Below are 141,390 nucleotides of genomic sequence, written 5' to 3'. Positions count from 1 at the left end.
GGCCAGGAGCAGTGCAGCCAGCAGGAAAGTAGCTTAGCACTGAGACTGGAAGATATTTCTCTTTTATCTCGTCACCTCCAGGAAGTCACTGCATGGGAGGAAAAGATACAGCAACTCCCCATATAACCACAACTAGCTGCTTTTACAATTAAAACTAAAATAACAGGCTGCTGGCTTCATATTTCACAGACACATACAAGAGAGGAATAAATCTTCTCATCCAACTACCAGCAAGAAAACTAATGATATCTTTATTTAAGGGATAAGGCCTCAATAAGGATAAACAGATTTAATACAATGCAATCAAGCCCAGACATTCATAAGTCCTATCCTTGCATCATGTGTGCATAAACATCCTCTGAATTACCTCATTATTGTTGTTTTTAAGTTTGGGGTCCCTCTCCTCAAGAACCATCCATAGGGCAGCCAGAGTCATCAGTAAACCGTGACCCACATCCCCAAACATCACAGCAAACAGGAAGGGGAACGTAATTATGGTGTACACCGCTGCAGAGACATCAAAGAAGTCAAAGATTAATACATGCGAGACTGTGCGTTCTCTGACATCAACATTTGAACACTTGACATATTTGTGGCGACATGCCTGGATTGACTTCACGGTAGCTGGCCACCCCGTAGGCGTCTACGATGTTCTGGAAACCAGCTGTGAAAGAGTTGAGGGGGAACAAGGTAGGTGGAGGGGTGGTGGAAGGCAGGCGGTTGTAGAAAGAGTCAACCCCGCTGCCACTCTTCCTCTGAGAAGACAGAAGAGAGAATGGGAGATTTTAGATACCAAGTCCCCTCATCTACTACTTTAATGTTTCTGTTGTTCTCTTTGGTCTTACCCCTCCCTCCCGCAGTGCGCTCTGCAGTTCAGGCAGCTTGGCGATGGGACACCAGGCTTCAGCGATCAGGCATTTGTCAGTGACGGAGGGACTGCAAAGGTTTAAGACCATCTGGACCGCCTTGCACTTCTGGACCCGAACCTTCCACTGGGGCAGCACGGTCACCGCCCGCATCAGCAGCTGCTGCAGGAAGGCCTCCGTCTGAGATAACACCTGGAGTGCAGAGGGAAGTGAGAGGAGAGTCACATAAGAAGACACGGTTTCAGATATCACAGGGGGAAAAAATGTCAGCAATTCTTTGAAGTAATAAAAGACACATTACTGCTATTTTGGCCTTTCAAGTATTTTTGTTGCAGACATTAGAATACTCAGTGCTTTTATACAAAAGGGCTTCAAACTTACTGATTTGATATCTTCAATTCTGCCTTGAAGTCCCTGGAGAACCTCCTCTCTCTCAGCAGTGCTCTCAGGGTATGCAAATGTCTGTGTGCGGAAGCTGAAAGAAAGGAAATCAAAAGTTATCTAACAGGTTAAACATTAGATTGTGTAAATTGGCAATAAAAGACGAAGAATCAAACTGCTGCACAGATTTACCCACCAATCACAGATCTTCTTGACTTTCTGTCCAATCTGATCTCCCCAATAGGAAATGAGAAACACGGTCCATTGCACCATTTCTCCCTGCAAATGAAGAAATCAATTAACAGCTGTAAGAAAATGAATTAGATGTGACCAATCACCAGAGATCTCTGATGATTCTATTTCTGTGTATGCTAGAAATAACTCTCATTTCTATCCCTCGACCATGATTCCCCTCCTATCTCCCAGTTCTCACCGTGTCCGGGTGCTCGAGACGATCCTCCATTTCTCTGAAATCCACCACAATATAACCGCGACATGCCCGCCACAGCAATCGCTCAAATGAGGGGACCTTCCACGGATGGACCACTCCTGCCACAAAACTGAGAGAGAGGAGATGGAGTGAAAAATGTAGATAAAATACAGAAAAGAAAAAAAAACATAAAAGAAGAGGTCTACCTGAGGTGGACATCTTGGCGGTTATCAAACAGGCCTTGGGTTTCCAGTACAGGTGGTGGTGCCTATAAGAAAAAAACAAAACATTTAGTCTGTAGTTTTATCTGTGGTTCACTGCAGCTGAGTAATATAAGATATAGTGATGAATATTGCAGAATTTGTTATTAGTTCGTATCACCTGTGAGGCTGTGAGACTGTGTGTTTTGGTCAGGACTCCTCGGTACTGACAGAGCTGGGTCTGCTGAGCCCGAAGGCTGTCTCTATTCCTGGACACCTAGTGAAAAACACACATGAATTAAAAAAAAACAAAAAAAACAAAAAAAAAGTATAACATCCTCTGATAGTATCACTGAGGAGACAACAGAGGATTTTTTTTTTTTTTCGGCACAAGCGCTCACCTCTTTGAGCTCTCTGGCCAGCCTCTCGCTCTCCTCCTCTATGGTGATGAGTTCGCGGGGCTGAGGCGCCAAAGGTGTCGGACATGGAGGAGGGAGGGGACCCTGCAATGGCGGAGACAGGGAGCGATTTATCTCCTGCTCCAGGAAGGCTGAAGGGCAGATAAAGAAGATCAGAAAGGGAAAAAAGAAGAATCTAAAGAAAACTAACAAATAAAGAACAATGATGGAACAATGTGTCGATAACGTACTAAAGGTTTTCTCAAGTTCCTCGCATCTTCTGACCTCCCCGACAAATTTCCTCTGAAAGGCGTTCACATTTGGATTTAACTGAAAGGTCGGGGCAGAGGAAATAGGATGGAGGTTAGTCATGTTCATCTGATCACAGTATGAGAGAAGGAAAATGTTGAAGTTTGCTGTGGTGATTCATAGCAACCATCAGCTCACCAGTGCATCTAAGTTCAGATTTAGAAATGCTGGAAATTCCAAAGGGATATGAGCCAAAACACATGAAAACTGGGTTTAAATCAGGCCTTCCTTTACAAGGTTAGAATTAGGTCAAAACAGTTACATGTAGAAAAAAACCCTCTAATTAAATGAGGACAGTAGCTGATTAGTTTAGAAGGCCACTGGAGCTTCCTTTGTGTTATATTTTAACAAGATCACACACCAAGCATTACTCACATCTCTAAACTCAACCAGGCCCAGCTCTCCCAGCTCACTGACACAGTTGTAGGCTGAGCCGGACTGAAGGAAGAGCTGCACCAGGCACACCTCCTCACTGCGAAACATGGACCCCATTGTTACCTGTACAGCACTGAGGGAGACAAGTCCACATTAATATTTACCTCTGTCTCCAAAGTACTGCAATTTACAGAAGAATGTGAGATACGGTTGAGATAGTGAAACAGAGAGAGGCAGTAAACAGTAAATCATCATGTTCACAGAGGGCAACTATATTCAGTTGGGACAATAAAAGCCTCTGAGTAACAATGCAGAAGACGATCAATGGAAACTGTAGAAAAGGGAAGCATCAAGTTCTCCTCCTGACTGATGAGCAGCTGGGTTTTCCATTCTTACACAAAAAGCTCACATATTTTCTTTTTCAGTTTGTTGAGTAAAATCTTGGTATGATACACTAAAAAAAAAGAGGGATACATATGTAGAAATATACTCTCAGTTGGGAGTTTATTTTAAAATGTTCAGTTTTAGTCGAAACTGTTATCAGATAGGTGTTGATTCAACTTAATGCTCATTTGTGGTGCTGCTGAATTGTGTTTTGTTACACTGACAGATCTTCCTAATACAAAAATCTACACTGTTTAGTATAAATGGGCTTGACAAAATATTAGAAACACCTCTCAGTGTAGTACAATACACATTCAACACCTTCTAGAAAAATGCTAACAAAAAAAAACAACATATGATAGCCTTCATCGAGGGTGGTTGCATTAATTTTAGCTGGCTGTATGCACTTAACCACAAGTTGAGTAAACATCACAGGGCACATGATCTGTAGCTATAAACACATCCAATGATGAAGCAACAGAGAAAAAAAGAAACGAGCTTATTCATGAATGCATAATGACCCCAGCTTCATGGCTTTGTCTGCATTTTTTTCGCCTTAATCAACAGAAGTGGGTCAGTTTCGTTTCTTAACATACCATCATAGCTAATGAAACGCTACCAGTCAAACACGCAATGTACACTTCACGATTTACAACTTTAGCATTCAAACTAAAATACTGTATTTTGATTAAAGTTGGGAGGAATAGTTTGATATTTGCCTTGACAGCAGCAGTTCAGACACAGCGGCTGTGTGAGGTAGAAAAACAGCTAAGTGAAAGAACAAAACGAAGCCAGAAACGGAGGCTCTCACCTGACTTTTCACGTAAACTCCGCTGGACTCCAACCTGTTCCCTTCCAGGCTGTCCAGACCCGTACCGACACACCGGTCAAACCAAACGGTGTTTATAAGAAGTTGTTGCTGCGACTCTTCTCTCACACTTCCCGTTTGTGAAAGTCACGTTACCGCAGGCTCACGTGACAGCCGGTCGACACTAGAGGTCTTAGTTTTGGGTTAAATGGCGGTAAAACGTAAATGTTAGGTCCGCTTTATGAAGTGGATTAAGTTTAATGTACAGCATTCATTATATTTACACAATACGAATAACAATCTTGTGTTTATGGCTAAGTTTAAATCTCCATCAGTTGGTTTATTATCAGCTCGGCGTGATTTTCATTAACTCGAGTGGGCGTTACCATGGAAGCCCATTTCCGCCAATGTGATGAAAATAAAGAAGATAGACAAAATAATGAGATACTATCTCAAAATTATAAGATACCAATAAGGCATAAGATAACTTATTATTTTTGAGATACTAAGTCATTATTTTGACTTACTTAGTCATTATTTTGACATAGTTTCTCATTATTATTTTGACTTACATTATTTTATTTTTTTCATGACATTGGCGCAAATGGGCTTCGATGCGTTGCCAACGACAACAACGTCCGTTAAGTTTTAAAACCACGTAATGGCACATAATTTATTACATTTTGAACAGGTGTCGATAACCTTAATCTGCAGTTCATCCTCTTGCAGTTCATCCTCATCCATCCAATTAATAACCATAACCTACTGCGTAGGTGGCACCTTAATAATACGACTCCCACAGGAGAGGCAGTTATTTGAGGGGTTAACCATAGACTGTATTTAAGGGTTAACAGACTTCAACGCAACAGCTGTAATCACATGACCACGTCCGTGACATCAGTAAATGTCCACATGCGTTTCCTGTATGTGCTATGGTCCTGATAATAAAGACAATCCCTCCTGACTTGGATGAATATGCGACAGATACCAATTCAATCCTATTACTTTTCTCAAATTTTTCATTTTCTGTTTTTGTTAACATAGTCAAAAAGTTGATCATTCTGCTTAATGTGTATTACAGTGCACACGAGTACGCCCCCACCACTTCAATCTCAGTAATAAAGTAGAAAGATCACCTTTTTTGATAATGTCAACAGAAGCTAAAAATATATAACCTTGAAAAAAGTAGAATTGATGGCAGAGCTGTTGTATTGGATTGAATTATATTGCACAGGTGTACCTAATGAAATGGCTATGGCATCATTTGTTTGCGGTTTAGTAAATCGAGTACTCATAAACCTTGTTCTATTCATTTTGTCTTAGAATGTGACATTTAAGTTTTTAAATCACCTTTATTATTTAAACATATGTACATATGTATTTAATCTACCCCCCATCAGTACCATGACTAGAAAATCCAGTGTATAAATATCCAAACATTTTAACTTAATGTCTTCTTCCTCATGAAATCCAGCAGTGTATGCATCCTGTTGAGCTACAGCCTGGATATTTTAAGTTTCCTTGTCACACTTGTGAATTGCACATTGGCCTCTAAGCTTGTGATGTCACAAAAATGACTGTGTAATTCCTAAGATTTAATATGAGCAGACTGCTTTTGCTGATAAATATGAAAACAGCCTTTAAGCCTCAAACTCGAACAGTTGTGATCATATATCCAAGTCAAGCAACAACAAATGGTGCAATTTCTACTACAGAAATTATGATAACTCAACCAACTGTAGGCTGCTTATGCACTTACTGAGTAACTCATGTTTTGTGTAATCTGGTGAAATACTGGACTACTTTTCTTCTGAGAATCTTGTCTTGATCTGACAAACGGATAAATGGCAATACAAAAGATATTTTATTTTATTGTAAAAGGGCAGAGTCGCAACAGGTACAATAGCAAATAATGAGAAATATACAATTGGAAAATAGACAAAAGTTTAAATGGAACAAATGAAATAGGAAATGAAACTGAGGGGAGGTTAAACCAGACTTAATTTTTCACAGAGGAACATGAATTTCATACACCTGTTCACAACTTCTGCTCAGCTGTACATCACTACAGATGTAACTCCATCTGAAAGATTCTGTAATGAAACTGTCTGCATTAGGAAGCAAAGGAGACAGGTGTCACACCACTTACAGTTCTCCAACAGTGTACAACATTTAAGTTGTATAAGAAGAAACTTATGACCCCCCCACCCCTCCCACACACACACACACAAAAGAAAATGACTACAGTAAAATCATAACTGCTGGCAAATCAGACACAAACGTTACGTGGGCATTTCACATCATTTATATTTCAGACTCACAACGGCAACAAACATGTTATCCTAACCATGCTGTTGTGGTTTCAAATAGATTATTTTATGGGATCTTTTTCCTGGACATGAGGACTAACACACTAATGAAGCAAAGTTAGCAGTGATTTTTTTCTTCCTTTTTTTTATCTAAAAATTATAGGTCTATGCTAAGTCTGTGTCCAGGACAGTGACCGCTCAGACACAGACACCGTTTTTATCCTCCTCCTGCCATCATGAATTTATGCTTTTCTACAAACTGTAAAATTTGAGACTTCTGTCCATTCCTGCAGAGGTCAAGAACTGAGCGTTCTCTCCGAAGGCCACGCCAGTCACCAATCCGGTGTGGTCTACAAACGAATAAAAAAAGGGGGGTCAAAAACAGCAAATGCCATGCAACATGCATACTGGATAAACATTTGGACACACAAAAGCTCTTGCTCACCGGTGAAGTTGAGGACCTCAGACCACTGTTTGCAGATGTAGACACGGATGTCAGACCCTCCTACAGCCAAGTAGGTACCGCTCTGGTCAAACACGAGGGATTTCACCTGAAACAGAAAAACACAATACGATTTTAAAAAGGCACAAGCAAACATCAGTCATGATGAGAAATGATCAAACCCAGTGTAAAAAGCAAACACGGTCATGTGTGTAAAACAAATTAATGTGGTTGCTAACATCATGAACATCCTGCTTGTATTAGAGTCTTCCTTTACATCCATCTATAAATTCAGGGATTGTTGGACACTTTTAGATGACACTAATGTAAATGTCTGTATGCTAAATATGACACTAGAGCCAGAAGGTGATTAGCGACACATAGTTTTACGGGGAGTTATGTGCTCTAACTATTCCTCCTTCGTATTTTTTCCCAAGACTTCAGGATGCAACTGCTCCCAGCAGGTAGCACTCCAGTCTTTATGCTAAAGTAATTATCAGCTGGCTCCAACTTGTGTCAAGACATAAAATCAAACTTCTCATCAAAAATGTATGATGATAACATGATAACAGCAGATATATTAGCGCTTACATACCTCATAGTTGTTGTCCAAGGTGATGGTCTTGAAGTTCTTCAGTTTCCTCAGATCCCACAGTTTCAGAGAGCTATCCTGGGCACCTGGACCACAGCACCAGACAATTCAGTGTAATTAAAACAGAGGCAATAACATCACTGTCACTTGAGGTCAAAAAGAAAGGCAGGAAATGCTAATGTTAGCAGAAGTTGTAGGAATCCTACAAACTCTGAAATAAAAAACACCCCCAAAGTTTCTGTAAAAATCAGCAACAAAACTGATCATAACGCTGCTGGTAGCAGTCACCGGTAGCAGTCACCTGTAGCCAGATAGTATCCGTTCTCAGAGAAAGCAATGGAGGTGACGGGGCCAGAGTGGCCCGGGAAGTTGGCCACGTTGGTGCGTTCCTTCAGATCCCAGATCTTGATTTGGGAGTCAGCCGTTCCAGTACCAAAGATGAGACCATCAGGGTGGAACTGAGCACAGGTGAGAGCTGTGGAGGACAAACAGGAACATTACCACCTGGAATAAGGCTCTTATTAACTTTGTGAAACACACAAGTAAACACTGAGGAACTTACCACAGCCAGCGCTTTCATCAGTGACTTTGGTGAGGACTCTTCCAGTTTGGATGTCAGAAAAGGCCCAGTACTGCAGAATAAGAAAAACAGAAAGAAGAAACGTATGATCAATGTTTCACTATTTGTACTATAAGTGCCTGAGGTCTGTCTTTATTTTCCTAAAGCTGCATACATACCTGATCCTCAGAAGAGCTGAGCAGGTAGTCCCCAGTAGCATGCAGAGACAGTCCAGTGACACCTGCCTCATGGGCACGCACCACCTGGACACAGTTGCCCCCGGTGACGGACCACACACGGATGGTGGTGTCTGGAGACGCAGAGAAAACCACCGACTAAAGATAAAAGACAGAAGGGGAGCGAAGAGTGGGAAATAAAGTGACAACTGATCAGAATAACAGAACATGTTCAGCATGTTTCTCAATAAATTTAACTGTCCTTCTGCAAAAAAAGGGGCAATGACCTAATTTATTTATTTGAGGGGATTTTGACTGGTTGATGATAGTGAAAGGAAAGAAAGTTACCTGGGATGGATGGTAAATGACAGAGGTGACCTTCTTGGTGTGACCCTTAAGTGTTGCAACAATCTGCTCCTCATTCTTGTCAAACACAACCACGTTCTTATCAGCTCCACCTAGACCGTCACAAGAGGACAGATATCAAATACAATACGTCACAGACTTCTGTTGAGTTACCAATCACAAAAAACTTCAGGGTAAACAGATGCAGCCGAGCATAAGAAGAAGATGATGCTGTACCGGTGAGCACTTTGTTGGTGTCTGAAGGACACAGATCCAGTGAAAGAATACCAGGTACACTGGCACTATGAAGACCCTGAAGGCAACAAAAAAGAAAGCATGTTCACACGTCAATAAAATCAGTGTCATAATTCTTATTAAAGAAGAAAATGTCCTTTATTCTCAGGCAGACATGAATACTTACAGCATGGGAGGCCACTTGGCGGTATTTGCTGAGATCCTCAGCTCTAACCAGCTCCTCTGGAACAGTTTTTCCTCTCTGGAGAAATGGCGGGAAGTTGTTATATGGAGTATAGGGTATATTATGTAGTACCACAATAGTTATTCAGCAACCTTAAAATATAATAACTGAAATGTCAGAATCTAAAACAGCTAAACAAAACCCTACCTTCTTTCTCTCTGTGGTGAGGATGGTGGCTTTGTCTTGAAGCTGCAAACAAGAAAATAAATATTCAAACAGGTTGCACAAATGTTACCCATCTTATACCTGAAGAAAAATTGTCAGACGAGTCAAATCATGATTACTGCAGATAAGAGGAAAAAATCTTACCTTCTGGATGATCTCTGGGGTCATTCCCACCTGTTCACTAATCTCCATAGGTTCTCCACCAGCACCCTGCAATAAAGAGAGCAGAAACAGAGATTGTGAGAAGGAACAATGGAAAAAAATGATAATGTAGTATTACTGATCAGTATCTGATAGACGGGAATTAAAAGCCAATCACTCACTGCTGCAGCTGGCTGAGAGGCGGGGACTGCCTGAGGGGCAACCAATCCAGCCTGGGGTTTGAGTGTGGCAAGAGCTGTAGGAAGAAGAAACACAACCAAATTAGAAAAACATGATCACACACCAATATCTGTGGAGCACATTCTGGAGAGAGGTAATAATCGACGAACGAATAAAAACTATTTGAGGCGCTTGACAACTGAAATCTTGCCCTACAACCCACCTTCTCTTGCAGCAGTGACCTCTTTGGTGAGTCGAGCGATGACTCTGCAGGCAGCATCATGTTGGTAGAGGGCATGGGACAGCTCTTGGCGAGTTGTCTGCAGCTGCTGCCTCAGGGTGAAGCTGTGAAGCATAACAGCATCCTAGAAGAGATACAAACAGAAAACATGATCTCAATAAATCTGATGAACATCACAGAGCCGTCTTGCTATTTTTTTTTCTTCTTACTTTCCCTTAACCTGGGTCACATATTGGATTTCCCAATCAGACAGCAAACTATTTGTAAATGTTATGCATTGTACATATGCATGGGAAGTAAGCAATGCGAAGCAATAGCACCATTAATATTTTACATTTAAGAAAGAACACATATTGCATTGTGCACTAAAGCTACATTTATCAAAGATTAGTACATGCTGCTACACCAATAATGACTCATTTAAAGAATACTGGTGAAAAGAAACAGCAGGTCAATAACAGGAAATGGCAACAGGATTCTTTTAGGATATGTATAGTGTAGTCTTTATTTGGTCACCATTGAGAGGGAATATTATGCACATGCAACATGTCTTGTATTTGATTTCCTCTTTACAACTCATCACTGTCATGGATAACCACTCACCCACTCATCTTGGAGAGACTTGAGAATGGCAGGAATGCTTGTTGCTGATGGCGCCTTTGGTCTAATGGGATGAGACACTAAAACAGAAATGTTGCAAAAATCAAGAACAGCATCTTTGCTTCAATCATCTGTCATTAATAATCATTTATCTAGTTTATTTGTGCCGACTTTATAAGGATCTCTTGCTGCAAGTTTTGGACATATTTTAATGGACAATTAAATAAACAATCAAAAAAATAACCCTTATGTGAATCTGTGATGAAAATGATTGTTCGTGATAGTTGCAGGCCTTTACATAACTGTCCCATTAATGGCTAAAAATATAAATAACTCTAGACTGATAGTGTTTGTCATTTTCTCAGAAGCTACATTACTTAACTGCATTGAAAACAGTAAAATACAGCAATATGTGTGGCTGGTTAACCGGTAAATGAGTGTTTCGCCTCCAGCTACAGCCTGTAGTTTACCTTTAATATCTACGAGCTGCTCCTCCGACAGAGGTTGTCCATTCATCGGGTCCGTTCCATTCTCAGCTATGTACTTCTCAATCAGCCGGCGCTCAAACACCTGGTTGGACACCGGAGAGACGCACGGGTGCTCTGGGACCTCGTTGGAGACTGTAAAAAAGTGCAACCACAGCTTACAAATAAAAACACACAACCAGAAACTAGACTAGCGAGGGTTCACAAGTACACCGTGGCACTGCATGGCCGCTAACCTTAGCTAAGTTAGCTAGTAGCATTAGCGCGGTGCTCCGTCATATCAATGAATTTAACTTCACTTACTTGCACAAACCAAAGACATCTTCCCAGTGCAGTCCTAAAAGTCGTCTCTGGAAAATGGAATGACGCCCGCTCTGTACTTTTATAAATATTACAGTAAATGTAGGCTTTACTTATGTTTTCCTCAGACTGGAAGTAGCACGCTGTCCTTTCATTGCCGCTACAAACGCACTTCTTCTTCTACGCTTTCTCTCAGTGTGAGCGCTCAAGTCTCATATGTGCTGTACTGCCCTCTACTGCCACTAATCCATCAATGCACCCATCTACTACTGAAACTAGAATGAGGATAGGGTTTGTTTGTTTCAATCATTTTCAGATAAAATGCCAAATATTCTCTGTTCTGTCTCGTTAAACGTCAATATGTGCTGCTTGATTTCTATAATGATAATTTAGATGTTTAAACTTTTTTTTCTTTTAATGTGTTTCCAGCTATTGTAAAGCACTTTGATATTGATGTATCTATTTTTGTATGTAACGTGACAGAAAATGGCAACACATGTCAGCTGTTATGTAATGTCCTGTTTTGCCTATGGTTTTGCCCAACCAACTGTCTACAACACACATTTATTCAGTTTACATTCACAGAGGATGAAAGAAACCAGAAAATATTCATATTAAAGAGGCTGGAACCAGATCATTTTTCAGTTTAAAAATAGAAGTAAATTAATATTCTAGGTGGACTCCTGGAGACCCTGGGCCCCTTTGAACAGCTCAAAAATATACTAAACATTGCTTTATCATCCTAAGACTAAATGTATTTTATACAGTTGGACTTCAGAACTGTTCTTACTTTTATGAAAGTTGCTTATAACCATGGTTTTGAACTGATGGCATTTCCCAGAGGTCTACTACAGGAAGTAAGCATTACTTCTTGTATTTTTACTTTTTGGCAAAGAAAAGGGATATCATGTGTAGCCCACATGACACATACAACATGAAACATTCCTTTATTTTGTGTAATAGAAATGATTTATTTCTGCTTAATTGATTAATTTTGCATTTTTTATGATTTGTTTTTTCATTTTAGGGATTAAATTTAGGGATTCCAAATAATGAGGAAGTAAAGTCAATCTCAGCCAGACCCAAGGGTTAAACAGAATATCCAGGGAAATTAACTTCCACCCTGTCATAACAAGCTATTTGAAGGCATCACCATGAGCTCTGAGAACTTGTGATGGACATTTGCCAGCATTATCTGACAATTTCTACATTAAACAGTGAATCACAAAACGATTAAAAAGATTAACTGATGATGAAGATAATCATTGGTTGCAACCAACCAAACCAAACATACAGTATGTTGGAGAAAATAAAGTTAGAAGTAAATTTTATTGTTTGAGAGATGACATGCTCTTAAACATTTTGATATTGCAAAAATATTACATGTCCAATCATATTTGTCACTTAAAACTCAAAACATTGTTCTGAACAAAACCAACATGGATTAATATGCTTTTGCAATATTTGTTGGAACCTATTACATTTCACATCACTATGACTACAGTTACCTCAAGGGTAAATACAGTATATTAGTGCAAAAATCATTAAACTGCAGAACATACACTTAACATGATAATTAATTGTTGTTGCAGTTAGGAGTGGTTAACATGATGAGTGGAGTAAAACACTTCAGCTATCTCTATATTACTGTACAGTATTCAAAGTTCCCTTTTGCACACTTTCATATTGCAACTCTATTTTCTATATTGCCCTAGATATCACATTAAACACACATACACACACTCTCAGTGCATATCATGTTGGTCCTGAGGGTCTGGAGGTAGGTAACTGCAGAGGCTAGAGGAGACTTCAGGAGAACCATCAGTCAGTCTCAAGAAATGGGAAATATGACAACAAGAAGTCTAATGCTCAACCCATGCTGCAGAAAAATTACCATTACATTAACAAATGGCATGCAATATTGTTGTCAGATCATTTAAACAAGATGCAAAAGGCACAGACGAGGTACATCTTTTCCATAACTTTGTCCACATATTACGTTTCTCCTTCCTTTACTCCAGCTCCACATCTCTGTGCTCTATAAGCAGTCCAGTTTCTCCGAAGTGTAAACACTGTAGGATTCAGACGTGTCCATGTCTAGTGGCAGTGCAGAAAAATACTCTTGTGATTTGCTCCACCTTTCTTTGTCTCCGTCTTTCTTGATTTGGAATTGAACACAGTCTTCTGACGAGTGGAGGCAGTCTGAACCCCCGGGCACTGAAAAGGAAATTTTCCTCTCTTCCTCATTAGATGTTTCCTGCTAAGAAGAAATTAAGCCATATGTCAGAAAAAAAACTTTTTTAGTCCGTGACACAATACATACTCACAGGTAGAGTGTAGCATTACCTCAGTAGTTGAATTATGACTAGGGGAGGTCCCAGCTGCCAGTCTGTGTGCTTCCTGGTTCTCAGCTCTCACATGAGCAGGAGTTACTTGAGGAGTTAGTTGAGATGGAGTTCCTTCCATAACAGGAGTGTAACCCTGAAAATACAGACACCAGCACATACATATGTACATATATAACATGTACACAGGTACAGATCAATTTAATACTTTCCACTAAAGATAAATGGAAAGCAAAATCAGCCTTACAGTATGGGTTGGACTGACTCTCGGGATCCATTTCATTGGTGTTACAGGCTGCTGAGGGTAACTGAAGCCTGAGGGATGAGGGTGGGCCTGACTGTAATCCTGCATGAAGACATACAGACACGTAAAAGTGCAGCCTCTGGATTTCATGAGGCAGTTGTCTACGTAATTATACATAATATAATCATGCAGATTTCTTTCTTTATTTCACTTTTGTACTCAGTTCGTTTGAAAGATTATTATTGATGACTTTCTAAGGTTTTATGTTGGTTATGATTAAAAAACGTAATCATCACTACTGAGTTACACTGTATTAATATATTCAATATGACACAAAAGATGACTAATAAAGAAAAAACAAAGAAACATGGTGTCAAATTAAAGTGTTAGGCCACCATGAGCAACAAGAGTTGCTTCAATGCTTATTGATTATCAACGTTTCTATCTCTACTGGAAGGATAAACACCAATATTGCAAAAGATCCAAGTCCAAAATCCCAGATAGGTTTTTAATTGGGTTGAGATCTGGTCACTGCAAAGGCCATAAAATATGACTCAAATCATTTCATAATTAACTACTCAGTGACCCTTTGACTTCATGAATGAAGGTGACTGCATTTGTTCTGTTTCTCCACTCATTTATACTGTTTTGTTTTTTTAATTGCCTCCTGCCTTTCTGTTTTAGTTGTTTGTCTGCAGTATGTCAACTTTATGAAAGCAAAGCCATACAAGCCTTGGTCCACATTTATGAAATATTTTCAGTGGTCTGCCATTTGTGAGTTTTATGTTGACATTGTGTTCTCATAAGAATAGTTTGCTTTTATTCATTACTTTTTCTATTTCTTGGAAAGTGTAACTTTATTAGGATAAAGAGAATTTATGACAGGTATTGATTAGCTTCTAAACTAAAGCAAGAACAGATTTATTTTTACAACATGACATATATCATCTCCTACCTCCATAACTATCTCAGCCAGCAGGGCCACTAATCTGGTTCTCCTCATTTCCTCACCTGGATGTTGACCCTCGGAGGATTGGCTGGTGGTGTGTGGTTTGATCTAAAACCAGCAGCGATCTGCGACAGGGTGCAGGTAGGGTAGCGCTTCATGAATAGGATGAAACCAGCCAGCGACACAAACATGCCAGAAGGGACAGTGATGGACTTGAGAAGTGCTCGCCATCTACCCCCCTTTTCTAGAGATATTAGAGACACAGAGATGAGAGAGACATCCAGGGAGAAATGGTGACTGAGGTGAAACAAACAACCCAGATACAAAAAAAACCTACTGTCACTCACCAATCACATGCAACCAGGTGGAGGACACCAGGTTGCCATCCCCATCTCTGATTTCATATACCCCATCGTGCCTTGAAGTCAGTCTCACTATGATGACTTCATAGATGGAGCCATTTCTGCCCAGAGAGATCAGACCCCTGTACCGCATGTCGTGGTCTGTTATCTGGCCCTCGCGAATCAGCTGCACAGGACCACGGGGGGGCTTAGGGTCGAAAGGGCCCAGAGAGGATTCATCAGGGTGTCGGGCGGGGGTAAAAATGAGGTGAGCGTGAGGGACAGGAAGAAAGAGGGGCAGGTTAAGGGATTCCTTAGTGTAGCGGGTGACATTGAAAGCATGCCCTGCATTCACATGCAGTATTGTGAACAGAAAGATGATGGGAGGATGAAGGCGATGATATGAGAGTGCATCGGATGGAAAGTGAAAGATAAAAATATAATCATTATTGTTGACAGGATCCCAAAGTTTAAAAAACTTCAACTTTAATCCTCTGGTGTCTCTGTTTACCATGGACAGTGAGGGTGCTACGGGACAAGACCTTCCCTCTGCCATCTCTCACGGTGTAGTTGCCTTGGTCTGCTTGCTTCACTCTCTCAGCCACCCACAACTTCCCGCCCCGCAGCAGCCTGCCCCGACCCATGTTACTGGTCTCAGGGTCTGTCCAATTCCACAGGACAACTGGCATGGCCTCAGATGGAGAACCCCGGGGAGAAAACTCGAGTAGGGAGGCATTTTCAGGGATGTTGTGCTCAAAGTTATCTCCATAGTTTCTCTGGTAGTACTTAATGCATTCTAAAGAAAGTTGAAAAGAGAGAGGGGCGAGAGAAAGAAAGAATGGATGATCAGCAGTACATTTACTCAAGTACTTCAGTGCTGTTTTGAAATGCACTTCTTATTTCACTGCCTTATTTGGCAGCTGTAGTTACTTTTCACTTCATGATTTCATGTGAAAAATGTATAATATGTATCTGAAAATATACAAGGTAGGGTTAAAAATTAGAACAGTGGTCCTCCATCTTTTTGGCTCAAGACCTTACAAAAATATATAATGTATGTGGGGCTCTGTGACACTCCTCAGATGTAAATAACTGTTCAAAGCCCAAAGTAATAAAATGATCCATTATTTCGTGACAAAGGTAAGGTGAGAGAAAAGAGAAAAAGATGGATACAAATTTATGTAGCAGATTTTTCTTCATCTTTGGTGCCCCATTAAATATCTGACAACTCAGAAGACTATACTTTATATACAACTGTATAGAAAGAAGTTAAAACAACCAACTACAACAGTAAAATGCTGCTTATGCATTGTCACAATAATAACAGTTTAATAATGCAAAATATAATAACAAATTAAATACTACAAGGGCCATTTTTCTGCAGAAGGAGCAGTTTTATTTGTGATACTTTAAGTACATTTTGCTGTACTTTTGCTGAAGAAGGATTTACTTTTACTTGTTATATTTTTACTTCATTAAAGTGGCCAAAAAAACTGGGACAAATAAAAAGGAAACTATCCCACCTGACACAGTCAAACGTACGGTCTCATAGGTGAAGCCAGAGGACAGTTTGATGGCGTAAAGTCCCTGATCTTCATGAGTCACTTCATTCAGGACTAGCATCTTATCTCTGGTCCATTCGAACCGCGGGTCCTTTACCTGCAGCAGGACAGTAAGTGAGGTGTTGGCGATATGTATGCACAACAGACAAGCACAAACATGAAGACATAGACACACTTCCACTCACAATGGTTTTTTCCAGCAGGACACGCCTCATTCCCGGAGGGTCTGGTGTAAAAGTGACAGTTCTTGATATCGAGTACACCGGCAGACGAAATTCCTTCCCAGCACACACCACCAGAGCTTCTTCTCTGTCACCTGTCGAAGTGGAGAAGAAGGTCAGCAACGTCTTCATCGTAACATGTTTTTTTTAATGTGATGACATATTAGGGGTGTAAGAAAATATCGATACACTTAATTATCGTGATATTTTATTTGACGATACCGTATCGATATTCGATGGCACTGTATCGATTTTTTTATTAACAATTAACATGCAAATATTCACGGCGTTTATTAATGTTTGTGTTGAAATTAAACCTCCGGCCGCTAGTTGGCAGCAGTCATTATGTCCTCCGCGCCAAAGGAACAATGAGATCCCGCGAGAGTGCCAGTCTGTGGCAAACTGCATGCTAACCGCTAATTTAGCACAGTTCACCGGCGATGGCTGAGGACGAGAGGCTACAGCCAGGGTTCATTCCTATGTTCACCGCTTTGTATGTGACCGGGGAACATAGGGATGATCCCGTCTACAGTTAGCCAGTTAGCTGAGTTAGCAGCCGAGTTAGCCGCCAAATTAGCCGCCGAGCTAACAGCGGAGTTAGCCGCTGAGCTAGCAACCGAGTTAGCCGCGACCGGGGAACATAGCTCCCTACAGCCAGCTCCAGCAGCTTTTAAAGCTGACGTTTGGGCATATTTTGGTTTCAAAACAAAGGAAGGCAGTTACGACTACGACAAGAGCCATGCGGTGTGTAAACTCTGCAACGCCAGAGTCAAGTACTCGGGCAATACTACAAATTAGTAGTAAGTATTTGAGACTTTTACTGAAAGGCAGATATTAATTTCTTCAGCCTGCACATAAAGAGCAGATGTTGCAGTGACTTTGCATTTTCTTTTTCAACTTCAGAAATTTGAACCTGCTTATTACAGTTATGGGATAACCTTTTAACAGAGTCAAGAAATCTGTTAACTAATTTTTTTCATTTGTTTATCCAAAAATCCTGCAAATGCTTGTATTTCTTCAGCAAGCTGATGTTAAGCATGTAACAGCATTGTGTGTGCTATGTGCTACAGTTTTCTTACAATTAAATTCTTTCAAAGAAACTCAATATATCATTGTTCCTACAGTATCGCAATATATCGTATCGTTGCCCCTGTATCGTGATACCTATCGTATCGCCAGATGCTTGACAATACACACCCCTATGACATATTGGTGCTGACTTACCCAGAACGACCCAACCTATGAAGAGAGAGAAAAAGAAATATTATTTATTTATGTGTAGATCTCCCATGCAGTGGAATATCAGTCTAATAACCATGTATTAGAGCAACATTGATATTATATATATGTAATGGTTTAAAAGTTGAGTTTTATTAATGCTTTGTTTTCTTTAATGCTAAATGATGTGTTATCAATTAGCTATTAATAAGAGAGGTTTTGTTTTTTCCAGATGTTGTTTATCCTCCTCCAGTATACAGTACAACATGATTTTTCTTTTTAGCTCTTTAATTGAACATATTTAGACCCCAGACTCCAACAATTGACTGTTTGACCTCTGACCTATAAAGAGTTATTAAGTACCTGAACCAACTAATTTAAAACTGCACAGTTAATGGAAAATGTTAAGACCCATTCATTACTGACTGTTAAAAATGCATAATTGCACATGATTGATTGACTAACTTTGGCTGTGGAAACTATAAATAACTGCATTATATATGGGTCAAATACGAGACATGTAAATTTAGTGTCCCAAGACCATTAATGTAAAATAAAAAAAATAAAAAATGCATAAATATAATATTAAAACACTCAACTCTTACCCTTCTTTTCACACAGAAGTATGTGTGTGTCAAAGTACTCAATTAAGGGAGTTATTGAGCTCTAAAGTGTCAAAATGTTATTCAGTGTACCTGTCCCGATTAAAATTCTAATGACAAAAATGTTTTTAAAATATAGAAAATAATCCTAAAATGTAAATAAACACACATGGCATGATTATGTAAGTGTTTGCAACAGTATATAGAACTGTTTTGACCCAATGTTAGGTCAAACTCACCCAATCAATAACTCAGCAGCCTGAAACCAGCAGTTGGATATAAAAATAACCCAGCGGTTTTAAGAGTGGAAGCCACGTTATACCACAATGTAATTTGTTATGCTGACTGACAGAAGCATTTCTATCCCATGTTTTCACTGTTTATAACATTTAATCTTGTAATTCATATTTGTTGTATTAATAGTGGATATTATCATTTTAAACTATTCTATTATGGCATTTTAATGTATGTCAAGACACATTATCTGTATACTGTATTTTAAACATCCTATCCTGTTTTCGATACAGTTTTTAACTTGAAAAAAAAAAAAACAAATACTGGTGCTGCTGCCAATAATTGCTCATATGATCATTATTGTTGTTGCCAAAGGAATCACATTTGATCAATATTTAGGGCCATCTTGATATGTGTCATTCAGTGTAATGAATTATCATCATACAGTATAACCAATAATTTATATTTTTATTTTTGACTCATGGAGACAAAAAATAATCTTAAAGAATTAAGTAAAAGAACCATATGATTATGATAAATGGTCATAAAAGGGTTTTTTTTAAACAAAACGTACTATTACACTGAATAAGATTTATTTTTCTTTTCTAAGGTATATTCTTATCAAACACAATAAAAATGAATTACTGGCTTTATTATTGAGATAACACTCTAATGAACATAAAAAAGGCCTTTTAGGGAAATGTAGGCCATTTGCTGTTTTGTTTTTTGCAACTTTGAAAACCTTAAATGGCCTTGACCCATATATAAACAACAATTTTTCAATCCATAGTTAGAATTTATAACCCTGTTATGAACAGAGGTGGAATACTATTTACATGTACTGAAGGACTATCTGTTTAATGTCGTTTACATCTGTTTACTGCAGAAACATTATAACAACAGAGATCAATCTGTGACTCCTCAAGCTTTGTGCCACAATCTTTTACTGTAAGGGAGTATTTATGTATGCCTGGCTTTTACTTAAATGAGTTCAACCGCTGGCGTCTGAGCAGAAAAGGGTGCCAAAATTTTAATCAAGCACTTACCGACAGCAAGAGGGAGGCTGAAAAGGGCTACGAGAAGAGTACAGGAGGACATCTTCTCTTGTAGAGACAGACCGGAATGTTTCCTGTAGTGGACAGCAGAGATGCAAACATGATTGTCATTCATGCCCATGCTCCTCTGAAAACAAGCCAACGAGTCATGCGATCATCAATCAACAGCAACTCAAACTGGAGCTCAAAGACGTTGTTTCTGCAGATATGCATACATGTGTAGGTCATCAATACCCCGACAGTCTGATCCAAGACGCCCTGTCTGTCTGCTGTTTGAAGTCACGTCCACTCAGGTGTCCAGCATGTTTCCTATCCGCTGGACAGCATTTACAGCGCGACATTAACGCCCATCTGACAGGCGGATAATGGTAATGTGCAAATGTACCACAGTCTATAGTCTGAACTCACCTGCGGGGTGTGCGGGGAAATAAATCCACAGCCAGATATCTGTAAATGTTTCTGTGAATGAGGATAAGAGGATAACAGCGTCCTTTGCGGAGCGCGCATGAGCATTTGGCGCAATTTTATTTATGGTGATGGGTAGGCTCTATTCTCAGCAGCTCCTGCGCCTGCTGCGTCACAACGTCACGTTGTTTTCCCCAATGCACTCTTAAAAAATACGCAATTAGCGCAAAAGAGATACAATTGCAAAGTGGGCCACCCTTTGTGTGCGCCAAGATTAAATTTAAAATGTAGTCAGGGATTTACGAAAACAAATAGATAGATTATATGTTCGATTATAGCTAAAAGAAAATAAATGGTCTTTTGTTTCCTGCAGAGAGTGAGCAAACTGACCTTTAACACTGCTGACACTGAATGAATGTTTCCAAAATATTAGTAAGTCCACTGAAACGCAGCAGAAACAAAAGGAGCCATCAGTCAGCCTGACAAGCAAGTGAAAAGTTGACCTATTTTAAAATTGAATATCTGTGAACTGCACACACAACCCTCACCAACATGACTGATGTGGGAAACACATAAGGACTTATCTTTGTATAGCCTACTACTACGTCCATGCGTGCGTCCCAATTTTATTTAAATTAATCTTTTAATTTATATTGTATATATTTTATGTATATTGTTTACTGCACATATTAGCCTATATAAAACTGCCCCTGTTACATAAATAAAACTGGTGCCATGCAAGGCTAACTGCTTTATTAAGATGTTTAAAAATGTATCGGCTAATAATAGGCTATAGTTAGGCTACATTTTTAAACAGCAGGAACATGGGTGAAATGCATGATGAAAAAAACATTGATAAATACAAATATAACAATGTCATTAACATATCATAGGGGTTATGGGTTACCTACTGTCACTCACCAATCACATGCAACCAGGATGCGGAGGACACCAGGTTGCCATCCCCATCTCTGATTGCAAATTCCCCATCGTGCATTGAAGTCGGGGGGGGGCGGGGATTAGGGTCGAAAGGGCCCAGAGGGGATTCAGGGTGTCGGACGGGGGTAAAAATGAGATGAGCGTGAAGGACAGGAAGAAAGAGGGGCCGGTTAAGGGATTCCTTAGTGTAGCGGGTGACATTGAAAGCATGCCTAATCATTACAGGTTATGACCGTTCAACCAAAGAGTGATTTTACTGTTGCCATCTTGGATTGTTTTATTAAGCCTAGTGGTCTAAAAATGTGAAATGATCAAGTATTACACAACACAAGGGCAGAAAAATGGAATGACTAGCCTAAATATATTTTATGTATTTCAGCAATACTTTGGTGGTTCGCGCACATTTGGTGCAGTTGTGACCGGTTGTGACATAAAGAGGGCGTAAAGCTCCGCCCATTCGTCTGTTTCAGAGATATAGCGGAAGAGAACTTTTGTTTATAGTGTTTTTCAGATCTTGAGCTCGATGTTCACTTTTGTCCACTGAGACTTAGTAAAAACAGTTTACTATTATTGGGTTATAAGTAGATCATGTTTCTGAGAATCTTTGCACTATCTATACTCCTACACTGTTTCGGCTTTGGTGAGTCGATCGTTTACACAGAATAAATACTGCAACGGAAATATGTGGATTTAACTATATTTAGCATCAAATGGTTTGTTGTTGTCGTTGTTGTTGTTGTTTTTTAAAGTATTCTATGTTTTTATTTGGTGTGTGTCCAAACATGCCGTGGATCATGTTAACATTCAGTGGCTCAAGCTTGCATGCATGTATCACATATGACCTGTTATACAGCAGCTGCAGTGCGTGTTTGCTTTCTGCTGAGTTAACTATGAATAATTGTGATTAACATCTTAAATCAAATCAAATCCAACAGGAAACGGGAGGTCAACACTTTCCGTACCATCTATAGACTTACTTTAGTGCTTTTGACCATAACGTGTTTCATTAGAGAATAAAAATATAAATATAAAAGGTTATAGCAGAGGAAAGGTTTAGCAGTAAGTTGTCAACCTGTACAGTGCAGTGTGTCAGTAGCTGCAGCTGGAAAAAGGTAAAGTTAGTAACAATGGGTTAGCCTAACCTGTAGATGCTAAACAGAGTAATAGAGAGCCACAACTCAGTGGAAAGCTGTCCTTCCTTCAGCACATTGAAAATCAAATTTAAAAGTCTGCCAAAAGCTTCTTAGCTCTGTAACCACTGACTCTGCTGTGCTATAGTGTGTAGCTTTTATTTTTTGTAACAATACTTTAAGATCCTGTTTATGTTGCTTCTGTGTTTTTTTTCTGATCATGTGACAACAAAATAGATTCCCACCACATCTGCTTTGAATCAGATCTGCTGTACACTTATTGCAGCATTTTGTCATCTTTATGGCATTAACTGATCTTCTACATTAGTTTAACCCAAAGCAACATCATAGTTATAACTATGATGTTGCTTTGGGTAGACAGCTAAGTACATTATATATATAATCTGATCAGATATATCTGATGTTTATTGTCTTACTTTAATATTCATCCCATCAACAGTATCCCTTCTTTACTTTTTTCTGATTGAAGGTTACTCTGATGTTGAACATCAAGAACTGTGCTATGGGAGACATTTACGCTTATCATCTATTTATTCACCAACTTATTTCAAAGGACAGATGTATTTCACTCCGAGTACAGGGGAACCCCGGAGGCTACTGATGGAAAATGGACAGGTGAGTGGATTGTGGTGCAATAACTTCAAGCAATATTTCTGTGGTATCCAAGCCAGGCAGGATCTAAAACATGTCAAATATGTGACTCCTGTTGAAATCAGGACAGTCTTAAACATATATCTGTATATTTTGAGTATGCCTGTGTTGTATGCTGATTAAGGTGAAGGACCCACGCCTGGAGTTTGCTTCCATCCCACTTACTTTGAGAGATGTGACAGAAAGAGATGAAGGGACTTATTCAATCTCATATGATGATGACGACAGACTGTTTGTTATCGTCAGAGTGAATATTTTAGGTGAGAACATTACACAATCCTTTATTTTTACATCAGAAAAAAATAGTGGTCTTTAAGAGAATAACCCAATCCTGTTTTTTCCCCATGTGTTTTTTAGATTGTGCTGAAGAAGTGGAAAGGTCTTTGTATTCTATGTATTCCGGTCATATTCCTAGAGAGGCTGAATTACTGGAGTTCATTTCCATCCCCAGAATAAGGGACAAGCCACATGTCCTGTGGAATCGCACAAACCCTCGGACCCGTAAAGGAAGCAGGGTACTTGTGCAGGGCGATAGCTGGAAGATTACTAAACTCGTTGAGTCAGACAGCGGCTTCTACAATATCAGGAAAAAAGACAACACTTTAATATCTAGAATAAAGCTTACAGTAAAAGGTAATGGTAGAAAATGTGAGCACTATTAGACCACTATGTATCTGATTAAATATTCTAAAACAATATATTCTTTATCACACACAGAGTACATACTTTACTATAATGGTGATGATGTGAAGAAGGACGGGCTCCACATCTCATATCCCGATGGTTTTACCCCATGGGACGTAACCTTCTATCCTAAAGGGATAGACAGAACAAAGGTAACTGTGATGGAAGCTGGCCATCTGCCTTTAGATACAGACTATTTTGGAACTGTGTATTTTGATGGGAGAATTCAGGAGGTGCCTAATGGCCTCAAGATTGATCCTGTGAAAAACACAGACTCTGGCGTCTTTGAGTTCAAATATGACGACGGCAAACTGGGCCTTGTTGTGGAGGTGAATCTAGAGGATGGTGAGTAACAACATTTTATTTTTCTTACAGGGGGAAAACTGTATGAACAAACTGTTACTGATCATTACCATAAACCTCCAACATCTCTGATCTCTCTCTCACAGTATCTATTCCTGCGTACGAATATGTTGCTATAATCGCTGGCATTATACTTGTGATTGTCTGCTGCTGCTGCTGCTGTAAGAAGTGCTGTTGTAAAAAGAGCTCTGCTAAAAGGGGGTCCACTCCTCAAACTGCAGCAGCACCTGCTGTGTATTATCATGTAAGTACCCATTCAAACTGTGTACAATATTTGTTGCTATTTTTACTTAAATATCCTTGTTCCAATTGCAGGGCACAAATCAACCTGATTGCCCAAGTTACTCTGCTGCACCACCTACTCCAGCTTACTCTTACCAACCTATTAGTACTCTGGGAAACCAAGAACCAACTACTTCCCCTGGGCCCCTGGTACGTGTGATTTATTTGTATCCAATTCTTTTAAAGGGCCTTTTTATCATCTACTGCAGCATTCATACCTGCTCTCTAAATCACTTGTCATGTGTGTGTTCTGTGACAAAAAATATTGCTCCAAAAAATGTGATTTGGTTTGCAAACAAAATAATTAATTGCAATAGAGCATGAAAGGAAAGATGTTTTCCTATCGTCACATGAATATCATCATATTTCACTTGGCCACTTGGAGAAATGGTCAGTAAGGCTCATTGTTGGAATCTTATCCAGTTTGAGAAGTGTCTACCAACAGTTTTGTAGACCTACACGACATATACCCCTGATGTTATCACCATAACGGCATGTAACACAAAACATCAATAAGCCTAATCATCCCACTCCTCATTGCCTAAAACAGCATCAACAAGTGGGTGTGTCATGTAGATGCTGCAAGTCCGCAGATTGACCTAATTGTCCATTTCTGCTTCTGACTCAAAATCTCTACTGGTGACACACTGTCTGTCAACTTTGGCTTTAGGACCCAAATGCAGACCACGAGAGGCAAAAGTTCATTGCAAACCACAGATTTATTGAGGGCGAAAAGGGGTTTTGGTCATACAGAGGATGGGGTATGGCTGGCTAGAGGCTTAGATGTTGCAGAGGGAATCCAGGAAGGTCAAGCTGGCTGGCAGGCGTGGACTGGGAGGTTAATAGACGGCAGGCAAACTAGGAACAGAGTTTCAGGCACAATGGTGGTGGTGTTTAGCTCAGTGGGTAGAGCACACGCCCCCCATCCTCACTGCAGGCGATCCTGGTTATAATCCTGTGCCGAGCTGTCCTATCCTACATGTCATTCCCCTCTCTGCCTCCCATTTCCTGTCTCTCTAACTATCTACATTAAAGGCAAAAAAGCCCCCCCCCAAAAAAGAGAGTTTCAGGCACAAACATGACACTATTTCAGGGCAGAAAGCTTGGCGCAACAAACCCAGCTGTGACTGTCAGACTCTGTATTTGATGTTGTGTTGTACACTTCCTGTTTTATTTTGAAAGTCTAGTCTTCCCCTGTGTTAACAGTTTTACTTCCCCTCTTTGAGAGAGAGAGAGAGAGAGAGAGAGAGAGAGAGAGAGAGAGAGAGAGAGAGAGAAAGGCTGGACTGTGACACTGTCTGGACTTGTAGCTACAGCAGTTTGTCTCCATTCAATGAGGTGTAACATCGGTACCCTGCTACTTAATGTCAATCAAACAAGCCTCCAACATGCCCCCAGCCAGCTGTGACAAAAAGGAGCATTTCTCTTATTTCTTTAGACCTTTTTTCATTGTTGACATGATACAAAATTGTAAACAATATATTCACAAAACATTTTGACAGCAAAGAAGGATTAAATGTTATTTTCAGTTGAACTTTTATGTTTCTGTACTTCTTCTCTTTTTCATTCTAAAGATTGTAAACTTCATTTTTCCAGTATTGTATGACATTCATTCATTATTTTACGATACAGGTGTACAACCCAGTGGATATCCATGTGAGCCCAACTCAGCCTGAGGTACAAACACACACAAAATTCCCCAAAAATACATGAAATCAAGGAGCATTAGAAGTCTTCAGGCAAAACTGAAAAATGAAATAATCTTAAAAGCAAAAGAAAGTCCTTATTATAACTCATTTAACTCATTAAACTTACTTAAAGCTGTTTCATTAACACACACCATTTTTGGTTTGCTGCTCTCTCCAGGTTGCAGTTCCAGGAGGGCAGGGAGCAGCTCCAGCTCAATCAATTGGCTCTGATTTTCTGTCCTCAGACTCTGGGCCAACGTTTGAGTTTAAAGGAACAACCTTTCCCTCTGCTCCTCCCCTCAGCTCAGACTCAGCTAATTGTGATGTCTACAACTCAGATAAACTCAATTTCCTGTAGGTAGGATGTAGGATGCACGTTAAATGTTCAAGTGTTGTGGAGTTGAAGTCAGCATGGTGCTTTGGATAAGCTGACATAATAGCCATTTTAATCCTTGATACATGACCAAATGTGTCATCATATTCTCAGGATGTATGATATTGTCTTTCTTTTCATGTAAATGCATACATGCAGTGTAGTCTAACAAATGTGTGGCCTGCAAACTATTATTAGCTTTGGGTTTTTTGGGGGGGATTTTAAACCTTTAGTGGGCGGCTTACAGTGTAGAGTGCACAAATCATTTATAGTGTTTTATCAATGAACTCATGATATCTTAAATTGGTTGTAAGGCTGCAGTGGAGTCTGATACCACTACCGTAACCACTTCATCAGAGTGTTTTTATAATATAGAATATATAAATGAATGTGCCATAAATATAGGTTTTTATTTAGAATGTATAATGTACAAATATTATTTGATTTTGGAATTTTCCTGCTGCCTACGATATCAAAGCCAGGAGAGATTATGAGTAAGGATTGAAACGGATTAAACACTCATGGGGAACAACACATTACACTCAGCAATTTAAGTCATGGTTGCTCACTTTACTTATCTATATCTAATATTTTAATATTGTTTCAAAGGTTCTTCAGGTTCATAATGTGTCTGTGGATTTTTGAGAAATGATGTGTTCTTTTTTGTTTGCTACCAAGATATAGAAAAAAATGAGCAAACTTTTTTGACCTCTCATGTATTGTTTTATGAGGCCTCTGTTGTAGAAATGAAACAGTTTTCAAATTTTTTACATTTTTGTAAGTTTTTAGGGTTAGGCCTAGTTGGGAGCAGAATTTCTGTATATGTACTCACTTTTTCTGAACAGATATACAGAACATATAAGCATTCATTTGCAGGGTTGATTGCTTACTTAACACCATAACACTATATATCATCAGTAATAATAACACAACATTCATAGTTTTATGAATAAGCAGTTATTAATAAAAATACTGGAAAAAATTGTGTTTACAAAACTTTTTCTTTTTGCCACTTCTTAGCCATGTTCACTTTCAATGTGGGTTGAATGAAAGTTGTCTCAGTCCCAGTCTATGTTGACTTGCAGTGATAGCATTATGCTCTCTACTTACCATACTAAAAGGAACATATGCATCCCCACAGAGCACTTACAGGTTCACATTCAAGACCATTCGCACCTGTCCCTGAACAATGCAACAGGCCTCCCCCTCAAAAAATCCAGAACATTCAGAGCCTGTTTTTCTTGAGAAATGATGTGTTCTTTTTTGTTTGCTACCCAGATATAGAAAAAAATGAGCAAAAATGTTTGACCTCATGTATTGTTTTATGAGGCCTCTGTTGTAGAGTCACTTCATTCAGGACTAGCATCTTATCTCTGGTCCATTCGAACCGTGGGTCCTTTACCTGCAGCAGGACAGTAAGTGAGATGTTGGCAATATGTACGCACAACAGACAAGCACAAACATGAAGACATAGACATGTTGGTGGGGTTGGATTGTTTTATTAAGCCTAGTGGTCTAAAAATGTCAAATGGTCACGTATTACACAACACAAGGGCAGAAAAATGGAATGACTAGCCTAAATATAATTTTGTGTATTTCAGCAATACTTTGGTGGTTCGCGCACATTTGGTGCAGTTGTGACCGGTTGTGACATAAAGAGGGCGTAAAGCTCCGCCCATTCGTCTGTTTCAGAGATATAGCGGAAGAGAACTTTTGTTTATAGTGTTTTTCAGATCTTGAGCTCGATGTTCACTTTTGTCCACTGAGACTTAGTAAAAACAGTTTACTATTATTGGGTTATAAGTAGATCATGTTTCTGAGAATCTTTGCACTATCTATACTCCCACACTGTTTCGGCTTGGGTGAGTAGATCGTTTACACAGAATAAATACTGCAACTGAAATATGTGGATTTAACTATATTTAGCATCAAATGGTTTGTTGTTGTCGTTGTTGTTGTTGTTTTTTTAAAGTATTCTATGTTTTTATTTGGTGTGTGTCCAAACATGCCGTGGATCATGTTAACATTCAGTGGCTCAAGCTTGCATGCATGTATCACATATGACCTGTTATACAGCAGCTGCATTGCGTGTTTGCTTTCTGCTGAGTTAACTATGAATAATTGTGATTAACATCTTAAATCAAATCAAATCCAACAGGAAACGGGAGGTCAACACTTTCCGTACCATCTATAGACTTACTTTAGTGCTTTTGACCATAACGCGTTTCATTAGAGAATAAACATATAAATATAAAAGGTTATAACAGAGGAAAGGTTTAGCAGTAAGTTGTCAACCTGTACAGTGCAGTGTGTCAGTAAATATATGCTGCAGCTGGAAAAAGGGAAAGTTAGTAACAATGGGTTAGCCTAACCTGAAGATGCTAAACAGAGTAATAGAGAGCCACAACTCAGTGGAAAGCTGTCCTTCCTTCAGCACATTGAAAATCAAATTTAAAAGTCTGCCAAACGCTTCTTAGCTCTGTAACCACTGACTCTGCTGTGCTATAGTGTGTAGCTTTTTATTTTTTGTAACAATACTTTAAGATCCTGTTTATGTTGCTTCTGTGGTTTTTTTCTGATCATGTGACAACAAAATAGATTCCCACCACATCTGCTTTGAATCAGATCTGCTGTACACTTATTGCAGCATTTTGTCATCTTTATGGCATTAACTGATCTTCTACATTAGTTTAACCCAAAGCAACATCATAGTTATAACTATGATGTTGCTTTGGGTAGACAGCTAAGTATATTATATATATAATCTGATCAGATATATCTGATGTTTATTGTCTTACTTTAATATTCATCCCATCAACAGTATCCCTTCTTTACTTTTTTCTGATTGAAGGTTACTTTGATGTTGAACATGAAGAACTGTGCTATGGGAGCTATTTAAGCTTATCATCTATTTATGCACCACCTTTTTTCAATGGACGGATGTATTTCACTCCGAGTACAGGGGAACCCCGGAGGCTACTGATGGAAAATGGACAGGTGAGCGGATTGTGGTGCAATAACTTCAAGCAATATTTCTGTGGTATCCAAGCCAGGCAGGATCTAAAACATGTCAAATATGTGACTCCTGTTGAAATCAGGACAGTCTTAAACATATATCTGTATATTTTGAGTATGCCTGTGTTGTCTGCTGATTAAGGTGAAGGACCCACGCCTGAAGGTTTCTGTCATCTCACTTACTTTGAGAGATGTGACAGAAAGAGATGAAGGGACTTATTCAATCTCATATAATGATGACGACAGACTGTTTAATATCGTCAGAGTGAATATTTTAGGTGAGAACATTACACAATCCTATATTTTTACATCAGAAAAAAATAGTGGTCTTTAAGAGAATAACCCAATCCTGTTTTTTCCCCATGTGTTTTTTAGATTGTGCTGAAGAAGTGGAAAGGTCTTACAATTCTATGTATTCCGGTCATATTCCTAGAGAGGCTGAATTACTGGAGTTCATTTCCATCCTCAGAAGAAGGGACAAGCCATATGTCCTGTGGAATCGCACAAACCCTCAGACCCGTAAAGGAAGCAGGGTACTTGTGCAGGGCGATAGCTGGAAGATTACTAAACTCGTTCAGCCAGACAACGGCTTCTACAATATCAGGAAAAAAGACAACACTTTAATATCTAGAATAAAGCTTACAGTAAAAGGTAATGGTAGAAAATGTGAGCCTTTTAGACCACTATGTATCTGATTAAATATTCTAAAACAATATATTCTTTATCACACACAGAGTACACACGTCACTATACTGGTGATGATGTGAAGAAGGACAGGCTCCACATCTCATATCCCAATGATTTTACCCCATGGGACGTAACCTTCAGTCCTAAAGGGACCAAAACAAAGGTAACTGTGATGGAAGCTGGCGATCCTTTAGAAACAGACCTTTTTTCAGAAAGTGGGAAATTTGAAGGGAGAATTCAGGAGGAGCCTAATGGCCTCACGATTGATCCTGTGGAAAACACAGACTCTGGCGTCTTTGAGTTCAGAGACAACGACGGCAACCTGGCCCTTGTTGTGCATTTGGATCTAGAGGATGGTGAGTAACAATATTTTATTTTTCTTACAGGGGGAAAACTGTATGAACAAACTGTTACTGATCATTACCATAAACCTCCACAGATCGATCTCTCACAGAATATATTCCTGCGTACGAATATGTTGCTATAATCGCTGGCATTATACTTGTGATTGTCTGCTGCTGCTGCTGCTGTAAGAAGTGCTGTTGTAAAAAGAGCTCTGCTAAAAGGGGGTCCACTCCTCAAACTGCAGAAGCACCTGCTGTGTATTATCACGTAAGTACCCATTCAAACTGTGTACAATATTTGTTGCTATTTTTACTTAAATATCCTTGTTCCAATTGCAGGGCACAAATCAACCTGATTGCCCAAGTTACTCTGCTGCACCACCTGCTCCAGCTTACTCTTACCAACCTATTAGTACTCTGGGAAACCAAGTACCAACTACTTCCCCTGGGCCCCTGGTACGTGTGATTTATTTGTATCCAATTCTTTTAAAGGGCCTTTTTATCATCTACTGCAGCATTCATAGCTGCTCTCTAAATCACTTGTCATGTGTGTGTTCTGTGACAAAAAATATTGCTCCAAAAAATGTGATTTGGTTTGCAAACAAAATAATTAATTGCAATAGAGCATGAAAGGAAAGATGTTTTCCTATCGTCACATGAATATCATCATATTTCACTTGGCCACTTGGAGACATGGTCAGTAAGGCTCATTGTTGGAATCTTATCCAGTTTGAGAAGTATCTACCAACAGTTTTGTAGACCTACACGACATATACCCCTGATGTTATCACCATAACGGCATGTAACACAAAACATCAATAAGCCTAATCATCCCACTCCTCATTGCCTAAAACAGCATCAACAAGTGGGTGTGTCATGTAGATGCTGCAAGTCCGCAGATTGACCTAATTGTCCATTTCTGCTTCTGACTCAAAATCTCTACTGGTGACACACTGTCTGTCAACTTTGGCTTTAGGACCCAAATGCAGACCACGAGAGGCAAAAGTTCATTGCAAACCACAGATTTATTGTGGGGGAAAAGGGGTTTCGGTCATGCAGAGGATGGGGTATGGCTGGCTAGAGGCTTAGATGTTGCAGAGGGAATCCAGGAAGGTCAAGCTGGCTAGCAGGCGTGGACTGGGAGGTTAACAGACGGCAGGCAAACTGGCAACAGAGTTTCAGGCACAATGGTGGTGGTGTATAGCTCAGTGGGTAGAGCACACGCACACTAACCCCATCCTCACTGCAGGCGACCCTGGTTATAATCCTGTGCCGAGCTGTCCTATCCTACATGTCATTCCCCTCTCTGCCTCCCATTTCCTGTCTCTCTAACTATCTACATTAAAGGCAAAAAAGCCCCCCCCCCCCAAAAAAGAGAGTTTCAGGCACAAACATGACACTATTTCAGGGCAGAAAGCTTGGCGCAACAAACCCAGCTGTGACTGTCAGACTCTGTATTTGATGTTGTGTTGTACACTTCCTGTTTTATTTTGAAAGTCTAGTCTTCCCCTGTGTTAACAGTTTTACTTCCCCTCTTAGAGAGAGAGAGAGAGAGAGAGAGAGAGAGAGAGAGAGAGAGAGAGAGAGAGAGAGAGAGAGAGAGAGAGAGAGAGAGAGAGAGAGAGAGAGAGAGAGAGAGAGAGAGAGAGAGAGAGAGAGAGAGAGAGAGAGAGAGAGAGAGAGTCTGGACTTGTAGCTACAGCAGTTTGTTTCCATTCAATGAGGTGTAACACTGGTACCCTGCTACTTAATGTCAATCAAACAAGCGTCCAACATGCCCCCAGCCAGCTGTGACAAAAAGGAGCATTTCTCTTATTTTTTTAGACCTTTTTTCATTGTTGACATGATACAAAATTGTAAACAATATATTTACAAAACATTTTGACAGCAAAGAAGGATTAAATATTATTTTCAGTTGAACTTTTATGTTTCTGTACTTCTTCTCTTTTTCATTCTAAAGATTGTAAACTTCATTTTTCCAGTATTGTATGACATTCATTCATTATTTTACGATACAGGTGTACAACCCAGTGGATATCCATGTGAGCCCAACTCAGCCTGAGGTACAAACACACACAAAATTCCCCAAAAATACATGAAATCAAGGAGCATCAGAAGTCTTCAGGCAAAAATGAAAAATCAAATAATCTTAAAAGCAAAAGAAAGTCCTTATTATGACTCATTTAACTCATTAAACTTACTTAAAGCTGTTTCATTAACACACACTATGTTTGGTTTGCTGCTCTCTCCAGGTTGCAGTTCCAGGAGGACAGGGAGCAGCTCCAGCTCAATCAATTGGCTCTGATTTTCTGTCCTCAGACTCTGGGCCAACGTTTGAGTTTAAAGGAACAACCTTTCCCTCTGCTCCTCCCCTCAGCTCAGACTCAGCTTATTGTGATGTCTACAACTCAGATAAACTCAATTTCCTGTAGGTAGGATGTAGGATGCACGTTAAATGTTCAAATGTTGTGGAGTTGAAGTCAGCACGGTGCTTTGGATAAGCTGACATAATAGCCATTTTAATCTTTGACACATGACCAAATGTGTCATCATATTCTCAGGATGTATGATATTGTCTTTCTTTTCATGTAAATGCATACATGCAGTGTAATCTAACAAATGTGTGGCCTGCAAACTATTATTAGCTTTGGGTTTTTTGGGGGGGATTTTAAACCTTTAGTGGGCGGCTTACAGTGTAGAGTGCACAAATCATTTATAGTGTTTTATCAATGAACTCATGATATCTTAAATTGGTTGTAAGGCTGCAGTGGAGTCTGATACCACTACCGTAACCACTTCATCAGAGTGTTTTTATAATATAGAATATACAAATGAATGTGCCATAAATATAGGTTTTTATTTAGAATGTATAATGTACAAATATTATTTGATTTAGGAATTTTCCTGCTGCCTACGATATCAAAGCCAGGAGAGATTATGAGTAAGGATTGAAACGGATTAAACACTCATGGGGAACAACACATTACACTCAGCAATTGAAGTCATGGTTGCTCACTTTACTTATCTATATCTAATATTTTAATATTGTTTCAAAGGTTCTTCAGGTTCATAATGTGTCTGTGGATTTTTGAGAAATGATGTGTTCTTTTTTGTTTGCTACCAAGATATAGAAAAATATGAGCAAAAATGTTTGACCTCATGTATTGTTTTATGAGGCCTCTGTTGTAGAAATGAAACAGTTTTCAAATTTTTTACATTTTAGTAAGTTTTTAGGGTTAGGCCTAGTTGAGAGCAGAATTTCTGTATATGTACTCACTTTTTCTGAACAGATATACAGAACATATAAGCATTCATTTGCAGGGTTGATTGCTTACTTAACACCATAACACTGTATATCATCAGTAATAATAACACAACATTCATAGTTTTATGAATAAGCAGTTATTAATAAAAAATACTGGGAAAAATTGTGTTTACAAAACTTTTTCTTTTTGCCACTTCTTAGCCATGTTCACTTTCAATGTGGGTTGAATGAAAGTTGTCTCAGTCCCAGTCTATGTTGACTTGCAGTGATAGTATTATGCTCTCTACTTATCATACTAAAAGGAACATATGCATCCCCACAGAGCACTTACAGGTTCATATTCAAGACCATTCGCACCTGTCCCTGAACAATGCAACAGGCCTCCCCCTCAAAAAATCCAGAACATTTAGAGCCTGTTTTTCTTTCTCCTAATGCTAGGTGCTACTTGAGCTCAGGATCATTTAGAAGTAAAAAAACTACAAAGATACAGGGAGTTTCAAATACTGCTATAGATGATGGCGTTTGAAATACCACAAACAATTTGGTCATGTGTTTACAATTATAGTCTAAGCTAAACTAAGTAAAAAAAAAAAAAAAAAGGCAAATTTAGAACGTAGTGACAATGAATGATCTAACACTTTAAATTTCTACTACAATTTTTTTCAATTAGTCAACATGTGAGAAGTGCTGTGTCCTTATGTAATGTGTAAGGAACACAGGCTATTTTGACTACCACTCTGGCCCAACGTTGTAGAATTACAACATAGACATAACAAGCTATAAATCAAATATAATGAATGTTTTCTCTTGTTAGAGACAGTTGTTCATCAATCTTATCAACTGGTGGCTTGATTCCTGGCACTTCCTGCAAGATGCTAAACCCCACATTGCTCCCAGTGGATGTGTAAAAAAAAAAGTACGGCTCCCTCTTGACCAAAGTATCCACCAAAGTTATGTAGCATCAACTTAATCATGACTACAGTCTTTGAATCATGTGACTGTGCATGTGTCACTGTCCACCATGTGACAGCTACAACATTTTGGAAGGTATGACAATAGACTCATTCATCTAAAGATGCTATATGAAAAGTTAAAGTTGCCTTCCTCTCAAAAATGTGTTTTTCCTCTTTTCCATTCAGTTGGATGATTTCGCATCATTGTGCAGAATGATGCAGAGTTTGACAGCAGAAGCCCCTTTTCACATCCATCTGCTGACAGTGGCAAGTGTAAGATTTGTGACAATGTGGGAGTCAATCATGTGGTGTGGAAACTTTAATACTTTTTAAAAATCTATTCATTTATTTTGGTCTGGTTATCAGATAGGGAGAGTACGACAGGAAATGAAGTAAGACAGATAAGGTGACATGCAACCACGGCTGCTGTCAGATTTGAACCACAGACATCTGTCAGTGGCATGCAGCTCCTGGCGTGCACCTAGCAGTTATATTAAATATTCATAGATTCTCACATTTCAATGACGAAGAAAGACTAAATGTGACTTTAATGATTTAAATGTGGAAAAAACATCGTAGACACACATAACTATTTCTTAACACACGTCTGTAGCGGCTCTTTAAGGGAGGTAATAACATTTCACCTTGAGGGAGGCATGAAAGTCTCCATGATAATGCATCCGATGAATCATTTCAATCAAAATGTGCTACTCATAGTGGCGATATTGTTATGAAGAAAATGTATGATATAGTATCATAAATGTATGTTTCAATCCATTTCGTATGATGAGCTATTTCACAAAAGCGGACTAATGGGGAAAAAACCGTAATTGTCATTCCTTGAGCAGCGGCATACTTACACTGTCACATCCCACAGTACTTGAACGCACCATAAACAGGTTACTGCAATGGAAACGCCCTGATGGGTGGGCCAACACAAACCCGTTCCCAACAGACCCAGATCATTGCCTTATACAACCGGTACCGAGAGCTTACAATAAAAGGCCTACCCTGTGGATGTGTCTGTATAATATTGATCAATTATAATCGTATCGTGCGCTTAATTGGTCGAAGATTAATGTGATATTGGACTCTGGATTTGCATTTTGAACTTCGGCAGATGATGATAGTGTTGCTGCTGCTTAGTTCCTGTCTCTGTTTGGGTGAGAGTGGATATATTACATTATTAATTCACCTTCAAGACTGTTTGTGTATCCTTTTGTTCTGAGTGTATGACTGATTGTAAGGATCTGTAGTAACATTAGCCTATGGCTGTGGTACCCAGTCAGGAGTCATTTATAGTATCTGCAGTGGTGATATGTGGGGGGAAAAAAGAAGAGTTTTACCCCTGAAAACAAATCAGAACCACAGTGGGCCTAGCCTATATAGCCTTACAGTAATGTTACCTGCTCCTGATGTGCCATGGGGCTGCTGCGAGTAGGCTACACGATTTATTTCCAGTCACCCTGATCGTATTCAGATTTCGAGAATTGCACTAACACTAACTTAGAAGCTTTTAATATCGCAGTATTAAGTACATCTTACTATCCGATATCAGATCTGGAAAAAAAAATAGTAGTGGAAGAAATACTGAGATCTTTTACTCTCTAAAAATATCAATACCACAAAAAAAATTACAAGTAAAAATCCTGCATTCAAAGCCTTACATAAGTAAAAGTGCTGTCAGCAAAGTGTACTTAAACTATCAAAAGTAAAAAAAAAAAAGTTCTCATGTAAAATGGTCCAATTTCAGAGTGTTATATTAATATGTGTATATGCATTTGAATATTAGCAGCATGTAATGTTGTCAAGGAAGAACATACTGTTGAATAGTTTAAAGTGTAACAATCCATATTTATGAAGTGAGTATATGCTTTATGTATAAAATATTGAATTGAAAAAGTAAAAAAAGTTTCCCTCTGAAATACAGTGGAGTATAAAGTAGTACAAATTGGAAATACTGAAGCACTAATACTCATACATTTTAAGACTCAAAGGAAGCCTAGGAATGCTGGCAGGTGTCCATCCTGTTCAACATATATTCATCAGGTTTGTACTCAAGTGTGTGTTTGTTTCTTTTTCCTCTCTAGGCCTCACAGATGATGATCATGTTGTCAGACATTACGGGACGACGTACAGGTGGATATTGGGCCGTGACATTCAGTCAGTAGAGTTCATCCCTAAGGATAACTCATATAGGAGAGTTCTGTGGAAAGACGGAGATCCTGGCATGGAATTCACAGATCCTGAGGAGAGGATCTTAGCTAGTACCTTTCGGGTGAAAGCCTTGTATCAGCTGACTAATTTAACCCAGAAAGACAGTGGCTCCTACTTAGTAAGAACCGACAATAAGAAAGTGCTGCGTACTACAACCCTTGAGGTAATAGGTGAGGATTCTTCTTAGGCCTATGTTATTTAATTTCCTTTGCTGACAGTGTGGCTGTCACTCTTTTCTTGTTTTTTTGGTTTAAAAGTCCATCTTAAAACAACAGTCAGGTACCCATATGAACACTGAAATAGGTTTTCCTTGCTGTTATCATTCTGTCTTTTCATATTATCCACATTCCTTGTTTTGAATGAAAATGCATTTAAAAGTTTGTTTGAACCTTTATATGAGGCTTCAGCAGTCTGAGTTAGGCATATGTGATAAGGGGATATTCAAATTCCCTCCTTGTGTTTTCGGTTCTATGTTGAGTCGCAGTGTAAGTATAGTAATGAAAAAAGGCATCAACAAGACTGGAACACTGAAAGATATCTACTTGATTTGACTATATCAGACAGCTGAAGTGTGAGGTTAGCCTCAGATAAAATTTGTAATACATAATTGTGGATTTTGGCCACCATCACTCACATTGTAAGTGCATTTGCTGGTGTGAGCCTCATACTTATTATCATCATCATATAAGAGTTATATCAGTACTCTTAAAACGCCCAAAATGTCAAACAGTTTCTTTAAGATGCCATACCAGGGGAGAAACAAAAGTAGAAACTTGCACCCCAGTCAAGACCCATGTTTGATACAGATTTTAGGTAGAGAGTGACTTTAATATCATCTGTCTTTTGCTCCCTCTCTTCCAGAAAATAAAAAGTCCTATGAACGCAAACCTGGAGACCACCTACACATCAGCTTTAAGCTGACACCACGCTCCTGCAACATTAACTTCCTCCCAGAAAGGGACCCTTGGGAAGGGAAGACTCAGATAGTTCGTCAAGGCAGGTTGCAGAGCAAGGGCATAGATGGAGGCAATTGTGTTGGGTTTCAGCTGAAAGAGCCATGTGGGATTTATGTTGATAGCCTCGAAATGTCATGCCGCGGGAAGTATGAGGTCAGAGATCAGAATAACAACCTGGCCTTGGTGGTGACACTGGAAATGGAGGGTAAGTGTGCTTACTAATCAGTATCAGATGTGTTTTTTCATTATCATCTTGGTATGAGAAAAACCTTCTTTTGCTTGTTGCTTGGGTTCAAAAATGGGTTCAAGTTTTCAGAAGGGTTATATAGTTTCCTCACTTGTTAAAACGTTCAATCATTTGGTCAGTAAGTCTATAAATTGTTAGGAAATAATGAGAAATGACCACTGCAAGTTCCAAAATCTTAAAATGACATCTTTCTTTTTTTTTCATGTATTCAGTTTACAATGATACAAATCGAGGAACATTTCAGAATTTTTTGCAAATTATATATTGTTGGTGATACATTTTCTGCCCCACTGACTAATCACTTAATCGACTCATCGTTTCAGAGCTACCACCTCGTATTGGAACTAGACTTGGTATTTCTATTGGTTTCTTCTCTATGGTGTTTCTCTGCTCTTGCGTGAAGGCCTGCTGCTGTGGGGACACCTCTTCAAAAGAGGGCAATTCTGAGACTGAAGGTGCTGCTGAATCCCCACCTGAGGTGACATGTGCTGCCATACAGTTTCTTGATATTTTTTGTTAGTAGACTTACTACCATGCAGTGAGGTTAAAAATCACTGATATGTTATTTACAATGTATTCCCATTGTTTCTCTTGACCGCATATGTGTTTAATTGAAATTGCAGGATGACCGTCAGCCTGTTAGACCAAGGTCAGATGAATCAAGTCACCGCTCTGGGACACAAAGCCCCGCTCAGCCTCCTTATACTCCAACTAGGCCGCTGGTTAGTGTGTGTTGCATTGCAAAGAGAGAAATTCTCCTCTCCTACTTTTTTGTTTGTTCTTTCTCTTGCCACTCCACCATTAAACTGTTATATCACTCTGCAGGTACACACGTCTACTGACATCGTGCCACCTCCTTATTCTGAGGTATGACCTGATGTACATGTTAGTCTGAGCATGCACACTTGATGAATAAAAATATAATTTATGGTATTTTGCAACATCAGCGTTTCTTCATGTTGCACCAACCACAACCGCTATCTGCACTTGATTCAGTCGGATATGCATTTAAATTAGAGCTTGCTGATGATTTTCTGATACGCAGTGACATGACTGTCTTTTTCTCTCCAGGTTGTGGTGCCAGCAGGGCCCAGCGCTCCATCTTTACCCAGCTACTCGGATATTGAGCCACAGTTTGAAATCAAGGGGATGACCTTTACCTCAGACACAGACACAGACACAGTTTATACCTCAAGCAAACTCAACTTCCTGTGAAGGCCTTCATTTTGATGGGTATATGCCAATTTGTAATTTGTAAACTCATAATGCTACAAAAAGACATGTCAACTCCTCATGCATTGACTAATGTGTGTTTCAACATATTGCAAATCTGAATTGGGTAAGTGATGAACATAGTCCCATTTTTTTCTTGTTTTACAGATGCAGGTCGCCCGGTGGGAGGAGCAGACGGTGAGATTTATATCCCAGGATCACACGTTCAAAGAGTGATGCCGATATTGAAAAGTGACTGATGGTATGCCACCAGTTGTTGACTGGCACATGCTGATCCCTAGACTGGTATTTCACTGGATCAGGAGCGGTATGTTGGTGGATAATGTTATATGCGTATATGTGTGAATTATGAATGCTGAGCTGTAGATGTTACTGGCACTGATATATACTGTAGCTATTTCAGAAACATGTTCATTATCTCAGGCAAGTCTCACACATAACCAAAGGTTTTAAAGGGAGTGATCATTTGACACCTTCCAAAAAAAAAGAAAAAGAAAAAAAGACACGCACTAGTTGCCTTTTTCGTCCTGCATGTATCCACTGGAGAGCAGTACTAACACTTTTACACCCCTGCACTGCACTCAGTTAACGTCACTGTGTCCATAATGGGGTTCTTTTTACACTTTTACATAATCACATAAGCGATTAACTGACTACAGCTGAAATGTGCCGTTTTTGAACATGAATCCATGAGTCACTCTTCCATGTGCACTTTCCCTGTTTTGGGAGCTTTAGGGAGTATTTGTAGTATATGTTTTAATTTTAAATGTGTGTTTAATGTATTCGGATGCATGTCATAGTTTGAGTGTTGTGTAAATAAGTTAGTCTTCTGTTGAAGCACCAACTAATCTTATATCATTTTCAATCAATCAGTCAGACAAAACAGGAAAAGAGGAGGGGAATACAGCCATTTTCTCTACACAGTTTGTAACTAATAACATATGGGTGAATGTACATCATTTCAATAACTTAAACTTACTTGAGCTCAAGGCAGAATTGTCAGTGCTCATCATTACATTACATCAGCCACCAATACATTCATCACTATTTCTACAGTACTGCTCAGATCTGATCTCATTCGGCATCACCAGATATGGCAGCTCAATTCTGAATGGAGACCTTAACATTCATATGAATTAAAAGCATTAATTCCAAAGTTGGGGAGCTTGTGAATTATATTTTGAACTTACCCAACATGTAAAGAAGCCACTCATCAGCATGCCAACACCCTAGATAATAGTAATAACAACAGGGCTAAACACTGATATTGATAGGTATTGAATTACTTCTTTCTGACCATCACTGTGTTTTTGATGCCGACCACACCTTAACAAAGACTGAAAGGGAATTTCAAAGTTCAAATGAGTTTCCTAGATGGTGAAGTAAAGTGAGATCATATGAGCCATGCAGTGATAACTGCTCTTTAAATGACACAGCTGAAAATGTCAGCAATACCTCATCATCTGCTTTAAATACTGCTACTCTGCTAAAGGTTAAAAAGAGGTCGAATCTCCTCATGGTTAAACAATACCATTTTTAATGAGATCAGGAGAATCTGTTGGGCGGCTGATAGAAAATGGAGGAAAAGTAGTCTCACAGTTCACTGTGAAATGTGTTCACTGTGCTGCTGTCTGTCTCTAACAAAGAGATTACTTCTCCAAGATGATTACAGAGAACAATGGAAGCTCTTGAACATTATTCTCTGCTATTGACCAGCCACTCAGCATTACCCCCTTGCAGTTCTCTGCATCAGAATGTGAAGAGCTTGCATTGTTCTTCAATAACAAAATAACTTCCATTAGGGCCAGTATTGCTGCTGATGTAAACACACAAATCCTGTAAAAAATGATGTAACTGTGGGAAAATGAACCTGTATTAACTTAGCTTTGCAAGCCTGTCACTGAATGTAGCTCCTCCACCTCATGCATTGACCCTGTACCTAAAGTAGTTTTAAATGGGCGTCCAACAGTGTTTCAGGTATGGTTTCAGGTCATGTCCTGAAGATTATAAATACATCACTGCCACTCAGGCATCTTCTCAGATGCCTTCAAAACAGCTGTTGTTAAATCCTCACTAAAAAAAACCTGCCTAGATGGTTGTGCATTGACCAACTCTAGGCCAATACCTTCCATTAATGAATAAGATACTTGAAAAGATAGTTTCAGGGCAAATGAACTCCTTTCTTAAAGAACACAATATCCTGAAGGAATATCAATCAGGTTTAGAACAGCAGTAGTAGTTAGTACTGAAACTGCTCTTATTAAAATAATTAGTAACCTCAGACTAAACTCTGATGACAGTAAGGTCTCAATTCGTATCCTCCTAGACCTTAGTGTAGTCTTTGATATGATTGACCATGATGTCTCGATCAATCGACTTGGTCTAACTGACCGCGTGTTAACCTGGTTCAAAATATATATCAAAAAGTTTTACGTCGGTCTTGGAGATCATACGTCTGAGAAACATGACATCTGTTTTCGGGGTGCCTTGGTAAGTCTTGGAGTTATTAGTGACATTACCAAGGTGATGAAAACATCATTTTCCCACCTTTATAAACATAGCTTAAGTGCCATTTATAAATCAAAAAGCGCTAAAAAATTGTATTCATGCCTTAATTTCAAGCTGACCTGATTACTGGATTAGGGTTAGGGTTAGGGTTAACCCTAACCACTTTTGAGTAGCATCCTGAAAAAAAAACAACACAAAAAACGAGACTTCTGTTCATTCAAAACTCTGCAGCTCAGCTATTGACCAGAGCAAAGAGGAGAGAACACATTAGTCCAGTTTTAGTTGCTCTGCACTGGCTTCCTGCTTGTATACAATGCCCTTAATGGACCAAGACCATTGTTAACTATTTGCCTTTGAGACCACTGTGGTCATCTGCTGCTAGTTTATTCCCAGCGACAGCCTTTATCAATTACACACTACCTTTTAGATGTCAGTGAAGCCAGCTCTCTAAATAAATGTTGTATTTTGATTTTATGCACTTTATGTATTTATTTTACACTTTATGTAAATATTTTATTTTTTCATTTATTATTATAACTATAAAGTAGATCTAATGTTACCTTGTTTTTTATGTTATGTTATGTTTTATATTATGTTCAGTTTTGTATTTATGTTCACATTTTCATGTGAAGCATGTCATTTATTTGTTGTACTGTGGCACTTTTTGTTTTGTATTTTTCTTGTAGTTTATTGTTATTATTGAGAAACATTATGAATACTTGTATAATATTTGTGAATCCATGTAAACTTTTTTTTTATGTTTATACTGTAGAAATTCTGACTTTTAATGGTGCATTAAAACTAACACCCTACTACAGTATATGGTTATTTGCATTTGTTCTTCTGCCTCCATGTAAAAAAAACAGATAACATTACTTGCAGGCACCACCCATTCAGCATGTCGTCACACAGCAAAAAGCTCGTCCAAGCATATAAATTCTTTCCCACCGTACCAACTGGTTCACAGGAGAAACTCGACTGAGCAGAAGCTAAAATGCCACTGAGTCTTTTGTATGTCGAAGAGAAAAACTGCAGAGACACAAATCTGTTTGGCATGTGAGACAAGAGGCCACAGTTGTTACTGTTAGTGTTCCTGAATATATATCTCCCAAGTTTTATGTAGGACTGAAGTGAATTAATACCTGAAACACACGCACTTCAACATGCATTAACACTATCTTTGTCATTTAAAACTAAAACCCGTAATGCTATGGGCCAAAACAAAATGTTTTAATATCAATTAATTCATATTTGTGTATTTGGGAAGGTGCTACCTAATTAATTGTAATACCATATTATTCATCCAGAAGAATTACAATCTGATCACAGATTACCTCCAATCTCTCATTTCTCATCAGATTAAATTATAAATAGATTTGGGATTTTAGGTGAGATAATGTTACAGCCATACTGCAGCTCTTGATCATCTACACATATCTTGGGGCAGCGCCTTTCAGATTTCAAATCATCTTCACTTTTGTCTACATCATGGTGAACTTCAGACCTTTTAAAATCTTCTCACAGGAAATTCAGAACATCTGTGAAAGAAGTATTATATTTTCCTGTTTTGTTTGGCATCTTTTTCCAGACCAAGGACAGTTTGTACATGTCAAATCCAGAAATGCTACTGTTGTCAAACTCAAGTCGGTAGTTTCATTTGCATATCTTCTCTTGACTAATTTCTTGTCCTAAATATATAATTTGTGAACTTTTCATCTAGCGCCATCAACTGGTCAAAATGTCAAAGGCTATCATTAAATAATGATGTAGTAAAGTAAATAAAAACATATAGTTGTAGAATTCTCTCTCTCACTCTCAGCAAAGGGAAAGGAGTCGTGCCACTGCAGTGCGAGCTAGAAGGACTGATAAATCTGGCTCTGAGGTCAGATTGTTCCACTTGGATGGAGTGGCAGAGGGGGTGAAGGATCGAATAAGCTTCCAGCTGACAGCAGGGAACCAATCAGGCGTGGGAGACTGGAGAGGCTGTCAACAGGCCACAGGTCAGCCTGGGTTGAGTTGTGGCGAGTTGAAACTGAGACCTCAAAAGATGACACTGGATTACTACAACCTATTTTAAGATGCTGGTCCTTCCACCAACAGGAAACGCTTTTTATTGAACAATTATTTAAAAATTATTTGATTTTTATTTGTATGCAATTGTGGAAAAGACAATACAGAAAGAGGACAGTTTTTAAACCCGACATTTTAAATTGTCAAATCCTCTGTGCACACTAGTCTTTCTATTGCAGCCTTTGATTACTTTTTTATTAGTGTAAAAATACTGTGATTTGATTATTTTTGGCATTTTCTGAAGGCAAATTAAAAAAAAAGCATTTCTGATTAAAAATCCCAGAGATTACTTTAATTCCCATCATACGTTGACACAATATAGAAACCATCAGCGTTACTATTGTCATGACCAACGTCACCATCACCTTTGTCCATCTCAACCTCTTTTCCCTCCTCCCATCACTATTCCCCTTTCCTCTTCTCTACCGCCTTCACTCGGCCCTCCAGGCTGTTCAGCCGATGCTCCACTGCAGAAGACTTTTCAGAGCTGGACGTGAGCAAAGTTAACAAGACGCATCCCAGCACCAGGCCGGCCAGGCGCACCGCCGTGGTCTCTGCGCTGGCATTCTTGTCAGTCACCATCAGTCCGAAGAGCCAGAGAGCGAAGACTGTTTTCAGCATCCAGAACACCCGCCTCATCAGGCCAATCAGCAAGCGGAGAACAATGGTCAGCACCCAGTAGCCAATGAGGGCTAACAGACCCCACTGGGCGACTGCTGTCACACCCTCTGGAGTGAAGCGGGGCAGCGTCAGTGCAGCTATGAAAAGAGGAAATCCAGCTTAGTTGACTTGGCAGGAAGAATAAAGCTCAACAACACCTGTGAGCAACAGGAGTAAACACTCTTAAAAAGGAGTGTTACACAAATTGCCCCGAGGGAGAGGCGTGACTTCATATTTTCACTTGCACCTGCTGCCTTCATTGCCACTGATCTACTCTGTGCAAACACTTGATTGCAGTTTATAGTAAGCTTGGAATAAGTGGAGCATGCAGTAAAGCCTAAACACACGCTCATTCATCCTTGTACCCACCATCAAACCCTGTGACTCTAAGGATCTCTGTGACGTAAACGGCGATGACGTTCAGTCCGCTGGCAGCTCCTTCAGCCAGGAATCGGATCACCATCTCCAAAAACTGGGGTTGGGTGGAGGAAGGGTTGAGACATGTTTTGCTTTGTTATCATACTTGTTACAATGAGGAGAGACAGCATTTTGATCACATTAACAACATATCCAACATATCCATGAAAATATATTTACAGCAGCTGTTTGAACAAGGTTAGTAAATATATTAAGAGGCTACTTCGACATCTTTTGATAGAAGAAGTGCTTTATTGTTGACTTGGACAAACAGCTGTGCATGCGAGTGACAGCTGGACAGTGCCCCTCTCTATTCCTGTACAGTCTCTACCCCCCCCCACCGCCAAAATCTAACACGTATACACTGTGTGGCTTCATCCAGCAAGGTCAAGGGTAGTCCAGCAAGTTGGACGAGTATCTTATCTGCACCTGTTGCACTACACACACCAATTCATTCGGGAGGACTGTCCAATACGTCAGAACATGACTCTGGCATCTGTCACTCAACATCAGTGTGTGTGTGTGTGTGTGTGTGTGTGTATCACTTAAAGAAACACACTTAATGATTTACTGATCTGTTTGATTCATACATGATTTTTAGGTTTTTATTTTTAACAAAATAGCTAAAAAGGATTAATTTAAAGGAAATGCAGCATTGCACGTTTTTCTGTGGTCTTCCAAACTAAAATACTAAATACTAAAATACAGCACTAATCTTTGGTTATTTAATGCAATCTACTAGTAATACATCAAGGCTTACTGGAGGATTAAACTTTACCATTAAAATCACTATTTTCCCCTCTTCAAATGGGTTTACTAAAATGGCGTAAGGCTCTTTTTCAGTCTGCACTCAGAGATACCAACTGAGTAATTTTCCATTTCTGCTTTGCAACAAATGTGCAGAATCTTATCAATACAAACTCCTAAATAAGGCTGTACTGTGGCCTCACATGCAAATATCAGTACATAGAAACACATACACACACAGCCACCTCTCCGCTACAGTCATGCTCCTACCCTCTGCACTCTAAATATGAGGTTGACATGGGCTAAACAGAGCCATGTTGAGAGGACTCCGTTTAGGAGACCATGTCAGGGCGGGTTAGATGGAGACACCCAGGAGGTTTCTTACCATGGCCACTGAATAGACGTTCTCCTGACCAAGCAATGACTCTAGAAACAACACAGCACTCTGGGGAAAAGGAAGCCACAGCAGGGTGGAAGCAGGGAGACAGAAGAGTGTGTGTGCATGGGTGAGGGGGATGCATGGATATAAGAAGGGTAGAGAAGATGAGGGGGGATCAGGAGAGAGATTAACAAGTTGAGGGGCGAGAGAAGAGGAATATGTGTGAAGGTTGAATTAGGCTCAGAGGAGAAATGGATGGAGAGAGGTGAGAGGGTTGAAGTTGAAGAAGTAAAATTAGTCATCAGGTACAAGTGATCAAGAAAAGACAGAGCACACAGTGAAGTTATAGCAGCCAGTAAATAGGATTAACAATTAAAAGAAAAGAGGACATTATAAAGCCACTTCCTAGTGCAGAAAAAGGTGGTGCTCCTCCTCTTTGTACCTCAACAGCTGACCGCAACACGCCGGTCCCCACTACTGACTCCACGTACTGCTGGATCTCCTGGCAGGTCCCCGTTATCAAGGTGAGCAGGGTAAAAGCCGGTGGGCTCCCCCGAGTCGGTTCGGCCTTCTCAGCTCCAACCAAGCCGAACACCATCACACAGGTGGTGAGGAAAAACGCAGCCATGACGCATCCAGCGCGCCCTGAGCCAGGCGCACAAAAAGTCATAGTTGTGGATTTGAGAACAAAAGTGAAAAGTGAAAAATGGATTTCTGCACACGGAGCAGGTTGGGCAGCCTGTGTTCAATGACTCAGACAGGCTCTTAAATCAAAGACTTAAAATGGCTTCTGGTGACAGCAGTCAGGCTTCAAAGCGATTTTTTAAAAACATGCTTCAGTTCACAATAGGCAGTAAAATATGAGGCCAAGTACGCCAGCTTCTTAAATTGGATGTAATACTAACTGATTCAAGTGTGTAATCTGCTAATTAGACAAGCCCACGTTGTAAATAGAGCTCTATAATAAGTCAGAGTGATATGACTGAGTATTTAATTATAAACTTTGGCAGCGTTGCAAATATCCAATCTAGGACCGCTCCGCTCCGTCAAGGACACACCAGCATTAACAGTGGCTATATTTGGTAAGAAACCGTTAAAGGCTTAGATCCAGCAGTAGTCGAGATGTCTGACCATCAGTCCAGATACAGCAGAAAGTTGTTGATAAGAGATACAGTGCAGCGACGTGTCCCAAAGTTACTTTTCTGTTGCAGCTTTGCGCGTAAAAGAAAACGGTGGAAACGCGATGACGTTGAGCTGACCACGAGTCTCCTAAAGCTTCTTATTTCAGCTCTGAGCTCCACAGTCAACTTTACTGCTCCTTTGTCTCCGAGCCTGCATCAAATGCGCTGCTGCGATGGATTATATTGCACAATCTTTAAAAAAAAAAAAAAAAAAAAAAAATCCCTGTCGCTGCTGCCGCATGGCACTCCCTTCCTCCCAGCGCTTTTTTAACGACTGTTTCCAGTGTGCAAACATGACTAGGTCTTAAAAAGGAGGAAGAGGAGGAGGAGGAGGAGGAAGGGGGGGTGGAGAAAAGCGGTCTGCATAGGATAAACAGAGATTTGCACACTGGGACTTGTGGTCTAATAGTTCCTCCTAACACCACATATCAAGATTACTAATTCAAATCTACATAGGTACATTTTGACAACGGTGGAAAGTAACGAAGTACATTAAGTTAAGCACATTACTGTAATTAAGTACCCTTTTGCAGTACTTGTACAGTACAGTATTTCCATTTATGAATATTTTCCATTTGATGCTACTTTATATTTCCACTCATGCTTCATTTTAAAGTTAAGTATTGCACTTTTTACTCCACATTTATTTGACAGCTTTAGTTTCTTTTGAAATTAAACTAAAGATACATTCCAACCTTTTTGTCTTTTGACATCTTACAAAAATCATTGTGGGGTCACATTTAAGATGTTTTTGAGTTGGTAACAGCTCCCTCTAAACTTCTCAAATAGTTATATGTTAATATGTTAAACAATAAATGTTGAAATGTACCAATATTTTACCAAAAATCCAATAACTGGAAATATTTGTGTATCAAACTTAGTTTTTTCTTCTTTCCTTTCGTTAATCATCTCATGACCCCTCTGATTTATCTGACGACCCTTTGGAGGAGCCCGACCCCTAGGTTGAGAACCACTGGACTCAACTACTTAGCTGTATATAAAGTAGTGTAAACTAGCTCCACCTCCAGCTACAACAGTAACATGCTGCTCTAACACTGATACTTCAGTATTAATAATCTAATGATATCATATATAATAATTTATCGGTCAGAGGGACCAACCCACTACTTTTACTGTAATACTTTAACTACATCTTTGATACTTATGTACCTTAGTAGGGTTTTACACACAGCACTTTTACTTGTAATGGAGTATTTTCACATTGCTGTATTTGTACTTATGATCTACACTTCTTCCACTGTATTTAAGAAAAAAAGTGAAAAGGAAAGTGCAACCAGACACTTCTGAAGTCAGTTTAATAACTAGCAGAACAGCAATTACACAGAATCAGGAGATTGTGGAGATTTCAGGACAGTTTGGAGCAGGAAGAAGCAGTTTTCAAATAATAATAAAAAAAAGAAACAATAATGACAGTCTGTACATACACACTAAGATTATACAAAATGTCCACTTCATTGGGAGGAATGCTGTTCTCTGACTGTACTGGTCTTTTTCTTTGTATACTGGTTTGTGTAATTGCCTGTTTTCAAATACAAATACACACTCACACGTACACACATACACACATACACACGACACACACACACGACAAAATCTAGTGTGTGATGCAAACTCACAGAACGTCGTCTCTCTACGTACCAGTATCTGAAAACATACAGTGAAGTAGTGGGTACTGAATGGGGGAATTTTGAAATCAGTCAGTGTTGAAAAAATGAATTAAAGCATTCAGTTCAGAGCATCATCAGTTCGAGGCTGCAGTCACCAAGCGACGTGCACACTGACAGTATCCCGAGCACACAGGAGGAGGGAACGCGAGCCGGATCCAAGTCTGGCTCCTGGCAGTGTCTGTACCACCGCTTATATCGTTCACCTCTTCTTCCCAGCCCGTGTTTGTGACTAATCGTAGCTCTAGCCGATGTAAATGCGATGGAAGTCGTTGGCTCCGAAAGCAGCGTTGCACTTGGGGCACTTCCTCTGGCGTGTGTCGTAGCGCGTCTTCACGCACTCGAAGCAGAAGACGTGGAAGCACTTTGTCAGGACTGCATCCTTCACACGGGAGTTGCAGCATGGACATGTTAGACGTGCCTGGGGTAGAGAGAGGAAGAGAAAGAGAAAAGTGGATGTGGGGGAGGAGAGAAAAGGCTCATCGTGGTTTGAACAATAAACTGAGGGGCCATTTTTGCCCTCAGCTGAGTGGTTCTTAATGAATGGACACAAATATCTAGGGCAGCGGGGAGGAGGCTCGTGGTTATAGAGACTGGCCTTCAAGCTCAACTGTCCTTTCCCAAGAACATGTTACATGATATGAAGGCTGATGCGGCCGTGGCTGATTTTTCAAGACCATGAGTCTGTGCTGGAGAGCAGAAATAGGACAGTGACTCTACTGACGGTGTTTGACCCTTTGTAACTGAATCAAACTGGGTTAATATTTATAATCTGCAAATGTGTTGGTCATTAGAGTTTAAATTTTAAAACGTGTCCTAGTGTGTACCCTGTCCAAGGAGTGTGATCGCACCGAAAGTTGGTCTCAATTGGTGCAAAGAGTCTTAATAATGACTTTGTATCATTCAGTTAACAATGGCTACTTTCAAGTGAACAGAGCCTGCAGACCAAACAGTTATATAAGAATAAAACCTGTTATTAAGAGATTCTGTAAAAGGCGAGCGATTCCAGTGCTGTCTCTGTACAACTGGACATGTCTGCTCTATTTTACCACCTCAGGTGTTCATCCCATCAGGTGACATCTAAATATGACTGCTGGTTCAGACTTTAGTTTGCTGCTGGTTGTTGAATTTCAATATCTCCATTCTTAAACTTAACATTCATGCTCAACAACATAACTATGAGACTGTATGTTTTGGGGTAATTTCTTTGAGTCCTTCAGGATTATAGATTCACGTATTTTAAGATCAACACAGCTGTTGTTTTTGTTAGAAGAGGTTCAGGGACATCTGACTTTAAAACATATCAGCACAGTTAAACATGACTGAGCCATTCAAAATAAGTGGACATGCTTTAAACCCCGACCAGTGTCCATGATGCTGTTTAGCTGATGTTGCACCCCGACCGCAAATTATTCAGTGTTCTTATATCACAGAAACTCACCTTGTACTCGCTGATTTCTTCATTAAGGATATCATCTCCGTTGCTGATTTTCTCAGCTGGTTTCTTGGCCTTCTCAATCTTTCTCCTAAGTTTGGAGATGTCCTCCTAAAACACATTTTAATTTGACAGCTGTGAGTAAAAGGAGCTCATCAACAGACAAAGTGTTCAATCTCTGATGAGCCTAACAGCAACGTGAAACCAACACATTGACAATGTTAGTGATGTGGAACAGTTGCAACCATTTCAGCAGAGCGTAAGACTATTTTCTCTCTGTGAGCAGTAATGTCCTGGACTCTCCTGGCAACTGTTGCCAAGATATATCAATCAACCAATCAATCAATCAATCTTTATTTGTATAGCGCCAAATCACAACAGAGTTATCTCAAGGCACTTTACACATAGAGCAGGTTCTAAACCAAACTCTTCAGGTTTTAATTTTAAAGAGACCCAACATTCCCACATGAGCAAGCACTTGGCAACAGTGGCAAGAAAAAACTCCCTTTGAACAGGAAGAAACCTCAAGCAGAACCAGACTCAGAGTGGGCGACCATCTGCCTCGACCGGTTATAGTGTGCAGATTAGCATTCTTTAAATGTTAAATTTGAATGTTAAACTGCAGTTGAGTTCAAGCAGTCTGATTTGAATGCACTTTATTCACTTGGTTTACACTGTGTAAGTTGTAGACTCTTTACCTTTGTTGTCAATGTGAGCAAAAATCTTGTGAACGCAAACACAACCTCTATGAATGTAACTGTGTGAAACTTTGTTTAACTTCATTTGCAACCAAGTGTTTCTACATGTTTTACCTGTGCTCGTCGGGCATTAAAGGACTCCTTCTCCCTCGAGATGCTGTTCTCTACGACCTCTTCTCTGACCAGGCTGAGCCTCTGCTGAACCTGCTCCAACTGAGTTCGCACCTCCTCTGACAGCAACGCCGAGTCCTGAGCCTAAATGACGACAGGAGGAGACAAACAGAAAGGAAACAACAACTCAAGTCGATCTGTTAAAAGTAAAGTTTGTATTCTCCCTAAATGGAAATATTCTTTCTTATTAAAACTTTACTTATCCTTTTTATATAAATGTGCGTTTGAGGATTAAGTGTTCATACATGAGTGTGTTTTACAGTTTGGTTTGCAGCTCATCTTGCACTCTGCAGCTGTGGCTCATGGTACCTGAATGATGCGTTACCTTGCGTTTGTTCATGTCCAAAGCCTGCGTCCGCAGTGCCAACTCTCTCTCAGCAGTACTGATGGTGCCCTGCAGGAGGCGCTCCTTCTCCTCAAGCTTCCTCACCACCTGCAGCTGGGCATCGACCTGAAAAATCCACAAAAAATTATGTAAGAAAATGAAGATTAAAGATTCATTAAAAAAACATGATAAGGGTGCATTTTTGTGGATGGCATCATTTTTAATGGCACTCGAAGTCAGTAAGAATTCATTATAGCTAGTTTTCACTTCAGTTTAACTTTGTGCATGTCACAAAAGAAGCATGTATAAGCTTGTATCCTTGCAGATCGCTGGCGGTTCACCTGAGTTTTTAAAGTCAGCAGTTGGTCAGCTAGCTCCTCCTTCTCCTCTTTTAGCAGCTTGTGGATCTGGTTAGACTTGATCCGCTCGCTCATCAGCTTGAAGTTGGCATCGTCTTTTTCTCTGAGCTGCTGCATCAGACGAATGTTCTGTTCCTGCATGTCTTCGAAGGCCTGGCCCGTCACATCCATCTCGCTCAGCAGCGCGTCCTCCTCCTGCACAGGGAGCAAAGGGGTGAGACGGAGTGTCAAGAGGACGAAAGGAGAACCAGGCAAATGCTAAATAAAATGGCCGACTCGCTCACCTGTTTTGCAATAGACAGCTTTTTGTTGAGGATGTCGATCTGCTCCTCCACAGAGCGGATCTTCCTAAGAGCTTCTTCGTCTGCCATTTTCTTTCCTTCCCTCCTCTCTCTCTCCTCCAGCTCCCTCAGCCTTTGCCGCAGCTCATCTCCCTGGAATCAGTATTGTTATCATGGGAATGCATCAGTTAGTAAATTCTTTCCTTCTTTTTTATACTATATTATAGTATTATTATGTTAGAGTAGTTCATTTTGAGTATTTTTGACCACAACACCAGGCAAATTCCTTGTATGTGCAACACTATAATCAATGAGTGTTTCCACTGGGAGTGTCTTAGCAGCGTCTCTCTGCGCCGCAGCGCTATCAATCCGCAGCATTTCTATTTTTGACAGAGCCATTTCTAACTCGCGACAAGCTCAACAGAGCAGATTGCACCAGACAGGAAGTCAGACACAGAATGGGCATAATAAAACATCCGTCTTTCAAAATAAAACAACCCGTGCGGCCTCCCAATCGAATAAAACAGACAGATAAAGACACCATCTAGCTACGTAACCTACTGACACATGGTATAAGCACAAAAATCAAAGAAAATTACCAAATCAACTAAATTTGAGCAAGTTAACAAAATCGGGCTGTTTAGTTGTGCTGCTACTACAATAATTACGGTAGACCAAAGGCACTCATTCGGATTTGATTGGGCTACCGTAATTACTGTATTAACAGTGCAACTTCATTTTAAAAGGCAGATTTCTCTCCCAGAGCATGCTCCGCTCCGTTGCTGTAACGCTCCCGGTGTGAGTTGACGCCAGGCAGAGGACGGCGCTAAACCGTGGCGCAGCTGTTCCGCGCCGCTGATGGACCCGGTGGAAATCCCCAGTTACTTGGCAATAAATGTGACTGACTTGAATAAAGCTGTGCTAAGAAATGTAATGCACTATCTAGCTGTGTGTCAATCAGCTGAAACGATCAAAGCCAAAAGAGAGAACCAGCACAAATATCCATAAGTCATGTTATTAATGTCCAAATACAATACATGTGTAGTGCAAAGTGTTGATCACCTCTGACTTGGCCTTCTTCTCTGCAGCCATGAGCTGGACTTTGTCCCTCTGCTCCTTGGGTGCTGAGCGGTACATGTCCAACAGCAGCTTCATCTCCCTCTGAGACTCCTGAGCTTTCCTGAACAGTCAGGGTTAGAGTGTTAATCACAACTGTCATCAGCAGCTTCATCCAAAAATATGAAAAGAATCAGAAATCAATAAGGGCTCTGCCAATAAGTTATTTTTTGTGGGGGTGACGGGGACAAGAGAAGTAAACATCATTTTTAGTCAATTTCAAAGTGACAACAGTTTTGTTTACTTGCCATATATTAAATCAAGGGTCTATTTTTTCCCCTGTGATCATGCTGGTGATTCACAGTCATATGATTTTTATTTAACATACTTACAAAAATCGCTCCCTCAGCAAAAACATTCAAACAAATGTTTAGATAAACAACAACAGAGAGTTGAAGATGAACACGCTGGTAACAAAAAGGTGGTAGAAATGGCACCTCCTGGGAGTTAAAATTGTCAGGCATGAAGCATAATCCTAATTCTTAACAAACATATTATTTGCCCATATTATTTGTCTGTCAATAAGCAAAGCAAACATATTATGTAACATGTCAGTCAAGTTCTTCCTGCATCACAAGCTGTGTGTATGTGTATATGTATATGTGTGTGTGTGTGTGTGTGTGTGTGTGTGTATATGTATATATATATGCATTTGTGTGTATGTGTTTGCATTTGTGTGTGTGTGTTCTTTGTGATGCAAACATATGAAATGATTCAGCAGGCTGGATGCTCGCTGGAACATGGGCTGAAATTTCCAGGTTAGACAACAGTCTCATAAACTACGAAACACAAGCAGACACTCAGCATTATCTTTAAATTAAAATGACCAGAAGCACGCATGCCACTCACTTGAGCTCAGCTCGAACAATTTTCAGCTGTTCCATTTCCTTCCTCTTGGATCCTCCAACCATGGACAGCCGCTCTCCGGCAGACTCCTCTAGTTGGCTACTGCTCCCTGGCTTCTCCTTCTCTTCCTTTATCACACCGCTGCGGGTTGGCCTCTCCCTCTCCTTTTCTTTCTCCCTCTCTCTGTCTTTCTCCTCTTTCTTAATAAGGTCCTTTTCTTTCTTTTCCTCCTTCTCTTTTTTATCTTCTTTCTCCTCCTCCTTTAGTGTGGGTTCAGGTTCTACTCCAGGCTCGGTTTTCACTGAGGCGCCTGTAGAAAGACGAGACAAAGCTGGAATCGTCAGCGGGGACAGTCCTAACATTTCATACGAATATTGCCAACAGGCCATTTCAGTTGTCTGCAACGGTAAAAATGTGAATTAACGTTTACAGTCAGTTAACTAGTTGTTAGTTACCAGTGCTGCTGGGTGTAGAGGAGCCGTTGTCAGGGTCTGTCTTCAATACAGGATCCCCCGAAACAGTTAGGGTCGAAGGAGAGGTTGTCTCATCTTTCACATCCATCTCTGTGCTAGATTGGAACTGGAGGATGGCGTTGCCCTTTGAAGAACGGATCTACAGGGGCATCATATGTGATAAACTTCAGTGTGATGTTCTGCTGTGTTGTGCTTCACTACACACATCAGATATAACATGTGCTTCCATCAAAGTCAACCATCAACCAATAATTGTTATATTTCTTCTTCTGACTGCAAAGGTTTCGCTTTGTCTCCTTTGGACCTACCTGATTGAGTTCTGTTTGCGTCTCTCTCAGTCTAATTTTGTATTTCACGACCTCTCCCTTCATCTGCTGGTTGTGGGTTTGCAGCGTGCTAATCAGATGGCGCATCTCTCTGTTAATAGGGCCTGAGAGACAGAGATGGAGAGAAACAGGAACAAACAAAATAAAGTTTAGAATTCTGAAACATGTTTTGTCAGCTAGTATGCACTTCAGTCAGTGTATAAACCACAACCTCAGACACTTACCTGCCTGCTCGTTGGCAGCGAGAGTCTGTTCAAATTCGATGCGCAACATCTCATACTCCTTCCTGACCTGGGCCAGTGTGTCCTCCAGCTGAAACACCTCTGTGCGAACTTTCCTCTGCAGAGCAACTTCATCATTCTGCATACAGAGAAAGTAGTAAGTAAGAGAGGGATGAAGCTCACATTAACAGATGCTGGCAGAGACACAATCACACACTTGCCTCCATGTGCTCCAGCTGTCGAAGGCGTGCCGTCCTTGTAGTGTTAAGGCGAGCGCGTGTCTCATCTAACTGAGCCTTGAGGATCAGAGACTCGTTGTAAAGCACAGAAAACTGTGACTGCAGACATCGATACTCAGAAGTCTCTTTCACCATGCCCTCCGCTCGACTCAACAACTCCGTCTGAGAGGAAGAGAGAGGAAGACAAGACAGAGAGGGAAAAGGAGCAACAGAAAATATTCAATAAAATCAAGTTTTTAATTGATTTTATTATTAGTATTATTAATTTCTTTTTTGTTTTTGTTTTTTAAAATCCAGCAACTAATGGTATGCCAGAAATATTTTGAGGTAACATGTTTTCCTAATGAAATATTTCTAACCATTAATTGTAAAACTTCACTCTGGCATCAAATATACTGGAGATGCACCTCATTGACTTGAACCAGTATATCAAAAATGTAGAGACGATTAACAAGTGGTGTGGATTACTTTTAGGAGCATAAAGTTGAATTAAATAAATTATAAGTAATTTAATCCACGGACGGGTCATTTTCCAAATCAAACACTCAAATCAGAAGTTCACCTTCATGTTGTTGTTCTCCTGGTGGACAGTCTGCAGGTCCTGCTGGAGCTTCTGCAGCTCAGTGAGGCGGTTGTCTGCAAGCTCCTGGTTCTCCTCCAACTCGCTGTTCATTTCCTCAAACTTAAAAGAACAAATGATGGAAAAAGTCATCAAGTATTCAAAGCAAGATGTTGAAAGAAAAAACAAACAAACAAAATGTTAGGAGCTCTCGTATCACTTGTATTGTTGTAAAAAATAGTAAAAAAGTTCCTACCTTTCTCTTGTTAATAGTGATGGTCCCACATACGCTGCTGGCCTCCCCACACACCTTATAGCCTTTGCTGTTCACCTGGGATGCAGGACAGAAAGTGTTATAACCAACCTCAACATAAACACATATGGCACTTTTCCACAGTACAGCTCCAGCAGCACTACTCGGCTCGACTCGACACGGTTCCAGATACAACCTTTTCCATTACAAAAAAGTACTGACTCAACGTGGGCGGGTCGTCATAGCACGGCTCCGCGAAACTGCCATGACTTCGTTTTATATGCGACACAAACACATAAACAATGGAGGACATGGAGGCCGTGGTGTACTTGCTGCTGTATGTGACTTTCTGTCACACACAAAGCAAGAGAAGAGAAACGAATGACTGTAACGCTGTTAAAAATGCCCGGTTTGATTCTTGTGTGGGATGGCTAATGACTCTGCAGCGACAACTCTTCTGACCAATCAGTGGCCCGCAGTCTGTTGACGTCACATTTAGTATCGGCTCGGCTCGCTTGGAATCTCAGCAGAGCTGGTACTTAAAAAGTACCAGGTACCAGGTACTATCTCTAGTGGAAACGCAAAAAAAATGAGTCGAGTCGTGCTGGAACTGTGTAGTGGAAAAGCACCAACAGTGAAAGGCTGACAAACATACACACAGAAAACCTCCTCACCCTTTCCAGAATCTCGCTCAGGTGTGCATTGAGCCGATTTTCTCGCCGACGGATCTTCTCCATGTCCCACTGAAGCTCCTCGATCAGAACCTGCAGCTCGCTGACACGCTGGTCTGCCTTGTTCGCTGCACGCCCCAGAGACCGGGACTGGGCAATGTAAGAAAACAGAGAGACTTAATGGCACACACAAGGGCTAACAGAAATATAATAACTGCTAAAATATTACTCTTCTAAGTTTACTAGGTTAAAGCGCACCAAACCAGCCTCCAAATGTGGTAAAACAAGCTCAAAGCACATTTTTGTAACTGTAAAGGTTGGCTGTACCTGAGAGGGAACATACTGCATCAGTGAATTTAAGCCCTACCTCGCTGGTCATGTGACTGTGTTTCTGCTTGAGGTCTTCAGTCAGCTGTTGTAGCCGCTCATTTTCACTGGTCAGGAGGGCGTTTAGTTTGGAAGCTGCCTGCCACAAAGTGCCCTCTGGAAAGAAAGAAACAATAGTATAGTGACACGATGTAATGTGTAATAATGTGATGTCCTCAGCTATACTCCATCTCTATCTCACCAGCTTCAGAGTCCAGCTCTGTCTTCAGTTGGTCCACAGTGCTCTTTAGACGAACGTAGATCTCCACCACGCGATTGGCCTGCTTCTGGCTGGACTCCACCCTCTCCTGGAGCTCGGCCTCCATCTCCTCACTGCTGCTGCTGGCCAGCGTGGCGAGGAAAGAGTTGGACGTCTCTCCCTGGTGGCCTGGGTGACACATGTGGATTTGAACAAATATAGAAAGCTCCAACACAGTTTTCACAATGGATTTTTTAAGCTATATATTGTTTTTTTACACTCAACAGTATTTTCTGATGCAAATACTATGGTACTGTTAATCCTTTATAACTGTACATAACTGTATAAGTAAAAGTAAAATATCTGTGGGGAAAGCAAGACCTTATTGCACACTGTCCTCCTGCCATACTATCATTAGTGCTTGTATTTTATTTCCTCTCCAACAGAGGTAAAGACACTGGTATAATCTAAGCCAAGGTGCACTGAGGCTGCTCGGAATTTTCTGGTTTCATTTATCTGTGAATATTTCTTTAAATTTGACTGAAGTCGATGCACTACCTCTCACAAATATCAACATCTCATCTAGTAACAGCTATAGCATATAGCTATTTAACCCATTGTCTTTGCTCAGTCCAAAAGTAAGAAGATGCTGTGTAAAACTGGGAGTTGTGTGACCCAGTCTGGTAAACAAATATATATGTTATTGCCTTCTCAGTCATGATCCTACATTAACATCCCTTTACCTCTCTCTTTTGCCCTTTCCTGGTTGGAGTCGCCATCAGGTTCAGGAGTTTCTGGCTTCAGGCTCCGCCCCTCACCTGCTGGAGATTTCTCTGGTTCGCTGGGTGATTGGTCATAACGCCTGATGATAAACTGAATGTTTTCATCAAGCTGAAAGCAAATGGAATTAGGGAAAGAAAACAGCATTACATTTAGACTTTATGATTAATCTTTACAGTGTTGATGGTGAACAAGCAAGTTTGGTTTCTTGCTTATCATTCTGTGACAGTTTACCTGGTTCCAGTATCTATTAAGAATCAGAAGACTAGCATCATCAGTGGCCTGGCGGGTCTCCAGTCTTTCAATTCGCTCTCGCAGTTCATCCTCAATCACCTGCAAACCAACAAATACAAGAGATGAATATTCTTTGGAGCAACAGAGTACACATGTGCAGATTCCTCTGTGTGTTTGTGTGTGTGTGAGTGTGTGTGTGTGTGAGAGAGAGAGAGAGAGAGAGAGAGAGAGAGAGAGAGAGAGAGAGAGACTGGATGTAAATAGTGTGTGTGAGTGTGTGTGTGTGTGTGTGAGAGAGAGAGAGAGAGAGAGAGAGAGAGAGAGAGAGAGAGAGAGAGAGAGAGAGAGAGACTGGATGTAAATGTTGGTAGAAATTCTACCTGTCTTTGATCAAGAGCTTCTCCCAACTTTCGGTTCTTGGCCTGGAGAGCTTTGATGTCTTGTTCCTCCTGAAAAAGAATTGATTCAAGCAAGATTACAACCACACACATCAGCTAAACAAACAAACACTTTACATTATCACGATCAGAGTTATGAGTAAATACAAGTATCTCACCGTGTTGGACACCCCTCCCAGTTTGATGACCGTCTCCACCGCGGTGGCCCCTCCGGCAGCGGCACTGACACCAGGACCTCCGTCCTCTCCGTCACGCTCCCTGCGCTTCTCTGGGGGAGCGCCGGAGGACGAGGGACCGCTGGGGTCAGCAGGACGCTTCTGCCCCGACATCCTCAGACACCTGGAACAAACTAAGAGAAAGATAAACAGCAGAAAGTGAATGATGGATAAACTGGAGGACTGGTGGCTTCATATGGTTGTGCTGAGTGAATGAAAAACTAGAGTACTTGATAGACTTTATCGCTAGAAGTGACCGAAATGTTTATTTTAAGCCCATATCCACCTGAATGATGAGTGGTGGAAATAAACACACTCCAAACTTTCTGCTACAACACTTTTAAACCCAAACAAGCTGCTTCAAATGAACTGAACGTAACGTTAGGCTAACGGTTAGGCTAACGTTAGCCGTTTGCTAACGCGAGCTTTAATTAATGTCGGCGGCCAAGAAATCACTATTCTGACAGATTAATGCGTTAAAGTTTTAATGCCATACATTCTTATCAAACTCAGTCCAAGTCTTACCGCTTTTAACAAGACAGTTTTTGTGTTATTAATGAATCTGTCTGTGGATGTTGATGTTGCGGCTTCTTGCCTCTCGGAAGCGGAAGCAGCAACGGTCATGGTGTGACATCACAGCGCCCTCTGACGGCCCGGCGGGCCAGGGTGTCCAGGATCTGCTGCTGGGCCCCTGGTGCCTGCGATTCCCCATACAGTACAGTGCACACACATGTCAGATTTATCCAGTTCTTTAATTCGGAACCCCATAAACCAAAACAATGCTCCTACACTGCAATACTATAGCCACCAGATTTGCTGTTTAACTGGTTTGAAACACAGCTTTGTTAGTAAAATGCACCATGTGAGCACAATACAAATAAATAAATAAATAGCCTACAGTATTTGTATAATCTATATGTTTTTCTATTTTTACTGTCCACGTGCTGCTGTAACACTGAAAATTTCCCCATTGTGGGATTAATAAATGTATATCTTATCTTATCTTATCTTATCTTATAAGGTGGGCCACAAGATATGGCACAGTTGATGTTGTAGCTACTTTTAATGGTGTAAAATCATAAACACATTTGCAAGTAATTCAATTAGAAGAAAGCATCAAACACAGTGAACCAGAGGCTTTTGGGCCTCCCGGGGTTACCTGCTTTTTCCTGTTGGTAATACAACCCTATCATAGTTATAGAATTCAGTTTAATAAAATATTACTAATACATACAAATTCATATTTAAGTACTAATTAAGTACTTATTAGTACTTAAGTACCAATATGTACTAATTCATAAACATTGTGTTACAACCCAAGAAAATGGAAGCATGCAGTTAACTAAAGACTGCCATTTGCAGTGTACATGGATGATTTCCTTTCATTAAATCTACCAAGACAAATCTGAAATCTCCTGATCTAATCAACATGGCTTCACAGTAGAGATTTGCAGCCCTTTGCAGTAAATGCAGTGGTACTGCACCAATATCCCCAAGCACTATACAACAAGTTGTACTTGTAATACAGTGCTTAGGGATATTGCTGAAATAATCATGGAACTTAAGCCACATTTCTTCAGGGCTATCTTATTTTATATAGTACCACTACTTACTTGTGGTGGTCTGCAAAACCTGTTTGTCTGTGACTGTTTGCACTCTCCTCACTCTCTCTTTTCTCAGTCCTTATGTAAAAGGGGATTTGCAGACAGAGGCTGACCTCTGATCAGCAGTATTAAAGAGTACATTGCACCGGGTGCATGGTCCAGGTTGTGTAAAAGCTGGCTTATAATTATTTGAGTTACAGATTCAGCCCAACCTATGGGGTCAAATATCCTTATCTGTTGATGTCACTGTGTAGTCTGGTGGCTACACTAGAAACAGCCCCAACATGTTTTTTGGGGCCATTTTCAGCAATCGATATGAACTCTGTTTATGTGTGACGTATTTGACAAGCAATGTGACGCATGAAGCTGATACACAAGGTAGCATGAAAAAGCAGTTTTTGGTCTTTAACTCACATTAAAGGCATATTATTTGTGTCAAACAGATGAACAAACTAATGGAAAAAGGCAGAAACTATCACAATATGCAGAGAGCATTCCCCAATTCTTTATCAAATCTGAAATTAAGATGACACAAGTAATTCATTATGTAATTACTGACACAAAATAAAAGTTCAAGTTTCTTCTTGTTTAAAGGACAGCTGAAAATGATTGTAAAATCCCACATTTTTGCTTAGACTACAGCCAAGTGAGATAAAGAAGCAAAAGATGCTGATGTAATCCAAAGTTAAGAAACAAAGAAACCAGAATTGCAACATTGCAGCAGACCTCATGTTACAGTTCACCTGTCTTTTTTTCGTGATGCAACAGCAGACAAAAGCAGGAGGAGTCAGGGCTGTTTAGAGACTGCGTGATGCATGCATGTATTGAAGCATGCAGGTTTCGATTTTATGATTTGCTTCAGGCGAAACACTGTGTTCCCATCATGTTTTCAACTCATCCCCCCAAGTTCTGATATAAACTTAAAGTCCACAAAGGAGCATTGATGCCACACCACCACACAGACACCGCCCCTGTCTGTCTGATGGGGCCAATTGCTTTACCGGGATGACGCACGCCCCGCCACATCACGATGCAGCGCCTCCTCCTCAGCTCCAGGCACAGGATAAATACAGCTTTGTGGACAATTTTTCGGCCTTCGCAATCAGTTCAGTTACTGTTTGGAGGCTGCCGAGGCTGTTGACCACGTCTGTTGTCGTCGCTCTTTGATTCAAATCTCAAGTAGGTCAAGTTGTATCTGTCTCCATGTGGCTTTTTTTTTCAAGGACAAATTCACTGATTTGTGCAGCACTTGACTGTGTGTGCGCTGTTCCTCATGTCCCAAGAGTGCAGAGTTGGAAGTCAGTTTGCATTTATGGATTTAAGCTGCAAGTGTTATGTAAAGTTTATAAAATTAGTTTTATGTTGGAGACATTATTACATAAGGCTGTTCAAATTCATTACTGCAAGATGAAGGAAGTACTGTGCTCTGTGCATGAAGGGACTCGTGTTGCCTGCAGCTGCTATTTATCATCTGTCTCAATGAGTTAATGCAAATACTTAGAAGGAAACACACATCCGCGTTGAGGTTGTTGTTTTCCCAAGCAAACTATGTTCATGCTTTTCTGTCCAAATATGATCGGTTTGTTACAGTAGGGTGTGTTTTGCAGAAAGCTTTGGATAAACACCATATAGCAAAGGGAACTTTGAACTTGTGCTGCAAATTAAGAGGGAGAGCTTATCTGTTTTGATGGCCAAAGTTCAACCATGCAAGCCAAATATTTACAGAGGTGATGCAACAGAGGCAGGAAGTCAGAGGGGCACATTGTCTTGTGAAGAAAAAAAAAGATTAAGTCTTCCTCATTCCTCAACTTTCTTGATGAGTTCTTGATCACCTGTGAAGTAACTTTTTTTTTTGTTGTTGTTGTCTTCTCTAGGATGACTCACCAGTTTCCATCACTCTCTCCGGAGCAGAAGAAGGAGCTCTCTGACATTGCTCAGAAGATTGTGGCTCCAGGAAAGGGTATCTTGGCTGCAGATGAATCAACAGGTGAGTGCGCACAGTGACAATTCCTTCCAAAGATGAGATGTAGTTGTAAGAGAGTGTAACCGAAATGGATTTCCATCCTTCTTTCTTTTAAGGCACCATGGGAAAGCGTCTCCAGAAAATCAACGTGGAGAACAACGAGGAGAACCGTCGCAGCTTCCGTGAGCTTCTCTTCTCCTCCGATTCCACCATGACCAACTGTGTGGGTGGGGTCATCTTCTTCCACGAGACGCTCTACCAGAAATCAGACAGTGGCAAGCTCTTCCCCCAAGTCATCAAGGACAGGGGGATTGTTGTCGGCATCAAGGTGAGGAGTCTGCATGCTGAGATCCCAATCCAGCATCATGTATGCCCCTGATAACTACATTTCACTTGCTGACCTTTTATTGAGAGTTAATGGGTTTGTTTGGTTTTCATGCTTCAGGTGGACAAAGGCACAGCTGGTCTAAATGGAACAGATGGAGAGACCACCACACAAGGTAAATTGATTAGATTCATATTGGAGCTTGAAATCTTTTATCTCTTAACACTGCACAATAATATGGCCATTGCATAACAACATTCTCTATCTTGGCATTTCCATATAGGTCTTGACGGTCTCTCTGAGCGCTGCGCCCAGTACAAGAAGGACGGTTGTGACTTTGCCAAGTGGAGGTGTGTGCTCAAGATCTCAGACGGTTGCCCATCAGCTCTTGGCATTGCAGAGAATGCCAATGTCCTGGCCAGATATGCCAGTATCTGCCAACAGGTGTGTAATCTGTTTGTAATGCAAACATCTCAATAGAAATGACTGAATTCTTCTTGATCATTACATTGATCATTATATCATTGTGATCGGCTCATTTTAAATGTATATTCATGTACTTTATCAGAATGGCCTGGTGCCTATTGTGGAGCCAGAGATCCTGCCTGATGGAGACCATGACCTGCTGCGCTGCCAGTATGTCACAGAAAAGGTTGGTACACTAGCTCTGGCTCTATCAGCTAATTACAAGGCCACTAGAAATGAAGTATTTTTCACATTTACATATAATTATATGTAAGTGACATTTTATATTAAGTGTGTTGTAATGAATCTGCATATTCATCTTTTAGGTTCTGGCTGCTGTGTATAAGGCTCTGTCTGACCACCATGTGTACCTGGAGGGCACCCTGCTGAAGCCCAACATGGTCACAGCTGGACACTCCTGCACTAAGAAGTTCACCCCACAGGAGGTCGCCATGGCCACAGTGACTGCTCTGAGGCGCACTGTCCCTGCCTCTGTGCCTGGTGAGTGTTGTCTGTCAAGTTAAAGAGGACTAGGTTTCTCTTTTTTGACTTCTACAGTATATAATGAGTAGCATGTTGTTTCCTGTGACTCTCCAGGCATCTGCTTCCTGTCTGGTGGCCAGAGTGAGGAGGAGGCCTCCCTCAACTTGAACGCCATCAACCAGGTACCTCTCCATCGTCCCTGGAAGCTGACCTTCTCTTATGGCCGTGCACTCCAGGCATCTGCTCTTGCAGCCTGGCAGGGCAAAGCTGCCAACAAGGCCGCTGCACAGCAAGCTTTCTGCACCAGGGCCAAGGTAAGTTTCAGCACACATGAATGACTAACAATGAATACACATTAATGAGCTATTGACACTTATCAATTTTATAGGTTTTGGACTGTGCACACAATTGGCTATTAAATGACTTTATCTTGTATTACCCAACTTTATACTGACTGGTAAATGATTTCTAAAATGCTTTTTGTCCCTTTTTAGTCTAGTACTAATGTGGTGTGGGTAACTTGGCTGATCATTAACATTCAGATGTGACTTTGTCCCAACTTCCCCTCTGTTGTTCTCTTCAGATCAATGGCCTGGCTTCCAAAGGAGAGTACAAGCCCTCTGGCTCAGCTGACAAGTCCTCCATGCAGTCTCTGTACACTGCCAGCTACGTCTATTAAATACTCTGAACAATACTGTGAAAACCTCCCAAAAGGTACACATGGACCAAATACAACTACAAGAAATGCCTCTGCTGGATATGACTCCTCCCCATACTACCAACACCTTCGGGGGGACAAATTGTTATAATGTTGAACTACTTTTTTTCCACTAATGAAGTGACTTGAAATGAATGGAAATAAATTAAGTGACCAAAAAGATGTTTTAATTGTTGTTGGGTTTTTTTGTTGGATTGTGAGAACTGAAGCATCTGAGAACACAAGTAAGGACTACACTCTAAAAATCAAATAGACTGAATTTGAGCTTTTCATTTCAGGTGATTTTGCTTGATGGGTTTCACCTACTGTTGATTAGGATTAACCATTTACAGTGGAAGGCTTATGTTTAAGCATTTGACTGTGCAGAGGAGTAAAGATATATTTAATTAAACAGGAGACATGTCTTAACAGCAGAGCAAGAATGATATCAATGTGCTTACATATGGCAGTCATGGGGAATTTTAAGTATTTAAAAGCACAGTTTGATTTTCATTTGAATCACAAAAGGTGCTGATCCATCACCAAAATTGAAAACTTGAGATTAAATCTGACTAGCACTTTCAAGTTGACACATCAGAAACAACCTGAAGCAATTTAGTTTTCCAGAATCAAGAGAAGGCCTGTGGTATCTTGGGACTCATTCATGGGAATAAAATACATGACCTTAAAGAGTAGAGAGGGTGTGTGAGTATGAAGTTCATTATCTAAAGGGTTGTCCTCAGGTATTTCTAAGTAATTCTGATAACTAGTACAGAACACTGTGCACTCACTTTGATCTGCACATAGTACAATATCTGAGTGCAGCTGGAGTTGAAGTCCATGCATAGTGATTAGTATATGTGTAATATGATCATCAATCTGAGCACAATATAATTTTATATCTATTGTTTATTTAACAAAAACATTTACTGCAACAAATATAGTACAGCTAAATCTTGACTCTCAGGAATAGGTTAATCTGTGTTGTGCACATTCATATTCAAAAGATGGCAACAGGTTCTTATCACAGTAATATACATGCATAAGCTGAATCATATTAACATGAAATCATAAAGATAAGCTTGTAGGATGTAGGCTGTTATATCCCATTATCACTTCAGTTCATCTACAAGCTGATTACAACCCACCTACAACTTTTTTCTTTTTAAAGACCTTTGAAGTAGCTACCACAGGTGGAGTTGCTTTTCTGTGACCTGAGTTACAAGTTCAAGCCCATCGGTACAGAAATGATCCACATCCAGCAGTCACAGTAAGCAAAACACAGTCACAATGTGAAATGTCATTTACAGCTGCGTGTCTGCAGAGGATCACATTTATTAACAGATTTACAGTTTAAAAGAGTCTAAACTCTGCCCAAATACTGTACATATAATGTGAATATTGCAGGTAGCAATACATAGTAAAACTTAAAACTGACATGCTATATTTTGATTACTCTCGTGGTTGGATTAGCTGTAGGTTGGTGGATTGTAGAGCAAACTGTACCTCTGATTTATCATTTCATCACTGTGCATTGCTGTTTGGACAATATTAACATTAATCAGTTGACTTTATTGATAGATATTATTATTAGTACATTGTATTCATTTTTCTTGAGGCTTAAAGTCTGACATGCACTGTGAGTAACATAATGTTTTCTATGACTCATGAAGCCTTAACAGAGGGATTAGTGGTTACTATGTTTCCTTAATAAGTGCATATAAACATATTTCCCACACAAGAGGACAGGAATCACTTTAATGCCTTTACAAAAAGCAAATACATGTGGGTCAGTACTGCACTTGTTCTTACTGTTAAGTGACGCTTAAAGTTACTACAAGGAACTCTCATTTGTGTTGATTTTAGTGGCCCCTGTGGACGAAAGCGGTAGTGTTTTCCAATTCTCAAGTAAACTAGTGCGTATATTTGTTTTGGAAGTAGGTGAAAGAAAGATGCTATATAACTTAAATAGTGTTTTCCTTTTTAAACACAGCTGTTGGCAGCATGCATAGTAATGGGGTGATGTATCTGTTTGTGTAAGATTAATTATTGTAATATGACGATGAAGTAAAATTTGTTTTAGTACCATTTATATACCAAATTAAATGTAAGACTGCATTCACACCAAATTGGGCAATGTGACACCTGGTCGTGTTCCTTCATTCAATCTCTAGCTCGATTGACCATCGCTGCTCTCTCCCTCATGCTCTTTCTCTTATTTGCACAGCTTTTTTAATAATGAGCCGGGAATCAAACAACAAATCTAACATTACCTTTAACGTTATTAAGCAAAGAGAAATGTCCTCCCCTCGTCTTAGTAATGTGTTTTTACTCCCTCATGCTACAATGAAATGTAATGGAAACATCTGCTTTTCTGGTCTGCGTGCTGTAAATCGCTTTGTCTGATTTTGTAGGAAAATCCGACTTGATGGCAAACATGTAGTCACTGTTTAGAAAGAGCTAATCTTCTCACTGATGGCTTATGTAGGTCATATAGAGGCATCAGTATTAGATTGAGATGGTTTCATAACCAGTTAAAAACTCCTTGTAGTTGCTTTAATGTGTCCACAATTACTAAACTGTGCAGAATAATCTTTTTTACAGTTTAGGTGTACTGCAGGAACACCACTCTTGATTAATCTTAGGTTGATGTCGTGTCAGTCTTAGGTGGCGGGATGAGCTGGACAATGACCTGTGGAAGACATGAAGGAGGAACTGGTTAGTGACAAATGACATCAAGAAGGCAATAAAATGATAATTGACAAAAATTAAATCTGGATTTTCCTGGCTGCCGATGGTATTTCTATGGTTTTAGACATTTCCAAGGGTGTTTTAAGCACCCATCTAGGTTGTTTGTCTAGGACATTTGTTTTTACATTATTGTATTGTGAAAGTTTCAGTTTAATGCTGATATTTTAGCATAGTTTTGTGTTTTCTGTTGGTGTGTGTAACTCATCATTATTGCTGCCTCTCTTGAGAATTTTTGAATTTCGAAAGGGTGTTTCTGGTTTAAAAAAACCCCATATAATAAAAATTGTGAATTTAGATACCATGCTAGGGCCTCGTAAAGTGAAGTCACAATGATATGAGTGAACTTCATCCAGCTATACTTTGTAAACCATCATCCATATCTTAGGATCAGCAGATAAATCTGAGGGGTCGCTTCTTATTTAAAACAAATAAAGACAAAAAAATTGCTGTTTCTTGGCACGGCCATAACCTGAGGGTTCACAAATAGAGATTGGTTTGTTTTCAGCAAGTGAAACAATGCAGTAGAATTTTCTTCACTTTTCTCTCCACTTCTTTTCTTTGTACATTGCCTTTTTCTGCAGCTTTTGATTGTTAAAATATCTAAATTTGAATTATGAATTCTGAGAAAAAGGCCTGTTTTAACAAATAACAGTGACAACATAGTGTTTTACCTGAGAGCGTGTGGATTTCAGAGCTAAACGTGCGATGACACACAGGAAGATAAGAATCACTGACACACACAGAGAGGACATGAACAATATGCCTTCAATACCAACAAGCTGGTCCTAAAGCAAGGGAGAGTGGAAAAGAAATCTATTTATACACTGCGGAAATATACATGCCATCCATTTAATCTGAAAAAGTAGATGCTGTTACTCACGATTCTGTTGTGGGCCCACTCATGGTCATATTGTGAGTGCTTAAGCAAGAGAGAGTGGAAAAGAAATCTGTTTATACACTGCGGAAATATACATGCCATCCATTTAATCAAAAAAGTGTAAAAAGTGCTGTAACTCACTTTGTTGTGGCCCCACTCATGGTCATAGTATTGTGAGTGCTTAAGGTAGCCATAATGTTCGAAGCATTGTATCCTGTAGCAGATGGAGACTACAATTCCCAAGAGGGACACCACATACATGGACAAACACACTGTCACCTGGGAAAGATCAGATTAAGTGACTTTTGTAAAGGACGTAAGAAAGAACTAAAGTTAAACATCACAGCTAGAATATAAAATCCCATTATACGTACCATCTTTTTGGATGGGTGTACTTCAGTGTAGATAGACAAGCTTCCACAGAGAAGAAACTTGAAAAATAACAACACAAATCAGATGATCTCATCATTTTCTTCTGTCATTCACCAAAAATGCCTCATTCACACCTTTATCATCACGGCAGCTGCAGAAGTGACTCTTCTGTAAAGCTGATTTTTAGGCTGTCAAAATGTAGTGACTACTTAAGGCAGTCCACTTCACATCAATGAATAGTGTGTGTGGGAATAATGTGGGAACTATACTTATTTCCTTGCTGGCAGAGAGCTAGGTGAGAACTACTTTTTCTGAGAGTGGTATTGACCTTCTCATCCAATTCTCAGCATGAAAGAAAATGAGCATATATCTAACTATTCTTTTTAGTTTTGAAATCAAGTTTTCAGGGGATTTAACGACATAGTCTTTTTCCGACAAAAGCTGCTCTTAACTAGAAAGAAAGAATATAAGTGACGTAAAACCAATTTATTTTGCTGCTCTGAAGGTGGAGAATCAACATGTCACTACTGCTAACCAGCCAAATGTTATGTACCAGAGCTCCCTGCAAGAAGGGGGTGTAGATTAAACAAGAGGTTTCCACATGTTCACTGGCCAGTTGAAATCCCATCAGGACCTCTGCGCAGCCACAGACCAGAATGGCAATCTGGTAAGGAGAGGAGTAGGCAGGTGAAGACAAACAAAACATACTAACATAGCCCCTTTTTTAGTACATATCTATTTCTGCACACCTTCGTTTTTTAAATAAATTGACCACTATCTCATTTCTATGTTCCTGGATTGTTTGATGTGTTACCCCAAGACTTCTGGGCTCTCTTTGGACGAAGCGATGCAGAGGCTTACTGGACATCAGCACTCTGTGGTCTGCCTCCTGATTCCCATCATTTCCTGTTGTTCTGTCTGTAGTTGTTGACTCAGTATCCTCCATTGCCAGGAAACTAAACAATGTGTTTGGCTGCGGGGAGACAGAGGAGGAATTAATCGAACCAGATGTATGCTCTCCACTCGACAGCACAGATTGCAAGTCTACAGTGCAGATTAGAACAGACATGAATAGTTTTGGTGTAGCAGAAATACTTCAGGTATCTGCTGCATGCAAGTTTGTAAAAGCAGTCTCAAAGAATGCAGGGATATAAAAACATAAAGGGACCCACCTTGTTTTAGTTTTAAGTGCAGAGAAGCAGTGTGAATGATAACGGGTAGGGAATGTTGTGGGTGGAAAGGAAGTGGGGAAATTTGAGACTTAATTTTTTTTTCATTTAGGGGAGGAGCAGACCGGACTTAAAGTGGGGTTATTGCCCCCCCTGTATTTAGGTTGTTATCCTATGGGGCAATGGCCATAATGCTGATTATTATTACCATAATAATTATTAATTCTTACTAAAACAGGACATTTTCACAACAGCTATCACTATAGCTTTTAATTCCATGAAACTAAATCTCTATAAAGGTATTATACTGTCCATAAAACATATCAATATATATATCATGTATTTGTCTCTCACGAGGCATTATACAAACACACAATGATGAAAGTACATCTTAAAATGTTCTCTTTCCACATTGATATGCTGTATTTTCCAAATCTATTACAGTGTGGCCAATAAACAAAAACAAAAACCAAACCAAACAACTCAAGTATTATTCAGTAGTGATGCTCTCATTTATTAACTTATACTGAATGTACAAATAGACATTAATGGCATGGACTAATGACAGTAACACAAATGATACTTCTACAAGCTACAATCATAAAAAAACAAGACAGGATGTTTTTGTATCACCTGCACTGTAGATATTCAAAGTCAGTTTTCATATAAACACATCCTCTGTCAGATGAGAAAGTCTTCAGTCTTTTAATAATAATAGATAGACAGACAAAAACACATACCAGATCCATTCTGGATATAAATATGGATACAATGTCAAAGTTTAAGAATGAGTGCATGATAAGAAGTATTGAGTCTCGAGTATTAAAAAAATATTTCATCTGTACAGATATTACTGCACCATTGGTAGTAACACTGATAGTCAGTGCATATTAAAATAGATCATACTTGTTTTTTTTTTTAGGCACAACCAATTGGTAGGAGACCCCAGACATACAACATGGCACAGGAGCGCCAGAAAACCATCACCAGTACCACCTGTCCCCAGATAAGCAGCAGGAAATGGATGGATATTTAAAGTACTTCAAAACAACTTTAAATATAAAAACAGAATCTGTCTGTCTGCATTTTACAGATTGTATGGAGGTAAAGATGTAGTAGGCTTTTCTATTCTCAGGTGTGTCCTGATGACACTAATGTTTTTATTGACACACTGTATCCCATGTATTTGAATTTCATGTGTTCATCTTAGTTCAGGATCATGAGATGGGATGTTTTTCAACCTGCAACACAAAACATAATGTTTTAAATTCTGGATTTGTCCAAATTCTGCATTTAACATATTTAAGAAAAGTCCTTACAGACAGAGCACTATGATGAGTGGGACTGTAGGTGGTGCTCCAGGAGGTATGTTGCCCTTCGCCTCATCTCTCCTTCACTGTTGTACTGAATAGCTTCTAACAGTGAAAGCCCACCTTGCCTGACAAACTCCTCTGCAATCTGAAGGGAAACAATTACTCATCATCTATAAGACAACACAGAGAAAACATGTAACAACCAAGTATCTCAGTAAAACCTCATCATCATCTAGTTTGTTTTTCAGTCATTAATGTGGCCTTGCTTACCTGTGTACTACTAACTACCAGCATGAACAGGACGTCAAGACTCAGGGTCACCATCTCTTGGTTGGCCATTTTAAGTGTGGCACAGAGTGCAGACAGCAATCCAAGCTGGCCCAGCTGGACACAGAACTCCTTTTTCTTATGGGCAATATTTGCCAGAACTCTCAGGATCTGAACAAAAGAGGCATCCATGATGAGATGTAGTGTAAGAGTGAGGAGTTGTGTCAGAAATTAAGGAAACATAAGAACAAACACAACATTGATCATTATTGTTATCATTATCACACAATGACAGTGAAGCATTCTATAAAAACAATCTTTTTACAGTTTAGCTTCAGCTTGCACTGACCATCGTATTGATGCCTTGAGAAAAAGGCAGAAGCTGGATCAGTCCAGGGACCAAGTTGAGAGTCAGCAGAGCAGAGCAGAATGCACTGGAGTGAGCTGCAGCAGAGAGATGGCAAATGCAGGGAAACAAGGACATCATACACAGAAAACCTTCACATATACACCAATGCTCAGGTGTCAATTCAAGGATAAAACCATACTGTCCCCCATTTTCATTTTCCTGCAATGGATGTTCCTCTGCTACATTTGATGTTTTCATAAATACTGCTAAAATGAATCTGGCACTAGATATGTTCCATAAAAGTATAATAAGGATAACATTTTAACATTGCCACACTAACCTTAGGGCTAAACAGCTAGATCTCTACACCTTAACTAATGACAATAATGACACTTTAGAAAACATGAATTACATTAAGATGTTCTTTAATTTCCAATTGTGTACCAAAAAGGCTTATAAGAGGGAAAACAAGTAAAAGCCAACCACATTCATGTTATTTAGTAAATGGGCATATATATTATTAAAATACAATCCAAAATAAATAGTTTGGATTTAATACAGTGTACAGCAATACTTGTATGTGCCTAATACCTTTATGTTGCTGATATGACAAGTTAATAAAATGCAAACACCATAATTATTGTAGAAGTATGTTTGGGATTCAGTGGAGCATCAAAGGTGACTGTAACCGATGAGTCTAACCTGTGAGGTTGTTGAGGACCCAGGCGCTCTCTCTGGCCAACGCTGGTTGACTCTTGAAGAAAGCCTGAAGAACTGCACAAACAGCAACCACGAGGCGAACGTCTCTCACTTGAGTGGTCAGGTCTTCTCTTGGACATGAGGACAGGAGATTTCCCACACACCTCAGCAGAGGACAGACAAGCTGGAGAGGAAGAACAAAGCAAACATCTTTGTGCTCCATGTCAGTTTAAAGACTACACTCTTTATTATCCAAACTTCTACAGAAATATTACAAATGGTGTCTGCTTACACTGTGGCTGATTTTCATGGTTTCTGATTTGATTTTTTTTTTCTTCTAAATACTTGAAATTCCTTTAGATGAGATAAGTTATTACAGTGAATATTTAGTCATCTTTGGTAAAACTTGGTAAGGTTATAGAGTTGTAAGTTAATTCCATTTAAAAAAAACCCTCTTCTCTAAACAACCAAAAATAGATGATAATTCTCACATATTTTTAGTTAATGTTTGTTGTATAAAAACCCAAACAACAAGAGCATTAAAAAGCAAAAAAACATTAAGAAATTTGTATTTGATCTGTTCATTTTCTTACCAACTCCAGTCCTTCTTCTTTGTTTCCTTTAGCCACAGCAGCACCTAGTGACACTAACAGGGAACTGCACTGTAAGAGTGCTCCATGAGCCAAGAGTGCTCTATTATCCACAACACTTTGAGATGAAGGTAGAGAGAAGACAGGTCATTATTATTATGATCAATACAATTACACATGTCTCTGAAGTAACTGCGCATGGTGACAACTGAGTAAATATAACAGATTGTTGACATTTGCTGTGAATATCGTACAGTTCTCACCTGCATATGAGGTAGTGCAGACACCACGCACACTCAATGGCAGGCCCCAAGGAAAGCTTTGGGCCAGGGGTCAGAACTGATATCAAGTGTGAGGGTAAGCTAGAGGCCAGGACCGTCCTGCAGACAGAGAGGGAGAACATTACACAACAGACAACAGTGTTTATTGTAAGTACAAACTTTAAAAAAAAAAAAAAAAAAGAGAGATAAACTGGTATATTTACGGGATTATTTTCTGTGCTGCATCTTTGGTCTGGAGCAGCTGAGAAAGGGTGAACCCCACAGCTTCCGTCACTGCTAGATTATGTCTCTGGTTCTGGACAAACACAAACAAACATCTCTACATTTTAATAAAAAGTAAATGGGAGAAATCCTCTGAGTGACTTGTTTATTTATAAAAATTCTACCAATGATTTCCTGCCATCTCAGTATGTTACACATACTGAAGCAAAATTATTAGTGTAACTATGTCGAGCTGCTGTTACGCTCATCCATCTTTTTAGTTTACCTCTATACAGCTGGCCAGAGCAGGTATGATTCCTTGAGCAAGAAGTTTCTCTTTAACAACATCACTGTCTGCCCATAGGTTACCGAGTGTGTAGAGACACAGCTCCTGTGAAAACACATAGATGCAAATAGTGAAAATCCTAAAGAATGATTGAGTGATATTACATGGTGCCTGGTATGAATGGATACTAACAGTGAACTTGGTACTTTGTCCAGACAGATAGGTCAGCAGGTAGGGAGTGGCAGGCAGACAGGCTGGGGTCACGCTGGGGTGAGGAGAATTGGACAGCTCATGAAGACACCGCACAGAATGCAGACGCCACTGAGCATTACTGCCAGTAAGGAGGCCAACTAGCAGATGCATACTATTCTCCTGCCTAGAGTGAAAGCAGATATACACACAAACATGATGCATTACACACAGTCTAAACATGGCTATGAAATACCTTTTAACTCATTTGATGTGACGACAAAAGTTACCACCATACTTGATGAAGGAGAGCTGTGCTGATGGGTCTCGGAGAGATTTACTCAAGGCTTTCAGGTGGACCTCCTTCTCAGGCCCACTATGTTTAAGTTTGTGGACCAAGCCAACCACATCCTGCAGACATGGAGAACAAATTCAGATGACACAATCCTTTATTTTACTGCACCTGATAACCCTGTTTCTACCACGATATCTGCCACTTACCTGCTCTCCTGGGTCAGTGTCCATGGCGGCTTCTTGCTGCTCCTCATCTTCATTCAGAAGGAGTCTCTTGCTCACCAGCTGTCTGTCTCTGCGGGCCTGTCGCAGTACTACAACAGAACATTTACAAATATCACACAATACTCTGCTTCAGTCAGCTGATGGCAGCAAACTACACTTGGGCCAACCAGTGTAAAGATAACCACATACAAACCACTGACCTGTCAAATTCAGTGACAATGCTCTATTCTGTATATTAAACACTGAGTATAAGGGAGTCATAGTAGTAGTAGTAGGAATGAATTGATTAATGGCGGTCCATAAAATGTCAGTATATTGCACAAAATGCCCACATATCCCCAGGGTCCTTGTGACAAAACAAGGAAGCCAAACCTCATTGAACCTTGGAGAGTGTTTAGCATTTATGCTTAAAAAATGTCTTAAATGATTACCTAAATGGGTGCCAATTAATAATTAATGTAGTTCCATTCATTGATTCATCAAGCAGTTGTTTCTCTACTACATATTATTATTCATACATTATGTTGAGTTGACCGATACACTAGTTCATCAGCCAAGGGAAATGAGTTAATATGCCCCCATGGTTTGCCACTGTATCTACATTAGCTACAAGCTGTGTAATTTCTCAGAGATTAATTATATCATGACTACAGTTTAAATCTATATCAGAATTATGTGCAAAGAAACGTTTCCAACTCTCATAATTGACAGAAAATCTCGTCACATTATCGATATCATTTGACTGTGGACTGGTTTACATGTACAGCAACACAAATACAGTTATTACTATAATTTGCATTAAATATAATACATTGCGAAACATGAACATGAACTGTCTGCACCGCCCAGCTCTTGTTGTCAGTGATTTCTTGCTTGTTGATTGACTGAAACCTTTATTTAAATAGCTAGTTAGTTGGATTAATATCACATGCGCAAAATGTGAGTACAGTAATTTAACGTTACCATGGTGATGTTAAAACGCAACCTAGTTATCTGTACTGACTTCAAATGTGTGTTTGTGCTTAAATAAGTTACCTGTGTTAGTAAAATAGGTGCAAACAGTCACAGTAACAGCTAGATTTGTCGCTTACTGTAATACTGAAACTTTAGCGGTTACATCCTCACATAAATTAACTTTATCCTCCTCATTTACAAGGACTAATGTTAGTGTTTGCTGACACAACGTTGACACATTTTCGGCCACCACTCACCTTTTTCGTGCTCTCGCCTCTTTAACCTGGTCTCCTCCAAGCTGCCGCCTTGACGACCCGCTTTGTGGCGAACTTTGCTTAGCCTCCACATTTGTTTCTTCTGTGTTCATCCACTAACTCAACATAAATGAAGACAACGAGTGTCCACTTCCTGCCAGTGACAGAGGGGGCGGCCATCTTGCTTGTATGACGTCATTTGGAGCCAGATGTGTTTATAAAGGCATTTCTGCTCACTACCAGGGGTAAAATATTCCAGTGGCGTTTATAGAACGTCTTGTGAAGTTTGGTAATGATATCCGCCCTTTTGTGTCTTTATTATTTATTCATACATAATATGATTGTATGTTCCAGTGAGAAGTACAGTGTTGTAATATCAGCCATTTAATAGGTAAAGGCTGTTCATTCATGCTGATTAACCGGGATAACCCAGCATTGCCTGCCATTGGCACAATAAAAAAAAGAAAAAAAAGATTATTAATTTGTAATTTTTACTTTCTTTAGACAGGACAGTGCACAATAAACCATTAACCTTGTATAAAACAAGGAAAGATGCATTGCACCAGGCTTTTTAATTTTTTTTTTTTAGCAGAATTGCTATTTTCCACCCTAGACAGCTAGGGGAAACAATAAATTAAATCAAGAAAATATTAAATGCCTGGTGGTGATCAGATGCGGAGATGAAATGTGATACCTTTGGCTTTCCAGTTTGAGAGTGGCTCTCAGAGCTGTCAACTAGAGTGTCACACTCTCTTTTTAAATCAAGAAATAACTAAATAAAAACAGACTTATTAGAAAATGGGGAGTTGGAAAACATCATCATAGAACTAAATAAAATGACAGAAAGCATCTTTGGTACCTATCGCACCAGCATGAATCTATCGGTGTCCACGTTAACAGACTTCAGGTACACAACAAGATTTACAAAACTATCAAGTTTAATTTGTATTAAAATCATATTGTACATATATGAAAGTCATATCAAACATGTAAAAAAAGTTAGTTTGCAACATGCTCTTCACAAATCAATACCACAATAGGCAGTTATAACATTTTTACCCACATATTTTTTGAATAAATAAAAAATCTGGACAAAAAATGTTCTGATGTAGCCTTTCTGTTTTTTTTCATCAACCTTTATCTTTCATGATGGGTTAATAAATGTATATAGATAACAAATCAAGATTGGGGACCATTATGGGAGAAATTCCTGAGACTGAACGAGAATGTGCTTAAAGGAGACATCACTCCATTCAATGACTGAATTTCACTTTGAGAAGATTTCATGAAAGGGATCAGCCATTCCAGTCAGCTATAATCCCTTTTATGCACTGTATTCAAACCATTAAAATGGCAAGTATCAAACAAAACATAGAGTAAAAGACAGCTGTGTTGGAACACACTTAATGGGTAAACATATAAGACAAACAGAAAAGATACTAATTTAAAAATGTACCAAAATATTAAAAAAAAAAAAAGTCCATTTCTTTTAAAAGTTTTCAGTGATCTTTGTAACTGTTAAACACATTATTAGAGACGATCTATCTCAGCAGGGATGCAGAGGCTTCATGACTCTGTGATCTTCAAAGATTTCCCTTTCTGTAAAAAATAACATGAAAATCAGTGAATGAAGTGACCTGGCATTCAAAAATCATCACATCTTTCTTTTTCTTTTAATTTTTTTGTTTTCTGGAGCAGATAACAGTGTTGTGATACCTATTTCTGGGTGTCATCCTAGACAGAGGCTGAAGGTGTTTCTGGAAACTCAAATGGTATCGATTTACTTTTTTCTGTGGAAAAAAAAGAAAAAAAAGTAAAATAAGTAATCCAAGATTACGAAAGCATTAAGACTGTAATCCGTCATGATTTTTACGAGTCATTACAAGTGTTACTCACTTTTCTTCTTGTCTGTAGGAGGAGTTGGCGTCTCAGGGGTGGATGGAGGTAGTGGCTCTGAGTCAGCGGAGTCGGTTTCTAACGCCTTTTTCGTTTTCTTTTTCTTCTTCACTTCAGTATTCTGCTCCAGCATTTCATTGATTGTTGTTGTATTTTCTTCAACTATCTGCTCTGAAACCTCTTCATTATGTTCAGCTTTGTTCTTTTTTTTCTTAATTTTCTTTTCTTCAATTATCTGCTCTGAATTTCTTTCATCAGGATTCTCCTTTTTCTTCTTCTTTTTCTTTTCTTTTTTAACTGTCTCTGGATTCTCCTCACTATCAGCCATTTCTGTCATCTTTTTTGCTTTCTCTTCATCAATTATCTGCTCTGAATTTTCTTTTGCTTCTTCGACTACTTGTTCAGGATTTTCAGCACTATCAATGTGCTTTTTCTTCTTCTTCTTTGCTTTCTTTTCTTTTACAACTGTCTCTGGATTTTCCTCACTCTCAGCAGTTTCTGTCGTCTTTTTTGCGTTCTCTTCATTAACTATCTGCTCTGAATTCTCTTTTTCTTCTCCGACTACTGGCTCTGGATTTTCAATAGTATCATTGGCCTTTTTCTTCTTCTTTGCTTTCTTTTCTACTGCTGTCTGTTCTGAGTTTTCCTCACTATCAGCTGTGTGCTTTTTCTTCTTCTTTGCTTTCTTTTCTTCCAATATTGGTGCCAAAGTCTCCTCACTATCAGCCATCTCCTTTTTCTTCTTCTTAGATTTATTTTCTTTTACTATTGGCTCTGTAATTTCCTCTGTATCAGCATTCCCATTTTTGTTCATCTCTGTTATCAGTTCTTCTTGAGTGTCAGTTTTCTTGTTATCACTATTTGTCTTTTTTTTCTTCTCCTCCACAGGTTTATCAACACACTCTGGCTCAGTGATTTCATTCTTTTTTTTCTTCTCCTTCTTGCTCTTTTTTCCTTTTCCATCTTCCCCTATCTCATTTGGATGCTCTTCCACTTTGTTTTCGAACACCTCCTTTTCCTTTTTCTTCTTCTTCTTCTTAGGCTCAGACGTTGTCTCATCAGTTTTTTCCTCACTGGGAGTCACAACTTTCCTTTTCTCTGCCTTTGAGGGAGGTAGGTTGGACATAGCTGGTGTATCCTCTGCAGTGATCAGGTTTTGCTCTTGGCTCAGGGTGCCAGAGGAGTCCACAGATGTTGTCTTTTTTGGCTGGCTCTTCTTGACTTTATCCGTTTTTGGCTTTGTCACAGCTTTCGCCTCCACTCCCTCATTCTTCTCAACAGTCTCATTATTCTGTTTAACAGGAGTGTCAGTTTTTGCTGGTGCCTTGGCCCGAGGTTTCCTGACTCTCTTCTTTGGGGGTGGAATGGAGTCCAAAGCATGGATGGTGTCCATCTTGGCTACGTCAGCATCTGTGGACAGAGAAAACAAGGTTTAGACGTTGGACAAACATGTCTTGGTGGCACAAATGCATCAAAGAAAACATCAGTGGCAATGTACACAGCTACTGTACACACGCTGTTTGTATGAAATCAGTTTTCCATGGTGAGGTTGTTCATGGGTGGTGCTGTTCTGTCTGGTGGGTTGTCCTTCTCCCTTTTAAGTGAGAAGACCCAGCTCTCCCTGTCTTTTCATCTCCCATCATTTCCTGCATTTTCCACTCTTCCTAACTTTCACCACCTTTCATTCTTTCTCTTTCCAGTTAGGAAATGAGTAATCAGTATTCTCAAAACTGTGAATACTCTGGCTTTTCCTTTAACCTGGAAAGCTACCTGAAGTCCTGACTCTCAGGATCTTGGAAATATTAAGTCTAGCTCACCCTACTGCAGTGGGATTTGGTTTGTGGTGTGCAAAGTGCCAAAAAAAAAAAAACGCTTTAAAAACTCAACAACATCTGTTTCCATGTAAAATGACACGGTAACTCAAAATTATCCACAGGCCACAATTTAAACAGTTTTTATGTGTAGACAGTTGACTGCTGGATCTCAGGCATAAATGTATTTTTATTAAAATTGTTCACAATCCTTGTGTACTCGCTGTAGTAACAGAGGAACAAGCTGCTTTAATGTACTTTAGGGTGGACTACTGCTTTAAAAGCTGTAGGAAACTCCCACCACCTCATCCAAAGCTTTTACACATACAATGTACTCTGTGTGTGTCTCTCCCTCACACACACAGCACACATACCACCTACCTGTCATCTGTAGGAGCAGTGTCTTCCATTTCTCTACATCCAAACTGCTGTCAGAGTCTGAATCATCTCCACCAGCAGCCACAGCCTTGTCTTTAGTTTTCGCCTTTGATTTCTTCGCCTTTACACCATTTACTGCAGATTGACCATCACTCTTTTTCCTTTTTGCTGGCGACACAGACTAAAAAAAAAACAAACAGCCAACTTAGTAAAGTCAAAGAACGTTATTGTCACTGGTTCATAAAGCAGGGTTCAAACATTATATGGATAAATTATTATTGAATAACAAACTCACCTTTTTTGGAGATTTTGCAGTTTTATCCTTCTTCTTCAGCGTGGATGGCTTGGCTAGACCCCGAAAGTAGGAGAAAGGAGTTAAAGGTTTATTTAAATACACCTGCAGACTCTCAGTTTTACCACCTCTTTAATGTTTGGTGTGTGTTTGTTGTCAACACATACCATCAGAAGGTGCTGTTGCAGAGGTGACGCTGCTTTTCTTCTTGGGACTTTTGACCTGAGGAGAAGCAGCAGCAGCTTTAGTCTCTGGAGTGATTGAAGCCGTTAGTTTAATAAGACAGTAAAACAAAATGCTTAGTCAGACCTTAACTGAGGCTTGTTTTTTGCCGACTGTGTCCTTGCTGCTCTTTAGATTTTTCTTGTCAGGTTTCTTCTTTGCAGCTTTTTCGTCAGACCCATGTGAGTTTTTACCAGATTTTACTGCCTTGGCTGTTGATTTCGGTTTCTGCTTCACTGGTGTCACTATTGATGCTGATGTCTGTAGTTATATGTAAAACAGGATAAAATATTCATATGTTATTTACATGACAAAAAATGAACTCAGGCTCCCTGTAGCAGCAGCCTAAAGCTATTCACTTTTAATATATCAATAAGGATGCCTTACAACAGCTGGAGTATTTTCTTCACTCTCTGATATGTCAGTGCTTTCACTTGAATCCCCTTGGGCTGCAGTTACAGGTTTGACTGGGCTCAATGGTTTCTTTTTGTTTGGAGATGCTGCTGCCACTGGTTTGACTGGGGTTGTGGGAGCTGACTTTTTACTGGTAGCTGAGGGAGTCTGTAAAATCAAAATAAATCTAACCTTTCATTACAATCACTGGTGGCGATGCGTGAGTGTGCACACTTAAAACAACATCAGGATTCATGCATGCAGTGTAAAGTGTTTTGTTCTGCATGTCACCTGTGGCAGTAGACTCTGACTCAGCTCCTCACTGTCTGAGCTGCTGTCATCCTCAGCTTGGGTCTGATTGGATGTGGATGGAGTTGTGATTTTTGTGGCTGGTGCAGGTGTAAGATGAAAATAGAAAAAGTGATGCACAAACTTTCAATATTGAGGAGCACTGCATAATGTACACACAAGAAATCTTTAGAATAGTTCAAAGACAGGCAATGCTGAGAAGAAGAGAGACGCTGAGAGAATGAATGCTGCATGTTTACGGTCACTTTTGGAAAAGAAGAGGTCTTACCTTTAGTTGGAGTAAAAGTCTTTTTGGAGTTACTGTCAGGAATAGAAACAATCTATTATGTACTTCTCAACATTATAAAAAGAATCCAATCAAGGTGTTACATTTATCAGAAATCATACTCACTTTAACCACGAACTGTAGATGTCCAATAATGATGTAGATAGTTTTGTCTCCCCCTGCAGAAAATGAACAAAAACATTACATTTAATTATTACACTACTAGAACATCCACTGAACCTCCACTTCATCTAGGCACACTCATTTCTTCATCATTATTAAATGAATTCAGATTCATGGAGGTTTCCTACAGTATATATTCTGACTACCAGGAAAAGCATGTGGGATTAATCTTTTTTTTTCTTCCTTTTTTAAAAGCTTCCATTAAGTGGTCGATTAATAGTTGTATTAGATACACTTGTGTTTAACAATTTAAAACTTTAGTTTTAGTTTCGCTTCTTATTTTTTGCACTGGGCCTAACCTGCAATGGTTCTGCAACCCATCCAGGGGGGCGTGCACCCTCTGTTTCAGAAGCACTGAACAATAATAGATCAGATTTAGCTATATGCATGTAATAAACTAAGGGTATAATGCCAGAGACTCTGTAATGGTCCAGTTTTAACAGTTTCAATTGCTCTTTGATTTGAAATATATGCATTAGTCTGACAATGATCCTGAGAAAGTAGTGCAATGAGTCAGAGGTCCAAGATGAGGCAATGCAAATAACACTTTCCAAACATGCAAGCACATAAGAAAATAAGCCACTGGTGTTTGGAAAACAAGGAATGTGAGGCTATTTATCTGTTCAAAATGCAATTTTAGTAATATCATTTATGGAAGACTTAGTTCAACTTATGGCAATAGTATACTTATAATAAGACAATATTAGGTGATAACCCAACAGTACAGAGAGTCTGAGAATAGGAAACAACTTCCCCGGTGCCTGTGTGCGCGTGTGCGTGTGTGTGGACTGTATCGACCTGTGGGCTGTGCCTCTGAAGCTCATCTGCAGCTGAGTGGAAACCATGCTCCTTCAAATGGCGGTGGATCAGCTGGATCAGCTCGTGGTTTGATGCGTTCACGGACATACTTTACAAACAGCAGATAACAAGCACACGAAATCAACCACTAAAACTACTTCATGGTAAACCTGGACAGACAGATAGCTCACTGCACGCAGTCACTGCTACCCCACTAAAACACGCATGTTAGCAAAATCAACTGTGAACTCAGGATGTAGTTCTGGTTGCCGCCGCAATGCATTATGGAACATGTAGTACTGTGTAATTACTTCCGTGACACAGCTTCAATACTGTCTATGCCACAGCCTATATGGTCTTATAGACCATACGTAATGTTTATCACTAAAATTAGGACTTCCATGCTAATATTAAATACCACATTGAGTTTTTAATGTTGGACCACAGTTATTTCGTAATCCCTTACAGTTTCCCGTACGTAACTGTTTTCACCTTGCTTTTATAAACCAGATATTACAGTCGCCCCAGTGTGATATTGAGCCATTTAATCCAACTGACAAAGACGTTTTTCTCTCCACATCCTTGTTTTTCTACCCGACCATTACTTTGATTTTGGTCAATTTTAGCTGAATTTCACCTCAGTCACTTTCCCAGGCAGGAAACCATGCAGACAAGTCAAGGCCTACATTTTTCCCCTGAGGGCATGTGATTTTTTTTATGAAAGAGAGCTATCACAGCTGCAAATAAGTGTTCTGATCTGTAGGCCTATTTCTTGCAGTGTGAGTGTAGCCTTTATGGAGCAGGGTGTTAGTGAATAAGCATTGGCCTCAAGGTTGCTTCTTGAGGATTTTCTACAGATGTTTTATAGTTCATTATTGACGATATTGGAATTGTGATTTCATTTAGTTTTTAGGTTGACAGTGTTTCACCACCCTCTGTGATTAAAAACTTTAAGCCTGTTTTACCTTTGTAGTTAGAGTTATACTCTGTGAAAGTGCCCCCACACTTAACTGGCTCAGAACTGGTTTAAGCTGGTTTGGCATGGCTTCCCTCTTTTTCAAATTGGCACACATAACTGCACACGCCACTTATGTTGACTCAAACTGTTGTCTTGGTATTTGACATACCAAGACGTGTATTGACGGGTTTGTAAAAAATAAAGAATGTATTTCTCACTTAAAGGGTGAAACCAAATATAAAGGTACGGTCTCTGTCAACCTTAAAAGCTCTGAAAAGATGAAATTTGTGTTTACAACAGTATATCCCTTGCTGCTGTTTGATGATCATCTTAGAGAGAGGCTACAACCTCATAACTGGACCAATATGTTACATGTACTCCATTTAAACAGGTTTGCCTGCCCTTGCCGCTTTGTAGCATCTGGCACAAAAGCATGGCCACTCAGAGTGCTACCTGTTGCACCTGTAACCAGACCCAATAGTGATGTCATGAGGTCCTGTTGCACCAGACCCAATGGTAATGTCATGAGGTCCTGTAGTACACCTGTAGACGGATGCAGCAAGATGAGAAGTGAAACCACTGGGTGTCAGCAAAAACAAGATTTTAAGGTGGTGTTAAGCTTTTATCTTAATCTTAGCTTGAAATGAACCGCTGCCCTGATGGCAAAGATACCATAAAACCATTTAAGGGTTTGTTAAAAGTGATTCTCATACTATACGAAAATGAAATCGCTTTGACTTACTTTATTAAAAGCAAAGCAAGCCCTGATCAAACTATGACTTTGATGACTGTTTGCACACATGAAAGGGTGAGAATGAATAGGGGGTTGAAAGCACAGACCACTGACTCAAACCTGAAGAAATAATCTGTCTTAAAATAACTACCTCTTCCCTTCTGATGACTCTTTTTACTGTTTCTCTTGTGACTCTATAGAATCTCTTTTTGTAGAAAATCTCTCTCTTTTTTTAGGATTTTTTTTGAACTACAGACCCAGACAGTCTACAAACTATCAAATTAAATAGATAAATCAAAACCTTTTTAAAAGCTGCCAAGAAGGCTGATGTCCTGTTGAGGTGTATTTGGATAAAGGCTTAGCTTTTTCTTTGGATTGGTGATTTTGGGAAGAAACTACTCTGGGCACAGCAGGCTGCCAGGGAGTGGATCAGAGCAAACTGGTGGTGAGACCTTGGGTCAAACTAGAGGAGAGTATTGGGTAAGCAGAGGGTCAGCAGGAGCAAACGGCTGAAAGAGTCCCATTCATGGGGCAAAACCAGAAAAGGAAAGCAGTGTGTATTCCAAACTCAACGTCAATCCTCAGTGGGTCTCACCGAGTTTGATTTCACCATCTTCCACAACCCCCCATACACACACCACAGCTTTGGCACAACGAGCTGCTTATGAGGCTGACTCAGCTCCCATTCTCAGGGTGTTGAGGGGACAGACCACCAAGGTTTTATGGAAGAATAACTATTTGTAAAATGGGGAAATGAAGTATTTCCTCAGCTTAGATTTTACTCCAAACATCGCAATATGTTGAATGAAATAAATGATATGTGTTCAATAGAAAAGTTATCAGAGAGGAAGAAACAGAGACACAAAGAGGGCTGATTGTCCTTATATCCTTGAGCAGAAGAAAAAAAAGAGAACATTTCCCTTAGCTTTGATGACATGTTGCAGGAAAAGTGACTGGGGTATTTGCACAGGTTACCCTTGTAAATGGCACTCTGTTTCACAGGAAGTAAATCTACTTTACATTCCACACATTTAGCAACTCACATCTGCGCTCACTCCACAGGTAATTACCTACAATTACCTACAACCCATGAGATCTGTTATTATCGGGGACCTTTAATGTGTCACAACTTGTCAATGCTGTCTTTCAAAGTGTTATAGTTTATTCAGCTGTACTGTATAAAAAAGTAGTAAAACTGATTAAAGTATAACACTTTAAGATGCATTAATACCTCAATATTTGAAAAATTATGACTGATCAGTTCATTAATTAAAGCGCAACAACCCTGTAGAGACATTTCAAACACACCTACACACAGTCCCATAGTTATTGTTCATTAAGTCCTTTTCAGATGTCTGTCCAGGTGGCTTTGCTGGATGGATGTTATGAAGTGTTGTGTCTGCCTTCCTGCCCAGGTGCTGCGAGTCCACAGAGCCAAGTCAAACACACCTTAAGTCAGGGAGCCCTGGACTGTTGGCCTCACTTACAGTATGAGATGCCACCTGGTAATGTGGACATAATGGACGTCAAAGCTGCTGAAGGAGGAGATATTTACTGATTCCATCAAAATCATTCTTTCTGTTACAATACTTCCACCGCAGCTCAACAGGGAAATGCAAAGAGGGACTTTCGCACTAAAAAGACTGTAACATTGAAAGATATATACTTGATTTCACTAATTTGGACGTCTGAAGGTTCATATTAGCTTTATGTGTACTTTTAAATATGTTTTTGCCCAGAAAGCTTGTGGATTTTGGGCCCCATCATTTACACAAGCTGAAGGGATTTTTAAATGGCCAATATGAACAAGAAGAATGATTATGGCAGGAAAAACCTGTTTCAGTGTTAATTTGTGCACCTGACTATTGTTTTAAGACAGCTGACATTTGAACAATTTTGATCTCATCCTTTAACCTGTCTCATTTCCATGTATTGTGTAACCTGTTATTAAATATATCCAACATATCATGCAGATGTTATTGTACTTGTATGAACCCTGTGTTGTTTTTCATGCTGCAGATTTACTGATAGTGGAGGATGTGGTTGTTGAAGCTGGTGTGTTAAACCACATCCAGTATTAGACATAGGCAAGCCCAAACCCACATACAGTTGATCTTACTACCCTCATAAAAAAGCAAGATGCAGTAAATGTAGTCAAAATTAAGTTAAGATCAGAATCTGCAAGTAAGAGGTAGCTGGTTTATCATATATATATAGGATATAGCCACAGCTTCAAACGGTCTGCTGAGCTACATTTGTTATTGGTTATATGGGTTAAAGTTAACTCAAGTGGAAATGATCTCATGTTGCAAGTCGTAGCGGGTATGTTGCAACTTTGGTGACATGGGCCCCTGTCTTTGTTGGTACATTCAAGAAACGCCTGAAAACTCCGCTCTTCTGTGAACACCTCAAAACTTTAGCTGGTGTGGCTTTCCATATTTCACTTCAGCCCCTTTAGCACTTTGTTGTTGAATGTTTCACTGCTTTCTTTTTGTTTCTTATGCACTTTGTCTACTTTGTTCTTATTTTAATGATTTCAAAAACAAACGTCTGTCTTCTGTCTTGCTTTCTTTCTCATTGCATTTGTACCTGGTCAGCTTCTTGATAATTTGTACCACAGTTCTTTCTGAGTTACTGTCCTCTCATGTGTGGTTGCCTTGCTTCACTTGTAAGTTGCCTTGGATAAAAGCATCTGTCAAATGACAAAATGTAAAATGTAAAAGGTGTAAAATCAAGGCATTTTGCAGGTTGTTTCTGTAGTTAGCCCTCTCCTATCTGTCTTTGTATGGCAGTAGTTATTGACCGGCTGTAATTTCTGTCATTTAAACCAGTAAACTAATCAGAACTAAGAAAGAGTGATGAATCTCCCTGGAACTATACCCCTGATTTGATGAAGTAATGTTGAAAAGATAATAACAGATTAAAAAAAGGAATATTGAGCAAACTAGACGTAGAAACAAAGGTACTTCTGTACAGAGTGGAGGGGAGACACGCTGAATACAGTTTTATTGAAGTAATGGTTTTGGCTCGGAGTTGGCACACAGGAAAAAAGAAAACCTCCATCCAGTCTTACTCAGATTAGAAAATTGGGGTAAGAGGAGGAGTAATGTGCAGGTTTACTGGCAGGGCTGTGTTGATTAGAAAGGAGGTAGTGTTCATGGTGAAGGGGAGCAGCCATATTCAGTAACAGCACCTCTTCCTCCAGCCAAAGCCAAACATCTGGTGCTGACCGACACAGAGCAGCAGCAGCACCCCCGTGTCTCTGCTTCCCTTTCAACTCCTTAATTCATGGTCGCTCGGAACAGGCTTCAACCTGGTTGGAAAGTGATGTAAAATGAAAAGATGTATATGTGTGTGTTTGTGAGGAGTTTATGAAAAAGTTACAGCTACACTCTGCTACTGCTGCCCCCCACCCCCTCCATAAAGCTAACTCTTGATTTGACAGTGAGAAACAGAGCAAGATGTAAAACCATTGTGCCTTTTTGCTAAGGTCAGTCATGAGCCTCACCAGCTTAATATAATGAGCTGCTGTTGAATGAAACCATACTTTGATCTTTAATTGCATTTTTTATATATACTTTTAATTAAGCAGCTGAGAAAAGGAAGCCTGATTCAATTTATGATGTTCCACAACAGTCTGTTCACATCCTCTGGAAGAAATTTACATCAAGTTGTGCTTAATGCACAACTAACAAACACACCACAACACAATTAAATGCAACTCTGAGGATTTCTTAGGTTGCTTGTAAAAATCATTTCCCCCACAATCCTCAATCTGAACATGATGGGATGTAGTCATTTAGCAGTGCACAGAGAACAGTCCTCTGAAAATCATACGGACAGCAAAGAGGAGAGGTAAAAGATTGTTCACTTCTACTGTGTTTTCTTCTACTGTTTTTACTGTCTCTTATTGTATACACCATAAAGTACTGAAGGAACACAGTTTTTATTCCCTAGTATAACCTGAATATTGCATATGGGGAAAAGACAATAAAAAGGATTAAAAGTGCAGTTGTGTACAGGTCTTAGAATATGATCTGTTGTCTTAAAGTATTAGTTCAAAATGTTACAAGTCTGTCCTAAAACAACAGTCAGGTGCCCAAATGAACACATGTCTTGCTGTAATCATTCCTTCTGCTTATACTGGCCATTAAGCAATCTCTTAACATTTCTTCAAAATGCACTTTCTGTGTATGTGGTAGTGGTTAAAATCCACTGCCTTCTGTGCAGAAATGGTTTAAAAGGTTTATTGAAGCTAATACAAAGCTTTTTCACCCAAATTAGTCAAATCAAGTCAATACCTTTCAAAGTTACTGTATTTTCAGTGTCAAAGAGTTCCTCTTTTTTGCGAGGATTCTTCCACTGCAGCTGAACATGAAAACAGTCAAGACGCAAAGAGGAAATTGATATGTCAAAAACTGTAATTATTTGTAAATTGTCCCTCATCACTTACATTACAAGCACATTTGGAGGTGATCTCCTAATGGTCAGTATGAACAGGAGTAATGATAACAGCCAATAAAACCTGTTTCAAAGTTTATACAAGCGCTTGACTGTTGTTTTAAGACAGACTTGAAAAACTGTGAACCTATCCTTTAAACTTTAATTACCACTGAGTCACACATGGGTCAACAGTAACTGTGTGTGGCCCGTTAAAGCAGAGTGACTTAAAATACCTAACACAGCCCCCCCTAACTGTGTTTGAATCAAGCCAAATCTGGTATGAGATGACTGTGGTTTATGCAAATAAATGTCCATATTTTTTATTCATAGCTCAGTTTGACATTATGACAGTAGCCCAAGATAAATTATGACACACAAATAACTGAAAATAACCTCCTTAGACCAAGTACAGTGTTTATTCAATATTTAAGGGTCACTTGTATTCTGACTCGTGGTGTATTGTTAGGAAACTGAGTCCAAAAATACTGTCATCAAACAGTTTGTGGTTACAGGTTGAATTCTTAATGGAATGATTTGGCAACATGACAATATGCTTATAAATGGATTAGCAGGAGTAAGATGTGAGTATGCAGTAATGTATTATAATATGTGAGGTGAGGCACTCAGGTCACCTCATGGCTAAAGCGCATACTGCACAAAAGTAACGTCCATGGCTTGACCCCCAGCTGAGGGACCTGTGCAACATGTCATACCCCTCATTCTCCCTCCCTAGCTTCCTGTCTCTACACTGTCTGTCAAATAAAAGCAAAAAGCCTGAAAATCAACATCTCAGTCTTTGGAGTATGACCGGTATGTGCTTATTAATATTTGTGTGTGAGTGAGTCAGTGTGTGTGTTGTTTGTGTTGTGGTGTTGGTTCTAAGTAGAGTTGTTGTTGACACGGTGACTTGTTGCAGTTACACCTCTGACCAACAGAAAACAGATGAGTCACATCTCGTAAGTATGGTTGCCCAAAAACCTGAAGACTCTTACTTTCCTGGCAATATACTAACACACACACACACACACACACACACACACACACACACACACACACACACACACACACACACACACACACACACACACACACACACACACACACACAGAGAGAGAGACACAGATTTGTTATATGTTCCCCTGCACAGTGATTCTGTGTTATTACATTGGCACCTGAGGACATTTCTACATAACTGACTCTGTCCTGTCTTCTTTGTTGTCTATTTGAGTTGTTTCATTGCAAGGTGTTTTTCAGACATACCGTTAAGTCATGACCAATAATATCAAGTCACTCAGTGTGATTGCACAACATCTCTCTAGTTTTTGGTGGGATTTTTGCAAAGACCTTAAGCTGTCCGGGCTACTCCGTCTAGGAAAAAAAACCCTACATAAATAAACACAAGAGTGTGAAACTTCAGGTGCACCTCAATCGTTTTTTTCTTCTCTCTTTCTGGACATGACCTGCCTTAAACTCAGTCACTCTGACCGGCACTGCTCCAACTCCAAAGATGCCTTTGCTGCTGCTGGGCAAACATCCCCCGCCACAGCTCCATGCCCTTTACGGGAGGCTCATACTTCCTTTGGCTGCCCGGCCACCTCCATGCCCACAAGTCTCTATGTAACCAATATCAACATTTGCAAGGTGTGATGTATGTTTTACCTTTGAATATGTTGCTCAACTCTTGACTTTTTCAGATCTTATTTCTATATGCAGACCATGTTTCACCTCAATGACCTTAAACCGGGAGACAGATTCAGATTTTAAAGTGAGAATTATATTATGACATCCAGCACAAGGAACATAAATTTGATAAAAACATTAGGATTCTTTATGCTCTCAAATGTTACATAGTCTGATACCAACATTATGTCTGTCAAAGTTTAAAAATCTATCTTTTCCTCCTTTTCTCTTGATCTAAATTCATTACATTTGGTATAAATCAATAAGTAGCATTCACGTTCATTTTTTTCTGACTTCCACAACTCTACTTGCGACTTTCCACAGCCCTTCCCCAATTTCCAATCTGAGTGAATCTGCAGCATGAGGAAGGTGCAGACAAACAGCTGTGAAGGCCTCCGTCCACACAGCAGCTGTGGCTGAGGCTGTACAGTCCTGCTACTTTCTGTCGACCCACTGGATGATTTGTAAAGTGGTTCTTTGACGCCTGGTTGGAGATGTTATCAGAGTCTGGGAAGCCTGCTCTGTCTCTCTCCTCAGGTCTGCGTTAGGCATGAAACAGCAGGAATAATAAGAGAGCGCTTGTGAGCATAGTGCGGAAAACAGTCCATGACTGTGTCTTTAGGGCCCCACAGTCACCTCGAGACTCAAATCTCCCTAACACACCGTGTTTCTCTGAGTAAGGGTCTGTCTGTAGACCCTCTATCATTCACAGCTAAACCAAGTCAGATGGGAATGTTTTTTTCTGGCTTGTTGGCTATGTGGGTCATTGAAATCAAATTACCACAAAATGACATGAGTATGGTATAAAGGGGTTTTTACACTGATTGGAGCATAATATGATAGATTGATAATATGTGATGTAAACTTACTATTAACACCTGGATGTGAGAGAACCCCCCCACCTCCCCCTCTCTCTGTCCTCTCTGTGTGTGTGTTTTGGCGTGGTAGGGGACTGATGTTATTTCAGTGAGGCTGCAAGGCAAATGGGCGGGGTTAATGGGACCACTAGGGCAAGAAAAAAAATTTCAAACGAGGCTGAAGCATTTTTGGAGGGGCATTAAGGATGGAGGTGTACAGTTAAGTTTGCTTTCTTCAAGCGCAACATCAGATGAGAGGATAACGCGTCTCTCACGAAGTTTACCTCACTGCACAATGCTTTGGTGACAGTATATTTAATGCTCGATAGTTTGACTAATAGAAAGCGTCAGAAGCACAATGGCAACGACAGCTCTGACCGGTTTCTCCATGATGAGTCTGCTCAGCCTCGGGTACCTGAGCTGGGACCTGATGAGTCCTAATCAGGTGGAAAACGAGCCCGTTCAGACATTTGGGGAAGCGTCTCCCGTCCCCCAGCCTCCTCACATCATCTTCATCTTGACAGACGATCAGGGGTTCAACGACATCGGTTATCACAGCTCTGACATCAGGACACCGGCGTTGGATAAATTGGCCGCGGACGGTGTGAAGCTGGAGAATTACTACATCCAGCCCATCTGCACCCCATCCCGCAGCCAATTCATCACCGGCAGGTAAAGTGCTTGTACTCTGACCCGATCTGACTGCTTCTTGATGTCTGGATTTCTTAAACATTTTAAAATAATTATTTATTCTGTGATTTATTATACTACTGTAAAATATAACGTACGTTGTGTTATTATTAGTTTTTGAACAAGTTTATTATATAGCTATATCATAGCCTATATAATGTTTTATCCAATATTTTAAAACATACTAATTTATTGTTAATGACCACTGAATAAAAGACAAGTGATAATAGCATGTTCATTTATTTTGCCTTGCAATCTTAAAATCTTAAGCTGCACCCCAAATTGATGTACTCTAAAATCCAAAGAAATCCTATAGAAATCTGTGATCAAAATTTGGGTTTAAGGTTTAAAATCACAACGTCAATATCAACTTGAATATGAGAGTATGACCATTATTAAGTAATTAGGACCTGATGACACAGAGTATTTACTTTTACACACTTTTTTTGGGTTGATTATTATATAATAATAAAAGAAACAACATGATAAGATGTTAATGGAAGTTTTGGATTTTCCTCAACAGGTTAATCAAACGTGAAGTTGAGGGAGGAAAAGGGGAGTAATCTCACCCTCCCTCCCATCCCTCTCTGTGTGTAATTACTGTATCTGATCATCTGGTTGGTTCAGATTATTGATAACACATTTGTCCCTCTGACAGTAATCTTAATCTTAACTCTGCAGGTACCAAATCCACACTGGCCTGCAGCACTCTATCATCCGCCCCCGTCAACCTAACTGCCTGCCCTTTGACCATGTCACCCTTCCCCAGAGGCTGCAGCAGCTTGGCTACTCCACCCACATGGTAGGCAAGTGGCACCTGGGCTTCTACAAGAAGGAGTGCTTGCCCACTCGCCGTGGCTTTGACACATATTTTGGCTCCTTAACGGGCAGTGTGAACTACTACACCTACAACTCCTGTGATGGACCTGGACTGTGTGGCTTTGACCTCCATGAGGGGGAGACAGTAGCCTGGGATCAGAGGGGCAAGTACTCCACCCATCTGTACACACAGAGAGTCCGCAAAATCCTGGCAACCCATGATCCTCAGTCCCAGCCACTGTTTATCTTCCTCTCCTTCCAAGCTGTCCATACACCCCTGCAGTCCCCGCGGGAGTACATCTATCCATACCGCGAGCTGGGTAACGTGGCCCGCAGGAAGTATGCTGCTATGGTCTCAACAGTAGATGAGGCGGTGCGGAATATAACATATGCCCTCCGCAAGTATGGCTACTACCAGAACAGTGTCATCATCTTCTCGACTGACAATGGTGGCCAGCCTTTGTCTGGTGGCAGTAACTGGCCACTCAGAGGACGTAAAGGCACCTACTGGGAAGGGGGTGTTCGTGGTTTGGGGTTCGTCCACAGCCCTCTGCTGAGGAAGAAGAGAAGGGTGAGTAAAGCCCTGGTGCACATCACTGACTGGTACCCAACACTGGTGGGATTAGCAGGTGGCAATGAGTCCCTGACTGAGGGGGTCGATGGGTATGATGTTTGGGAAGCCATCAGTGAGGGGAAGGAGTCACCCAGATTGGAGATCCTCCACAACATTGACCCTTTGTATAATCATGCTCGCAGTGGCTCGCTGCAGAAAGGATATGGGATTTGGAACACAGCTGTGCAGGCCTCCATACGAGCTGGAGACTGGAAACTCCTGACAGGAGACCCTGGTTACGGAGACTGGACACCACCACAGATGCTTCCTGGTTTCCCCGGCAGCTGGTGGAACCTGGAGCGACACACTGAACCCCGGAAATCAGTTTGGCTTTTCAACATCTCCGGAGACCCCTATGAACGTTTTGACCTTTCTGAGCAGAGACCAGATGTTGTCAAAGAGTTGTTAGCCAGACTGGTTTACTACAACCGCACTGCAGTGCCAGTTCGGTACCCATCAGAGGACCCACGGGCTGACCCCCACCTGAATGGAGGTGCCTGGGTACCCTGGGTGGGAGATGAGGAGGAGTACAGCTGGGACAGTGTTTACCAGAAAAAGAACAAGGACTGGAAGAAGAAGCTTAAACTGTCCAAAAGTAGGTCGTTCTTTAGAAAACTCAACACGAGGATCATGTCCAACAGGATATAGAAAAGACATTGACTAAAAAAAAAAGTTCAGAGGAGACTCACCTGAAGGACAAAGTTCATATGAAAGATAGTTCTGTTTGTTTGTTTGTTTGAAGATGTGTTTTAGTTTTTTTCTAACAAGGAACTGAACTTCAGTTTCTCTAGAAGAACTTATTGATTAAAAAGGTTCAATTGGCAGTAAAGCTTTTTTTTTTAAAAGATTCACTCCCAAAGAGGCATGTATCCAACTTGAATAAAAATGTGTGTGCACTTCTTGAAATGACCTAATCTGTATTGAAAAATAAGAAATGATCTTATAAGATGATTCGGATATACAAGCAAATTCCTTTAACATACAGGACATAGGTTTGTTTAAATTAAAGTAATGTATCTGAAAAGGATGACGAGGTTTACAGACAAAATCACTTGAAACCAACAGTACAATAGCACTGATTACCTCTCTGTCAAAGTGGTATAGTTACAAGCTTTATTTCTGTGATTCCATCTCCATTTCTTTCTCTCTTATGAATTAAGACACGTTGAAACAATGAAAAACAGGAAACATCTTTAGGATAAAAATAGTCTGTAGTTCATTTAAACTACGCCTCTATTTATGTCAATCATTGTCTTGCATGTGGCATAATTCAAGCACAGTTTACTGATTTTCTGAACATGACATGTTTTCTTTTTCAATTTCTTATGGTAGTTAAATCTCACTTCCAGGCTGGAGTTTTTCAGGTAAATGAGCTCTAGGTTATTTGCTAAATCAAAGCCCATTTGTCACCACTATTTAATGAGAACTTACCAGGAGATTATTACTGTCAAAAGGGAAAAGACATGATTTTAATGTGATCAGTAGAGTGAATAAGTGATGGCTTTAGGTAAGCACTAATAGTAAATTCTACTCAGTTTCATTCATTTATAAAAAAAAATACTGCATTCCTTACAGAGCCACTTTTCTCATTTCTGATGTTAACCTTACATGACAGCAGACGGGTCATGTTGAGTCTCTTCCAATATTATTATGGTGATTATTAAAAAACACCCAGGCAGCTAAACTGTGTATTTTCTTGGTTATTTGGAAAAACTACATGTAAAGGACACGTCCCACAGTGAAGCCAAACTGACTGATCAGGAGATGTAAAGCAGAGCAGGTAATTATTTCTCATCTGAAACATAACACACTGCTGCCCTTCAAGTCCTCTGAACATGAGTATGTCAACAAACAACCACAGGAAATCACAGGATCTCAGCATGTGTGAAGTTTTATACCATCAAGCTTAATCAGTTCATTGCTGTTGCCTTTAAAACTGTACTAGTCAATATATTTATATTAACAACAGAACAAATGTGTAATGTAAAAGGAGTTGCTTGAGGTGACAAACTTACATGAAATGAGCACTTAAGTTCACTCTATGCAGACTTTGAAGATGTTTTAGCTTATTGTGATTTTATGACATGCAACTTTACTGCTTTGGTTCACTCTCAGCACTCTCATCAGCATTGTTTGGAGGTCTAATAGGCCACTGTTATTTTATTAAAAAAGCATAGGCTGGGCTATTAAGAGGTCATCAGAAGCTAAGACTTCCCAAAATGGTAATGAAAATATGTAGAAGAAACTTTTTGTAAATGACTAGTGACTGATTGGTTAGTTAGAGTCACATGTGAATTAGAAATAAGGAAGTGTTGTCACACTGATGAAGGGTGTGGTATGGTAAAGAGCTGTCTCTTCTGTTAAGAGTGATCCAACCACTACATGGTGAACTGACAGTTTATAATTTTCTCAGTATAATATCACAGGGATTGTCACTTGTGACTTGTCAGTTCAGTGATTTAACCATCTGTGTATACGTCTACTGACAATCCACTGTTGTGGTACTGAACTGAACAGTGTTGCTATTACAAAAGTTACAAAGAAAACTTTAAATTTCAAATTAGGTTATTAGAAAGAGGTTGTTATATCCCCCCGCCCCTCCAACCACTCACTTATATCTGTGGCATGTCTACTAGTTCATATAAGTATCCAGTATACCAAGGACCAAGTGTTGGGCACTGACTGAGATCTCCACCCTCAAATGTGAACTACAAGAAGATTTCTGAATTTAGATTTCTTTTACTCTCTTTCCATCACCCACATGTGCCCAAGTCTCATTTCCATTTTTCTTAAAGGATCAAGAGGAAGGGCCCTGAAAACAAAACAAAAATCAAAGTCCCCTATGCCAACTGTGATCATCACATTTTGAGGATGTTGAAACTGCCATCCCAGTCCCATGACGGTGACCACGGCAAGTTTGAGATTTTAAAGACGTGATTTCGACAGAGATAGAAATTTGAAAAAAATCTTCAGATGCTGTTTATTTACCACGATCAGTACACCACACTACGCTGCTACAGATGTGTTTTCGCAAGCAGAAGTGAGACGGTTTTTTCATTTCCTGCCATTCTACTGCTCTGAGAAACTGACACTCAGTTACCATTTCCTTTCAGTACCTAGCACCACCTTCGGACTGAGGTTTACTATCCCGTTCTATCATTCTTTCTACATTCTCTGGAATTCATTCATCCATTTAAAGTGTTAAGTGATATTCTGGGTGACAAGAATATGGAGCAAGCACTTATTCTTCTTGTGATGTTGACTGGACTAACGCATGGTAAGATGCTTATCTTTAAAACACTTTATAAATCTGCCATGAAAATATGTGTAATAATTTAAACTAATCTGCATATTCTTTTGATCGTACCTTCCCAGCTTTCCTTACACCTGCTGAGACTAAATGTAATGCCACAAAGAATGCAACTCTGTGCTCTGCTACACTTGGACAGCCTGTGTATATCCAAATGATGATGACCAATATATCTCAACTGCACTTTAAGAAAGGATCAGTAAAAGTGTTCAGTCTGAAAAACAGAAAGGTGAATATATATAAAGATTTTCAAAACAGAACTGAAGTTTTTATCAGCAACGGGACGTTCAAGATCAACAGCATGGAGAGGAGTGATGTAGGTCAATACATCATAGAGGGCTTTGATGAAAATGGGCACGGGGTGTTAAACCTTCATGTGAAACTGGATGTTCAAGGCAAGTACTACTTAATAAAACCTCCTCCTTTACTTTACTTACATTTTAATATAATACACGTTGTGCACTTTATTTACTGACATAAACTATACTGCTCTGCAGTTGACTAGTTCAGATTTTCAGTCAGTATTTACTGTGATATAAGTATTTGATGAAAGCAGAACAATGTTTCAGTCCAAATGAATACAGAGAGATTATATCTCTGAAAAAAGTTATTCAATCTGGTGAGGTTTTCAGGTACAATTTGCAATATATGACTAAAAATGTATGTGAAAATAGAAGAAAATACACCTGAGTCTTGCATTGCATGATAGGAATGCAGAACGTTTGAGAATATGCTTGAAAGTGCACTGATGCTTTTTTAAAAATTCATGCTCTGATGATTTAGACCCATTTAGAAATATGGTGAACAGTGCATGTTTGATCATATTCACTAATAGCCTGTGGGTAATCTTGCTTCAGCACTGTCACGTTTCCAGATGAAAGGTGCTTTGTAAAAGAGGCGTTCACTGCTCAGCAGTCACAGCAACTCTTTGTGTGAAGAGAACTTTTGGACTTTGTCAACTAGGGTTTTATTCTCATGTTTTTGTGCATTGTGATTTTTGGTTACAATACTTACGAAGCACTTCTGTTGTACACAGTGTGAACCTGCTATAACTTATAACTTCACTTCACTTCAACAGAAACCTTCTCAAACACGTATCTTAAAGCATATAAACTGAAATGAAACACTGAGGGCCCCATTGTAACGATCTATAGCGCATGGCGTGAAGCACGTGGCACGCGGTAAACCAATCACAATCAGAGTGTCATCTCCCATTCCCTTTAATATCCAGGAGCGCTGTCACTTTGGCGGATTGCTATTATAACTGCACATTTACCCAGCAATGCGTTTCAATAATATAACATGAGTTACTTTTGCTGAAAAGAAAGTTGGCTGATGAGGTGCTAACCTCACATTTAATTCATATAAAGGAAGAATATGGAGATATAACCAACCAGTCTGATGAGTGTAGAGGTGTGTGTGGTTATACTGCAGCAGCCTGGTGTCATCAGCTGATTTAATAAACAGTGAGTGGCTGTGTGTAATGGCACTGCGCTCTGTGCAGCATCTCAGAGGCTACAGACTTTCAAAGGTTGTTAGGACTGTCCACAACGGCACTCTCCATTTTTTTTTACAATTAATTAAATCCGATAAATATTACTGACTAACTAATATGACATGTATTTTTAATATGTTGATGTACATCATAATACAAATTCACATTGTGGTCCTTTTATTAGTGATGTTTTGCATGTTTGTGTGCTGCTGCCTACATACCCGCCTATAGGAGCATATTGGGCTCTTGATGATGCGCCCCTTAAATAACAGTGACTTTAGACCTGTTTTTTTATGGTCAGTAGTGCAATAGCTTTCCTCTGCCTCAAAATAGCAACGTGGCACCAATGCGCCTGAACACACCTCATTTTGAGACCGACACACCCATAGGTGCACAGACTGGTGCAAGTGCATTTGCTATTTAGACAATGTGGGCTCAGGGTGAGAAAATGACAACTGTGCCAGGGGAAACTAACAAAGACACATGGGCCACGCCCGCCATCCGCTGTGCGCCGATGGGGCCCAGAATGTTTTCCTCTTATAGTCTCTGTGGCTGTTGTGGTGAACGACATAGCAGCACTTCCACACTCTAAGGATAGCTATAGATTTCAAAGTTTTTCATGCTGATTTTAGTTAGATGAAGAGTGTTTTTAATCACCTCCAACAGCTTCAACAGTAACATGCTGCTTACACATTGATGCAACAGTAATCATAATGTCATATATAATAATATATAAGTCAGACAGACCAAACTCAGAGGAACTACATTTTTACTTTAAAACTTTAAGAACACTTTTTTTGCGCTAGTACATACTTACTACTTTCATGGAGGGCTTTTACTTGTAATAAAGTATCTTTACATTGCTGTGTTGGTGCTTTTACTGAAGTAAAGGATCTGCGTACTTCCTCCACTATTGGAAGTAACTGTAAGTGGTAAATAAATGTAGCAGAGGACACAAGGACACATTTCCCTCTGAAATAGTAGAACTACCAAGTACCAATGTAATGTAAAAGTAAAGCCCAAATACCTCAAGTTTGTGTTTAAATACTGCACTTGAGTAAATATACTTAGTTACATTCCACCTGGTTATGGATAGTGTGTACCTTTTCTTTTTGTCTGTGCAATTTGGAAACTTTCAGAGTTTGAAGAGTTGAGCGTCTTGTTGTGTTTTCTGCTACATGCTAAACTGAAATGGAACCTCTAACAAACACATAACAAACCAGCGGGTGCTCAGTCTGCATAAATGTGTACAGTTGTGGTGGTGAATAAATTGTATATGAATAATACCCAGGTTGACAAATAGTTACGCTTAAGTGCTATACAGGCAATGTGTATGTACTGTATAATTACCAGTGTGGTCTCTCCTCCCCAGAAAGCAAGTTGCTCATCTGGATTGTAGTCGGTTCAGTTGTGGGTGTCATACTGGTAGTGATATTGGTGATTGCTGTACGGCGGTTTTGCTGTGGTAACAAGAAAAGTGGGCATCACTACAAGCCAAAGGACTCTTCACCACAGACTGCATTATAAACATAACTGTAAGTTTTTCTATATATTCCTGATTACTAGACAATAAAAGAATTTCAATCACTAAATAATGTGTTGGTAAAAACATTAAAGCCTCATGTTTTACATTATTTGCAGAATAATTGAACTATATTCTGTTTTTTCTTTCTTTCTACAGGCTCATATAAATAACGTCAAAGAGAAGCCTTCAGGATGATTTTTAACTGAGAATGACTATCACCACGGACTGAACTAAAGACTACAAGACACAAGAGAGAACATAACTTTAAGCTTTAATAGAAAAGACTGAAATGTTGCTTTGCTGGAATGTTGATATATCGCATGTTAATTTAATTTTAGTAGCAGCAGCTTTATTTTTGAGGTAACATCAGAATAAAATTGAAAAAAAAAATAATTTTTGATCTGCAAACTATTGTAATAGACTGATGCTCATAATTGACATAATATATAAATGATAGAAATGGGACTTAAATATTAGTGCTGAAACCCAGAGACCAAAAATGAATCACTGATGTGCGATTAGTTGTAATGTTTATTAAAAGAGTTTTAAATATGAGATTGTGAATGGAGTTTTCACATAATGCGAAGATGATGCTGTAAATGTAACACTGCAGAGTCCGTCTGATAGTAAGAGTGAGATGGGATAAATAATAACTTAGATTCAGTTTCTGTCTAGTGTTGGACTGAAAATCATACAGCCTAAAGTCTACAAGTCAAGTACAAGCAACTTTGTTTTTGTTTATTATTATTGTTATTATTAATAGTATTTACTGGGTCTCCTATGTGTCTTCAAGATCAACGCTGTCAAGAATACCTGATGATTGAAGGGTCAGAATGTAACAGAACAGAAAAGGAAAGATGTTTGTGGATTGTATGTGGTTTATATGTCAACAGCTTCACATACAGTTTGTTTCATTTCCTTCACAGCGGTGTGCAATGAGTCTTTCACATTTCCAAACTTCTGCTAAAAGTTGAGTACCTAGTGTCCTGCTAAGGCCACTGTCCCCATTTTTCTAGTTTCTAGTCCATACACTGGTTGTTCTTAAAAAGGGGAAACAAAAACTGCAACACAGAATGTAGTCTCAATTGTCTTAAGACAATTGTCTTGAACAATAATAGAAACATAGGTTAAACAGTTCCCAATGTAAATGAAAAGCCCAGATGACCAGTTAGATACAATCCTGTTTCCTTTTGTGTATTGTGAATAACAACTTTTACTTTTAAGTTTTAAGCCACACTTATATTATTAGACATTAGATTATTGTTATATATTAAAAATATTATTCTATATTGAACCATGGTCTTTGGAATGATTAAGGTCAGTGATCTTTTCCTGCTCAGGACAGTATGCTCATGACTGGCATTCAGCATCACTGTCACCTGTGGCTTGGATTGTCTCTCGTGTACATGCAGTTTTGGAAAAAAAGCCCAAACACATGCCAAGTAAAAATATAAATGTCAGTGTACAGTATAGGATCAGAATTTTGTTTATCATAGAATAATTAGCATGTCAGTGACTGTAGAGAATTACAAGAAGGAAATATAAAAACAGAAGAACAGTAATTATACAGATGGAGGAGATGAGGAAGTCAGAGCAACAAAAAGAAGAAGGTGTGTGGTTTTCTGTCTTGTAAACAGTGACCATATTAAGTCGCACTTCCTTTCCCCCTCCCCACCTAGAAAAACTGTAGCTAAATATTGCACTCTATTTTTCACACCTTTCTATGAAAGGTCAGTCACTAACAGAAAACGTTTCACGCTGATCACTGAAGGATGTTCATGTTTTCTACTGAATAAAACAAAGAAGTTGGTTTCAAAGCTGCTGACTGGGTCAACAGAGGCTGAACAGTGAGGAGACATGAAAGCTGTGGTTGGATTGTTGGTGATGCTGCTGGGAGTCTCTCATGGTGAGCTGTTTCACTATCTGACATGTTAACATTGGATTTGGTAGTGTGCTAATAACATGTTTTATGTTAAATTAGTACCATAATCATTATTGATGATTTTATGCAGCCAAGACATAACTTGTACTCAATATAAAGAGTTTGACATCATCCTCAGTGATGCAGCTTAAATACTGTTTCAGGCTGGAAAAGCTTTGACCAAATAAATACTTTTAACAAGAATCAACTGACAACTAAGATTTCAGGGATTAGTTTGACATGCATAACCTGTGCATTTAAAACTAGTGAGTATGACACACAACATGCTATGAATGAGTGACAGTAAATGTTTTGATGTTGCAATAATCTGAAAGCTTTCTGTATGTTAACTTCACACAATCACAGGTTGACTAACTAAATGCTGATCAATTTTATAAAAATGAGATCCAAATCAGAATTTTGAAACTATCAATTGAGAGCACAAAAGTTAATTCAGTTTTATTTGGACTGTGACAACCATCTTACCAAACTTACCAAACTAACCAAAGATCAGAACTGACTGAATGATCAAATCTCTGGTAATTTCGAGTTATATGCAATACACACTGCCTGGCCAAAAAAGTTGCCACCAAAATAAAAAGGTCACACACTCTAACCGCCTTTAGCTTTGATTACGGCACACATTCACCGTGGCATTGTTTCAATAAGCTTCTGCAATGTCACAAGATTTATTTCCTTCCAGTGTTGCATTCATTTTTCACCAAGATCTTGTATTGATGATGGGAGAGAGGACCAGTGTGCAAAGCCTTCTCCAGCACATCCCAAATATTCTCAATGGGGCTAAGGTCTGGAGTCAGGTCTGGACTCTGTAGTGGACAAGCCATGTGTGAAAATGATGGTTCATGCTCCCTGAACCACTCTTTCACTATTTGAGCCTGATTAATCATGGCATTGTCATCTTGGAATATGCACGTGCCATCAGGGAAGAAAAAATCCATTGATGGAATAACCTGGTCATTCAGTATATTCAGGTAGTCAGCTGACCTCATTCTTTGGGCACATAATGTTGCTGAACCTAGACCTGACCAACTGCAGCAACCCCAGATCATTGCACTGTCCAAAGAGTGTGTTTTTTTGGTGGCAACTTTTTTTTTTCTCATTGAATTAGTGCTGAATAGTGATCACAATTACAACATGTTTTTCCAAGAGAAATATTGTTTTACTGTATTTATTTGTAGTGGTATGATGAGCAAATTTTAGTATGTGCATGTTAGGAAATATTTTGGCGTCACAAATCGCAAAGCTTCATTGTGTGGCAACAATGTCCTGTGTGAAGCTAACTTATTAACAAATTAATTATTGTTTTTGTACTGTTAGCTGAGACCAACTGTTTTATAATCACAGGTACCAGATACCAAAATTTAAAAAAAAGAAATAAAACAGTATAAAAATACTCTAATAATAATAAAGCTAATAATAAAGCTAATTAACTTTTACTAGTACTAATTATGTATAATGACCTCATGTCATGATATATTATCATATATATTATTATGATGACTATGATAAAGTGTTTCAGTTAATTTAAACATATTATATACTGTAGTAATATCTACACTGTCATGTTTTTAAACAAATTCATCTGAAAAGTAACTAGAAGACACTAATCTATGGGTTGACTTTTTTTCTTTCATTTTGTAGAAAATTAAGGATAAAAATTGTTTACTTTTTTTCAAACTTCTGTTTTAAAATGTGCAGGTGTTGAAAGTCACTGTGACGGCAGACAGGATGGAGCTCAGTGTTACAGAGCTCTGGGAGGAACTGTGGTGATCCAGCTGATGGACAGTGCCTCAGAAATACTGAGATACCAATGGTTTAAAAACAAAAATTCAAAAATACTTGATGTGAGAAATAATAAGATTGTGTTTAATCTGATGGAGGACAGATCTGTCTTTACTCCCAGTAATGGAACATTTAGGATAAATAATCTGAACTGGTCTGATGGTGCTGAATATACATTTATAATCACTGATTCAAATGGAAAGGAATCAGAACATCGGACTCTTCAGTTGTCTATTCAAGGTAAATAACTTACAATTTAATTTGTATTATTCACAATAAACCAAAAGATATATAAAAAAGTTTACAAGCAGTTGTGGGTCTTTTTCTGTTAGCTCAAACAGACTAGAAACCATCCATGGTTTCTTGATCACTTCTAAATATAAATGCAGTCGTAGAGTCAGTTGAAAGCTGCAGCAATTTGAAACTGATGTTTCTGTTTGTCCTTGGTCCTTCAAGTTTTTAATAAATGTAAAAATTCAACAGTAAAAATGACAGTTGTTAGATACTAAAGGTGAATGTTTTAAATGATACTTTTAGGGTGAACGTAGGCAACTTCTTTCCTGAGGATTCAGAAATTTAAGTTAAAAAAAATAAAAAAAAATAAACGAAAACACACTCAATTATATCATGCTCTTACTAACTGTGTGTGTGTGTGTGTGTGTGTGTGTGTGTGTGTGTGTGTGTGTGTGTGTGTGTGTGTGTGTGTGTGTGTGTGTGTTTTAATGGAAGCACTACAGGAATTAATGAGGGTTTAACTTAAAATGTGTTGTGCATCATTTTATACAATTTCACCATAAATATATAATTTACAATTTTTGGAAAAGTTTAGATCTCAAAGAATAAAGCTCTGTATATGTGGAAAAACATACAAAATGAGTTTGTGATGAATATATGAGGTTAATTTAGTAACACTAGACTAATCTAAATGAAAAAATGCTCTACAGGGAAATAAACTATTAACTAACAGACCTGTGTAACACTAACTGTGGTCTGAGACAGACAGAGCTGTTTCTGTTTTAAAACATGAGTTTATATAAAATATTATCATGGTTGTTAATTCAGTTATCACATTTGTGATAATAACATTTTTTAATAATGTATTTTTCTATGTTTCCAGGTGTTGAAAGTCACTGTGACGGCAGACAGGATGGAGCTCAGTGTTATGGAGCTCTGGGAGGAACTGTGGTGATCCAGCTGATGGACAAAGCCTCAGAAATACTGAGATACCAATGGTTTAAAAACAAAACATTAATAATAGTTTATGTGAGAAATAATAAGATTGTGTCTAATGAGATGGAGGACAGATCTGTCTTTACTCCCAGTGATGGAACATTTAGGATAAATAATCTGAACTGGTCTGATGGTGCTGAATATACACTTATAATCAGTGATTCAAATGGAAAGGAATCAGAACGTCGGACTCTTCAGTTGTCTATTCAAGGTAAATAACTTATAATTTAATTTGCATTATTCACAATAAACCAAAAGACATATCATTTGAAATAAAGATAAAATAATCCAAATTACAAATCATGTTGGAAATGAAACAACACTTTCACACATACTACAATACAAATACTATTTCTTCATTTTACCTTTGTAAAAAATATAAAATGTTTCACATGAAATACTCAAAGTCTTCTGCTGTTACATAACTACAGTTTAACGCTGCACTTCCTGAAGCTTTTAATTCTGTACTTCTCTATATGAATTTACATTGTAAACACTGAATATGTTTATGGCCACATTAAACAAAAGTAATGTGTGTGTGTGTCTCTCAGCTCCTGTGTCCTCTGTCCGTCTGGCCTCTGAGTGTCTGTCCCAGGGAGAGATGAGCGTGTCCTGCTCCTCTGAGGGAGGAGACAGTCCTCAGTACAGCTGGACTCTGGATGGACACACACTGACAGACCATCAGCTCCTCTCTGGAAGTAATGAGACCAACATCATCACTCTGAAACAAGATGTGTCAGGACTCCTGGTCTGCTCGGTCAGGAATCACATCAATAGTGTCTCGAAAGAAGAGATGATATCTACCTGTGGTGAGACACAACGTAACTAGAAATCAACTTGATAATTAATGATCATACTGTACATTATTCACTGTTGATCTTTTTGTTTGCCTTTAGGCTTCATATTCATCAACTGTACCTCATCCAATGGGACAAATATATCACAGTGGTTGTTTCTAGCCAAAAATTCGCCCTGTCTTGACGGAGACACTAACCCTAACCCTCCACTCACATCACACATGCCAATAACAATTGTTTTTCACCAAACAGACACTGCTTGTTGTACTTTTGTTAGTGAACATAAACTTTGTTGTCAACGTGCAAACCTGACATGTGATTTTTGTGTCTCTGTATCTGAACAGATAACTCGCTGCTTGTATGTAGTTTAAAAGCAGTTGTGGGTCTTTTCCTGTTAGCTGGGATTTGGATCTATTTTACTTGGAAGAAGAAGAAATACAAGAAAGCTGAAACCTCCACCGTACCACCAACGATGGACCATCCAGAGGACTCCTTTGCAATGGTTGAATTGTGAAGTTCTGCATCTGAATGTTAACTTTGTGAAACTATCACCATAGTTTTCTCTGCTCACCTTCTGCAGTGATTGGTCATGTGTCTGTGTAGCTATAAATATATAAAATGTATAAAATGTAATTGTAAAATCTTTCACCTGTTGTTAATCTTTACAAAACTATTTCTGCCACAGTGTTCACAGCTCAGCAGCTCACTGTGAACCTTCATGAACAAATGAGTGTCAGCTGAATTGATCACAGTAACCTAGGCTCTAGTATCACAAATGGAGCCTAATTACACTTTTTTCTCAGGTCACTTCAGTAGTTGTTGACTTGGTGAAAGTGGGCTCAGTGCATCTTTTTTTAAATAAAGATTTAAAAGTAAACAGACTTGTTGTGAAATCATCAGTGTACTCCTGCCTTTAGTGATAAATCCTACAGATCTGCACGGCTCTGCCTGTGATCATAGAATGAAGAAGACATTTGTGTACTTTGTAATGTAAATCATTTTGTAGAACTTGTTAAGTGTTTAGATTTTTCTTTTGTGTCACTGCATTAGTGCTGAAAATATATTTTAATAGGAAAGACTGATGTGTGGCTTTGCTGAAATGATATGTACTGCATGTTGATCTAATTACAGCAACAGTGGTGTAACCATAAAGGACAGTTTGTACATTTAATCAATTTCAAAATACATCTGCTTTATCTTTTTTCTGAACATCTTGTCAAAGTGTTTCCAATGTAAATGAGAAAAATGTAAGAGCCAGAAGTATGACTCATGAATTATATCTCATTTTTACAGATGCTTGGTGAAGTTGATAGTAGTTCAAATCTTCAGTGTTAAGTTGAATTACAGACATTTTATTTGCAGCTTTTGACATATTAACCAAAACAAAAATAAAATCTTTGCAAAAGGACCAATGAATTGGTAATTTTTTAGATGCTTCGTTGTCATGGAGATTGTTCAGTTGTTAACAGGGGACTGATGAATGATGAACTTTCACTATTACAGTACAGACTAACCAAAGACACACTAACCACACAGTTCAGCTTTACTAAAAATAGGTAGAAAAGTCTGGGGGCCTCTGGAGGACTGGTGGAGAATGGCAGCTGGTGACAAAGAGCCAGACTTTAACATTTACAGTAGATGTTGACTGTTTTACATATGTGGATGCTTGATGAAGTTGAAATAGTTGAAATATTCAGTGTTAGGTTGAATTGCAGCCATTTCATTTGTGTCTTTTTTGATAAGAGAGGGAAAAAATCTTTGCAAAAGCACCAATTTATTGTTTTTTAGAGGCTTTAAGCTACATCTTGTGTTCTTCCTCAGTAGATTGAGTTTGCTATGTTGTCATGGACAGTTGTTAACAGGGGACATAAGTAAGGAGATTTGGTGACATGTTAATATGAACTTTTACTATTTTTCATTACAATAATAAACCTTGAAACTAAATATCTCTATTCATGATGTGAATAAGTTAAACTGATATATTTATTGTTTAACAGTCTTGTAATGAATGCTTATGAAATGTAACCTGTATGGCTGTTAATAGTTCATGGAGTTGATATATTGAACTGTATCATATTTTTAGATATTAACAGTATTTTTTCTATGTCAGACCAAATGTCATCTGAGTGATTGATGTCAGTGATGGTTGCCTCTCTGCTCCTGTGAGGGCAGGGACAGTCCTCTGTACAGCTGGAGAGTGACAGAACCTACTGAGAAACACATGGAGAGAGAGAGAGAGGATGACATGATGAATATTACTGGTGAACTTCAACCAGGCTTTAACCACCTGACCAACAAGACACATCTTTCTCTTGACTTTTTGGACACTTCCCACAACTGTTTCCATTCTGATTGAAGAACTGGATCTGTGGTCAGTCTGAGACAAAAACAATCACTCAAACCAGTATCTTCAGAAAAGCTTTGAAGGTGAACATTTTGAAGTTTGAAGGAGTTGGGGTTTTTTTGTAAAGCAGTGAGGATAATTCATTTTATATTCAGCTGTGATGCAAACATGATGATCCAGAGATGTATTTGTGCTAAAATGACATTTAATCTTTTCCTCATGAGAATAAATAGACAGTTTACATAAAAAACTACCAGCTGTTGTTCTAAAAAAAACAGAATACGGCCTCATTCACTAAAATCAATCTTTTTTTTTTTGCATACAAAAAGACCAATCAGTCTTGCAGTTTGTGTCTTATGTTTTCAGTTGTCCTGACGTCCTTTGACCATCATTAAAATGAACTGAAATGCAGTAGAAAACAGCTGCTAGGTACTGCATGACTGAGATCAAACATCACTGTCACCTGTAGCTTGGATTGTATCTCATGTGTGTGCCACTTTGGACAAAATCACCTGCCAAGTGAAATGTAAATGTCAGTGTAAAATGTAGGATCAGAGTTTTGTTTGTCATATGCTAAATACTATGTCAGCAACTGTAGAGAAGTACAAGAAGGAAACATAAAAATAGAGCAACTAATCATACAGATGGAGGAGATAACGAGGTCATGGCAACATAATGACCAGTGAAAGAAGATGGTGTGTGGTTTTCTGTCTGGTTAGTAGCTAAGTACGTGACAAAGTTAAGTTTCATTTCCCTTCCCCCTCTCCATTTATAAAAAGTGTAGCGGAAACAGAACTCTGTTTTTCACACCTTCTTATCAGAGGTTGACAGAAAACATTTCAGGCTGATCAGTGTAGGATGTTCATGTTTTCTACTGAATAAAGTAAAGAAGTTTGTAAGAAAGCTGCTCACTGGGTCAACAGAGGCTGAACAGTGAGGAGACATGAAAGCTGTGGTTGGATTGTTAGTGATGCTGCTGGGAGTCTCTCATGGTGAGCTGTTTCACTATCTGACATGTTAATATTGGATTTAACATGTTGTGAGTAACATGTCATGCAGATATGACTTTTTATGCAGTTGTAGGATCAAGTACAGTGAGAAGCTTTTCAGTGATGTGCAATGCAGCTCAAATAGACTAGAAACCATCCGTGGTTTCTTGATTACTTCTAAATATAAATGCAGTCGTAGAGTCAATTGACAGCTGCAGCAACTTAAAAGTGACTTTTCTGTTTTTCTTTGGTTAAAGAAAAACAGAAAAAATTATGTCTTTAATAATTGTTGAAAAAACAAACAAAAACACTATATTGTGCTCATACTAACTGTCTGTGTGTGTGTGTGTGTGTGTGTGTGTGTGTGTGTGTGTGTGTGTGTGTGTGTGTGTTTAATGGAAGCACTGCAGGAATTACTGAGAGTTAACTCAAGATATGTTGTGCATCATTTTATACAAATTCCAGATAAATATATAATTTTCTATTTTTGGAAAAATTCAGATCTCTAAAAATAAAGCTCTGTATATGTGGACAAACAAACACAGTCAGTTTGCTATTTTGAGGAAGAGGAAAGCGATTGTGCTACTGACCAAAAAAAAAAAGGGTTAGGGCCCCAAAGTCATGCAGTCGGTGCACAGCGGATGGCGGCCGTGGCTCATGTATCTTTGTTAGTTTCCCCCGGCGCAGTTGTCATTTTCTCACCCTACGCCCACGTTGTCTAAATAGCAAATGCACTAGCACCAGTCTGTGCGCCCATGGGCGTGTTCTTCTCAAAAGGAGGTGTGGTCAGTATCTGTTTATTAAATCAGCTGATGACACCAGGCTGCTGCAGTATAACCACACACACCTCTACACTCATCAGACTGGTTGGTTATATCTCCATATTCTTCCTTAATATGAATTAAATGTGAGGTTAGCAGCTCATCAGCCAACTTTCCTTTCAGCAAAAGTAACTCATGTTATATTATTGAAACGTATTGCTGGGTAAATGTGCTGTTATAATAGCAATCTGCCAAAGTGACAGCGCTCCTGGATATTAAAGGGAATGGGAGATGACACTCTGATTGCGATTGGTTTACCGCGTGTTACGCCCAAAACACGCCTATGATTAATGAGGGGACTTAAGTCCATCCCTTTTAGACCATGCACCCGGTGCAGTGACCTTTTGTTCTGCTGTTAAAATCATGGTTTAAATAGCAAAAGTGGATTCGGATCTGCCCCAAAGGCACTTGCGCCACGCGCTTCACGCCATGCGCTATAGATCGTTACAATGGGTCCCTGTTGTTGTCTGGGAGAGACAGAGCCGTTTTTATTTTAAAACATTAATATACATAGAACATTGTTATGGTTTTAGTAGAAATGGAATTATCACATTTGTGATAATAACATTTTTTAATAATGTATTTTTCTATGTTTCCAGGTGTTGAAACTCACTGTGACGGCAGACAGGATGGAGCTCAGTGTTATGGATCTCTGGGAGGAACTGTGGTGATCCAGCTGATGGACAGTGCCTCAGAAATACTGACATACAAATTGTTTAAAGACAAAACATTAATAATACTTTTTGTGAAAAAAAAAAAAAATTTGGCCGGATCTGTCTTTACTCCCAGTAATGGAACATTTAGGATAAATAATCTGAACTGGTCTGATGGTGCTGAATATACACTTGAAATCACTGATTCAAATGGAAAGGCATCAGAACAGCGGACTCTTCAGTTGTCTATTCAAGGTAAATAACTTACAATTTAATTTGTATTATTCACAATAAACCAAAAGATATATCATTTGAAATAAAGATAAAATAATTCAAAATACCAATCATGTTGGAAAATGAAACAACACTTTCACACATACTACAATACAAATACTATTTCTTCATTTTACCTTTGTAAAATATATAAAATATTTCACATGAAATACTCAAAGTCTTCTGCTGTTACATAACTACAGTTTAACGCTGCACTTCCTGAAGCTTTTAATTCTGTACTTCTCTATATGAATTTACATTGTAAACACTGAATATGTTTATGGCCACATTAACCCTTAAACAGACAACGTGCACCAGGAGATACAGACTCTTTGACTTTCGTGTTGTCCTCCTGGGTCCCTCCTCTGTCCTTCCTTCCTTCCTTCCTTCATCTGTCCGTCCTTCCTTCCTTCATCTGTCCGTCCTTCCTTCCTTCATCTGTCCTTCCTTTCTTCCTTCCTTCCTTCCTTAGATCTAAGTTCAGCTGTTAGGATAAATGTTCCCTCCTTCTGTCCTTTCTTCCTTCCTTCATCTGTCCTTCCTTTCTTCCTTCCTTCCTTCCTTCCTTCATCTGTCCTTCCTTTCTTTCTTCCTTCCTCCTCCCTCCCTCCCTCCTTTCCTTCCTTCTCCCTTCCTCCCTCCTTTCCTTCCTTCTTCCTCCCTTCCTTCCTTCCCTCCCTCCTTTCCTTCCTTCTTCCCTCCTTTCCTTCCTTCCTTTCCTTCCTTCTTCCTCCCTTGCTTCCCTTCCTTCCTCCTTTCCTTCCTTCTTCCCTCCTTTCCTTCCTTCCTTCCTTCTTCCCTCCTTTCCTTCCTTCCTTCCTTACTTTAGGTGCAAATGACATAACTAGTAAGGATTTTTTACATCTAATTTTCCACTCCTGCCTGTTTAAGGGTTAAACAAAAGTAATGTGTGTGTGTGTCTCTCAGCTCCTGTGTCCTCTGTCCGTCTGGCCTCTGAGTGTCTGTCCCAGGGAGAGATGAGCGTGTCCTGCTCCTCTGAGGGAGGAGACAGTCCTCAGTACAGCTGGACTCTGGATGGAGACACACTGACAGACCATCAGCTCCTCTCTGGAAGTAAAGAGACCAACATCATCACTCTGAAACAAGATGTGTCAGGACTCCTGGTCTGCTCGGTCAGGAATCACATCAGTAGTGTCTCGAAAGAAAAGAACATATCTACCTGTGGTGAGACACAACGTAACTAGAAATCAACTTGATAATTAATGATCATACTGTAAATTATTCACAGTTGATCTTTCTTTTTGCCTTTAGGCTTCATATTCATCAACTGTACCTCATCCAATGGGACAAATATATCACAGTGGGTGTACGCAGCCAATAACACCCTGTGTATTGAGCCAACAACACCTCCAATCACGAGTACAGACCTTAAGACCTCCACTGAGGGTAAGGAGACAGTGTCAAACATATCACCGTGGTTGTTTTCAACCAAAAACTCACCCTGTCTTGACAGAGACACTGTGGGTAAGCAGAGTGACATTCAATTGTCCATTAAACCCTCCACTCACATTACACATGCCAATAACAATTGTCTTCCACCAAACAGACACTGCTTGTTGTACTTTCGTTAGTGAATATAAACTTTGTTGTCAACGTGCAAACCTGACATGTGATTTTTGTGTCTCTGTATCTGAACAGTTAACTGGCTGGTTGTATATAGTTTACCAGCAGTTGTGGGTCTTTTTCTGTTAGCTGGGATTTGCATCTATTTTACTTGGAAGAAGAAGAAATACAAGAAAGCTGAAACCTCCACCTTACCACCAACGATGGACCATCCAGCGGACTCCTTTGCAGTGGTTGAATTGGGAAGTTCTGCATCTGAATGTTAACTTTGTGAAACTATCACAATAGTTTTCTCTGCTCACCTTCTGCAGTGATTGGCCATGTGTCTGTGTAGCTATAAATATATAAAATGTATAAAATGTAATTGTAAAATCTTTCACCTGTTGTTAATCTTTACAAAACTATTTCTGCCACAGTGTTCACAGCTCAGCAGCTCACTGTGAACCTTCATGAACAAATGAGTGTCAGCTGAATTGATCACAGTAACCTAGGCTCTAGTATCACAAATGGAGCCTAATTACACTTTTTTCTCAGGTCACTTCAGTAGTTGTTGACTTGGTGAAAGTGGGCTCAGTGCATCTTTTTTTAAATAAAGATTTAAAAGTAAACAGACTTGTTGTGAAATCATCAGTGTACTGCTGCCTTTAGTGATAAATCCTACAGATCTGCACGGCTCTGCCTGTGATCATAGAATGAAGAAGACATTTGTGTACTTTGTAATGTAAATCATTTTTTAGAACTTGTTAAGTGTTTAGATTTTTCTTTTGTGTCACTGCATTAGTGCTGAAAATATATTTTGATAGGAAAGACTGATGTGTGGCTTTGCTGAAATGATATGTACTGCATGTTGATCTAATTACAGCAACAGTGGTGTAACCATAAAGGACAGTTTGTACATTTAATCAATTTCAAAATACATCTGCTTTCTCTTTCTCTTTCTTCCAATGTAAATGAGAAAATGTAAGAGCCAGAAGTATGACTCATGAATTATATCTCATTTTTACAGATGCTTGGTGAAGTTGATAGTAGTTCAAATCTTCAGTGTTAAGTTGAATTACAGACATTTTATTTGCAGCTTTTGACATATTTAACCAAAACAAAAATAAAATCTTTGCAAAAGGACCAATGAATTGGTAATTTTTGAGATTCTTCGTTGTCATGGAGATTGTTCAGTTGTTAACAGGGGACTAATGCATGATGAACTTTCACTATTCTTCAGTAAAATAATAATCCTTAAAGTTCAATATCTCTATTCATGATGTGAATAAGTTAGATATATTTATTGTTTAACGTAACCTGTATGGTAGTTGCTAATTCATGGAGTTCATATATTGGACTGTATTATTTTGTTAGATATTAAAAATGTTTTTTCTATGTCAAACCAAAGATCATCTGAGTGATTGATGTCAGTGATGGATGCTTTCCTGCTCCTGTGAGGGCAGGGACAGTCCTCTGTACAGCTGGAGAGTGACAGAATCCACTCAGATACACAAAGAGAGAGAGGGAGAGGACGACATGACAAATATTACTAGTGAACTTTAAAGAAGCTTTCAACCACCTGATCAACAAGACACATCCGACTTTCTCATGACTTTTTGGAGCATTACGTGACACCTCCCACAAGTGTTTCCGTTTTGAACAAGGAACTCGACCTGTGGCCAGTCTGAGACAAAAACCAAATTGTTGAGGTCATCAGAATAAAATGGTGTGAATTATCTTATTTGTGATCTGCAAAACAACTGTGAATGACAGATGCTTATAATTTACATAATTTGTCTTATACGTCTAATGTATCAGTTATGGTAAATTCAGCAAGAACAGTTTGTACATTTAATACATTTCAAATACATCTGCTTTTATCTTTTTTCTGTATTTTTCAGTGGTCTGCTTATTTTGTTCTCCTACACTCTGGATATAAGTTCTTAATAGAAACGGGACTTAAATATTAGTGCTGAAACCCAGAGACTAAATTTTACTGGTGTAAAGAAACACTTAATACCACCAGAAAACACTGATAACTTAGAAATAGTTTCTATTTAATGTTACCAATGGACTTTTTCATCATATAAGAAACATTAATGCTTCATATGTCATATACTGTATTAATTACAGCAACAATGAAGTGTTCACACCCAAGTAGCGTTGTAATTGCTGTGATGTAATTGTGCGTGTGTGTGTGTGTGTGTGCATGTGTGTGTGAGTGCATGTTGGATCATTTGTGATTTTGATACACACATTGGTACATACAATGGCACAGAGCCAAAGATGACCTTGTATTGAGTTTTTATATAGTGTGTCAGCCACTTAGGGATGGGGGGCTCATAAAGTCCTGTAGCGGGGGTGCGGGGTGGGGGCTCATAAAGTTCTGTAGCCCAGGGGCCTCCAGTGATGTTAATGCGCCCCTGAGCAGGAGGACCCAAATGCAGCAGACTGAACTGGAACTCGGGACTAAAATAGTTACTGAACTAACGAAGGCTGAAGTGCAGGTGGGGAGATAAGTGGAGAAGCTCAGGTGAGTGGAGTGAGGTGATGAAACAGGAGAACAGACAGCTGATAGGCTGAGGGAAACACGGGGAGCAGGGCGGGGCAGATGAGACTGATGCAGGATAGGTGTATAGGGGGGGCGGGGGGAAAAACAGACTGGGGAGGAGCAACGAAACACAGAAGGAAAATCAGAGCAACAGAAAGTCATAAACCACAATCCTCTTAATAATAAACTGACATACATAAAACCAGCACAGAATACACATGAATGAAACTCAAATACACAAACAACACTACAACCTCTCTTATCTGTAATAAAAAGAAAGCCAACAATCATCTTAATAAGTGAGCTGAGTATAATCTGAGAGAGTACAGACCAGAATGAGAACAAAGACACACTAACCACACAGTTTAGCGTTACTGATAATAGGTAGAAAAGTCTGGGGGCCTCTGGAGGACTGGTGGAGAATGGCAGCTGGTGACAAAGAGCCAGACTTTGACATTTACAGTAGATGTTGACTGTTTTACATATGTGGATGTTGATGAAGTTGAAAATAGTTGAAATATTCAGTGTTAGGTTGAATTGCAGCCATTTCATTTGTGTCTTTTTTGATAAGAGAGGAAAAAAATCTTTGCAAAAGCACCAATTTATTGGTAATTTTTTAGAGGCTTTAAGCTACATCTTGTGTTCTTCCTCAGTAGATTGAGTTTGCTATGTTGTCATGGACAGTTGTTAACAGGGGACATAAGTAAGGAGATTTGGTGACATGTTAATATGAACTTTTACTATTTTTCATTACAATAATAAACCTTGAAACTAAATATCTCTATTCATGATGTGAATAAGTTGAACTGATATATTTATTGTTTAACAGTCTTGTAATAAATGCTCACGAAATGTAACCTGTATGGCTGTTAATAGTTCATGGAGTTGATATATTGGACTGTATCATATTTTTAGATATTAACAGTATTTTTTCTATGTCAGACCAAATGTCATCTGAGTGATTGATGTCAGTGATGGATGCCTCTCTGCTCCTGTGAGGGCAGGGACAGTCCTCTGTACAGCTGGAGAGTGACAGAACCTACTGAGAAACACATAGAGAGAGAGGGAGAGGATGACATGATGAATATTACTGGTGAACTACCAGGCTTTAACCACCTGACCAACAAGACACATCTTTCTCTTGACTTTTTGGAAGGATATATGACACTTCCCACAACTGTTTCTATTATGATTGAAGAACTGTATCTGTGGTCAGTCTGAGACAAAAACAATCACTCAAACCAGTATCTTCAGAAAAGCTTTGAAGGTGAACATTTTGAAGTTTGAAGGAGTTGGGTTTTTTTGTAAAGCAGTGAGGATAATTCATTTTATATTCAGCTGTGATGCAAACATGATGATCCAGAGATGTATTTGTGCTAAAATGACATTGAATATTTTCCTCATGAGAATAAATAGACAGTTTACATGTAAAACTACCAGCTGTTGTTCTAAAAGAAGCAGAATACGGCCTCATTCACTAAAATCAATTTTTTTTTTTGCATACAGAAAGACCAATCAGTCTTGCAGTTTGTGTCTTATGTTTTCAGTTGTCCTGATGTCCTTTGACCATCATTAAAATGAACTGAAATGCAGTAGAAAACAGCTGCTAGGTACTGCATGACTGAGATCAAACATCACTGTCACCTGTAGCTTGGATTGTATCTCATGTGTGTGTCACTTTGGACAAAATCACCTGCCAAGTGAAATGTAAATGTCAGTGTAAAATGTAGGATCAGAGTTTTGTTTGTCATATGCTAAATACTATGTTGGTAACTGTAGAGAAGTACAAGAAGGAAACATAAAAATAGAACAACTAATTATACAGATGGAGGAGATAAGGAAGTCTTGGCAACATAATGACCAGTAAAAAAAGATGGTGTCTGGCTTTTTGTCCGGTGAGTAGCTAAGTAAGTGACAATGTCAAGTTTCATTTCCCTTCCCCCTCTCCATTTATAAAAAGTATAGCTGAATACAGAACTCGGTTTTTCACACCATCTTATCAGAGATTGACGACTAACAGAAAACATTTCAGGCTGATCAGTGTAGGATGTTCATGTTTTCTACTGAATAAAGTAAAGACGTTTGTAAGAAAGCTGCTCACTGGGTCAACAGAGGCTGAACAGTGAGGAGACATGAAAGCTGTGGTTGGATTGTTGGTGATGCTGCTGGGAGTCTCTCATGGTGAGCTGTTTCACTATCTGACATGTTAATATTGGATTTAACATTTTGTGAGTAACATGTCATGCAGATATGACTTTTTATGCAGTTGTAGGATCAAGTACAGTGAGAAGCTTTTCAGTGATGTGCAATGCAGCTCAAATAGACTAGAAACCATCCATGGTTTCTTGATCACTTCTAAATATAAATGCAGTCGTAGAGTCAATTGACAGCTGCAGCAATTTGAAACTGATGTTTCTGTTTGTCCTTGGTCCTTCAAGTTTTTAATAAATTGCAACAGTTCAAAAAATTCAACAGTAAAAATGACAGTTGTTAGATACTAAAGGTGAATGTTTTAAATTATACTTTTAGGGTGAACGTAGGCAACTTCTTTCCTGAGGTTTCAGAAATTTAAGTTAAAAAAAATTAATAAAATAACAAACAAAAACACACTCAATTATATCATGCTCTTACTAACTGCGTGTGTGTTTTTAATGGAAGCACTACAGGAATTAATGTTCTTAAGATGTGTTGTGGATCATTTTATACAAATTCCCCATAAATATATAATTTACTATTTTTGGAAAAGTTTAGATCTGAAAGAATAAAGCTCTGTATATGTGGAAAAACATACACAATGAGTTTGTGATGAATATATGAGGTTAATTTAGTAACACTAGACTAATCTAAATGAAAAAATGCTCTACAGGGAAATAAACTATTAACTAACAGACCTGTGTAACACTAACTGTGGTCTGAGACAGACAGAGCTGTTTCTGTTTTAAAACATGAGTTTATATAAAATATTATCATGGTTGTTAATTCAGTTATCACATTTATGATTACAACATTTTTTAATAATGTATTTTTCTATGTTTCCAGGTGTTGAAAGTCACTGTGACGGCAGACAGGATGGAGCTCAGTGTTATGGAGCTCTGGGAGGAACTGTGGTGATCCAGCTGATGGACAGTGCCTCAGAAATACTGAGATACGAATTGTATAAAAACAAACCATTTCATAGAATACTTTATGTGATAAATAATATGATTGTGTTTAATCGGATGGAGGACAGATCTGTCTTTACTCCCAGTAATGGAACATTTAGGATAAATAATCTGAACTGGTCTGATGGTGCTGAATATGAACTTATAATCATTGATTCAAATGGAAAGGAATCAGGAAAGCGGACTCTTCAGTTGTCTTTTCAAGGTAAATAACTTACAATTTAATTTGTATTATTCACAATAAACCAAAAGATATATCATTTGAAATGAAGATAAAATAATTCAAATTACAAATCATGTTGGAAAATTAAAGGACAGTTTCACACATACTACAATACAAATATAATTTTTGTAAAAAATATAAAATATTTCAGATGAAATACTCAAAGTCTTCTGCTGTTACATAACTACAGTTTAACGCTGCACTTCCTGAAGCTTTTAATTCTGTACTTCTCTATATGAATTTACATTGTAAACACTGAATATGTTTATGGCCACATTAAACTAAAGTAATCTGTGTGTGTGTCTCTCAGCTCCTGTGTCCTCTGTCCGTCTGGCCTCTGAGTGTCTGTCCCAGGGAGAGATGAGCGTGTCCTGCTCCTCTGAGGGAGGAGACAGTCCTCAGTACAGCTGGACTCTGGATGGACACACACTGACAGACCATCAGCTCCTCTCTGGAAGTAAAGAGACCAACATCATCACTCTGAAACAAGATGTGTCAGGACTCCTGGTCTGCTCGGTCAGGAATCACATCAGTAGTGTCTCGAAAGAAAAGAACATATCTACCTGTGGTGAGACACAACGTAACTAGAAATCAACTTGATAATTAATGATCATACTGTACATTATTCACTGTTGATCTTTTTCCTTCACCATAGGCTTCATATTCATCAACTGTACCTCATCCAATGGGACAAATATATCACAGTGGGTGTACGCAGCCAATAACACCCTGTGTATTGAGCCAACAACACCTCCAATCACGAGCACAGACCTTAAGACCTCCACTGAGGGTAAGGAGACAGTGTCAAACATATCACAGTGGTTGTTTTCAGCCAAAAACTCACCCTGTCTTGACAGAGACACTGTTGGTAAGCAGAGTGACATTAAATTGTCCATTAAACCCTTCACTCACATCACACATGCCAATAACAATTGTTTTTCACCAAACAGACACTGCTTGTTGTACTTTTGTTAGTGAATATAAACTTTGTTGTCAACGTGCAAACCTGACATGTGATTTTTGTGTCTCTGTATCTGAACAGATAACTCGCTGCTTGTATGTAGTTTACAAGCAGTTGTGGGTCTTTTCCTGTTAGCTGGGATTTGGATATACTTTACCTGGAAGAAGAAGAAATACAAGAAAGCTGAAACCTCCACCGTACCATCAACGATGGACCATCCAGAGGACTCCTTTGCAATGGTTGAATTGTGAAGTTCTGCATCTGAATGTTAACTTTGTGAAACTATCACGATAGTTTTCTCTGCTCACCTTCTGCAGTGATTGGCCATGTGTCTGTGTAGCTATAAATATATAAAATGTATAAAATGTAATTGTAAAATCTTTGTGTGTCAGCTGAATTGATCACAGTAACCTAGGCTCTAATATCACAAATGGAGCCTAATTACACTTTTTTCTCAGGTCACTTCAGTAGTTGTTGACTTGGTGAAAGTGGGCTCAGTGCATCTTTTTTTAAATAAAGATTTAAAAGTAAACAGACTTGTTGTGAAATCATCAGTGTACTGCTGCCTTTAGTGATAAATCCTACAGATCTGCACGGCTCTGCCTGTGATCATAGAATGAAGAAGACATTTGTGTACTTTGTAATGTAAATAACTTTTTAGAACTTGTTAAGTGTTTCTGTCACTGCATTAGTGCTGAAAATATATTTTAATAGGAAAGACTGATGTGTGGCTTTGCTGAAATGATATGTACTGCATGTTGATCTAATTACAGCAACAGTGGTGTAACCATAAAGGACAGTTTGTACATTTAATCAATTTCAAAATACATCTGCTTTCTCTTTCTCTTTCTTCCAATGTAAATGAGAAAATGTAAGAGCCAGAAGTATGACTCATGAATTATATCTCATTTTTACAGATGCTTGGTGAAGTTGATAGTAGTTAACATCTTCAGTGTTAAGTTGAATTTTATTTGCAGCTTTTGACATATTTAACCAAAACAAAAATAAAATCTTTGCAAAAGGACTAATGAATTGGTAATTTTTTAGATGCTTCGTTGTCATTGATTGTTCAGTTGTTAACAGGGGACTGATGCATGATGAACTTTCACTATTCTTCAGTAAAATAATAAACCTTGAAGTTTAATATCTCTATTCATGATGTGAATAAGTTAGATATATTTATTGTTTAACGTAACCTGTATGGTAGTTGCTAATTCATGGAGTTCATATATTGGACTGTATTATATTGTTAGATATTAAAAATGTTTTTTTCTATGTCTAACCAAAGATCATCTGAGTGATTGATGTCAGTGATGGATGCTTTCCTGCTCCTGTGAGGGCAGGGACAGTCCTCTGTACAGCTGGATAGTGACAGAATCCACTCAGATACACAAAGAGAGAGAGGGAGAGGACGACATGACAAATATTACTGGTGAACTTTAAACAAGCTTTCAACCACCTGATCAACAAGACACATCCGACTTTCTCATGACTTTTTGGAGCATTACGTGACACCTCCCACGAGTGTTACTAGACCTGTGGCCAGTCTGAGACGAAAACCATCACTCAGACCAGTATCCTATATACTTATTCCTTTATACTTTTAAAGTCTTTGGATTTTTCTTTTCTTTCTTAATTAGTGTTGAAAATATGTTTTAATAGCAACGACTGATGTGTGGCTTTGCTGAAATGTTAGGTACTGCATGTTGATCTAATAACAGCAGCAGCTGTCTAACCATATTGTTGAGGTCATCAGAATAAAATGGTGTGAAGAGCAGGTAATTATTTCTCATCTGAAACATAAAACATTGCTGCGCCTCAAGTCCTCTGAACATGAGTATGTCAACAAACAACCACAGGAAATCACAGGATCTCAGCATGTGTGAAGTTTTATACCATCAAGCTTAATCAGTTCATTGCTGTTGCCTTTAAAACTGTACTAGTCAATATGTTTATATTAACAACAGAACAAATGTGTAATGTAAAAGGAGTTGCTTGAGGTGACAAACTTACATAAAAGGAGCACTTAAGTTCACCCTGTGCAGACTTTGAAGATGTTTTAGCTTATTGTGATTTTATGACATGCAACTTTACTGCTTTGGTTCACTCTCAGCACTCTCATCAGTATTGTTTGGAGGTCTAATAGGCCACTGTTATTTTATTAAAAAAGCATAGGCTGGGCTATTAAGAGGTCATCGGAAGCTAAGACTTCCCAAAATGGTAATGAAAATATGTAGAAGAAACCTTTTTGTAAATGACTAGTGTCTGATTGGTTAGTTAGAGTCACATGTGAATTAGAAATAAGGAAGTGTTGTCACACTGATGAAGGGTGTGGTATGGTAAAGAGCTGTCTCTTCTGTTAAGAGTGATCCAACCACTACATGGTGAACTCACAGTTTATAATTTTCTCAGTATAATATCACAGGGATTGTCACTTGTGACTTGTCAGTTCAGTGATTTAACCATCTGTGTATACGTCTACTGACAATCCACTGTTGTGGTACTGAACTGAACAGTGTTGCTATTACAAAAGTTACAAAGAAAACTTTAAATTTCAAATTAGGTTATTAGAAAGAGGTTGTTATATCCCCCCACCCCCCAACCACTCACTTATATCTGTGGCATGTCTACTAGTTCATATAAGTATCCAGTATACCAAGGACCAAGTGTTGGGCACTGACTGAGATCTCCACCCTCAAATGTAAACTACAAGAAGATTTCTGAATTTAGATTTCTTTTACTCTCTGTCCATCACTCACATGTGCCCAAGTCTCATTTCCATTTTTCTTAAAGGATCAAGAGGAAGGGCCCTGAAAACAAAACAAAAATCAAAGTCCCCTATGCCAACTGTGATCATCACATTTTGAGGATGTTGAAACTGCCATCCCAGTCCCATGACGGTGACCACGGCAAGTTTGAGATTTTAAAGACGTGATTTCGACAGAGATAGAAATTTGAAAAAAATCTTCAGATGCTGTTTATTTACCACGATCAGTACACCACACTACGCTGCTACAGATGTGTTTTCGCAAGCAGAAGTGAGACGGTTTTTTCATTTCCTGCCTTTCTACTGCTCTGAGAAACTGACACTCAGTTACCATTTCCTTTCAGTACCTAGCACCACCTTCGGACTGAGGTTTACTATCCCGTTCTATCATTCTTTCTACATTCTCTGGAATTCATTCATCCATTTAAAGTGTTAAGTGATATTCTGGGTGACAAGAATATGGAGCAAGCACTTATTCTTCTTGTGATGTTGACTGGACTAACGCATGGTAAGATGCTTATCTTTAAAACACTTTATAAATCTGACATGAAAATGTGTAAACAATTAATAATTTAAACTAATCTGCATATTCTTTTGATCATATTTTCCCAGCTTTCCTTACACCTGCTGAGACTAAATGTAATGCCACAAAGAATGCAACTCTGTGCTCTGCTACTCTTGGACAGCCTGTGTATATCCAAATGATGATGTCCAATATATCTCAGCTGCACTTTAAGAAAGGATCAGAAAATGTTTTCAAACTGAAAAACGGAAAGGTGAATATACTTAAAGATTTTCAAAACAGAACTGAAGTTTTTATCAGCAACGGGACGTTCAAGATCAACAGCATGGAGAGGAGTGATGTAGGTCAATACATCATACATGGCTTTGATGAAAATGGGAACGGGGTGTTTAACCTTCATGTGAAACTGGATGTTCAAGGCAAGTACTACTTAATAAAACCTCCTCCTTTACTTTACTTACGTTTTAATATAATACATGTTGTGCACTTTATCTACTGACATAAACTATACTGCTCTGCAGTTGACTAGTTCAGATTTTCAGTCAGTATTTACTGTGATATAAGTATTTGATGAAAGCAGAACAATGTTTCAGTCCAAATGAATACAGAGAGATTATATCTCTGAAAAAAGTTATTCAATCTGGTGAGGTTTTCAGGTACAATTTGCAATATATGACTAAAAATCTATGTGAAAATAGAAGAAAATACACCTGAGTCTTGCATTGCATGACAGGAATGCAGAACGTTTGAGAATATGCTTGAAAGTGCACTGATGCTTTTTTAAAAATTCATGCTCTGATGATTTAGACCCATTTAGAAATATGGTGAACAGTGCATGTTTGATCATATTCACTAATAGCCTGTGGGTAAACTTGCTTCAGCACTGTCACGTTTCCAAGATGAAAGGTGCTTTGTAAAAGAGGCGTTCACTGCTCAGCAGTCACAGCAACTCTTTGTGTGAAGAGAACTTTTGCACTTTGTCAACTAGGGTTTTATTCTCATGTTTTTGTGCATTGTGATTTTTGGTTACAATACTTACGAAGCACTTCTGTTGTACACAGTGTGAACCTGCTATAGCTTATAACTTCACTTCACTTCAACAGAAACCTTCTCAAACACTTGTCTTAAAGCATATAAACTGAAATGAAACACTGAGGGCCCCATTGTAACGATCTATAGCGCATGGCGTGAAGCACGTGGCACGCGGTAAACCAATCACAATCAGAGTGTCATCTCCCATTCCCTTTAATATCCAGGAGCGCTGTCACTTTGGTAGATTGCTATTATAACTGCACATTTTCCCAGCAATGCGTTTCAATAATATAACATGAGTTACTTTTGCTGAAAAGAAAGTAGGCTGAGCTGCTAACCTCACATTTAATTCATATAAAGGAAGAATATGGAGATATAACCAACCGGTCTGATGAGTGTAGAGGTGTGTGTGGTTATACTGCAGCAGCCTGGTGTCATCAGCTGATTTAATAAACAGTGAGTGGCTGTGTGTAATGGCACTGCGCTCTGTGCACCATCTCAGAGGCTACAGACTTTCAAAGGTTGTTAGGACTGTCCACAACAGCGCTCTCCATTTTTTTTACAATTAATTAAATCTGATAAATATTACTGACTAACTAATATGACATGTATTTTTAATATGTTGATGTACATCATAATACGAATTCACATTGTGGTCCTTTTATTAGTGATGTTTTGCATGTTTGTGTGCTGCTGCCTATATACCCGCCTATAGGAGCATATTGGGCTCTTGATGATGCGCCCCTTAAATAACAGTAACATATGCGCCAGTGACTTTAGACCTGTTTTTTTATGGTCAGTAGCACAATTGCTTTCCTCTGCCTCAAAAAAGCAACGTGGCACCAATGAGCCTGACCACACCTCATTTTGAGACCAACACACCCATAGGTGCACAGACTGGTGCAAGTGCGTTTGCTATTTAGACAACGTGGGCTCAGGGTGAGAAAATGACAACAGCGCCAGGGGAAACTAACAAAGACACATGGGCCACGCCCGCCATCCGCTGTGCGCTGATGGGGCCCAGAATGTTTTCCTCTTATAGTCTCTGTGGCTGTTGTGGTGAACGACGTAGCAGCACTTCCACACTCTAAGGATAGCTATAGATTTCAAAGTTTTTCATGCTGATTTTAGTTAGATGAAGAGTGTTTTTAATCACCTCCAACAACTTCAACAGTAACATGCTGCTTACACATTGATGCAACAGTAATCTCATAATGTCATTTATAATAATATATAAGTCAGACAGACCAAACTCAGAGGAAATACATTTTTACTTTAAAACTTTAAGAACACTTTTTTTCTGCTAGTACATACTTAAGTAGGATTTTTCATGGAGGGCTTTTACTTGTAATAAAGTATCTTTACATTGCTGTGTTGGTGCTTTTATTGAAGTAAAGGATCTGCGTACTTCCTCCACTATTGGAAGTAAGTGTAAGTGGTAAATAAATGTAGTAGAGGACACAAGGACACATTTCCCTCTGAAATGTAGTATAACTGTAGTAGAACTACCAATGTAATGTAAAAGTAAAGCCCAAGTACCTCAAGTTTGTGTTTAAGTACTGCACTTGAGTAAATATACTTAGTTACATTCCACCTGGTTATGGATAGTGTGTACCTTTTCTTTTTGTCTGTGCAATTTGGAAACTTTCAGAGTTTGAAGAGTTGAGCGTCTTGTTGTGTTTTCTGCTACATGCTAAACTGAAATGGAACCACATAACAAACCAGCGTGTGCTCAGTCTACATAAATGTGTACAGTTGTGGTGGTGAATAAATTGTATATGAATAATACCCGGGTTGACAAACAGTTACCCTTAAGTGCTATACAGGCAATGTGTATGTACTGTATAATTACCAGTGTGGTCTCTCCTCCCCAGAAAGCAAGTTGCTCATCTGGATCCTAGTCGGTTCAGGTTTGGGTGTTCTCATACTGGTAGTGATATTGGTGATTGTTGTACGGCGGTTTTGCTGTGGTAACAAGAAAAGTGGGCATCACTACAAGCCAAAGGACTCTTCACCACAGACTGCATTATAAACATAACTGTAAGTTTTTCTATATATTCCTGATTACTAGACAATAAAAGAATTTCAATCACTAAATAATGTGTTGGTAAAAACATTAAAGCCTCATGTTTTACATTATTTGCAGAATAATTGAACTATATTCTGTTTTTTCTTTCTTTCTACAGGCTCATGTAAATAACGTCAAAGAGAAGCCTTCAGTATGATTTTTAACTGAGAATGACTATCACCACGGACTGAACTAAAGACTACAAGACACAAGAGAGAACATAACTTTAAGCTTTAATAGAAAAGACTGAAATGTTGCTTTGCTGGAATGTTGATATATTGCATGTTAATTTAATTTTAGTAGCAGCAGCTTTATTTTTGAGGTAACATCAGAATAAAATTGAAAAAAAAAAAGTTTGATCTGCAAACTATTGTAATAGACTGATGCTCATAATTGACATAATATATAAATGATAGAAATGGGACTTAGATATTAGTGCTGAAACCCAGAGACCAAAAATGAATCACTGATGTGCGATTAGTTGTAATGTTTATTAAAAGAGTTTTAAATATGAGATTGTGAATGGAGTTTTCACATAATGCGAAGATGATGCTGTAAATGTAACACTGCAGAGTCCGTCTGATAGTAAGAGTGAGATGGGATAAATAATAACTTAGATTCAGTTTCTGTCTAGTGTTGGACTGAAAATCATATAGCCTAAAGTCTACAAGTCAAGTACAAGCAACTTTGTTTTTGTTTATTATTATTGTTATTATTAATAGTATTTACTGTGTCTCCTATGTGTCTTCAAGATCAACACTGTCAAAAATACCTGACTATTGAAGTTTGTTTCATTTCCTTCACAGCGGTGTGCAATGAGTCTTTCACATTTCCAAACTTCTGCTAAAAGTTGAGTACCTAGTGTCCTGCTTAGGCCACTGCCCCCATTTTTCTAGTTTCTAGTCCATACACTGGTTGTTCTTAAAAAGGGGAAACAAAAATTACACAAATTGCTCAACATAGAATGTTGTCTCAATTGTTTTAAGACAATTGTCTTGAACAATAATAGAAACATAGGTCAAACAGTTCTCAATGTTAATGAGAAGCCCAGATGACCAGTTACATACAATCCTGTTTCCTTTTCTGTATTGTGAATAAAAACTTTTGAGGATGACCTTTAAGCCACATTTATATTATTAGATATTAGATTATTGTTATATATTAAAATATTTTTTCTATGTTGAACCATGGTCTTTGGAGTGATTAAGGTCAGTGATCCTTTCCTGCTCAGGACAATATGCTCATGACTGACATTCAGCATCACTGTCACCTGTGGCTTGGATTGTCTCTTGTGTACATGCAGCTTTGGGAGAAAAGCCCAAATACATGCCAAGTAAAAATATAAATGTCAGTGTACAGTATAGGATCAGAATTGTGTTTATCATAGAATAATTAGCATGTCAGTGACTGTAGAGAATTACAAGAAGGAAATATAAAAACAGAAGAACAGTAATTATACAGATGGAGGAGATGAGGAAGTCAGAGCAACAAAAAGAAGAAGGTGTGTGGTTTTCTGTCTTGTAAACAGTGACCATATTAAGTCACACTTCCTTTCCCCCTCCCCACCTAGAAAAACTGTAGCTAAATATTGCACTCTATTTTTCACACCTTTCTATGAAAGGTCAGTCACTAACAGAAAACGTTTCAGGCTGATCAGTGCAGGATGTTCATGTTTTCTACTGAATAAATTAAAGAAGTTGGTTTCAAAGCTGCTGACTGGGTCAACAGAGGCTGAACAGTGAGGAGACATGAAAGCTGTGGTTGGATTGTTGGTGATGCTGCTGGGAGTCTCTCATGGTGAGCTGTTTCACTATCTGACATGTTAATATTGGATTTGGTAGTGTGCTAATAACATGTTTTATGTTAAATTAGTACCATAATCATTATTGATGATTTTATGCAGCCAAGACATAACTTGTACTCAATATAAAGAGTTTGACATCCTCCTCAGTGATGCAGCTTAAATACTGTTTCAGGCTGGAAAAGCTTTGACCAAATAAATACTTTTAACAAGAATCAACTGACAACTAAGATTTCAGGGATTAGTTTGACATGCATAACCTGTGCATTTAAAACTAGTGAGTATGACACACAACATGCTATGAATGAGTGACAGTAAATGTTTTGATATTGCAATAATCTGAAAGCTTTCTGTATGTTAACTTCACACAATCACAGGTTGACTAACTAAATGCTGATCAATTTTATAAAAATGAGATCCAAATCAGAATTTTGAAAATATCAATTGAGAGCACAAAAGTTAATTCAGTTTTATTTGGACTGTGACAACCATCTTACCAAACTTACCAAACTAACCAAAGATCAGAACTGACTGAATGATCAAATCTCTGGTCATTTCGAGTTATATGCAATATACACTGCATGGCCAAAAATAAAGTTGCCACCAAAATAAAAAGGTCACACACTCTAACCGCCTTTAGCTTTGATTACGGCACACATTCACCGTGGCATTGTTTCAATAAGCTTCTGCAATGTCACAAGATTTATTTCCTTCCAGTGTTGCATTCATTTTTCACCAAGATCTTGTATTGATGATGGGAGAGAGGACCAGTGTGCAAAGCCTTCTCCAGCACATTCCAAAGATTCTCAATGGGGTTAAGGTCTGGAGTCAGGTCTGGACTCTGTGGTGGACAAGCCATGTGTGAAAATGATGGTTCATGCTCCCTGAACCACTCTTTCACTATTTGAGCCCGATGAATCCTGTCATTGTCATCTTGGAATATGCCCGTGCCATCAGGGAAGAAAAAATCCATTGATGGAATAACCTGGTCATTCAGTATATTCAGGTAGTCAGCTGACCTCATTCTTTGGGCACATAATGTTGCTGAACCCAGACCTGACCAACTGCAGCAACCCCAGATCATAGCACTGTCCAAAGAGTGTGTTTTTTTGGTGGCAACTTTTTTTTTGGCCAGGCAGTGCATATTGTATTCTCATTGAATTAGTGCTGAATAGTGATCACAATTATAACATGTTTTTCCAAGAGAAATATTGTTTTATTGTATTTATTTGTAGTGGTATTATGAGCAAATTTTAGTATGTGCATGTAAGGAAATATTTTGGCGTCACAAATCACAAAGCTTCATTGTGTGGCAACAATGTCCTGTGTGAAGCTAACTTATTAACAAATGAATTATTGTTTTTGTACTGTTAGCTGAGACCAACTGTTTTATAATCACAGGTACCAGTGGAAGAAGTATTGAGATCATTTAAAATGAAAAAAAAAAAAAAAAGAAATAAAACAGTATAAAAATACTCAATTAATAATAAAGGTAATTAACTTTTACTAGTACTAATTATGTATAATGGCCTCATGTCATGATATATTATCATATATATTATTATGATGACTATGATAATGTGTTTCAGTTAATTTAAACATTTTATATACTGTAGTAGTATCTGCACTGTCATGTTTATAAATGAATTAATCTGAAAAGTAACTAGAACACACTAATCGATGGGTTGTCTTTTTTTCTTTCATTTTGTAGAAAATTAAGGATAAAAATTGTTTACTTTTTTACAACTTCTGTTTTAAAATGTGCAGGTGTTGAAAGTCACTGTGACGGCAGACAGGATGGAGCTCAGTGTTATGGAGCTCTGGGAGGAACTGTGGTGATCCAGCTGATGGACAGTGCCTCAGAAATACTGAGATACCAATGGTTGAAAAACAAATCATTAATAATACTTGATGTGAAAAGAAATATGGTTGTGTCTAATCTGATGGAGGACAGATCTGTCTTTACTCCCAGTGATGGAACATTTAGGATAAATAATCTGAACTGGTCTGATGGTGCTGAATATACACTTAGAATCACTGATTCAAATGGAAAGGACTCAGAACATCGGACTCTTCAGTTGTCTATTCAAGGTAAATAACTTCAAATTTAATTTGTATTATTCACAATAAACCAAAACATATATAAAAAAGTTTACAAGCAGTTGTGGGTCTTTTTCTGTTAGCTCATATAGACTAGAAACCATCTGTGGTTTCTTGATCACTTCTAAATATAAATGCAGTAGTTGAAAGCTGCAGCAATTTGAAACTGATGTTTCTGTTTGTCCTTGGTCCATCAGGTTTTTAATAAATGTAAAAATTCAACAGTAAAAATGAAGTTGTTAGATACTAAAGGTGAATGTTTTAAATTATACTTTTAGGGTGAACGTAGGCAACTTCTTTCCTGAGGATTCAGAAATTTAAGTTAAAAAAAAAAAAATAAATAAACGAAAACACACTCAATTATATCATGCTCTCATGCGTTTGTGTGTTTTTAATGGAAGCACTACAGGAATTAATGAGGGTTTAACTTAAGATGTGTTGTGCATCATTTTATACAAATTTCCCATAAATATATAATTTACTATTTTTGGAAAAGTTTAGATCTGAAAGAATAAAGCTCTGTATATGTGGAAAAACATACAAAATGAGTTTGTGATGAATATATGAGGTTAATTTAGTAACACTAGACTAATCTAAATGACAAAATGCTCTACAGGGAAATAAACTATTAACTAACAGACCTGTGTAACACTAACTGTGGTCTGAGACAGACAGAGCTGTTTCTGTTTTAAAACATGAATTTATATAAAATATTATCATGGTTGTTAATTCAGTTATCACATTTGTGATTATAACATTTTTTAATAATGTATTTTTCTGTTTCCAGGTGTTGAAAGTCACTGTGACGGCAGACAGGATGGAGCTCAGTGTTATGGAGCTCTGGGAGGAACTGTGGTGATCCAGCTGATGGACAGTGCCTCAGAAATACTGAGATACCAATGGTTTAAAAACAAAACATCAAAGATACTTTATGTGAGAAAGAATATGATTGTGTCTAATCTGAGTAAGGACAGATCTGTCTTTACTCCCAGTAATGGAACATTTAGGATAAATAATCTGAACTGGTCTGATGGTGCTGAATATACACTTATAATCAGTGATTCAAATGGAAAGGACTCAGAACGTCGGACTCTTCAGTTGTCTATTCAAGGTAAATAACTTACAATTTAATTTGTATTATTCACAATAAACCAAAAGACATATCATTTGAAATGAAGATAAAACAATCCAAATTACAAATCATGTTGGAAAACACTTCCACACATACTACAATACAAATATTTTTTTTAATAAAAAATATAAAATATTTCACATGAAATACTCAAAGTCTTCTGCTGTTACATAACTACAGTTTAACGCTGCACTTCCTGAAGCTTTTAATTCTGTACTTCTCTATATGAATTTACATTGTAAACTCTGAATATGTTTATGGCCACATTAAACAAAAATAATCTGTGTGTGTGTCTCTCAGCTCCTGTGTCCTCTGTCCGTCTGGCCTCTGAGTGTCTGTCCCAGGGAGAGATGAGCGTGTCCTGCTCCTCTGAGGGAGGAGACAGTCCTCAGTACAGCTGGACTCTGGATGGACACACACTGACAGACCATCAGCTCCTCTCTGGAAGTAAAGAGACCAACATCATCACTCTGAAACAAGATGTGTCAGGACTCCTGGTCTGCTCGGTCAGGAATCACATCAGTAGTGTCTCGAAAGAAAAGAACATATCTACCTGTGGTGAGACACAACGTAACTAGAAATCAACTTGATAATTAATGATCATACTGTACATTATTCACTGTTGATCTTTTTGTTTGCCTTTAGGCTTCATATTCATCAAGTGCACCTCATCCAATGGGACAAATATATCACAGTGGTTGTGATATAACCCTATTAAATTGTCCATTAAACCTTTCACTCACATCACACATGCCAATAACAATTATTTTTCACCAAACAGACACTGCTTGTTGTACTTTTGTTAGTGAACATAAACTTTGTTGTCAACGTGCAAACCTGACATGTGATTTTTGTGTCTCTGTATCTGAACAGATAACTGGCTGCTTGTATGTAGTTTAAATGCAGTTGTGGGTCTTTTTCTGTTAGCTGGGATTTGGATCTATTTTACTTGGAAGAAGAAGAAATACACGAAAGCTGAAACCTCCACCGTACCACCAACGATGGACCATCCAGAGGACTCCTTTGCAATGGTTGAATTGTGAAGTTCTGCATCTGAATGTTAACTTTGTGAAACTATCACGATAGTTTTCTCTGCTCACCTTCTGCAGTGATTGGCCATGTGTCTGTGTAGATATAAATAAAATCATCAGTTTACTGCTGCCTTTAGTGATAAATCCTACAGATCTGCACGGCTCTGCCTGTGATCATAGAATGAAGAAGACATTTGTGTACTTTGTAATGTAAATCATTTTTTAGAACTTGTTAAGTGTTTAGATTTTTCTTTTGTGTCACTGCATTAGTGCTGAAAATATATTTTAATAGGAAAGACTGATGTGTGGCTTTGCTTAAATGATATGTACTGCATGTTATTCTAATTACAGCAACAGCGATTTAACCATAAAGGACAGTTTGTACATTTAATCAATTTCAAAATACATCTGCTTTATCTTTTTTCTGAACATCTTGTCAAAGTGTTTCCAATGTAAATGAGAAAAATGTAAGAGCCAGAAGTATGACTCATGAATTATATCTCATTTTTACAGATGCTTGGTGAAGTTGATAGTAGTTCAAATCTTCAGTGTTAAGTTGAATTACAGCCATTTTATTTGCAGCTTTTGACATATTTAACCAAAACAAAAATAAAATCTTTGCAAAAGGACCAATGAATTGGTAATTTTTTAGATGCTTCGTTGTCATGGAGATTGTTCAGTTGTTAACAGGGGACTGATGAATGACGAACTTTCACTATTACAGTACAGACTAACCAAAGACACACTAACCACACAGTTCAGCTTTACTGAATATGGGTAGAAAAGTCTGGGGGCCTCTGGAGGACTGGTGGAGAATGGCAGCTGGTGACAAAGAGCCAGACTTTGACATTTACAGTAGATGTTGACTGTTTTACATATCGTTAGCCTCATAGCATAATTGCCTAAGTCATATTTCAATGTTTTTGGGAAACAAGAAAAAACACATTTTTTAGAAATCACATTACATATATATACAAACATCGTCCGATCTACACCAAATTAATCACGCATGTAGAGGGTCCCACCCTGAACACGTCTATGCATCAATACTGTGTCAGCTCCATAGCGCCACCTACTGGATACAATAGCGCCCCCTTGAAAATTGAAAAAAAATTGAGCCCCTCAAGTCAGATTGACATAGACAAACGAAATTTGGTACACATATGTATCTTGTAAAGACACAAAAAAAAGTCTCTTGGACCCATACCCTCACTCCAACAGGAAGTCGGCCATTTTGAAAAATATGCGCGATTTTGGCGTTTTCCACACCTCGGACTTTAACAAACTCCTCCTAGGGATTTAATCCGACTGACTTCAAATTCACTCAGAAACATCTTGAGACATTGGAGATGAAAAGTTATCAAAAACTTTCTGATTAGGGATTTGGTTGCTTTGTGGTGATGTGAGGAATTTTGATGTTTCATCATTAAACAGGAACAGCTCATTCTTTCTGCCATTTTGTTTGAATCATAACTGCCTAAGTCAAAGAGATGACTTAGGCAGTTAGTGTTTTTGGCTTATAATAAGTGTTGTGATTGGCCAAGGACATAGGCAGACATACAGGATGATGCAGCAGTGGTAGGAGAGTAAAGTTAGGCAGATATCTCAATTTGGCCAAAAAATGACTTAGGCAATTATGCTATGAGGCTGACGATATGTGGATGCTTGATGAAGTTGAAAATAGTTGAAATATTCAGTGTTAGGTTGAATTGCAGTCATTTCATTTGTGTCTTTTTTGATAAGAGAGGGAAAAAATCTTTGCAAAAGCACCAATTTATTGGTAATTTTTTAGAGGCTTTAAGCTACATCTTGTGTTCTTCCTCAGTAGATTGAGTTTGCTATGTTGTCATGGACAGTTGTTAACAGGGGACATAAGTAAGGAGATTTGGTGACATGTTAATATGAACTTTTACTATTTTTCAATACAATAATAAACCTTGAAACTAAATATCTCTATTCATGATGTGAATAAGTTAAACTGATATATTTATTGTTTAACAGTCTTGTAATGAATGCTTATGAAATTTAACCTGTATGGCTGTTAATAGTTCATGGAGTTGATATATTGGACTGTATCATATTTTTAGATATTAACAGTATTTTTTCTATGTCAGACCAAATGTCATCTGAGTGATTGATGTCAGTGATGGATGCCTCTCTGCTCCTGTGAGGGCAGGGACAGTCCTCTGTACAGCTGGAGAGTGACAGAACCTACTGAGAAACACATAGAGAGAGAGGGAGAGGATGACATGATGAATATTACTGGTGAACTTCTACCAGGCTTTAACCACCTGACCAACAAGACACATCTTTCTCTTGACTTTTTGGAAGGATATATGACACTTCCCACAACTGTTTCTATTCTGATTTAGGAACTGGATCTGTGGTCAGTCTGAGACACAAACAATCACTCAAACCAGTATCTTCAGAAAAGCTTTGAAGGTGAACATTTTGAAGTTTGAAGGAGTTGGGTTTTTTTGTAAAGCAGTGAGGATAATTCATTTTATATTCAGCTGTGATGCAAACATGATGATCCAGAGATGTATTTGTGCTAAAATGACATTTAATCTTTTCCTCATGAGAATAAATAGACAGTTTACATGTAAAACTACCAGCTGTTGAATACGGAATACGGCCTCATTCACTAAAATCAATCTTTTTTTTTTTGCATACAAAAAGACCAATCAGTCTTGCAGTTTGTGTCTTATGTTTTCAGTTGTCCTGACGTCCTTTGACCATCATTAAAATGAATTGAAATGCAGTAGAAAACAGCTGCTAGGTACTGCATGACTGAGATCAAACATCACTGTCACCTGTAGCTTGGATTGTATCTCATGTGTGTTCCACTTTGGACAAAATCACCTGCCAAGTGAAATGTAAATGTCAGTGTAGAATGTAGGATCAGAGTTTTGTTTGTCATATGCTAAATACTGTGTCAGTAAGGAAAGAAGGAAACATAAAAATAGGGTTAGCTAACCCTAACCTTAACCACTAGTCATACAGATGGAGGAGATAAGGAGGTCATGGCAACGTAACGACCAGTAAAAGAAGATGGTGTGTGGTTTTCTGTTCGGTGAGTAGCTAAGTACGTGACAATGTCAAGGTTCATTTCCCTTCCCCCTCTCCATTTATAAAAAGTGTAGCGGAAACAGAACTCTGTTTTTCACACCTTCTTATCAGAGGTTGACGACTAACAGAAAACATTTCAGGCTGATCAGTGTAGGATGTTCATGTTTTCTACTGAATAAAGTAAAGAAGTTGCTTTCAAAGCTGCTGACTGGGTCAACAGAGGCTGAACAGTGAGGAGACATGAAAGCTGTGGTTGGATTGTTGGTGATGCTGCTGGGAGTCTCTCATGGTGAGCTGTTTCACTATCTGATATGTTAATATTGGATTTAACATTTTGTGAGTAACATGTCATGCAGATATGACTTTTTATGCAGTTGTAGGATCAAGTACAGTGAGAAGCGTTTCAGTGATGTGCAATGCAGCTCAAATAGACTAGAAACTGTGGTTTATTGATCACTTCTAATTATAAATGCAGTCGTAGAGTCAATGGAAAGCTGCAGCAACTTAAAAGTGACATTTCTGTTTTTCTTTGGTCTATCATGTTTTTAATAATTGTTGAAAAAACCAAGCAAACAGGACAAAAAACAAAAAAAAGAGTAGTATAGTATAGTATATTTGAGATCAATTTAACAGTAAAAAGTACAGTTAGAAACTAAAGATGAATCTATTAAATCAGAAACTTATGTAAAAAATGCAATAAAACAACAAACAAAAACACTCAATTATATTGTTCATTGTTTATTGTATCCTTTGGATCCCCATTAGTCTTCATAGAGATGAAGACTATTCTTCCTCGGGTCCACATTAAATCAAACAATTATTACAACAATTACATCATTACATCATTTATACAAAGAATTACATAACATCATTCATCCTGAATTAACATGATTATAGAAATATATATTAAGGAGTGCAATGTAAATGTGTTAACATGATCAAGAGGAATAATATAGTTGTTTACATGATTATAAAAGAGTTACATGATTATAGAAGAGTATACATGATTATAGAAGAGTATACATGATTATAGAAGAGTATACATGATTATAGAAGAGTAAACATGATTATAGAAGAGTATTCATGAGGTAACCTGAAGCATAAAACGTACCAAGTTGTTCAACGCAAATGTATTAACCTGCTTGAGTTCAACTTAACATGATTTCCTAATTTAATAGTAGGCTATTGCAACTTAATATTATAACTAAACACAGCTTCTCTCAGTTTGACTTTAAAACTCGACATTCCAGTGGTTGTGATCACATGAGGGGGGAGACTGTTCCAGTGAGCTACAACTCTATACAGAACTGACCTTTTGAGTGCATTGCTTCTAGGCAAAGGCAAGGTGAAGTTGTGAAAAAAAAGAAAAAGGTTTATGTGACACATAAGTCTTTCTCAAAAACATAATAAGACCATAAACCAGTCTCTCCTGCACCAGCATCCATGCGAGTCTTCTATGCATATTCCTAACACTTTCTCACATAGAGCACCTCAGAGCAAGGCGTGCTGCCCTGTTCTGATTAAGCTGGAGTTTAAAAAGGTCCTTTTTTGAGGCACTGGACCAAACTATTGGGCAGTAATTTAGATGAGAAATAACTAAGGCATTAATTAATAGTTTAACCGTTGATTTGTTGAGAAGGTAAGTTATTCTTCTAATGTTAGGGATGTTAAAGCTCATTTTGGACACTATATTTATGATATGCTTAGACCAAGATAGAGTTTTATCAACCATTACTCCCAACAGCTTGGCCTCGCTGACCTGTTCTATATCAATGCCCCGTATCGAAAGACACAGCTTTGGTTCTGACCTGAGTGCATGACTAGAGCCAATAACCATACACTTTGTTTTCAAGACATTCAGCTTTAGCTTATTCTCCAAAACCCACTCTGAAACTAGCATTAATTCATGTTGAAGTAACTTTTTCACAGATGTAATGTTTTCTGCAGAGACATGCAATGTCGTGTGATCTGCGTAAATTACTGCACCTGTATGCTTTAATGCATATAGCATGTCATTAACAAAGATGGAGTATAGTAGCGGCCCAAGGCTGCTCCCCTGTGGAACCCCACTATTCAGCATCACAATACTTGAGAGGGAGCCATTAAACATCACACATTATTGTCCTTTAGACAGATAACTTTTTAATAATTTGAGAGCTGAATTATTTAACTTGTAAGCTGAAAGCTTTCTGAGTAACAACTCATGATCTATAATGTCAAAAGCTGCGCTAAAAGCAACAGCACTGCACCTACAATTAATTTCTCATCAATACTTTTTAACCAATGATCCGTAAGAGATGTTAAGGCTGAGCAGGTCGAATAGCCTGTTTTATAAGCATGTTGGTGCTCAGAATTAATGCTATTTTCTTCTAAATACTTCTGAATTTGGATAAAAAGGATTTTCTCCATAATTCTGCCTAAAACAGGCAATACTAATCGGTCTACTGTTAGGTCCTGATAGAGGCTCCCTATTATTTTTCGACAGTGGCGTAATCTTTGCAACTTTCTACGGCTGAGGAAAGACACATACATCGAAACACAATTTGAAAATATGAAAAATTGGCCTCACCACTATTCTAGCCGATAACTGCAATAATCTGGCATCTAAATTATCAATGCCACAGGGATTATCACATTTAATTGATAACAGAAGTTTCTCTAGCTCCTCTTCCTTGATCATACTGAAACTAAACTTGCATTCCTTGCCCCACATAATCTTTTTTTGATAATGGAATCTGAAAGCGTACCGTGCCCAGGCAACATTTCAGATCTGATTGTGTCAACTTTTTTAATGAAATAATCGTTGAAATAATTTGCAATATCCTTTGGTTTTGTTATGTATTATTTACTTTACCTTTACCTACAACATCATTAAGTATTCTCCACATTGTTTTGCTATCATCCCTACACTCTGCAAATTTAGATCTATAGTATTGTTTTTTCTTTTGTTTGTTCATTTTAGTGATCTTGTTCCTCAGTGCACGGTAAGCATGCCATTCCTCTGGGCTTCCATTTTCAATAGCAGACTTCTTTATTAAGTTTCTTTCTCTAATATAGCTTTTTAGTTTGTTGTCCATCCAGGGTGCTTTAACTGATCTCACTGATAGCTTCCTAATGGGAGCATGTTTATCACAAATAGCTAAGAATAAATTCATAAAGGTGACTAATGCAGCCTCAGGGTGTAAACAGTCCATAACAGTGTGCCAGTTTACATTTTTTAGATCATCAGTAAATTCTTTTTCTGAGAAAGTTTTACAAATTCTCCTTAGTATTACTTTTGGTCCAGCTTTCGGTGCCTTTGTTTTTATGGTTAGTGCAATTGTGTTGTGGTCACTAAATCCTACAGGTACAGACAATGCTTTTGAACATTTCTCTGGGTTGTTAGTAAAGAGATGATCTATGCAAGTTGACGACAGTGAGCCTTGCTCTATGCAAGTTGACGACAGTGAGCTATATCGTGCTCATACTAACTGTGTGTGTGTGTGTGTGTGTGTGTGTGTGGTGTGTGTGTGTGTGTGTGTGTGTGTGTGTGTGTTTTAATGGAAGCACTACAGGAATTACTGAGAGTTAACTCAAGATATGTTGTGCATCATTTTATACAAATTCCCCATAAATATATAATTTTCTATTTTTGGAAAAATTCAGATCTCTAAAAATAAAGCTCTGTATATGTAGACAAACACACACAGTCAGTTTGCTATTTTGAGGAAGAGGAAAGCGATTGCGTGGCTCATGTGTCTTTGTTAGTTTCCCCTGGTGTAGTTGTCATTTTCTCACCCTGCGCCCACGTTGTCTAAATAGCAAATGCACAAGCACCAGTCTGTGCGCCAGGTGTGGTCAGGCGCATTGTTAGCGCGTTGCTATGTGTATCTGTTTATTAAATCAGCTGATGACACCAGGCTGCTGCAGTATAACCACACACACCTCTACACTCATCAGACTGGTTGGTTATATCTCCATATTCTTCCTTTATATGAATTAAATGTGAGGTTAGCAGCTCATCAGCCAACTTTCCTTTCAGCAAAAGTAACTCATGTTATAACACATTGCTGGGTAAATGTTATAATAGCAATCCACCAAAGTGACAGCGCTCCTTGATATCAAAGGGAATGGGAGATGACACTCTGATTGGTTTACCGCGTGTTACGCCCAAAACACGCCTGTGATTAATGAGGGGACTTAAGTCCATCCCTTTTAGACCATGGCCGGCTAAAATCATGACTAAAATAGCAAAAGTGGATTTGGATCCACCCCAAAGGCACTTGCGCCATGCGCTTCACGCCATGCATTATAGATCGTTAAAATGGGGCCCTGTTGTGTGAGAGAGACGGACCCGTTTTTATTTTAAAACATTAATATACATAGAACATTGTTATGGTTTTAGTAGAAATGAAATGATCACATTTGTGATAATAACATTTTTTAATAATGTATTTTTCTATGTTTCCAGGTTTTGAAAGTCACTGTGACGGCAGACAGGATGGAGCTCAGTGTTATGGAGCTCTGGGAGGAACTGTGGTGATCCAGCTGATGGACAGTGCCTCAAAAATACTGAACTACCAATGGATTAAAAACAAAACATTAAGAATACTTTATGTGAAAAATAATATGATTGTGTTTAATCGGATGGAGGACAGATCTGTCTTTACTCCCAGTAATGGAACATTTAGGATAAATAATCTGAACTGGTCTGATGGTGCTGAATATGAACTTAGAATATTTGATTCAACTGGAAAGGAATCAGGACAGCGGACTCTTCAGTTGTCTATTCAAGGTAAATAACTTACAATTTAATTTGTATTATTCACAATAAACCAAAAGATATATCATTTGAAATAAAGATAAAACAATTCAAAATACATGTTGGAAAATGAAACAACACTTTCACACATACTACAATACAAATACTATTTCTTCATTTTACCTTTGTAAAAAATATGAAATATTTCACATGAAATACTCAAAGTCTTCTGCTGTTACATAACTACAGTTTAACGCTGCACTTCCTGAAGCTTTTAATTCTGTACTTCTCTATATGAATTTACATTGTAAACACTGAATATGTTTATGGCCACATTAAACAAAAGTAATCTGTGTGTGTGTCTCTCAGCTCCTGTGTCCTCTGTCCGTCTGGCCTCTGAGTGTCTGTCCCAGGGAGAGATAAGCGTGTCCTGCTCCTCTGAGGGAGGAGACAGTCCTCAGTACAGCTGGACTCTGAATGGACACACACTGACAGACCATCAGCTCCTCTCTGGAAGTAATGAGACCAACATCATCACTCTGAAACAAGATGTGTCAGGACTCCTGGTCTGCTCGGTCAGGAATCACATCAGTAGTGTCTCGAAAGAAAAGATGATATCTACCTGTGGTGAGACACAACGTAACTAGAAATCAACTTGATAATTAATGATCATACTGTACATTATTCACTGTTGATCTTTTTGTTTGCCTTTAGGCTTCATATTCATCAACTGTACCTCATCCAATGGGACAAATATATCACAGTGGGTGTACGCAGCCAGTAACACCCTGTGTATTGAACCAACAACACCTCCAATCACGAGCACAGACCTTCAGACCTCCACTGAGGGTAAGGAGACAGTGTCAAACATATCACAGTGGTTGTTTTCAGCTAAAAACTCACCCTGTCTTGACAGAGACACTGGGGGTAAGCAGAGTGACATTAAATTGTACATTAAACCTTTCACTCACATCATACATGCAGATAACAATTGTTTTTCACCAAACAGACACTGCTTGTTGTACTTTTGTTAGTGAATATAAACTTTATTGTTAATGTGCAAACCTGACATGTGATTTTTGTGTCTCTGTATCTGAACAGTTAACTGGCTGGTTGTATATAGTTTACCAGCAGTTGTGGGTCTTTTCCTGTTAGCTGGGATTTGCATCTATTTTATTTGGAAGAAGAAGAAATATAAGAAAGCTGAAACCTCCACCGTACCATCAACGATGGACCATCCAGAGGACTCCTTTGCAATGGTTGAATTGGGAAGTTCTGCATCTGAATGCTAACTTTGTGAAACTATCACGATAGTTTTCTCTGCTCACCTTCTGCAGTGATTGGCCATGTGTCTGTGTAGCTATAAATATATAAAATGTATCAAATGTAATTGTAAAATCTTTCACCTGTTGTTAATCTTTACAAAACTATTTCTGCCACAGTGTTCACAGCTCAGCAGCTCACTGTGAACCTTCATGAACAAATGAGTGTCAGCTGAATTGATCACAGTAACCTAGGCTCTAGTATCACAAATGGAGCCTAATTACACTTTTTTCTCAGGTCACTTCAGTAGTTGTTGACTTGGTGAAAGTGGGCTCAGTGCATCTTTTTTTAAATAAAGATTTAAAAGTAAACAGACTTATCCTGAAATCATCAGTGTACTGCTGCCTTTAGTGATAAATCCTACAGATCTGCACGGCTCTGCCTGTGATCATACTTGTTAAGTGTTTAGATTTTTCTTTTGTGTCACTGCATTAGTGCTGAAAATATATTTTAATAGGAAAGACTGATGTGTGGCTTTGCTGAAATGATACTGCATGTTGATCTAATTACAGCAACAGTGGTGTAACCATAAAGGACAGTTTGTACATTTAATCAATTTCAAAATACATCTGCTTTCTCTTTTTTCTGAACATCTTGTCAAAGTGTTTCCAACGTAAATGAGAAAAATGTAAGAGCCAGAAGTATGACTCATGAATTATATCTCATTTTTACAGATGCTTGGTGAAGTTGATAGTAGTTAAAATCTTCAGTGTTAAGTTGAAATACAGCCATTTTATTTGCAGCTTTTGACATATTTAACCAAAACAAAAATAAAATCTTTGCAAAAGGACCAATGAATTGGTAATTTTTTAGATGCTTCGTTGTCATGGAGATTGTTCAGTTGTTAACAGGGGACTGATGAATGATGAACTTTCACTATTACAGTACAGACTAACCAAAGACACACTAACCACACAGTTCAGCGTTACTGAAAATAGGTAGAAAAGTCTGGGGGCCTCTGGAGGACTGGTGGAGAATGGCAGCTGGTGACAAAGAGCCAGACTTTGACATTTACAGTAGATGTTGACTGTTTTA

At 38.8% G+C, this 141,390-nt stretch overlaps 11 protein-coding genes and 1 long non-coding RNA gene across 18 annotated transcripts in view; 5 read left to right on the top strand and 7 right to left on the bottom strand.

Annotated features, from left to right (window-relative positions):
• tcirg1b (T cell immune regulator 1, ATPase H+ transporting V0 subunit a3b) overlaps positions 1-4,275 on the bottom strand; it is an 8,305-nt gene extending 4,030 nt beyond the window's left edge. Inside the window, exons 1-12 of one of the 2 annotated variants that reach the window (XM_053323284.1) lie at positions 4,155-4,275; positions 2,960-3,092; positions 2,527-2,605; positions 2,279-2,427; positions 2,059-2,154; positions 1,884-1,945; positions 1,681-1,807; positions 1,444-1,526; positions 1,248-1,341; positions 846-1,058; positions 605-755; positions 368-507 (exon numbers count right to left, since the gene is read on the bottom strand). In XM_053323284.1, coding sequence (XP_053179259.1) covers positions 368-507; positions 605-755; positions 846-1,058; positions 1,248-1,341; positions 1,444-1,526; positions 1,681-1,807; positions 1,884-1,945; positions 2,059-2,154; positions 2,279-2,427; positions 2,527-2,605; positions 2,960-3,076 — 1,311 coding nt within the window. In that variant the 5' untranslated portion in view covers positions 3,077-3,092; positions 4,155-4,275. The remainder of the gene's footprint in view (positions 1-367; positions 508-604; positions 756-845; positions 1,059-1,247; positions 1,342-1,443; positions 1,527-1,680; positions 1,808-1,883; positions 1,946-2,058; positions 2,155-2,278; positions 2,428-2,526; positions 2,606-2,959; positions 3,093-4,154) is intronic. The other variant, XM_053323285.1, reaches the window with a different exon arrangement.
• A 1,727-nt stretch (positions 4,276-6,002) lies between these two features.
• prpf19 (pre-mRNA processing factor 19) lies at positions 6,003-11,319 on the bottom strand. The gene is made up of 16 exons (XM_053323736.1): positions 11,168-11,319; positions 10,850-10,999; positions 10,383-10,459; positions 9,762-9,903; positions 9,541-9,614; positions 9,362-9,427; positions 9,200-9,241; positions 8,996-9,070; positions 8,812-8,887; positions 8,578-8,687; positions 8,233-8,388; positions 8,057-8,126; positions 7,796-7,969; positions 7,498-7,580; positions 6,906-7,011; positions 6,003-6,810 (listed from the first exon to the last, which is right to left on the bottom strand). The coding sequence occupies exons 1-16, from the start codon at positions 11,184-11,186 to the stop codon at positions 6,713-6,715; spliced, it is 1,518 nt and encodes a 505-aa protein (XP_053179711.1). The 5' UTR covers positions 11,187-11,319; the 3' UTR covers positions 6,003-6,712.
• Positions 11,320-12,994: 1,675 nt separating this feature from the next.
• Positions 12,995-15,741, bottom strand: LOC128363124 (uncharacterized). 3 transcript variants are annotated; one of them, XM_053324035.1, is made up of 6 exons: positions 15,555-15,741; positions 15,050-15,251; positions 14,765-14,946; positions 13,757-13,855; positions 13,511-13,645; positions 12,995-13,424 (listed from the first exon to the last, which is right to left on the bottom strand). In XM_053324035.1, the coding sequence occupies exons 1-6, from the start codon at positions 15,597-15,599 to the stop codon at positions 13,203-13,205; spliced, it is 885 nt and encodes a 294-aa protein (XP_053180010.1). In that variant the 5' UTR covers positions 15,600-15,741; the 3' UTR covers positions 12,995-13,202. The 3 variants fall into 3 exon arrangements, with proteins under 3 accessions (XP_053180010.1, XP_053180008.1, XP_053180009.1); XM_053324033.1 differs by having other exon boundaries at positions 15,050-15,741; XM_053324034.1 differs by having other exon boundaries at positions 12,995-13,421; positions 15,050-15,741.
• A 5,994-nt stretch (positions 15,742-21,735) lies between these two features.
• LOC128363195 (uncharacterized) lies at positions 21,736-32,996 on the top strand. 3 transcript variants are annotated; one of them, XM_053324135.1, is made up of 10 exons: positions 21,736-21,919; positions 22,900-22,964; positions 29,388-29,468; positions 29,629-29,764; positions 29,862-30,137; positions 30,221-30,529; positions 30,613-30,785; positions 30,857-30,973; positions 32,536-32,580; positions 32,770-32,996. In XM_053324135.1, the coding sequence occupies exons 1-10, from the start codon at positions 21,868-21,870 to the stop codon at positions 32,947-32,949; spliced, it is 1,434 nt and encodes a 477-aa protein (XP_053180110.1). In that variant the 5' UTR covers positions 21,736-21,867; the 3' UTR covers positions 32,950-32,996. The 3 variants fall into 3 exon arrangements, with proteins under 3 accessions (XP_053180110.1, XP_053180111.1, XP_053180112.1); XM_053324136.1 differs by lacking the exons at positions 29,388-29,468; positions 29,629-29,764; positions 29,862-30,137; ... (3 more) ...; positions 32,536-32,580; positions 32,770-32,996 and adding exons at positions 23,206-23,341; positions 23,439-23,714; positions 23,799-24,110; ... (2 more) ...; positions 26,043-26,087; positions 26,277-27,364 and having other exon boundaries at positions 22,900-23,045; XM_053324137.1 differs by lacking the exons at positions 29,388-29,468; positions 29,629-29,764; positions 29,862-30,137; ... (3 more) ...; positions 32,536-32,580; positions 32,770-32,996 and adding exons at positions 23,206-23,341; positions 23,439-23,714; positions 23,799-24,110; ... (1 more) ...; positions 24,444-24,560; positions 26,277-27,364 and having other exon boundaries at positions 22,900-23,045.
• Positions 32,997-43,973: 10,977 nt separating this feature from the next.
• Positions 43,974-47,583, bottom strand: LOC128363112 (transmembrane protein 109-like). Its single transcript, XM_053324021.1, has 3 exons — positions 46,612-47,583; positions 44,996-45,098; positions 43,974-44,724 (listed from the first exon to the last, which is right to left on the bottom strand). The coding sequence occupies exons 1-3, from the start codon at positions 46,837-46,839 to the stop codon at positions 44,369-44,371; spliced, it is 687 nt and encodes a 228-aa protein (XP_053179996.1). The 5' UTR covers positions 46,840-47,583; the 3' UTR covers positions 43,974-44,368.
• Positions 47,584-48,753: 1,170 nt separating this feature from the next.
• Positions 48,754-59,915, bottom strand: rnf20 (ring finger protein 20, E3 ubiquitin protein ligase). 2 transcript variants are annotated; one of them, XM_053324064.1, is made up of 22 exons: positions 59,796-59,915; positions 59,144-59,334; positions 58,968-59,036; positions 58,588-58,686; positions 58,317-58,464; positions 57,577-57,762; positions 57,376-57,491; positions 57,012-57,158; positions 56,341-56,415; positions 56,088-56,207; positions 55,508-55,687; positions 55,290-55,425; positions 55,048-55,169; positions 54,722-54,878; positions 54,270-54,576; positions 53,367-53,484; positions 52,308-52,457; positions 52,006-52,218; positions 51,665-51,790; positions 51,283-51,423; positions 50,477-50,581; positions 48,754-49,456 (listed from the first exon to the last, which is right to left on the bottom strand). In XM_053324064.1, the coding sequence occupies exons 2-22, from the start codon at positions 59,312-59,314 to the stop codon at positions 49,280-49,282; spliced, it is 3,063 nt and encodes a 1,020-aa protein (XP_053180039.1). In that variant the 5' UTR covers positions 59,315-59,334; positions 59,796-59,915; the 3' UTR covers positions 48,754-49,279. The 2 variants fall into 2 exon arrangements, with proteins under 2 accessions (XP_053180039.1, XP_053180038.1); XM_053324063.1 differs by having other exon boundaries at positions 59,726-59,913.
• Positions 59,916-61,877: 1,962 nt separating this feature from the next.
• Positions 61,878-64,920, top strand: aldob (aldolase b, fructose-bisphosphate). The gene is made up of 9 exons (XM_053323407.1): positions 61,878-61,983; positions 62,679-62,791; positions 62,884-63,095; positions 63,213-63,267; positions 63,376-63,536; positions 63,661-63,744; positions 63,884-64,058; positions 64,155-64,354; positions 64,624-64,920. The coding sequence occupies exons 2-9, from the start codon at positions 62,680-62,682 to the stop codon at positions 64,717-64,719; spliced, it is 1,095 nt and encodes a 364-aa protein (XP_053179382.1). The 5' UTR covers positions 61,878-61,983; position 62,679; the 3' UTR covers positions 64,720-64,920.
• Positions 64,921-70,586: 5,666 nt separating this feature from the next.
• On the bottom strand, positions 70,587-75,950 carry tmco6 (transmembrane and coiled-coil domains 6). Its single transcript, XM_053324013.1, has 13 exons — positions 75,812-75,950; positions 74,583-74,689; positions 74,380-74,492; positions 74,085-74,268; positions 73,893-73,997; positions 73,609-73,700; positions 73,388-73,504; positions 73,128-73,242; positions 72,538-72,718; positions 71,836-71,930; positions 71,490-71,657; positions 71,226-71,364; positions 70,587-71,147 (listed from the first exon to the last, which is right to left on the bottom strand). The coding sequence occupies exons 1-12, from the start codon at positions 75,900-75,902 to the stop codon at positions 71,236-71,238; spliced, it is 1,497 nt and encodes a 498-aa protein (XP_053179988.1). The 5' UTR covers positions 75,903-75,950; the 3' UTR covers positions 70,587-71,147; positions 71,226-71,235.
• A 1,332-nt stretch (positions 75,951-77,282) lies between these two features.
• On the bottom strand, positions 77,283-82,591 carry LOC128362725 (nucleolar and coiled-body phosphoprotein 1-like). Its single transcript, XM_053323570.1, has 12 exons — positions 82,356-82,591; positions 81,501-81,553; positions 81,349-81,409; positions 81,092-81,232; positions 80,795-80,968; positions 80,495-80,668; positions 80,353-80,407; positions 80,189-80,241; positions 79,897-80,074; positions 77,705-79,114; positions 77,525-77,598; positions 77,283-77,407 (listed from the first exon to the last, which is right to left on the bottom strand). The coding sequence occupies exons 1-11, from the start codon at positions 82,461-82,463 to the stop codon at positions 77,543-77,545; spliced, it is 2,463 nt and encodes an 820-aa protein (XP_053179545.1). The 5' UTR covers positions 82,464-82,591; the 3' UTR covers positions 77,283-77,407; positions 77,525-77,542.
• Positions 82,592-91,384: 8,793 nt separating this feature from the next.
• Positions 91,385-93,825, top strand: arsia (arylsulfatase family, member Ia). Its single transcript, XM_053324014.1, has 2 exons — positions 91,385-91,698; positions 92,398-93,825. The coding sequence occupies exons 1-2, from the start codon at positions 91,385-91,387 to the stop codon at positions 93,794-93,796; spliced, it is 1,713 nt and encodes a 570-aa protein (XP_053179989.1). The 3' UTR covers positions 93,797-93,825.
• A 2,444-nt stretch (positions 93,826-96,269) lies between these two features.
• Positions 96,270-100,194, top strand: LOC128363247 (uncharacterized). Its single transcript, XR_008321658.1, has 4 exons — positions 96,270-96,425; positions 96,524-96,857; positions 99,330-99,488; positions 99,635-100,194. It is a non-coding gene; the product is annotated as an uncharacterized LOC128363247 (long non-coding RNA).
• Positions 100,195-118,114: 17,920 nt separating this feature from the next.
• LOC128362724 (uncharacterized) lies at positions 118,115-139,474 on the top strand. The gene is made up of 5 exons (XM_053323569.1): positions 118,115-118,375; positions 118,463-118,597; positions 130,492-130,749; positions 138,742-138,828; positions 139,446-139,474. Exons 1-5 carry the CDS (start codon positions 118,168-118,170, stop codon positions 139,472-139,474), a joined length of 717 nt encoding a protein of 238 aa, XP_053179544.1. The 5' UTR covers positions 118,115-118,167.
• The last annotated feature ends 1,916 nt before the right edge of the window (positions 139,475-141,390 follow it).

The sequence above is a fragment of the Scomber japonicus genome, chromosome 8 (assembly GCF_027409825.1).
Source record: "Scomber japonicus isolate fScoJap1 chromosome 8, fScoJap1.pri, whole genome shotgun sequence".
Lineage (NCBI taxonomy): Eukaryota > Metazoa > Chordata > Actinopteri > Scombriformes > Scombridae > Scomber > Scomber japonicus.
This window is presented reverse-complemented; position numbering and strand designations above follow the sequence as displayed.

Bases quoted from the DNA above. Each gene is read 5' to 3' on its own strand.
- prpf19 (XM_053323736.1), bottom strand. The intron at 9,428-9,540 runs GTGAGTGATTGG...TCTTTATTGCAG, and splicing joins CCTCTCAGCCAGCTGCAGCA to GGTGCTGGTGGAGAACCTAT. The intron at 8,888-8,995 runs GTAAGTATTCAT...TGTTGCCTTCAG, and splicing joins GCCAAGTGGCCTCCCATGCT to GGTCTTCATAGTGCCAGTGT.
- LOC128363124 (XM_053324033.1), bottom strand. From the start codon at position 15,599: ATGGCAGAGGGAAGGTCTTGTCCCGTAGCACCCTCACTGTCCATGGTA. The intron at 14,947-15,049 runs GTGAGTGACAGT...TAATATCTCTAG, and splicing joins CACCTGGTTGCATGTGATTG to AAAAGGGGGGTAGATGGCGA. The intron at 13,425-13,510 runs GTAATGCTACAC...ATTTCTTCTTAG, and splicing joins GTCATAATTCAACTACTGAG to CAGGAAACATCTAATGAGGA.
- LOC128363195 (XM_053324135.1), top strand. From the start codon at position 21,868: ATGTTTCTGAGAATCTTTGCACTATCTATACTCCTACACTGTTTCGGC. The intron at 22,965-29,387 runs TCACCAACTTAT...TCATCTATTTAT, and splicing joins TACGCTTATCATCTATTTAT to GCACCACCTTTTTTCAATGG. The intron at 30,530-30,612 runs GTGAGTAACAAT...AAACCTCCACAG, and splicing joins GCATTTGGATCTAGAGGATG to ATCGATCTCTCACAGAATAT.
- LOC128363112 (XM_053324021.1), bottom strand. From the start codon at position 46,839: ATGACTTTTTGTGCGCCTGGCTCAGGGCGCGCTGGATGCGTCATGGCT. The intron at 45,099-46,611 runs GTACAAAGAGGA...ACCCAACCCCAG, and splicing joins TGTTGCGGTCAGCTGTTGAG to TTTTTGGAGATGGTGATCCG. The intron at 44,725-44,995 runs GTGGGTACAAGG...CTCTTTTCATAG, and splicing joins TAGAGTCACAGGGTTTGATG to CTGCACTGACGCTGCCCCGC.
- rnf20 (XM_053324064.1), bottom strand. From the start codon at position 59,314: ATGTCGGGGCAGAAGCGTCCTGCTGACCCCAGCGGTCCCTCGTCCTCC. The intron at 53,485-54,269 runs GTGAGTGGCATG...CTGACTGTTCAG, and splicing joins ATTGTTCGAGCTGAGCTCAA to GAAAGCTCAGGAGTCTCAGA. The intron at 49,457-50,476 runs GTGAGTTTCTGT...TCTCTACCCCAG, and splicing joins AAGAAATCAGCGAGTACAAG to GCACGTCTAACATGTCCATG.
- aldob (XM_053323407.1), top strand. From the start codon at position 62,680: ATGACTCACCAGTTTCCATCACTCTCTCCGGAGCAGAAGAAGGAGCTC. The intron at 63,096-63,212 runs GTGAGGAGTCTG...TTCATGCTTCAG, and splicing joins GGATTGTTGTCGGCATCAAG to GTGGACAAAGGCACAGCTGG. The intron at 63,537-63,660 runs GTGTGTAATCTG...GTACTTTATCAG, and splicing joins ATGCCAGTATCTGCCAACAG to AATGGCCTGGTGCCTATTGT.
- tmco6 (XM_053324013.1), bottom strand. From the start codon at position 75,902: ATGTGGAGGCTAAGCAAAGTTCGCCACAAAGCGGGTCGTCAAGGCGGC. The intron at 73,243-73,387 runs GTGAGAACTGTA...TTCATCTCAAAG, and splicing joins CTGCACTACCTCATATGCAG to TGTTGTGGATAATAGAGCAC. The intron at 71,931-72,537 runs GTTAGACTCATC...TCTCTGCTGCAG, and splicing joins GGTCCTCAACAACCTCACAG to CTCACTCCAGTGCATTCTGC.
- LOC128362725 (XM_053323570.1), bottom strand. From the start codon at position 82,463: ATGTCCGTGAACGCATCAAACCACGAGCTGATCCAGCTGATCCACCGC. The intron at 81,410-81,500 runs GTGAGTATGATT...TATTCCTGACAG, and splicing joins ATCTACAGTTCGTGGTTAAA to TAACTCCAAAAAGACTTTTA. The intron at 80,242-80,352 runs GTATGTGTTGAC...TTCGGGGTCTAG, and splicing joins TGCAACAGCACCTTCTGATG to CCAAGCCATCCACGCTGAAG.
- arsia (XM_053324014.1), top strand. From the start codon at position 91,385: ATGGCAACGACAGCTCTGACCGGTTTCTCCATGATGAGTCTGCTCAGC. The intron at 91,699-92,397 runs GTAAAGTGCTTG...TTAACTCTGCAG, and splicing joins AGCCAATTCATCACCGGCAG to GTACCAAATCCACACTGGCC.
- LOC128362724 (XM_053323569.1), top strand. From the start codon at position 118,168: ATGAGCGTGTCCTGCTCCTCTGAGGGAGGAGACAGTCCTCAGTACAGC. The intron at 130,750-138,741 runs GTGAGACACAAC...CTATGTTTCCAG, and splicing joins AAAGAACATATCTACCTGTG to GTTTTGAAAGTCACTGTGAC. The intron at 138,829-139,445 runs GTGCCTCAAAAA...TGTCTGTCCCAG, and splicing joins GGTGATCCAGCTGATGGACA to GGAGAGATAAGCGTGTCCTG.